The 144,179-nt window shown below is 44.6% G+C and overlaps 1 protein-coding gene across 13 annotated transcripts; it reads left to right on the top strand.

Moving 5' to 3' along the window:
- Nucleotides 1-27,469: 27,469 nt before the first annotated feature.
- Nucleotides 27,470-116,840, top strand: LOC144502550 (uncharacterized). Of its 13 annotated transcripts, none has more exons than XR_013499391.1 (7): nt 27,473-27,594; nt 39,018-39,217; nt 57,709-57,814; nt 58,479-58,607; nt 59,650-59,727; nt 96,534-96,601; nt 116,322-116,791. XR_013499391.1 is itself a non-coding variant. In XM_078226755.1 (7 exons), exons 4-7 carry the CDS (start codon nt 58,503-58,505, stop codon nt 116,367-116,369), a joined length of 318 nt encoding a protein of 105 aa, XP_078082881.1. In that variant the 5' UTR covers nt 27,473-27,594; nt 39,018-39,217; nt 57,709-57,814; nt 58,479-58,502; the 3' UTR covers nt 116,370-116,790. The 13 variants fall into 13 exon arrangements, 4 of the variants coding, with proteins under 4 accessions (XP_078082881.1, XP_078082800.1, XP_078083042.1 ...); XR_013499396.1 differs by having other exon boundaries at nt 59,605-59,727; nt 116,322-116,790; XM_078226755.1 differs by having other exon boundaries at nt 59,650-59,746; nt 116,322-116,790.
- The last annotated feature ends 27,339 nt before the right edge of the window (nt 116,841-144,179 follow it).

A 144,179-nucleotide genomic window follows, 5' to 3' on the forward strand; every position in this document is an offset into this window, starting at 1 on the left:
CCACAATCCCACCCAAGGATCCCCATAACCCCCTGCATTTACCATAGCTAGTCCCCCTAACACTAAGGGGCAATTTACCATGGCCAATCCACCTAACCAGCACATCTTTGGACTGTGGGAAGAAACCGGAGCACCCGGAGGAAACCCAGACAGACACGGGGAGAATGTGAAAAATCCACACAGACAGTGACCCAAGCCGGGAATCAAACCCGGGTCCCTGCCGCTGTGAGGCAGCAGTGCTAACCATTGTGCCACTGTGTCACCCTTGTTGACCAGAGCACTAACTCTTCGTACTGGCTTGACATCCAGATTGGAACTTGTATGCCATGGTACCTCTCCACCATTATGAGGTGGACTCTTTAATCTGGGATGCAGCCACCCTTGGTAAAGTGGAGAAGTTATTCTGAAGATAACAAGCATGAAATAAGCTACAGGTAAAAAGCTCAATTACTGTCCCCTGATAAATGGCTCAAAAGGCTCGAGTGAGACGTAAGTTGGGAGCTTGTCAAGGACAGACAAAGTAATCATTTAACTTCATGATTAGTTGTAAATTATATTATCTCTAGTTTGGTGGTATATATCACAGGGCCACTTAATTCCCAAATGAAACCAATCGAATTTCCATATGATTAGGTCTGCCAGCCCCAGGAATGAAGGAGTCATTTTACATAGAAACATAGAAGATAGGAGCAGGATGAGGCCATTTGGTCCTTCGAGCCTGCTCCGACATTCATTACGATCATGGCTGATCATCCAACTCAATAGCCTAACCCTGCTTTTTCCCCATAACCTTTGATCCCATTCACCCCAAGTGCTATATCCAGCTGCCTCTTGAATACATTCAATTACATAGCATAAAACTAGACCTCACACAGAGCTTTATTTAAAATACCATTATAATTTTAAAGATTTTTCACCTTACTACACCACAACATAACACATTAAGCCAAATAATATTAATCACTGATAGGTCCTCGCCCCCTTGCACCAATCAATCATTCAAACCAGCTTCTACGAACTCAATCCTGTAATTAATATTTAAGGCTCTGTTGGACACAACATCAGAGGCAATGAATGCTAACACAACAAATGGATTGCTTTTCTCACCTTATCTTTCAAGACAGACTTACTCCAACTCCATCTTCCAAATAAAGCTCCTGAGATAAATCAATGCAGATTTTCTTCTGAAGAAAGCTACTTCAGAGCCACTTGACTAATCATCGCAACATTGATTCATTTCCATGGACAGATATCCAAGGCTCTAATCTGTACTGACAGTTGAGTAAGTCACAAAACTAATGTTGCAGCACTTATTTTCCAACAGATGTTGCTGGATTGATTAATGCATAGATCTTGCCTTGGTTTGATTCTGAGCTTAATTGGTACTGATTGTTTTGTTTCATCGATGCTGCAGAATTCACTGATATATTGCCTATTTAGATGTTCCAACACCATCTAGGCCAAACTCCTTTCCTGGATTCGGCAGATTTTACTAACAATGACTTACATCCGTAATGAATGCCTCAAGACCAATTAATGCTGTTTTCACATTTCTTTGCCTAGATAGACTTCAAGCCATGATGGTAATACCTATTTGTGCATAAAAGGGCAATGCTGATTCCTTCAATGTTCAAAAAAAGGGAAAGTATTCCCTTCCTAAGGAGTGCCATTGCATTGTTTCTTTTTCAAGTTCACTAAGCCTATATTGCAGCCAAGAAAGAAGACTGTTGTAAAAACTCCACTGAAACTCTCATGATATTTTTGTAGTCGTGTCTTTCATGACTGCAACTGGCGATGTGGACTTCTGCAGTGTTTCTACAGACCACTCCCCCCATCTCCCGCCGGTGGGAAATGCACACCTGGGAGGCTGGAGAATCTCGGCCCTTGTGTTTAAACAGTGGCCTCTCGTGGATCTGGTCATTGTCTGTCAGAGACATTCGCTAAGGGAACAGGGGAAGTTGAAATTGCCCAGACAATTCCCATTGACACCAGCATGTTAGGACTTTCACAGGGTTCCAATGCACATCTTGCTTCGTAGATACAGGGCCCTATTTTACCATTTTAATTCAAAGTCCTGGGCAGACTTGAAACTGGGAGTGTTTCAGATCTGACTTTTAGACCTATTCTCAGGCACCCACCGCCCCCCCCCCCCCCCCCCCGCCCCCCATACGCACCCTGCCTGCAAAAATAGCAGCGAGTCCAAATCGTGCTGCACAAGCCTGTGGGCGGGGCTTAACGCACCCAAAACCATGCAGCTCCGATCGGCACCTCCAACTGCGCATGCGCAGAAAAAAAAGATAGAATAATGCTCCCCTGCTACATCCCTTCTGGGCCAGATAGTGCCTCCCCCTGGCCCCATAACCATTGCCCCACATCCACAACCTTACTGACCCCCTTATTCCCCACCCCCCACCACCCAGACTGCTCGCGGGCCCCTCCCCCTTTCCCCCTACTGATCTCAGGTAAAGTGGCAGCGGACCCCCCTAACCCTCCACCGATATCAAGGAGAGAGCTGTCTAACCCACCTTTCCCCCCTCCACTGATCTCAAGCAGAGAGCCATCCGCGCTCGGCGCTTACCTCCTCACTAGCTGGAGTGCCAGAGCGCCAGAATCAGACTTTTGTGGAGCATGTCTGTTTCATGCCAATTCTGGATGGGCGAATGTGGCGGTAAAGGGGGAAGTGCCAGTTCGGTTGGGCGTGCAACCCATTAAGTCAATTTAAATGCATGGAAATGCATTTAGATGGCCGTCCCCTGCCCGTTTGGGTTATGGTCCCAATCGCAGGCATTTTCGGGCCTTGGTAAAGGGGGAACCTGCGCGGAGGCGGGTGCAGATCACGCTACTTGGCTCACACCCAACTTTACCGAGTTTTCATGCCCAAAAATGGGCACAACGCGATGTGAAATTGGGCCCACAGTTTCTGATGATATGGGGCAGAAGATCTGGGCCAAAGTTTCTTTTGCATGGGATGTTGCTGAGGTTTCAGTATTCCAATATGAATAAACAGTTCAGATCAGTATTGTTATTTTCCTGTTCTTACTGTGTTTTTCCTTCTGGGACATCTGAAGTTAAAGTTTATTCGTCACAAGTAGGCTTACATTCACACTGAAATGAAGTTACTGTGAAAATCCCCTAGTCACCACATTCCAGCACCTGTTCGGGTACACTGAGGGAGAATTTAGCATGGCCAATGCACCCAACCTGCACATCTTTGGACTGTGGGAGGAAACCAGAGCACCTGGAGGTAACACACGCAGAGAATGTGCAAACTCCATACAGACAGTGACCCAAACCAGGAATCGAACCCGGGTCCCTGGCACCGTGAGGCAGCAGTGCTAACCACTGTGCCACCATGCCGCCCCATTTGGAATTATATGTAAAAATTAGCCTTTTATATCATCTAAAATTATCTGTAATTTGTCCCAGAACTTCTTTATGCTAAAACAAGGCAAATAAAATGGTGTGCAGGAAAGTTTAGAATACATCCTATGAACCTTTGTAAAAAATAAAACTGACCCGTTAGCAGTGCTGAAATGTAATAATGTAGACACGGAGATTTCAAGTTGATAAAATGTATATTTTCATTCATGGGGAGACACCAGGAGGTCAGCGTAAAACCGTACGAATCACTACTCATTTTGTATGTGAGCTTTTTTGATAGCCCTCTGGGCTTTTTTGACAAGACATTTCTTATAGTAATTATAAAGGTGTGACCTTGCCCGAAAAATAAGCCTGACCTGAAAAGGAAAATTGAAACAAGACAACTTAAAAGTCCTGTCATCAAAGATTTGGTGAAAGGTTACATCTGAAATGTGAACCTGTTCATCTCAATTGTTGAGCAAACCTGCCATATTTCCAGAAGTTTCTGATTTTATTTCAGATGTCAGAATACATCTGTCTTTTTTTTTCCTTCAGTAGTTCAGGAAATTTAATAGGGAATCTTGTGCAAATTCCAGAATTACTTTGGCTTTGTGAAAAGGTCACTTGGAATTCAGTTATTCATCATTTAGTGTTTATCACAGGGAAGATTTCTTTAGTAACTACTGCAGGACTTCTGGCCTGTTACAATGCTTTTCCTTTACAATTTTTTCAGTACGAGTCTTGCAGTTTTGGTGACCTTATCTGAGGAAGGATGTTCTTGCTATAGAGAGAGTGCAACGTAGGGGGTCTTTTACTCCACGCATGGTGGTCTCCGCTCCCACTCTTGGATGTGTGTGTCTCTCCTGCAGGTTGAGGAAACGGCAGAAGTGTCACACTGGGACGACTTTGTAGCAGAGAGAGAAAATGAGCCACTGTTTATGCCTAACCAGTGAACCTGCTTGAATGAGCGTTTTTGAGGCGCCCGAACCCCTACGGTTCTAGACTTCGGAATTATGTTCCAGCTCTGTGATCCACTAGAATGAAAAGAGAGACAAGTAGGCGACACAAAGGCCAAATTTTATTTGGGAAGAAATGAAATTAACCAGACCTGTCAACATGCACACATAACCAGTTACTTTGCAATGGAAGGAAGAGACTATAAGGGCACAACAGATATTTTAAGGTTTACACAATTCCCAACAAAATACTGATTGTAATCTAGGATGTGGCAATCTGAACAAGATTTTGATTGAAAGTTAAATTTAACAAGTGGAGAGACATGCATAGGATTGAGAGAGAGACTCAACAAAGGATTCAAGGTAACAGGAAGCACAACCAAGATAACAGGGTGGAAGGCAGAGGCTCAGCTTCCTTCACCTCTTAGCTACAGAATGCTTTCAGAGGCTGAAATTATTCCATACATTGATGACAGTCCTCTACAGTCTCCTTAAAGGAGACTTGTCCTCTTCTGGACTTGGTGGCCTTGTATTACCAATGGCTGTGAAGGTGGTCCCAGCCTTGAACGTTTTTTGCCTTCAGTTGCTTGCAAAGCTTTGCTGAAGACAGATCCAAGATCTTGCATAAAAGCAAAATACTGTGGATGCTGGAATCTAAAAACAAAAACAGAAAATGCTGGAAAATCTCAGCAGGTCTGACAGTGTCTGTGACAAGAGAATAGAGCCAATGTTTCTCATCAGGATGCTGTCAGACCTGCTGAGATTTATAAGCATTTTCTGTCTTTGACCAATGTCTTGCATTCATTTGAACACAGATGTTTAAGATAAATCACTGATGGATTGTTTTCTGTCAACTTTGCTGGTGGTAATACTTGCAAGAAAAAGCGATCGCTTGGATTTGCATCTCAGGCTAGCTTCCCAAAGGTGCCTGCGCCATTGACTGTGCACTTGTGGAAATCCAAGCACCTTTAGATCCATCAGGACCATTAATCAACCACACGGGATGTCATTCAATCAATGAGTGACTGGTATGCATCAGAATCATGGAGAGCTGCTACAATGTTATCAAACTGTGGCAGTCTAAGCTCCCTGACCTCTTTGTTTTACCAGGTTGATACCAGAGATGAGGGGTGTTGATTATGAGGAGAGACTGAGCAGATTGGATTTGTACTCATTGGAATTTAGAAGGCTGAGGGGGGATCTTATAGAGACCTATAAGATAATGAAGGGGCTGGATAGCGTAGAGGTGGAGAGATTCTTTACACTTTAGAAAGGAAACTAGAACTAGAGGGCACAGCCTCAAAATAAAGGGGGGTCAGTTTAGGACAGAGTTGAGGAGGAACTTCTTCTCTCAGAGGGTGGTGAATCTCTGGAATTCTCTGCCCACTGAAGTGGTGGAGGCTACCTCATTGAATATGTTTAAATCACGGATAGATGAATTCCTGATCGGTAAGGGAATTAGGGGTTATAGGGATCAGGCGTGTAAGTGGAACTGATCCACTTCAGATCAGCCATGATCTTATTGAATGGCGGGGCAGGCTTGAGGGGCTAGATGGCCTACTCCTCCTCCTATTTCTTATGTTCTTATGTTTCTGTAAGCATACTTCAGGGTGAACTGATGAAGGCAAAGAATAACCCTGCTCAGACTTGGTTGATGACACCTTGAGCAACCCAATGAGTACAATGCAAGGGGAGGCAGTGGTGCAGTGGTATTGTCACTGGAATCGTAATCCAGACACCCAGAACAAGATCTGGGTACATGCGTTCAAATCTTGCCAAGGCAGGTAGTGAAATTTGAATTCAATAAAAATCTTGAATTAAAATTTTAATGATGACCATGAAATCATTGTCAATGGTTGTAAAAACCTACCTGGTTCATTAATGTTCTTCAGGGAAGGAAATCTACTGACCTTACCTGGTCTGATCTACATGTGATTCAAACCCACAGCAATGTGATCCACTCTCAAACGTCTTCTGAAATGGAGGGCAGTTAGGGATGAGCAATAAATGCTGACCAACGATGCTCCCATCCCGTAAAATAAATTTTTAAAAGCCTAATGCAACAACAACCATTTGGCCATCAAATGCATCATTGAGCAGGCAGCTGTCATGTTCAAGATGCACTTCAGGTGCCTGGACAAACCTAGAGGCAACATTTATCCACCAGTGAGGGTCTCCAGAATCTTTGATGGGACATTGCTGACGAGGCCAGCATTTGTTGCCCATCAATAATTTCCCATGGATTGAGAGGTTTACTGGGCCAATTCAGAGAGCGTTTCAGAGCTAACCACACTCTATGGTTCCAAGGTCACATGTAGACCAGGTAAGAATGGCAGACTTCCTTCCCTAAAGGACATTATATCCAGCAGCAAAGGTTGGTGTGTAACAAGGTATAGAGAACACATCGTCTGCAGATAACTCCAGTGAAAAAGAGGTGTAGGATGAAGATGGCAACCTAATGCAATGCCAGACATTGCAGTCTGAGATGCTAGGAATTGCTCTGACTTTTGACACGCTCACCACTAACAACAGCTTTGGAGTCCATGAGAGTCCTGCCAAAGATTGCTCTACCTGCACCTATGCAAGACTGGATTCAGGCATTGGGACAGGAGGCAGCATGTCAGTACTGGCTGAGGGGAGGGAATGGTTGTGAAGTGGAAGCTATTTGAGAGGACTTCCTACTTCCACATCGCATTTACTTGACCAAGTGAGAAATTGCTCAGCTGTGTCCTGTCTGCAAAATACAGAACGATTCTAACCAGTGATTTACCACCTCATCAGCCTACTCTCAATAATCAGCAAAGTGAAGATGTGATTGGTGGTGTTACCAAAGCAGCATCAAGACCTGATGGTTGCACTGGCTGCATATATTTGTGCAACCGGTGGGAGAGGCATCAAACTATAAAAAGAATCAGAGAATGTGGTAGTAGTAGATAGACTAATGTGGATGTGAGGGATGAAGTAGAATCTGAACAATGGATGGAATTCCCCAATTTTGAGACTAAGTGCGGTGGTGGGCAGTTCATAGAAATCATAGAAATCATAGAAACCCTACAGTGCAGAAGGAGGCCATTCGGCCCATCGAGTCTGCACCGACCACAATCCCACCCTGTTCACAAATAGGCATCTGCAGTTCTGGCGGCATCTGTCCCACCGACCAGAATGTTGGGATCTTGTGCCTGATTCAGTATTGGAACCTCATTAATTACGCACAGGCAAGTTCCCCTTCAAGTTTCCTGGTGGGCTGGCAGCTGATTCATCTTCCCACCCTCAGCTGATGGGTTCAAAGATCCCAGGGCCATATTTACACATTGGGCCCAGCACACAAATATCACCCTCTCCAGCCCACATGCCTTCACCAGACTCTGCAGGATGTCTAGAACCCAGAGGGCAGAAAGCAAGCAACCTCACACAGAAAACTGCATCAGCTTTCAGTACCAGAGCCCTTGAGGTTCTTACGCGGTGGGGTGGAAGAGGAATGTAGGCCCACCGGCAAGTTCTCCACCCCAGGGCCAGCTCAAAGAAGTACAACAACCTCATCTCCTCCAGCCTCGGAGGAATCAGTGTGGCCATACCCATCGCACAGTGCAGGAAGCAGGTGAATGATCTCAGCCACTCCACCAGGGTAAGTCCTCTCTCAGCTCCCTCCACTATCAAACTCTCAGCATGGCATCATATTCTCAAACGGCTGCTCTCTTCACGGATCTCACACATCCATTAGCGAGGACCACATTTCAGCACTCATTCTCTCCACAAGACTTTGACAACCCATTTGTCTTCTTGCTCAAACTCCAATCTTGTCCCTTTTGGGGTAGGTAGGCCACACCAACACAGGGGGCATGCATTTCACCCAATCTCTGCTCCATCCCCACTGATCATGTCATTTGTTTGTCCTCATTCAGGCCAAACTTGTGCGCAACAAGCGAGAGTGAGTCCAGACCAGGGCAGGAATGGCAGAGATCATCACCCTCACTTGGTTCCAGGAGGCTGCTGCAGAGCTCACTGCCGAGGACTGGGATCGCTCCTGTGGAGACACAAAGTGTGTCTGGTGTGCACTGAGACAACTTTTAACTGTGGCACTCTGATGATCACAGCTGAGATGATGGTGGGACCAGTGAATTGGAAGCCAGCAATACAGCATGGGACCCAAGCATGAAATGCTTTGCCACTAAGTTCTGCACCATACCGCATGAAAAACTATTATTGTTGTCGGCGGACGGGCTCAATGCTGCTTTTACTACCCTGTATTGGCCTTTGCCAATATTGGAGAATATCCCAGCCAATGTCTCACCTGACACTTCAAGAATAGTCACTTGAGTCTCAACCAAGACTATATTCAAGGATGAATCAACACCTTCAAACATTAAGGAATAAAAAGAGAATAAAAATAAGTGTTTGTCACAGTTTAAAACACCCTTATACACCCCATTGTTGTTTTGTTCAATGCTAATGTTTACAACAAATACCTGAACTCATTTCTAAACCATTTAACTTCAAGGATTCAGTTACATCCCACTATCTACATGCCCACCTGGAACAAATAGAAATGGACAGAAGGCATCACAGAGGTCACTCATTAGCATTTGGTAAGTTAGAGCATGGGTATGGTGGCCTTAAGGTCAGGGGTGGGGGGATCCTAGAAGAGCAGATGCCTAGCTCTTGTGGGAACTGGAAGATTACTTCTGGTCTTCCTAATCACGCCAAAGAAGGTTTAGTATTTACTTTTTATTTGGCCATCGGCTCAGTCAGTGGTTAACATGCCATGCCCCTGAATACCACTATAGGATGCCTATTTGTGTGTCAGGAAGGTACCTTGTTAGTCTAAAAGAAAATACCCTCTTCAGCTGGCAGCAGGTGAGAAGTTGATCACAGGGCAAAATGTCTTTACAGGCAATTTTAACTGCAGTACCTCTCTTACCCGCAGAGTTGGATGGGCTAAAATATGTCTGAACCATAGCATCAAGTAAACAGATTATTTTTAAACATTTGGTATGTCTACACCACATCATGCTTTAGTCATCAGGACTTTAACTGAAGAATCCTAAGCCATGTTAATGATAAAAAAGCATTCTAGTCAAATCTAAAAATAGCTTTATAGGGGAAAAATGTTTTTCATTACGAGATCAGATTTCAGACAAACTATTTGGTAACAAGGTGGTTTCATTCTTTGGCTTTGCATACATAAGAATATGTGTTTCATTGCTCCGTGCTTGTGTTCAGCTAAGGCTCCTGTGACACAGGATGAGTTGAAAAGGCAATTCTGTTGCTGCATCCTGTTGTTGTCACTCACAGTGACACAGGAATATGCAACAATCCCTACCAGCTCGACCAGGACTTTTACTACTTAGACTAGCCCCGGCCCGCTGTGATAATCTACTCTCACTGCAGGCAATTCTGAGACAGCCCTAGGGGCCTCGGCAATCCAGGAATGCAATCTTCTCCTGTTACTAAATCCTTTGAGTCATTTTCAGCTTAAAGAATTCCTTTCCTAGGGTGGTGAAGTGACTGTCCAATCTTCTGTCTTTTTTTTATGCTTTACTGCTGAGTTTAACAATGAAGAATGATTGAGGATCAAGGATTAAGGCTCTGCAGTTCTTCAATTTGCTTTAATTTTATGAGCAGGAATGTTACATTTGCTAAATTATATTGTGATAAAGTGCTCCTGGTATTCTCACAGCTTGATTATGAGATGAAATTCTGCCAGGGATATAAAGATTTATTCAACAGAAAAAATAACTGTGTCCTTTTCTTTCGGTACAGATTATAAATGTTATAAATGTATTAGCCTTCAAAATTACGCGTATGATTTAATTAATCATCTGTTCATGAGTTTGAGTGTTTTCTTTAGGTAAGTGGATTTATGGTCTTTATGTCAAAATACAACATAATAAATATTTTGTATGGTGTAGCAAGCTTATTTTTCCTACTAATTTTCTCCCCTCCCCACCTCTCTTGAAGGTGTTGACTCGCTTTTGAGGATCTGTTTCATGGATAGTGAAATAAACTATACTGTAGAGTGAAAGGGATATTACAAAAGCATCAGGATTATTCATCCAGGCCCATATTCTAATTTAACTGGGCAGAGTCTGCTCCAAGCCTCACTGTAGTTACTCCATTGAGAAACATTTGCGCAGCAGCAAATCCAAAGCAAATTTGATGAGATGGTGATGCAATGGAGTGTAGGAAATGCAAGAAGTAGTCAAATTTGGGTCGTCACAACCTCTTTGCTTATTCTGTTCAATAAAACAAACTAAATGATTAAATGAACTATGTATATTAAAAATGAAGCCATTTGTTCAAAAATGAGGGTAAGTTATGAGATTTATTTGAATGCTTTCCTGCTTGCTATTTTAATGCAATCTAAACATTTTGAAGTTGCGTTATAATTCAGCTTGGGTGAAATAGGAAGCATTTTAGCAGACTGCTGCAAAAGGTTTCTTGTAAAGCACAAAACTGTATTATTCCATGCACTAAATCTTTGTGCTGTTGCTATAAGTGGTAGTCCCACATGGTCTCACTCCAAAGACACTAAGGCCCATCTGATAACATGGTTTTCTGGTAGCAACAAATGTCCCTGGTGGGGGAAATGCCCCAGTAACACACTAGATCCAGTAACATTCATTCTGAAGACATTCCAGAAAATGACCATCTCCAATGAGATCCAAATATCTCTCCTAGACATTGAAAAACTGAATTCCCCCATGATCAGCATCCTGGGAGTTACCATTGACAAGACATTTAACAGGATCAGACATATTTTAAAGATGTACGAGGCACATTCTTTACACAGAAGGTGGTAGGTGCCTGGAACTCGTTGCCGGGGGAGGTGGTGGAAGTAGATACGATAGTGACTTTTAAGGGGGGGTCTTGACAAATACATGAATAGGATGGGAATAGAGGGATATGGTCCCCAGAAGAGTAGAGGGTTTTAGTTCATGGTTGGAGAGCTGAAGGGCCTGTTCCTGTGCTATAATTTTCTTTGTTCTTTGTTCTTTATACATATACAGTAGCTCTAAGAACAGGCCAAAGGATGGGAATTTTGCCACGAGTAACTCACCTTTTGATTCTCCAAACTTTGTGCACTGTCTACAAGTAGGAGTATGTCACGTGGTCATGCATCTTTATTTCTCAAAAAATGATTTTTGAACTTTCAATTGACTGGAAATTTTGCAATTTGAAATGAGACAGAACAAACGACATAAAAATGCAAAGCCATCTTCCTGCTGAAGGTGAACAAACAGACAAGTCACTCTCAGGGGAGTGCAAAGAGAGGTGTTTCCCATAATTCAGAGACCCATCAAAACTCATCACTATCTAAGGATGAGATATTATAATGTAAAGACTGGTTGTTGAAACAATGGTTGCCACAGAAAGACCGATCCAAAGTCTCTTGGAAATGCAGAATGGGTGAGATTTTCTGCACCCCCCAACCCCCGTGGTGTGTTTTGCGCAGCGGAGGTGGTCCGCCATTGGCCAGCAGTGGGATCTTCCCATCCCGCCACTATGAACAGGGTTTCCCGTTGTTTGCACCCTCTTCTGCAGAGGAACCTGCAGTGGGTGGGTGGAAGATCCCTCTGGCAAGAACAGCTGAAAACTCTGGCCAATGTGTAGAATGTTTTAAAGCCAGGCAGCATCCAGATCAACAACAACATTTAAAACTCTATGCCTCCAGGACAATCAATCAACACTTAAATGTATAATCTTTTCATTATTATGTGCGTGGGTCTGAATGACTACATGAGAGCTAAATGCTTGATGTCGCATTATTATTATTTTTCTTGGGTTTAGTGATTAATAAATTTGCTCTTCCTTTATCTTCAGTAAACTTGTTTTATTGGCTCCTTATTGCTCACCGTTTAAAGAATTTCATACATTTGGATTCAGATACGGCATATCATTGTGAAAAAGAAACTTAAACCTTTACTGTGACCGAGGAGGTTGAATAGAGCGGAGTGAGTTCAACCCTTCTCACCTGGTCATGACAAGTTTCATGGACTACACTTCACTCACCTGGATGAGTTCAACGCTAACACCGGTCAAATCTTTCACCTTCCAGGACAAAGCAGCCCACTTGTGCGGCATCCCATCCACCATCTTTAATATTCACTCTCTCCTTCACCTGTGCACAATGGTAACACTGTGTAACCTCTATAAGATGCACTGCAGCAACTCCCCTAGGCTCTTTCAACAGCACCTTCTAAACCCATGGGCCGGAATTTTACCGGCACGCCCAGCCCGGAATCAAGGCCGCCGAGGCTCGCAGATCGGCATTCTCCGTTGGCCTCGGGTGGGATCTTACAAGCCTCGGGCAGGTGAGGTGGTCAAGTTCCGCCCATGGGGATGGGATTCTTTCGACCTCGCTTGTCACAAAACCGTAAAATCCCGCCCAAGGTCAACGGAACTTCCCCTCGCCCGCTCCAATTCCCATGGTGGGCTGGTAAAATTCCAGCCATCTAGAAAAACAAGGACAGCAAATGCATGGAAAAACCCACCACCTGTAAGCCTCCTTCCAAGTCTCATGATAACCTGACTCGGAACTGGTAATGCTTCACCTTTGGGACTAAATCCTGGAGCTCCCTCCTTCACAGCACATGGTCTTATACACAGTCTGCATAGTGTACTTACACCACACAGACTGTAGCATTCAAAAAGGCAGCTCACCACCACCTTCTCAAGGCCAGTTAGTGATGGGCAAAATATACCTGGCCAGCAATGCCCACGTCCCAAGAATGAATTTGAAAGAGTTAAAATCCATGTTGCCTGTTATTCTTAATGACAGATGCGTGCAGCAACCATTGCTACTTAAAAGGGCAGCTCTGAAAGAAGAAGTAGATGGTGTCTGCCAGAAATTGTGTTGGGGATTGCTGCATTTAGAAGTGAAACAGTTGAAGTTGGGTTAAGCAGGGACTAAGGTTCTCAAATACTGAACTGGAGACTGTTAAAAAATGGAGAGGATGAGGGGCAGCCTTTATCCTTTAGGGGGGCAGCAAACTCTCCAGACAGAATATAGGAAGCAAGAGCAACTAATAAGATCAATGCCAGAAGTATTGCTCCTGCATTTTAGATGCAGTGCTGCAAGAAATATAGAAGAAATAGAGAAAAATTTCATGGCATTAGGAGACCGTTTGAACATCATGGGTGGGATTTTATGACCTTGCTCGTTCTGAAACCGTAAAACCCCGCCCGAGGTCGATGGAGCTTCCCACGCTCCGCCCCTTGACTGCTCCGATTTCCGTGGTGAGTGGGACAGTAAAATTCCAGCCAATATCTCTGCCAAAAAAAAGTCTAATTCCACCTTCCAATTCCCTATAGGTTATCATACCTCAAGTGTATGGTCAAGTGCCTTTACCACGCTTTCAAAAGTTCAATAGTTTGACAAAGTATGTCAAGGTAAGATGACTGTTCAAGTGCCTTTGCAACATAATTGCATCACTCACACCTATTCTCATTGAAGAAACTACATCAATCTTCACTACCATTGCTCAGCGCACTTCACATTCTTTCCCTCATTCTCAAACATCATTACAGGGACACCCACATGAATGGCAGTTAATCAACCATGACAACCAGCCCCCAGTCACCTCACAAGACTCTCACTGAAGCATTTTCCTCTTTCTTGCAAGAGAAGATGGTGGATAACATCAGACAACAGTTGCCAACAGTGAGGAGCAGTGTGATGATATACCCTGTCTCCTATTGTGGAGATGCCGCCGTGGGACTGGGGTGGGCACAGTAGGAAGTCTCACAACACCAGGTTAAAATCCAACAGGTTTATTTGGTATCACGAGCTTTCAGAGCGCTGCTCCTTCATCAGATGAGTCACATGATAAAGGAGCAGTTTTTCGAAAGCTTGTGATACCAAATAAACCTGTTGGACTTTATCCTGGTGTTGTGAGACCTCTTGCTGTCTCCTATTAAAAGGATTAGGCTGGCAGTCATGGGAAAGGGCAGACAATTATCAAAAGGTCTGTGTACATGAAGCATAATTTATCTGTCTCCAAATGCAACACAAGTTCTGAAGTGTGGGAAAGGAGCAAAGACCTCCATATATCCAGTTTACATAATTCTTAGCCTGAATAAAATAAATTTGAAGCAAATGTATCACCAATACTAAATAGCCATTCGTACAGTTTTCAGCTTATGATTCACACATTGTTAATTCACTTTTTAATTTAAAAATGATGAGGGTAGTGCAGTTGATGTAGTCAAATGGATTTTAGCAAAGTCTTTGACAAGGTCCCACATGGGAGATTTATAAAGAAGGCAAATGCACATGGTAATTTAATAAGGTGGATTCAAAATTGGTTCAGTTGTAGGAGACAGAGGGTGGTGATAGAAGGCTGCTTGAGTGATTTGAAGCCGGTGTCCAGTGGCGTTCCACAGGAATCTGTTCTTGGTCCCCTAATATTCGTAAATTATATAAATTACATAAATGGCTATGTGGGGGATAGGATTAGTAAGCTACTGTGTGGATGACAAAAAGATTGGCTGCGTGGTTAACAGTGTGGTTGAGTGTCTTGGGCTACAGGAAGATATAGATGGGATGGTCAAATTGGCAGATAAGTCGCAGATGGAATTTAATCCTGAAAAGAATGAGGTGATACCCCTTGGAAGAAGTAATTTGTCAAGTAAATATTCAATGAATGGCATGACATTAGGAAGTTCTGATGAACAAAGGGACCTTAGCATATTTGTCCATAGATCTCTGAAGGCGGAAGGTCATGTTAGTGGGATGGTGAAAAAGGCATATGTGACACTTGCCCTTTCAATCAAGGCATAGATTACAAAAGCAGGGAGGTCATGTTGGAATTGTACAGAAGTTTGGTGGGGTCACAGCTAGAGTATTGTATGCAGTTCTGGTCACCACATTGTAGGAAGGATGTGATTGCACTGGAGAAGCTGCAGAGGTGATTAACCAGGATGTTGCCTGGGATGGAACATTTAAGTTCTGAAGAGAGTTTGGATAGGCTTGGGTTGTTTTCACCGGAGCAGAGAAGACTGAAGGGCGATCTGATTGAGGTGTATAAGATTATGAGGGACATGGACAAGGACATGGGCATGGATGAAACATTGGCTCTATTTTCTCTCCACAGATGTCAGACCTGCTGAGTCTCCAACATTTTCTGTTTTTGTTTCAGATTTCACTATTTTGTCTTTGTGAATAGGGAGCAGCTGTTCCCCTTAGCTGAAGGATCAGTCATGAGGTGACACAAGTTCAAGGTGAAGAGCAGGAAGGTTTTGGGGGGATGTGAGGAAAAACTCTTTACCTAGAGGGTGGTGACTGTCTGGAAAGCGCTTCCTGGGAGGGTGGTAGAGATGAGTTGCCTCACATCCTTCAAAAAGTAGCTGGGTGAGTATTTGGCACACCATAACATTCAAGGCTATGGGCCAAGTGCTGGAAGATGGGATGAGGTGGATAGGTTAGGTGTTTCTCACGTGTCGGTGTAGAGTCAATGGGCCAAAGGGCCTCTTCTGTACTGTGAGATTTTGTGATTCTGTGAAAAATGAAAGACTGGTGACTAAAGTGATTTCTTCGTGGCAGATTGACTTTTTTTTTTACATTGGTTCCAAAAGCACTTTGTTTATTTTTTCTGAAGCTTGCTTTCCACATGATTTCTGAAACCCACCCAGGGAGATGACAGAATGTATGAGCTTGTTATCTGCTTTTTCTTTAAATGACTTTATGATTGACAGACTGGAATATGAGTGCATACTTGAAAAGTGACTGCTTTCAATTAAAGTTAGCTAATGTTTCATTCTGTGGCCTAGAAATACCAGATGTGTGTAAATTGGAGTATTTTGCTCTGAGCTCCTTACTTTGAGGAAGGTTTTATTTTAATTCAGTGGTAAAATCATCTTTTTGTATCTTATCTCCAGTTAAATCTCAAGCACATTCTAAACATTGCAATTTTGTTAAAATAACCAAATACAGGAAATCATTTACAATATAATTTGAAAGAACAGTAAGTTCAGCATTCTCATCACAATTATGTTGGGATCACTAGTACATTCGGAATGATCGCTCATTACACAAATTTAGATTTTGTCATTGTACATTTACCATAGCCGCAGGGACAGTGATGAATTGAAGGAGCAAGCATTCATCAGAGCTAAAGCTCTTAAAGGAATGCTACACCATCAAAATTCAGCTCTTTCTTTATGTCAGAATGAAGATCCGTGGACAGTTCAGCTACCGTCAACAATGAGAAATTGGATGCTCTTCCAGAAGAGGTATGACAGAAAAACTAGCCAGACTTGGATTGAAGGGAACCACTTATCTGCACGGTAGCACAGTGGTTAGCATTGCTGCCCCACAGTGCCAGGGATCCGGGTTCAATTCCCAGCTTGGGTCACTATCTGTGTGGAGTCTGCATGTTCTCCCCGTGTCTGCGTGGATTTCCTCAGGGTGCCCCGGTTTCCTCCCACAGTCCGAAAGACGTGCTGGTTAGGTGGATGGGCCATGTTAAATTTTCCCTCAGCGTACCCGAACAGGCGCCGGAGTGTGGCGACTAGGGGATTTTCACAGTAACTTCATTGTAGTGTTAATGGAAGCCTACTTGTGACACCAATAGATAAACTTAAAAAGAAACTGTGCAGCACTCACGGCAAGCATGCTCCACTTAGTGAGTGACAGCTGTGTGCCTAGTGGATGGATGTGAATGAGGAAGACATTTATAGACCTGAGCAATGATGCCAAAACAAAGTTTCTTGAATTAAATTAAATGGTATCACCAAAATAAAATGTTAGAAAAATTCAACAGGTAACAGCCAAAGAGAGTGGTAATGGAAATAAGAAAGAAACAAAGTTCATGTCCCAATGAGTTGTGAATTGCTACATAAAAATCATCTGAATACAAAGTGTAGGGATTTAAAAAGAAACAAAATTAAAACTGACCAAGCAAAATGAAAAATCAACCTTTTCCTTTGTTTTTTCTGTCCACTCCCCACAATCTCCTGCCACTGCCTTAAAAATTCTTACATTTCTATCTCTCTTTAGTTCTGAAGAAAAGTCTTCACGTTCTCCCTCTGACTGTGCGGGTTTTCTCCAGGTGCTCTATTTTCGTCCCACAGTCTGAAAGATGTGTTGTTTAGATGCATTGGCCATGTTAAATTCTCCTTCAGTGTATCCTGAACAGGTGCCGGAGTGTGGCAATGAGGGGATTTTCACAGTAACTTCATTGCAGTGTTAATGTAAGCCTACTTGTGACACTAATAAATAAATTTTTAAAAAATGTTAGGACCTATCAAGCCAGGTTTCACTCTAGGATCTGACTTGTCCAGTATAATCATCAGCTGGATCCTAACAAGTGCTTTATCGTTTGTGATGCTATATACCTTCTGTATTTCATTCACAGGAATAGATTATTCCACATATTGAACTTGAAGTGGGAAAAACATAAAGATGGGTACATAACATATAAAATGGCTGCCTGGCACATAAACAGTCACCTGGGAAAGAGACATTAAACGGGCACTGACTTTTAGTGCAGACAGCTACTCGAAATTAAAACATGAAGGACAGACAGTTATTTAAAGTTAAACATGCAGGAATTAGATCCTGCAGGAAGCCAGCCAGGGCTTGAGGCACTTTTTTAGGATAAGGACAGATCTAGGACAATAAGGACTGATAAAGAGGTTAGCCACAAACAGGAACGGGAATACATAAATGCAGGAAAATCAATTACTGTATGAATAGACCGAAACTAAGTCATTGATAGGGAAAATGTACCCATTCTATGAAACAATGCGATGTTAAAAGCCAATGTCTGTATATGTCTGGCTGTAACGATGTGTTAAACTATCAATCCTACTCATCTATAACGATGTGTTAAATGGCTAATGTCCGGGCTATCCATTGTCTGAAAAGTATAAGAATGAACCACTCCTATTGTATTATTGAGAGAAGATAGCTGCCTAAAGCATTGCGGAGTGCCAGTGCCTTTTCTCCATGAAGCTTCGTTAAATAAAACTGTATTGTTGAAACCTCCAACTCTGACTCCGAAGTGGCAATTTTCCCACAACAGAACTGATGAAGTATTTTTCTTCAATGATCTGCACACTTTTCCAGAGTGATTAATTTTAGAGCAGGAGTTACACTTTTCCCCTTTAGCTGGACATAGTGCTGTGAATCGTTGGATTCCTCCACAATTTGGGCACATTTTTAAGGACATCAGGCTGTAGTGAGGAAAGTGTTGATGAGCTTGCTGAAGTCTTGTTTTCCGCAACCCTTGAACTTGATAAAGTTGGACAAGCGCGTATCTGACTGAGGGCGCATTACTGTGTAAAAAAATCAAACACGGCAGATTTAATTTGGACTGCCAGGGTCATTGCTTTTTCCAAGTTTAAATCACTGTCCTCCACGAGGAACCAATCTCTAATTTCTCAAATTTAAGTTTTCCAGTAAATTGGTCATGAATTAGTTCAATGGTTAGTGTACCAAATTTACATGTGGAAGTCAATTGCCAAAATGCTACTGCATGTTTGATTTCTAATGGGCTCACCATTTCCCTGACATCTCTGGTGGAATGTATATTGTTTGATCATCGCACTCATCATTGGCCCAAAGTATTTTTTCAGTGCACCATACAAAATGTTGATGTATCTACAGCTGCTCAAGTACTTGCTGGCCTTCTGCCCCAAGGCAGTGGATGAGTATCACATTCTTATGGATTGCTGCTACCTGTGTAGCTTTCATTCCTGTTGTGAGCATGTAGGTCTTCAACCCTGAAATCCAATCTATTGACCCCAAATGGATCCTCCTATGAAAAAAGGAAAGATGTTGGAGCCAATAAACTGAAATTATTCTCCATCCATCTCACCCATTATTGTGTTTTTTTACCTCAAAGATAAATGGGGAGAAACACACACACACCAGGTTCAATGGGTAGCCAGGACTTTGTTACAAAAAGCTTCTAAAATGTCTGCAGCTACCAGCTTACTTTCAGTTTCTTGGTAGCCACACCCACAGGTTTGACAAGCAGCACACAATCAATAGACACACACATTCTAATACTGAAAAATTGAACACAACACTAAGCATTAAAACGTTGAACAAAAAAATTAATGACTTATTGTCTCAAGCAGTGATAGCTCAAATCACATTTTAATTGCGAAAAACCTTTCAACAGTTTGACTTGGTTGGTGCTTGTACAGGGATAGCAGAAAGTTAGCAAGCAGATGCAGCAAGCAAGTAGGAAGGCAAATGGCATGTTGGCTTTTATTGACATTGGATTGGAGTACAAAAATATGTGACGGAATAAATAGGGCTTAGATTTCCTGGAGTTTAGAAGTCAGGCTTGGAGGGCCGAAGGGCCTGTTCCTGTGCTGTAATTTTCTTTGTTCTTTTTCTTTTCTTGAGAACGAGAGGCGATCTCGTGTATTGAAACCTACAAATTTTTGAAAGGGCTTGATGTGTGGATGCTGGGGGATTCTTTTCCGCTGCCCAGGGAATCTAAACATGGGAGCACAGTCTCGTGATAAGAGGTTGATGATTTAGGACTGAAATGAGGAGAAAGTTCTTCACTCAAAGGGTTGTAAATCTTTGGAATTCTTTGCCCCAGAGTGTTGTGGATGCTACTTCGCTTGATATATTTAAGTCTGGAAGAGACAAAATTTTGGTCTCTCAGAGAAATAAAAGCGGGGGGGGGGGGGTGGTTTGGGGGGGCGGGGGGGGGGGGGGGGCAGGCGGGAAAATGGAATCCCAAAATGAGCCATGGTCATATTGAATGGCAGGAAAGGTTCTATGGCCCACAAGATGCAAAAGTCTGAGATCACGTACCAACCGATTCAAGAACAGCTTCTTCCCTGCTACCACCAGACTTTTGATTGGATTTACCTTGCATTAGTTGATCTTTCTCTACACCCTAGCCATGAGTGTATCACTACATTCTGCACTCTCTCCTTTCCTTCTCTATGAACGGTATGCTTTGTCTATACAGCGTGCAAGAAGCAATACTTTTCACTGTATGCTAATACATGTGGCAATAATAAATCAAATCGAATAAAAATCAAACATGGGCTACTCCTGGTAGTATTTCTAGTATTCTGGCTTTATTCAGACATGTCAGGAACTGAAGTACCAAGCAATAAAATCACCACAAACACGATGACAAAGCGTCATCTACCGTCCAGTCTTTCAGAGTCTGTCGACGGACACATAAAATGGTTGGGCAAGGAAAAGCAATCCTGTCCACCATTCCAAATCATTCAGATACTTCCTGCTACTGAAACTGGCACCTCGTTGTTTCTATTCACATCTGTGCTATCAAGATGATTAAGAAGCAGCACATTAAATTTTGAATTGTAATTTAGAATGGTTCAGAATGGTGCCATTGATTTGCCATTCACTAATATTCAGCTAATAAACCTATTGTAAAGAATAGAGCATAAGGGGAACATTAGTCCCGATGGATGGATGGGTTGAGGATGGTGGTGGTCAGGTGATTATCAAACCCAACTCCAACCCATCCATTGCTGGCTTTGACAGAACCGGACATGGATGAGGGAGTTACCAGTCAGGAGGTGGTCAGGTCAATCATTAAAATCCTGTAATGAGGCAGCATGCTGCCACTTTAGTAGGAGTTTTACTTTTAACACATGGATGTTGGGAACCCTAGGGCTCAAGAATCCCAGTGGGAAAAATGATTGGATCCGTGAGGTCAGTCCATTTATTGTACTGCTTATGAGTCAGTAGGAACAGGAGTGAGCCCCCAAGCTCAATAAGCCTGTGTCCAACACAACAAACTAAAATAGAAAATGCTGGACATCTCAGCAAATCTGATAGTATCCTTGGAGAGGGAATAGGGCCAACATTTCAAGCCAGGGTGACCCTTTGTCAGAGCTTACGTCCATTTGGGGCTAAAGGGATCAAGGGGTATGGGGGACAAGGGGGATCAGGATATTGAATTTGATGATCAGCCATGATCATTGTGAATGGCAGAGCAGGCTCAAAGGGCCAAATGGCCTACTCCTGGTTCTAATTTCTATGTTCCGATGTGATTAGAGTCTAATGATTGACTGAACCCTAGCTTCTCCACCCCAGTCAGCCAACATGCTCCCCCCGCTCCCCACCCCCACAATGAGCAATTCAACCCCACAATGTCAAAACCCCCAACCCTCCCATGCCATGAGATCAGAGTTACCTGATATTGACTTCCCAGCTCAGCCAAACTGATTGACTCATAGAGGTTTACAGCATGGAAACAGGCCCTTCGGCCCAACTTGTCCATGACTGACGGGTGTTAAAAATAATTGATCGCTATCCTGACACCTGTTAAGTTGAGTAGGACATGCCGGAATGTTGTTGGGAAATCTTCATGGCCTCCCTGCTCTCTTCACAGCTCTGAGTAAATAATGGGTTGCATTCTGCACCTTAATAAATCCCTGGTTAACTCCAACATTTTAGTCTCTGTGGCCTTCCAATCTCTTCAACTTTTGATTGAAGATGGACATATTTTTCAAGATGGTGCTGGAGCGTTGCGACTTCTTACAAGCTGTACCCAGTATACCTTCTAATTCTATCTTTTACACTTGTTCTATGCTTCTAAAACTTCATTCTAGCTCTTTTAAACTCTCTAACAATGCTCTAGTTCATTTTCTTACAGATTTGTCATAAGTTGATCTTTCTCTACACCCTAGCTATGACTATATATTCTGCACTCTCATTCCCTTTTCTATGAACGGTATGCTTTGTCTGTATAGCGCGCAAGAAACAATACTTTTCTCTGTATACCAATACATGTGACAATAATAAATCAAATCAAAAATCAAATCAAACATCTCTTAGTTTTCTTCTTGATGTTACAAATGATCTTTCTACCCTCGGGTGGTTGATCGTGACATTCAATGGACCAGGGATTTCCTCCCAAGCTTCTTTTCCCATTGTTCTACTGTCAAATATCACCATCCTCCTGATTTGTACCACTTTACCACTTCAATTCAATTCATATTGATGAAATGTACCTTACAATTCAATGTTTCCACGTTAGGTTACAGTCAAACCAGGTCCTAAGAACATAAGAACATAAGAAATAGGAGCAGGAGTAGGCCATCTAGCCCCTCGAGCCTGCCCCGCCATTCAATAAGATCATGGCTGATCTGACGTGGATCAGTACCACTTACCCGCCTGATCCCCATAACCCTTAATTCCCTTACCGATCAGGAATCCATCCATCCGCGCTTTAAACATATTCAGCGAGGTAGCCTCCACCACCTCAGTGGGCAGAGAATTCCAGAGATTCACCACCCTCTGGGAGAAGAAGTTCCTCCTCAACTCTGTCTTAAACCGACCCCCCTTTATTTTGAGGCTGTGTCCTCTAGTTTTAACTTCCTTACTAAGTGGAAAGAATCGCTCCGCCTCCACCCTATCCAGCCCCCGCATTATCTTATAAGTCTCCATAAGATCCCCCCTCATCCTTCTAAACTCCAACGAGTACAAACCCAATCTCCTCAGCCTCTCCTCATAATCCAAACCCCTCATCTCCGGTATCAACCTGGTGAACCTTCTCTGCACTCCCTCCAATGCCAATATATCCTTCCTCATATAAGGGGACCAATACTGCACACAGTATTCCAGCTGCGGCCTCACCAATGCCCTGTACAGGTGCATCAAGACATCCCTGCTTTTATATTCTATCCCCCTCGCAATATAGGCCAACATCCCATTTGCCTTCTTGATCACCTGTCGTACCTGCAGACTGGGCTTTTGCGTCTCATGCACAAGGACCCCCAGGTCCCTTTGCACGGTAGCATGTTTTAATTTGTTTCCATTGAGATAGTAATCCCATTTGTTATTATTTCCTCCAAAGTGTATAACCTCGCATTTATCAACGTTATACTCCATTTGCCATATCCTCGCCCACTCACTCAGCCTGTCCAAATCTCTCTGCAGATCTTCTCCGTCCTCCACACGATTCACTTTTCCACTTATCTTTGTGTCGTCTGCAAACTTCGTTACCCTACACTCCGTCCCCTCCTCCAGATCATCTATATAAATGGTAAACAGTTGCGGCCCGAGTACTGATCCCTGCGGCACGCCACTAGTTACCTTCCTCCAACCGGAAAAACACCCATTTATTCCGACTCTTTGCTTCCTGTCGGATAGCCAGTCCCCAATCCACTTTAACACACTACCCCCAACTCCGTGTGCCCTAATCTTCTTCAGCAGCCTTTTATGGGGCACCTTATCAAACGCCTTTTGGAAATCCAAAAACACCGCATCCACCGGTTCTCCTCCATCAACCGCCCTCATCACATCTTCATAAAAATCCAACATGTTTGTCAAGCACGACTTTCCCCTCATGAATCCATGCTGCGTCTGATTGATCGAACCATTTCTATCCAGATGCCCTGCTATCTCCTCTTTAATAATGGATTCCAGCATTTTCCCTACTACAGACGTTAAGCTGACCGGCCTATAGTTACCCGCCTTTTGTCTCCTTCCTTTTTTAAACAGCGGCGTAACATTAGCCGTTTTCCAATCAACCGGCACTACCCCAGAATGCAACGAGTTTTGATAAATAATCACTAACGCATCCACTATTACCTCTGACATTTCTTTCAATACCCTGGGATGCATTCCATCCGGACCCGGGGACTTGTCCACCTTCAGTCCCATTAGTCTACCCAGCACTGCCTCTCTGGTAACATTAATCGTATTAAGTATTTCTCCTGCTGCCAACCCTCTATCGTTAATATTTGGCAAACTATTTGTGTCCTCCACCGTGAAGACCGACACAAAAAACGTATTTAAAGACTCAGCCATATCCTCATTTCCCACTATTAACTCCCCCCTCTCGTCCTCCAAAGGTCCAACATTCACTCTAGCCACTCTATTCCTTTTTATATATTTATAAAAACTTTTACTATCATTTTTTATATTAATTGCTAGCCTAGCTTCATAGTCTATCCTTCCTTTCTTTATCGCTTTCTTAGTCTCTCTTTGTTGTTTCTTAAATTTTTCCCAATCACTTGTTTCTCCACTATTTTTGGCCACTCTGTACGCAGCTGTTTTTATTTTAATACTCTCCTTTATTTCCTTCGTTATCCACGGCTGGTTCTCCCTTTTCTTACAATCCTTGTTTTTTGCTGGAATATATTTTTGCTGAGAACTGAAAAGGATCTCCTGAAAAATCCTCCACTGTTCCTCAGCTATCCTACCTGCCAGCCTGCTCTCCCAGTCTACCTTAGCCAATTCATCCCTCATCCTATCATATTTCCCTCTGTTCAAACAGAGGACACTGGTTTGAGACCAAACTTTCTCCTCTTCCATCTGAATCAGAAGGTCCTGTTCTCACCTTCTGTCTTTATAACTGCATGAACCTAGCTCAAAAACAGAAAATGCTGGAAAATCTCAGCAGGTCTGACAGCTTGTGGGGAGAGGATAGAGCCATTTTATTGAGTCGAGATGACCCTTCGTCAGAGCTGAGAGCAAAGAGAATCAGCAGAGATTTATACTGTGAGGGTGGAGTGGGTGGATGTGGATTGGGATAAAGGAAATAGAAATGAGGATACAGAAGGCTGAGAAGGTGCTAAAAGTGTCCATTAAGTGATCAGAGTGCGTGAATGGCAGGACAGAGGTACAGATTGTTCAGGGACTGTCTGGGGATTATGGCAGTTTCCCTGGAGGGGGGTGGGGGAGGGGGGAGGAGGCAAGAAGGAGAGCTGGAATGGTGAAGCGGAAAAATGGAAGTGAGAAAGAGGGATGATAAGATGAAACAAACTGAAATAAAATAAATGGAAATGGGGTGAAGGAGATTGTTTGTGCTCTGAAGTTGTTGAACTCATTGTTCAGTCCGAAAGGCTGTTAAGTGCCCAATCGGAAGATGACATGCTGTTCCTCCAGTTTGCGTTGGGGTTCGCTAGAACATTGCAAAAGGCCAAGGACGGACATGTGGACAGGAGAGCAGGGTGGTGTGTTGATGCAGCAAGCGACAGGAAAGCCTGGGTCCTGCATATGGACGGACCGAAGGTGTTCAGGAAAGCGGTCACCCAGTCTGTGCTTGGTCTCTCCGATGGGGCAACATGGTGGCACAGTGGTTAGCACTGCTGACTCACAGCGCCAGTGACCCGGGTTCGATTCCCGGCCATGGGTCACTGTCTGCGTGGAGTTTGCATGTTCTCCCCGTGTCTGCATGGTTTCCTCCGGGTGCTCCGTTTTCCTCCCACAGTCTGAAAGATGAGCTGGTTAGGTGCATTGACCCGAACAGGCACCGGAGTGTGATGACGAGGGGAATTTCACAGTAACTTCATTGCAGTGTTAATGTAAGCCTTACTTGTGACTAATAAATAAACTTTACTTTTACTTTATTTTAATGTTACTTTCAACTTTTACTTTTACTTTAAGTAGAGTAGACTGCATTGGGAGCAGCGAATGCAGTAGGCCAGATTGAACCTGGCTAATGATCAGCAGAACAGAGACTAGCCTAAGAGATGTTGAAACCAGTTGTATTATCTCTCTTGCCACCACAGCTGAAATCACCAAATGTTGCTCGAGATCAAGCCTGGAACCTGGTCACTTTGGTTCGGAATAAATTTACCCAGATATCGAAGAAAGCCTTACCTTATAATTTTAATAGCAGGCATTCACCATCATTTGGGCGCAGAGATGCCCAACCTTACTCATAAACAGGGGAAACTGAGGGCCAAAAATTACAACTTTATAAGGCAGGAGGAGGGTATTCGGTCTATTAAGTTGAGGGCAGTACGGTGGCACAGTGGTTAGCACTGATGCCTCACTGTGCCAGGGACCCGGGTTTGAATGCCGGCCTCGGGTCACTGTCTGTGTGAACTTTGCACATTCTCCCCGTGTCTGCGTGGGGTTTCCTCCGGGTGCTCCAGTTTCCTCCCACAGTCCAAAAATGTGCGGGTTAGGTGGATTGGCCATACTAAATTGCCCCTTAGTGTCAGGGGATTGGCAGGGTAAATGCATGGGGTTATGGGGATCGGGCCTGGGTGGGATTGTGGTTAGTGCAGACTCACTGGGCCAAATAGCCTCCTTCTGCACTGTAGGATTATTTGATTCCATGATTCTATTAAGTCTGCACTGGCTCCCTGAAAGAACATTCTACCTCGTCCCTCCCCCCCTGTTGCCTTTTCAATATTTCAGATCCAACTAGCCTCCACCACCCTCACAGTAAGTTTGTTCCAGACCCTAACCACCCTCTGGGTGAAAATATTTTTCCGTACATATTTCCCCACTTCACCGGTCTCCCTCCCCTTCCCAGTTGATGAACCCCCACCGCCTCCCCCCCGCCAACCCCCCCACCCCCATCAGCGGAGCTCCTCCCTGCCTATCACACTGCCCCACCATGTCATTAGCAATGACATGCTAAGTATGCTTCACACCCTTGTGAGTGGCCTCTCACTCAATCTTACCAGCTCACCGCACTGATCGATTGGCACAGCGAGCCAATAAGACCATGCCCTAAGTATCATAACGGCGAGAATACTGGAGCGATCTGCGCCAGTCCATCAGGTGTGCTCCGGACCGCATTTGTCCCACATGCCCCCCATCAAGACCCCCAACATGCCCATCAAGAATCCCAACATGCCCCCGATCTTGACCCCCGACATGCCCCTATCAAGACCCCTGACATGCCCCCCATCTTGACCCCCAACATGCTCCCCATCATGATCCCCGACATGCCCACCATCATGCATCCCCCAAAGGACCTCTTTTATGACCTCCCCGCTTGACCCTACTGGATAGCCCCCCCACCCCTCAACCCCCACCCCGTATAGCTTCCCCCATCATAGATCCCTCTCAGGCCCCACATCATGCCCCCCTGTCATTTCCCCTAGCTGCCCATAATAGTTCTCCATTATAGCCCCTACCACAGACCCCGCCATAGCTTTGAGTGGATTTACAATTTTGCAAGTGGAAAGGACACAATTTCTTGTAATTAAAGACTGTTTTGTACATCTGCTTCCATCTCGCTACAGTCCATTTGAATTACAGTGTTTGTTCAAGATTGTGGAGTAGTTAATTTAAGGTAGCTTAGAATGAAAACATGCACATTTTGACCTTGGGGTTAGCTGTGATTGCAAAGCAGATGATTCATATCATGCTGGTGTTAACAGCTGACGAAGCTATCCGAACAATTTATAAGTAGAAAAAGAAAATACCGAATGTGTGTGTCACTCTGTAATTTAATATCACCCAGTGCTTGAACAGAAGTCAGCCAGACATTAAGTATGAATTCTGAGGGATTGCAACCTGTGGAGTCACCCTAAATTCAGCAGAACGTGATTTCCACAGAGGTTCTTGTATCAATCGAACGTGAGTAAAATAGAAAATTGGTGAGGCTGGCTGGCCATGTGTTGCAAACTAATTGTCCTTGATTCTGTCGTCCTCAAGTGAAATGGAAGTGTTGGTGCTGCAGGTACAGACAAATCTGACAGCTTCTCTTTGATATACTCAAGATGGAATTTTCCAAACAAATGGCAAAGTGTCAGGTTTTGACTGAAAACCGACATTCTTCTCCCCAGGTTGGCACTGTCGGGTGGGCACTGCCAGGGGGCTGTGCTAGGGTACTGTCCAGGTGTTTCCCTGACCATTCAGGGACCATACTCGTGCAGTGTCTCCCACCTTCCCCCCCTCATCTAACCTAAAAAAAAGACTCGGTGTGAGAGCAGGTAAGTTCTTCTTTTCTCTTTTGTTTCTTAGTAAGGGAAGTTGGCAGGGATGTCAGTGCAGGCAGTGCAATGTTCCTCCTGTGGGATGTTTGAGGTGAGGGACACCATTAGTGTCCCAGCTGAGTACACCTGCAGGAAGTGTACCCAATTCCAGCTCCTTGAAGACCGTGTTAGGGATCTGGAGCTGGAACTGGATGAACTCAGGATCATTCGGGAGGCAGAGGCAGCTATAGATAGAAGCTACAGGGAGGTAGTTACTCCTAGAAATGAAGATACTTGGGTGACTGTTAGAGGGGGTAAGAAGCAGTCAGAGCAGCGATCCCCTGTGGCTGTTCCTCTGTAAAACAAGTATACCATTTTGGATACTGTTGGGGGGGGGGGGGGATTACCAGGGGTAAGCCATGGGGTACAGGTCTCTGGCACAGAGTCTGTCCTTGTTGCTGAGAAGGGAAGGGAGAAGAGGAGTAGAGCATTAGTCATTGGGGACTCCATAGTTAGGGGGACAGATAGGAGATTCTGTGGGAACGAGAGAGACTCACAGCTGGTGTGTTGCCTCCCAGGTACCAGGGTCCATGATGTCTCGGATCGTGTTTTCGGGATCCTTAAGGGGGAGGGGGACCAGCCCCAAGTCGTGGTTCACATAGGCACCCAAGACATAGGTAGGAAAAGGGATGGGGATGTAAGGCAGAAATTCAGGGTTAGGGTGGAAGCTTAGGGCTAGAACAGAGTTGTTATCTCTGGTTTGTTACCCGTGCCACGTGATAGTGAGGAGAGGAATAGGGAGAGAGAGCAGTTGAACACGTGGCTACAGGGATGGTGCAGGAGGAAGGGATTCAGATACCTGGATAATTGAGGGTCATTCTGGGGTAGGTGGGACCTCTACAAATGGGGTGGTCTACACCTGAACCAGAGGGGTACCAATATCCTGCGGGGGGGGGCGAAATTTGCTAATGCTCTTCGGGAGGGTTTAAACTAATTCAGCAGGGGGATGGGAACCTGAATTGTAGCTCCAGTGTACAGGAGGTTGAGAGTAGTGAGGTCATGACTAAGGTTTCAATGTCGCGGGAGTGTACCAGCAGGCAGGTAGGTGGTTTGAAGTGTGTCTACTTCAATGCCAGGAGCATCCGGAATAAGGTGGGTGAACTTGCAGCATGGGTTGGTACCTGGGACTTCGACGTTATGGCCATTTCGGAGACATAGATAGAGCAGGGACAGGAATGGTTGTTGCAGGTTCCGGGGTTTAGATGTTTCAGTAAGTGCAGGGAAGGTGGTAAAAGAGGGGGACGTGTGGCATTGTTAGTCAAGGACAGTATTGCGGTGGCAGAAAGGACGTTTGATGAGGACTCGTCTACTGAGGTAGTTTGGGCTGAGGTTAGAAACAGGAAAGGAGAGGTCACCCTGTTGGGAGTTTTCTATAGGCCTCCGAAAAGTTCCAGAGATGTAGAGGAAAGGATTGCAAAGATGATTCAGGATAGGAGCGAAAGTAACAGGGTAGTTGTTATGGGGGACTTTAACTTTACAAATATTGACTGGAAAAGCCATAGTTCGAGTACTTTAGATGGGTCAGTTTTTGTCCAGTGTGTGCAGGAGGGTTTCCTGACACAGTATGTAGATAGGCCAACAAGAGGCGAGGCCACATTGGATTTGGGGCTGAGTAATGAACCAGGCCAGGTGTTAGATTTGGAGGTAGGTGAGCACTTTGGTGACAGTGACCACAATTCCATTTACTTTAGCAATGGAAAAGGATAGGTATATACCAAAGGGCAAGAGTTATAGCTGGGGGAAAGGAAATTATGATGCGATTAGGCGTGATTTAGGATGCATAGGATGTGGAAGGAAACTGCAGGGGATGGGCACAATTGAAATATGGAACTTGTTCAAGGAACAGCTACTGCGTGTTCTTGATAAGTATGTACCTGTCAGGCAGAGAGGAAGTGGTCGAGCGAGGGAACCGTGGTTTACTAAAGAAGTTGAATCTCTTGTGAAGAGGAAGAAGGAGACTTATGTAAAGATGAGACGTGAAGACTCAGTTAGCGTGCTTGAGAGTTACAAGTTAGCCAGGAAGGACCTAAAGAGAGAGCTAAGAAGAGCCAGGAGGGGACATGAGAAGTCTTTGGCAGGTAGGATCAAGGAAAACCCTAAAGCTTTCTATAGGTATGTCAGGAATAAAAGAATGACTAGAGTAAGATTAGGGCCAGTCAAGGACAATAGTGGAAAGTTGTGCGTGGAGTCCGAAGAGATAGGAGAGGCGCTAAATGAATATTTTGCATCAGTATTCACACAGGAAAAAGACAATGTTGTCGAGGAGAATACTGAGATAAAGGCTATTGGACTAGACGAGATTGAGGTTCATAAGGAGGAGATGTTAGCAATTCTGGAAAGTGTGAAAATTGATAAGTCCCCTGGGCCGGATGGGATTTATCCCAGGATTCTCTGGGAGGCTAGGGAGGAGAATGCAGAGCCTTTGGCTTTGATCTTTATGTCGTCATTGTCTACAGGAATAGTGCCAGAAGACTGGAGGATAGCAAATGTTGTCCCCTTGTTCAAGAAGGGGAGTAGAGACAACCGTGGTAATTATAGACCAGCGAGCCTTACTTCTGTTGTGGGCAAAGTTTTGGAAAGGATTATAAGAGATAGGATTTATAATCATCTGGAAAGGAATAATTTGATTAGGGATCGTCAACACGGTTTTGTGAAGGGTAGGTCGTGCCTCACAAACCTTATTGAGTTCTTTGAGAAGGTGACCAAAGAGGTGGATAAGGGTAAAGCAGTTGATGTGGTGTATGTGGATTTCAGTAAAGCGTTCAGTAAAGTACCTTCGGCAAGGTATTGCAGAAGATACGGAGGCATGGGATTGAGCATGATTTAACGGTTTGGATCAGAAATTGGCTAGCTGTAAGAAGACAGAGGGTGGTGGTTGATGGGAAATGTTCATCCTGGAGTTCAGCTACTAGTGGTGTACCGCAAGGATCTGTTTTGGGGCCACTGCTGTTTGTCATTTTTATAAATGACCTGGATGAGGGTGTAGAAGGATGGGTTAGTAAATTTGCGGATGACACTAAAGTCGGTGGAGTTGTGGACAGAGCGGAAGGATGTTGTATGTTACAGAGGGACATAGATAAGCTGCAGAGCTGGGCTGAGAGGTGGCAAATGGAGTTTAATGCAGAAAACTGTGAGGTGATTCACTTTGGAAGGAGTAACAGGAATACAGAGTACTGGGCTAATGGTAAGATACTTGGTAATGTGGATGAGTAGAGAGATCTCCGTGTCCATGTGCATAGATCCCTGAAAGTTGGCACCCAGGTTGATAGGGTTGTTAAGAAGGCGTACGGTGTGTTAGTTTTTATTGGTAGAGGGATTGAGTTTCGGAGCCATGAGGTCATGTTGCAGCTGTACAAAACTCTGGTGCGGCCGCACTTGGAGTATTGCGTACAGTTCTGGTTGCCGCATTATAGAAAGGATGTGGAAGCATTGGAAAGGGTGCAGAGGAGATTTACCAGGATGTTGCCTGGTATGGTGGGAAGGTCTTATGAGGAAAGGCTGAGGGACTTGAGGCTATTTTCGTTAGAAAGAAGAGGGTTAAGAGGCGACTTAATAGCGGCATATAAGATGATCAGAGGATTAGATAGGGTGGACAGTGAGTGCCTTTTTCCTCAGATGGTGATGGCTAGCACGAGGGAACATAGCTTTAAATTGAGGGGTGATAGATATAGGACAGATGTCAGAGATAGGTTCTTTACTCAGAGAGTAGTACGGGCGTGGAAGGCCCTGTCTGCAACAGTAGTGGACTCGCCAACATTAAGGGCACTTAAATGGTCATTGGATAAACATATGGATGATATTGGAATAGTTTAGGTTAGATGGGCTTTAGATTGGTTTCACAGGTCGGTGCAACATCGAGGGCTGAAGGGCCTGTACTGCGCTGTAATGTTCTATGTTCTATACTCACGCCCAGGCCCCCAGCGTCCTCATTACAACTGGTTTCTGATTTTGGCATGCCGGTTTTCACAAAACCATGTTGACTCTGCCTGATTACATTATTAGATGATAAATGTCAATTTTTATCTCCTTAATAATGAATTCCAGCATTTCTACCATCGGTTAACTGGCCTGTGGTTTCCTGCTTTCTGTCTCCCAAATTTCTTCAGTAATGCTTCTGTCAGCGATTTTACAATCCATCTCAAGAATTATGGAAGATCAAAACTAATGCACCTAATATCTCTGTAGCCTCTTCTTTTAAGACTTTTTTCTCTGGAGAGTAGGAGGCTGAGGGGTGATCTTATAGAGGTCTATAAAATAATGAGGGGCATAGATCAGCTAGATAGTCAATATCTTTTCCCAAAGGTAGGGGAGTCTAAAACTAGAGGGCATAGGTTTAAGGTGAGAGGGGAGAGATACAAAAGGGTCCAGGGGGGCAATTTTTTCACACAGAGGGCGGTGAGTGTCTGGAACAAGCTGCCAGAGGTAATAGCAGAGGCAGGTACATTTTTTTCTTTTAAAAGGCGTTTGGACAGTTACATGGGCAAGTTGGGATATGGGCCAAATGCAGGCAATTGGGACTAGCTTAGTGGTTAAAAAAGGGGTGGCATGGACAAGATGGGCCGAAGGGCCTGTTTCCATGCTGTAAACCTGTCTGACTCTATAAAAATATAAAAGGGGGTCATAAAAGCAACAAGATATCTATGGAGAGCGAAGTTACACAAATGGTGCAATTTCAGAGGAAAACAGGAATATCGGAGAAGAGCAGGGATACCAGTGGAGAACAGGGTTATCAGAGGAGAGTGGGGACATTTGAAGGAGGAGGATTATTCGAACATTGTGGGAATATTATTGTAGAGTGAGGTTTCCCAATGGAAGCAGGGATTTCAGTGGAGAGCAGGATTAAGTATTCAATACTTCAGACTTCATGTGGTCAAAGCAGACCACGTGATTGGTGCACCTTCTACAAACATTCACTCCCTCCACCATCGACACTGTGGCAGTCATGTGTACCATCTGCAAGATGAACTGCAGGAACTCACCAAGGCTCTGAGGTAGCATCTTCCAAACTCACAACCATAACCTAGAAGGACATAGGGCCACAGTCCTATCCTATAGAAGCCATGCTCTGATATTACTGGAGGTATGAAATTGTGGGAGAGTTGTTCAGGACGAAAATATTGCAACACCTATCAATGAAACTGGCAAAAATCACACCAATAAGGTTTTGATGGAACAGTTGACTATCTTTTTGAATAAGGGTCCTGGCCCAGCCTCGAGTGATCTGATAGTTACATCCTTGTATTCAATGAGGCCTAAAGGGAAGCCAGGCACTGCTGCAAATCACAAAGCTCTCTCATTATGGCTATCACTACAAATTGAAGTTTTGACTTTTGTTAGGAAAACATACCGAGCTACTTAATACAATTGTACACAGCAGCTTGGGACATGTGGATGATGTCTCCAGCAACAGCCTGGAGGGAGCCTGCGGCAGACCAGTCCCGGATCGTGATCGTTTCCATAGCCTCTGGCAAAGCCTGACATCTGGTCTGGAGGCAGTAGATGCTGTTGCAGGATTTTGGGGAGATCTGCGAATGCCTGGTTAGTGCGGTGCAGCCTGCTGACACACTGTTTCTCTCAGAAGTCTGACAAAGTGACCCTGTAGCTGGATAAGGCGTCCCATCAGCAATGCCTTCATGAATGTCCACAACTGGGATGAAAAGGGTTAATCAGGAATATCTCAGCAAGTCTGATTGATTCTCTGAAGCAATTTGTTGGTGTAATTTTGCTGTACTGTTTTAATTGTAACTGTATGAAGCTTTAGCCTCTTTTCTGAAAAGCAATGTAGCAATATAGTTTATCTAGTTAGAAATCATCGTATTTAGAAATAGGTAAAGTAAAGTAAGGTAAAGTAATGTTTATTTCTTCATCACAAGAAAGACTTACATTAACACCACAATGACGTTACTGTGAAATTCCCCCAGTCGCCACAGTCCGATGCCTGTTCGGGTCAATGCACCTAATCAGCACGTCTTTTGGACTGTGGGAAGAAACTGGAACATCCGGAGGAAACCCACGCAGACACGGGGAGAACGTGCAAACTCCACAAAGACAGTGACCCAAGCTGGGAATCGAACCAGGGTCCCTGGTGCTGTGAGGCAGCAGTGCTAACCGAAGTCTAGGATGCTTAGAATGGAACATGTGTTGTGGGGAGGCGGGGGGTGGGAAGAGGGGAAGAGTAGATTAGCTAGTGAGCAGTTGGCCTGTGGGAAATGCTGAGCTAAGATGCACCATAGAAAGCATTCTTTCTGGTTGTATCACAGCTTGGTATGGCTTCTGCTCTGCCCAAGACCACAAGAAACTACAAAAGGTTGTGAATGTAGCCCAATCCATCACGTAAACCAGCCTCCCATCCACTGACTCTGTCTTCCCGCTGCCTTGGCAAAGCAGCCAGCATAATTAAGGACCCCACACACCCTGGACATTCTCTCTTCCACCTTCTTCCTTCGGGAAAAAGATACAAAAGTCTGAGGTCACGTACCAACCAACTCAAGAACAGCTTCTTCCCTGCTGCTGTCAGACTTTTGAATGGACTTACCTTGCATTAAGTTGATCTTTCTCTACACCCGAGCTATGACTGTAACACTACATTCTGCACTGTCTCGTTTCCTTCTCTATGAACGGTATGCTTTGTCTGTATAGCACGCAAGAAACAATACTTTTCACTGTATGCTAATACATGTGACAATAATAAATCAAATCAAATCAGGATGTAAAGAGAAGTTTGTGAAAATATCAATGAGATGGTTCTTAGAGTCGAATTGCCTGGAAAGGCTATGCCAGGTCAAAGGCAGTTCACATTTACTGGTGCTAATTGCAAGGACATCCTCAGAAAGAGCTGCCATCTGCTCAGATCAATCTAATTAACTTCATGAAAAAGATGGGGATAAGTAGTTGTATTAATCTCCAATCCACTAAACTGGGGAGTTGTGGCAGAGCAGTCACACAGCAGTGATAAGGTAGGGTGTAAAGAGGTGATATGTCTAGGTAGCGACCTACAACAAACCCTCCAGACAAGACAAAGTTCACCAGCTAATTTAGCTCTTGTGCAGAGGTACTTGATGTGCTCCATTGGTAATGTTTATTTATCAGTCACAAGTAAGGCTTATATTAACACTGAAATGAAGTTACTGTTAAATTCCCCTAGTTGGGTCAATGCACCTAACCCGCACATCTTTCAGAATGTGGGAGGAAACTGGAGCACCCAGAGGAAACCCACACAGATACGGGGAGAACCTGCAAACTCCACACACACAGTGACCCAAGCCAGGAATCGAATCCGGGTGCCTGGCGCAGGGAGGCAGCAGTGCGAACCACTGTGCTACCGTGCTGCCGCATGTAGCTGTTTCACGTGGTAGTTGCTTCAAGTTGTGTAGAGCCCTCTCTATTACTGCTAAGATCATGTTACTACTCTCTTGAGAGTTGAATCCATCATAAATAAAAGATTCATTCATAATTGAAAGGAAGATACGCATACAATCATTTTGGATTTGGCATTTCTAGTATTCAAGTAATGTTCAGAGACACAGCAAAATTGTTGAGGCCTACACCTGCTGTGCTACAACAGGCCCAACTGCTACTTGTTCTGGTTGATGCTGCTGCACTTCCTCCAAATGTTCATCCATCTCGAATAACATAGGCCGCATGATAAGCTGGAAATGCTTTGTCAGGATGAGTAAAGCAAGGAAACCAAAATGAAATCATCTCCAAGTTCTGGATCACTTTGACAACCAGTAAACAGCAAAGCACTGAAATCCTATTAACACGAATGACTTAATGTGAAAACACCTTCACTTGAAAGTCCATTTAAATTCTTCTTCCAGTCGGCAGTCGTATAAATACTCTGAGGTTTTACTGAGTCTAGGATGGGGAAAATAGCAGTGGGGGGTTCCAATGACATCAAGAGACACTGGCCTCAAAATTCAACTCGTTAGTACCTGTTTTAGCCACACCGTATGCCTTCCTGGAGAAGCCACTTGGGCGGGCAGGGAGTGTCTGCTGCAAGTGTACAGACTAGGCAAATGTAGATGTTAATCAGCGTGTAACACTGATTTAACATCAGCACTATCTGTGCTATCAGCACTCCAGCTAATTGCAGCTCTTCACACACACAGCTGAACATATGTTCACCGCTGGTTAAAGGGATGATCAACTACTTACAGGCTAGTTGCTGATTGCTTTCTACAGGCTTTTCCTGTGTTTAAAGAAGCATTTAGTGGGTTTTAGATTCTTAATATTTACAGGGTTTGGGGTGGCACAGGGCGCAGGCACAAGCCTCTTGTCGACAGATATGGGTGCAGTATCACCCTTGACTCATTTGTATGAACATTCAAAGAACAAGCAAAGAACAAAGAAAATTACAGCACAGGAACAGACCCTTCGGCCCTCCAAGCCTGCACCGACCATGTTGTCCGACTGAACTAAACTGAATTTGCTGGTCTTTACTGTATGTTGAGAATGTGCTCCTGTATACGTTTCTGTATGTATAGTTCTTATGTTTTTATGTTTATGTGGAATAATGATTATTCTGTACTGTACTAGATTTTGGGAATTTGCTGTGCCTTGTATTAAATGGAAAATGGAAAACTTTCAATAAAAATATCCTTTAAAAAATCTGAATATTTTGATTTATTTATGTCATCTTCCACTTTCAGGTTGAATCAGGGTTAATGTCTTCAATAAGTTTCAAGATATAAGATTTGTAAAGGGTGGCACATTGGCACAGTGGTTAGCACTGCTCCCTCACTGCGCCGGGGACCCAGGTTCGATTCCTGGCTTGGATCACTGTCTGTGTGGAGTTTGCATGTTCTCCCCGTGACTGCGTGGGTCCCCTCCGGTTTCCTCCCACATTCTGAAAGACGTGCTGGTTAGGTGCGTTGACCTGAACAGGTGCCGGGATGTGGCAACTGGGGGAATTTCACAGTAACTTCATTGCAGTGTTAATGTAAGCCTTTACTTGTGACTTATAAATAAACTTTTTTACTTTAACTCTAAAGCTTTTTAGAGTTTTTTAAGTTTGTAATCCACACGCCTGGGTTAGAGAGGAGAAAATCGTTCAGGGTTCCTGCTCATGGTTGCTCTCTGGCTAACTCTGCCTGAAGTTGCTGAAAACAAGGCGAGATTATCGCTGCAGCATTTCCTGTGCAACTTACATGCTGACTCTGACTTTTACATTGACATGTTGCTGAGGTACTGGAGGGTGACTGGCACCTCAAGGCTGGAGGCCAGGAAGATGTTCCTTTAGGAGATGACAGATTGGGGAAAAAAATGGAAAACAATAGTCACCATTTTCACCGATAGTTTTCTTAGTTTGAAGGGCAATGTTAATTCCATTGGTTTTTCAACTTCTCCCTCTTTAAAAAGTAAAAGGAATAAAAGTTAAAAAGTTTAGATTGGAGGCTTATTTTCTTACTATCAGCTTTCAAAAACAGGAAGAATGGAAGCCAGTAAATTGTTTTTGTCACTTCAATTTTATTGTTACATGGAAAGACAAGCAGAGGCATGAGGAAGGCCACCTGTCAGATATCACTGTCATTTAGGGCACTGTGTTTTGTTTGGCTACTAAAATATTTAATGAAAAGCCTAGTTCATGCTACATTTTCTAAAATAGATTTGTGAGCCCAGTCATTTCAGTCAACAGGATCCTGAAGATGACCTTGGAAAAGGGCAAAAAGTGTTTATTTAAAGAAAACCATGTTCAACAATAAATTAATTTAAAAGTTTCACACTGAAAGATTTACCAATGATCGAGTTCAATCATACCACAATTTACAGAAATGCAGGGGGCGATTCTCCCAAAAGTGCTGAATTGGTGGGAAAACTGGCCGAGATCACAACTGTTTTTTCAGTGCAACTTCAGACCCGAATCTCCCCACTCTGTGCAATGTGGAGGTCACAATTGTGAATAACATTAAAAGCTCAGGGGACGGGGCTTATTCACGCCAAAGAGCCAGAAATCGCTGGGATGAGCGGGAACCTGCGCATGCGCACATCGCTGGGAGATTGTGGAAAAGACTACCCAGCATCCAGATCACTGCCATCCAACCCTCCCAGACATCACTGGCCTCATCGCTGGCCCCCACAACCCCCCTGCACACAGACATGGCTGCCCGCTCACCCCATACCCCCACAGATCCAGTCAATGCAGTTACCACATCCCTCCATCCCTTCAACATACTGACCTCACCGCTGCCCTGCAGAGAACTTGTGTTGTGCTGACATGCACAATCCCAGCTTGCGAGCATTCCCTTTATTGAATGGGAGCTGTGAGTATAGCAGCAACCCCCCCACGCACATCCCCCCCCCCCCGCCCCCCCACCCCCTCCCCCCCCCGACACAGCAGCTTATTGAATGACAGCCAATCAGCACCCCGAGGGATGCATGAGACTCAACTGAAAGCAGCCTTCAAAATTTCTCACAAGGATTTGTTGCCAGTGGGCCCTTGACTGGCCGCACTCACTGCACCCGCACCCCCCTAATAAACCAGAGCTGTATATAAGCTGCAGGAATGGACACACAGTCAATCACGCCACAAAGATGTCTTTGAGGAAAGCAGCACCAAGATTCACTGAGGCCGACCAGGAACGCCTGCTTGATGCCATGGAGGAGAGGTGTGAGCGGATCTTCCCCGGCCAGGGCCCTCGCCCAACGGGTGCAGCCGCCAAGGCATTGTGGGAGGAGGTGGCAGCAGCGGTGAATGCCAGGAGCCTGACACCACGCTCTGGCTGGCAGTGTAGAAAAAAAAGTACTGCCTTCTTCGAGCAGCAAGGGTAAGTGAGCATCCCACTTGGAACCCCGCACATGCTTGGCACAGATCTCAAACCATGCTTAGAAACCTGAGGGGCAGGCAACAAGTTACCCTTCCCCCAGGAACAGAATCTAACCCCTTCCCCTCACTCCTCAACGTCCACCCTTCAGTGGTGACCCCTAACCCCGAAACTGCCAGCACAACCCCCGAGACACAGGCACACATTGCGCACCATGCACTGCAATATATTAATGCTTGCTATCCACCTTACGTTCCCACAGGAGAAAAGCATAAATAACCAGAACAAGACGGCACAGACTGGTGGTGGTGGGCCTGACCTGTGGCAGCTGACCAGCGTTGAAGAGCGTTCCATGGAGCTGGCAGGGGGCGATGGGTCATCCCAAATGGTGACGGACAGCCAGGTCAGCGTCCAGCATGCAAGTGATCATAAGCTTAGCCTTCAACCTAGGCCCTCGTCGAAGTAAGTGTGATGCTGCGTAGAATGTTTTGCCTCCCTTCCCCAAATGTATGTTCTTTATTGCAGCTCTGGACCCAGAAGAACCCGGCCCTTCGCCCCCCCTCCACCCACCCCCCCACCCCCCCGCCCCCGACTCTGGAACAAACTGCCCATGACCCCCTGGACGACACCTCGGAGGGAGGCACTGAGGAATCCTCTGAGGGCAGCACCACTGAAGCGGCACCGGCATCCACCACACAACCCACCAACACAGAGACAATCACCACACTTGGTACCTTTGGTATTGAGGCTTCTGGGTCACAATCTGGTGAGCACATCACAGACACTGATGCACATCGGGTGGAAGCTGTATTCCAAGACTGATGGAGATACATCAGGAAACCCGGGGAGTTGTGGAAGAGCTGTTAGCAACTATGTTGCGACTGCAAGGCTGTTTAGGGGAGTCCAACAGAGTGCTGTTACAGGAGGTGGTGCCGACACAGCGTGTGAAACAGGCCAACACTGCAAGGGTGGCGACCGCAGTGGAAAATCTGGCTCAGGGGTCTGTCCTCATGGGTGACAGGGTCCAGGCCTTCCTGGAGACACTACGGGCCATGGGCGAGTGTGTTTCTGGAATCCAGGAGGTACAGCGTTCCATGGCCATGGGTGTCAGGGACATGTGGGAGACTGCTGGCCATGGCTGGGATTCTCGCCGGCATTCTGGAGCCTGGCTGTGAGCCTCGACAACTTAGTCCAGTCTCAGAGGGCTACTGCTGAGGGGCTCCAGAGCCTGGCTCGCTCACAGAATGCTGTAGTGGAGGGGCTCCGGATCTTGGCCGAGTCTCAGAGGGCTAGAGCTGAGGGATCACAGAGACACATCTGGGCCTCCACAACTGGCAAAGCCAGGTGGCATTGGAGCTTCTGGAGCTCAGTCCAGCTACCCTGGTGTCCCATGGAGTGTCCCTGGGGCCTCTGGGCACCTCAAGGGAGGAGGAAGGCCTTGAGCCCATGCCGGGGCCTTCCACCCAGGAGACCCCGGATGTCCTGAGACCTTCCGATTTCCCCCCTTCCTTACACCAGGGCATCTCAGGGCCAGCGAGATGAACAGGGTACACCAAAACTGCGCCATCCGCAAGTCAGCCAGGGCCCTCTAGGTCCCGGCCACCCAGGAGACGTCCGCCAAGGCCATCACAGGCAGCAGGGCGTGCATTACAACTGGACACTTCTACCTCCGCTATGCATTCTGGGGTAGCACCAAGAAGAAGCAGTTGACTACACAAAGTAAGAAAGTTGTAGTTCACTAAGAGGGCATGGGTGAAGGTCACCCAGTAGTCAGGGTTTATTTATCAATAATGTTAAGAACACAATAAACTTTTAATTGCACCTCACAGATGTGAGACAAATGTGTCTCTGATCCCCTCCCCCTCCCCACTCCCCACCCCAACTACAGAGCTGAGTGGTCCCAATTCCCATGCATAGAGATGCTGCCTGTTGAGCCTTTCGAGACTCAGCCACATGTTACTGAGTGCCTGCCCTACCTTTCCCAACATTCACCAGACCCTTGGTGCAAGTCCTCCCCCATTGGCCAAAAGACATGTGTTCCCAACCCTTACAGCTCCGTGGGCCAGGATGGCAGCGTGCATTCGGAGTACAGGTAGGAGTACAGGTGGCACCAGGGTCAGGATCCCAGTGAGCACAACAGCGAGTTGTCATCATCCTCCAACCTTCAACCAAGACTCGCAACATTGCCAGCCCAGGCCCATTAACAGGTTTGGATGTTTCTGGGGGATAGGGTGGTGGGATGACAGGAGCTGGGGAAGGGTGATGTGGTGGTTTGAGGGCCCAGGTTGGTTTGGAGGGGGAATAGCGGCTGCACTTGCTCCTGGGGTATGATGGATGTGTGGTTGTTGCAGCCCCCTCACTGCACAGCCCCAGCTAGGTGAAGCGGGCTGCAATCAAGGCGTGCCTCGCTGCCCTTCCCTGCCGGACACCTACCATTGCCGTCCACCCTCTTTCCTCCAGCTCTCCATATGGCGGGATGTCCACCTCGTCCCCCTCGCCGCTCCTCCTCCTCCTCCTGCTCCAGCTGGTCTCCCCGCTGCTGGGTGATGTTGTGCAGAGCGCAGCAAGTGATGATGATGCCTGAAGCACTCACAGGGTCATACTGGAGGGCCTCCCCAGAGCGGTCCAAGCAGCGGAACCACCTCTTCAGCAGGCTGATGCACTGCTCTACGATGGACCGGGTGGCTGCATGGGCCTCGTTGTAGCGGGTCTCCGCCTCGGTCTCAGGCCTCCGTACAGGCGTTATGAACCATCACCTTAATGGGTAATCCTTGTTGCCCAGTAACCATCCCGGGAGCCTGGGCTGGTCTTCAAAGAGCCCAGGGATGTCCGACTGCCTGAGGACAAAGCTGTCATGGACACTCCCTGGATGGCGTGCATCGACCTGCATGATCCGCATGAGATGGTCACACATGATCTGCACATTGAGTGGAACCCCTTCCTGTTCACAAATTGCTGTGGTCCTGCACGTCGGACCTGCAAGGCGATGTGTGTCCCGTCCACTGCTACCTGGACATTGGGAATCCCAGCAATGGCAGTGAAGCCGAGAGCCTGAGCCTTCTGCTGTGCACGACCCACATCGAAATTTATGTACTGCCCTGCCCGGGTATACAGGGCATTTGTGACCTGCCGCACACTGTGCATGGAGGCCTGGGAGATCCCAGCTAGGTCACCACTGGGTGCCTGAAATGAGCCAGAGGTGTAAAAATTCAGGACTGCCATAACCCTCACGTCAATAGGGAGTGGGTGGCCGCCCCTCCCTGAGGTGCCAGGTGTGAGAGCACCTCACAAAGATGCCGCACCATGGCCTTGGACAGGTGCAGCTGGTGACTGCACATCTCCCCTACGAGGGCCTTGAATGAATTGCGGGGCCTGTACCTCCTTGCCCTCAGCACCCTCCACTATCTGTGCACCCTCTTGGGACCTGCTCAACCCCCGAGCCCTCAGCGGCAGCCCCCTGCCCTCGTTCCTGAGGGGCTGGTAGTGGCTGCTCCTGTGGTGGTCTCTCCATGCCTGCCACCTCCTGAGCCGCCTCCTCCTCCATCTCTGCCACCGCCATAATGGCCAGCTCCAGATTGATCAGTCCGAGATCCATCTGCACAGTGGGGTTTGGAAAGAGCAAAGAATGAAGAATTAATGTCATTGGCTGCATAGACCCAGCATCACCCCAATCCCTCACTTGAGCCAGTACCCCCACTTGTGGGTATTGGCGACACCACACAATCTATGGTGCTATGCTTGACCCAATTAGAGTTGTGTGAGATTCTCATTCTGCAGGTCGGTGAGCAGCCATGGGCACTGCGCACCCTTGAGCCATTGCCATGTGTGCAACTGCAGCATCCGTTACAGGCGTGTGTTGCTGGTCCGTGTCACTGGGCAGGGACAGACTGCAAATCATCACCAGATGGGTGCCCAGTGACAGCAGATTCCGTGCAGTCCGTGTCTGAACCTCTGCACCCCGGCCTGGAACAGCAGCTGCTTCACCTGGTTAGGCCTCAGTCTGCACATGGTGCACTCCTCCCCCACCCCGGAACCCCAGCACTCAGTGGAGTCCCTGACCACACCTCACGGCAAGATAATGCCACTGCACAGTGCCCTGGAGGGGAAGGCTGAGCAGGAATCCTTCAGAGAGCCTCACTGAGCTACAGCGCTGCCCTCAAGGGGAAAGCTGAGCAGCACTCCTTCAGAGAGCCTCCCCCACTAAGCTACAGCACTGCCCGGGACGGGAAGGCTAAGCAGGACTCCTTGAGGGTGCCTTGCACACTGAGCTACAGCGTTGGCCTTGAGGGGAAGGACTATTTCACGGACCCTCACCCAGAGAGTTCTGGGAAAATAGAAGCACTCCCCATCCCCCCCAACCCAGATATCACTGGTCCATGGGCCAGCACCTGAAGACAGCAGAAGGAAGCCCACCAGGCATCTTCAGGGCCTGCCGACAACAACCCCCCGCGCTCTGCTAACAGCACTTACCTCCTCACGCCAGTTCAAGGCTGAAACGCCAGGTTGAGACTTTTATATATTTACTCTGATTCGCGCCAAAGTGGCATCACGCCAAAGAGGTTGGAGACGCAAACGTGGGCGGAGATTGCCGTGTCGATCCTGGTAATGGCGTGCTAAGGTATAGTAAGTAATGCAAATCAGCGAAATGCCGCTTTTCAGCGCAGTCCCGGCGGCGCCATTTTTTTCCAGTTGGGAGATGCGCGCGGGTCATAAACGTTCGCGGAGAACCTGTGAAATGGCCGACATGCATGTCTTCCAACCCGAACCGCCAGAAAATTTGGGGGTCGCGATGGGAGAATTGCCCCCGCAGTTTCCACTGAATTGGGCAAATGTAATAACTTTATTAAGATTGATGTTAAAACGTGCATTAATAGCTTTGGAATAGACAAATGAGAGGTCTTTCTAAACATGGTGGGAAATTTAGCCAATACTTTAGTCTAAGATTTTGATAATTCTAATAATATTTGGAATCTGTAATATATTTGGAATTTATTTCTTAGCCAATTTTAAAAGGGTTGGTTTGAATTTCTGTTTGACAATTAATAATCGAGGTAATGGGGGAACAGGAAGGAGATGTTTGTGAAGATTTTTTTTGAATTCTGTAACAGAGTTGCTTTAAGTGTTGAGTTAAAGCAGCTGTATGTGTCTTAATGGTCCGCAATACAATTAGGTGTTTTTTTAAGATCAGTTTGAAAGAATGGCTAAGAGCAGTCTGAACTTAAAATGACACTTACATTTAAACAAACAATATATTGCTTTAATTGATTTGTACCACAGAAATTTTTTATTCTCTGATATCATGATAAGAAGTGGTCTTAACTTATGATCTTAATAGATTAGTATGGGGCTTGGGTTAAAATATGTTGACAAGAGAATGTGACTTTCTTCATGTCTTCTTTATATCTGGAAGAGATGCATTAAATATTTGCAATGCAATGTAAATTCTGAGGGGGTCAGGAATTAAAAGGATGAACACTTGTCTCTCGTCTGTATGGCTCTTGTTATAGAGGTCGGGTGACACAAGATGAGTTGCACTTTTTAGCCAATAGGAGAAATGAATTTGGAACATCCCCATAAAAGGAAGGAAGAATGGTAGACTGAGGCATAAAAGTTGAGAAAATGTAGTCCCTGTTAGCACAGTAATACTGTGACTTCTGGAGTATGACAGATCACCGACAATCTATGCTGGTCCCTGCACACCGATGCTATAGTTAAGAAAGCCCACCTCTTCTTTCTCAGGAGGCTAAGGAAATTTGGGATGTAAGCCATGACTCTCGCCAATTTTTACAGATACACCATAGAAAGCATCCTTTCTGGATGCACCACAGCTTGGTTTGGCTCCTGCTCTGACCAAGACTTCACGAAGCTACAAAGGGTTGTGAACATAGCTCAGTCCATCACACAAACCAGCTTCCCATCTATTGACTCTATCTACACTTCCCACTGCCTTGGGAAAGCAGCCAGCAATACCAAGGACCCCACGCACCCTGGACATACTGGGCGGGATGTTATGGCCTTGCTCATCCCGAAACTGGAAAATCCCACTTAAGGTCAAGGGACCATTCCATGCTCCACCCCTCACCCGCTCCAATTCCTGGGGCAGGCGAGCGATAAAATTCCAGCCATACTCTTCCATTTAGACAAAAGTCTAAAACACGTACTAACTGACTCAAGAACAGCTCCCATCAGACTTTTGAATGATCCTATCACATATTATGCTGACCTTTCTCTTCACCCTATCTGTAACATTATATTCTGCACCTATCCTTTCCTTTTCCCTTATGTACCCTATGAACAGCATGTTGTGTCTGTATAGCTCACAAGAAACAATACTTTTCACTGTATCGCAATACATGACAATAATAAATCAATTCAATTCAATGACTCTTCTGGACTCAGTTCAACATCACTCCAAAGATAAAAGAGAGAGACATTGTCTATCCTGACAACACCAGATATTCATAGGTTCTTGCGAGATTAGAAACTTCTATATTGTCTCCACTGCTTCTTGTTAAATATATGTAGTATCTTGTTCAATAAATTCTACTCAATTCATAAATACTAATTGTTTATAACTTGTAGGTCAAGCAGAACTGAGGACCCTAGTGTGACAGATTAATAATTCAGACCTTAGAGGTCTTGTTAATTTGAAGTGTTCGATACCTCAAAACCCTAAACCTTACAATAGGTATGATGGGATTCTTAGCCAAGCAGCACAGTGACACAGTGGTTGCATTGCTGATCACAGCGCCAGGGACCTGGGTTCAATTCCGGCCTCAGGTCACTTCACTGTCTGTGTGGAGTTTTCCCTGTGCATGTGTGGGTTTCCTCCAGGTGCTCCGGTTTTCTCTTGAAATCCAAAGATGCGCAGATTAGGTTGATTGGCTAAATTGACCCTAGTGTCAAGGGGATTAGCAGGATAAATGTGTGAGGTTACAGGAACAGGGATCTGGGTCGGACAGTGATTGGTGCAGACTTGATGGGCCAAATGGCCTCCTTCTGCACTGCAGAGATTCTATGATTCTATAGTTCCAGGAGCACCTACCCCAGCAGTTATAACGATAACAGCTTTCACAGACATTCATTGCTCAACAGTACAAGAAGGAGGTTGGAAGGAAGTCTTTCTAAACCATGTTTAGAAAGACCTCTCATAACTGCATTTGTCTATTCCAAAGGCTGAGCGCTGAGATAATGGAAAGATCTGCTGATCGAATAGTATGGTTAGTTAAGAAATTAATACAACGCATCATAACTAAAAGTAGGAAGATAAGGATGATAAATATGTGCAGAAAAACCTGTATTATTGAGCGAGGCGCCAAGGCAAGCTGTGGTTCTCCTGCATACACTTGTGAAATAAAGTCCTTATTTACTCAAAAGTGGAGTGGTTATTTTCATCACAACAACTGGTATAATCAGCAGGATCATCACAATATCGGTCACTGGCACCAGATTGAACACTAACAGCAAAGGACTGAGCATGTTCATTTCCCAACTATTAGGTAAGACAGTCAGAATTCGAACTGATGAGTTGGTCTGAGGACCTGAACCAGCATTGGTGTCTGTGAGTGTAGTAACTAAAGGTAACATGACGTCACGAGCCTGATTTGGTTCCTTGGGTGAAGAAGAAGGAAGAGATAATTGTACTTGTTCTCAAGGTAAGGTGTGATGAACAAGAAGTGGCAGGGTAGTGGCAAGGGCAGTTTCCTAACTAATAAGCAGGATAAAACAGCAAGGACCATTTCTTAACTGGTAGGGTAAACTGGATGGGAGGGTGAGCTGTGAGGAGGATGCAGAGATCCTTCAGTGTGATTTGGACAAGTTGAGTGATTGGGCAAATGATTGCCAGATGCAGTATAATTTGGATAAATGTGAGGTTATCCACTTTGGTAGCAAAAACAGGAAGGCAGATTACTATCTGAATGGCCGTAAATTAAGAGAGGGGAATGTGCAACAAGACCTGGGCGTCCTCATACACCAGTCGCTGAAGGTAAGCATGCAGATGCAGCAGACAGTAAAAAAGGCAAATGGTATGTTCGCCTTCATTGTGAGAGGATTTGAGTACAAGGGCAGGGTTTGGTCCCCTTATTTGCGGAAGGATATATTGGCCTTGGAGGGAGTGCAGAGAAGGTTCACCAGGTTGATACCAGAGATGGGGGGTGTTGATTATGAGGAGAGACTGAGCAGATTGGGTTTGTATTCGTTGGAATTTAGAAGGCTGAGGGGGGATCTTATAGAGACCTATAAGATAATGAAGGGGCTGGATAGGGTAGAGATGGAGAGATTCTTTCCACTTAGAAAGGAAACTAGAACTAGAGGGCACAGCCTCAAAATAAAGGAAGGTCAGTTTAGGACAGAGTTGAGGAGGAACTTCTTCTCTCAGAGGGTGGTGAATCTCTGGAATTCTCTGCCCACTGAAGTGGTGGAGGCTACCTCGTTGAATATGTTTAAATCATGGATAGATGGATTCCTGATCGGTAAGGGAATTAGGGGTTTATAGGGATCAGGTGGGTAAGTGGAACTGATCCACTTCAGATCAGCCATGATCTTATTGAATGGCGGGGCAGGCTCGAGGGGCTAGATGGCCTACTCCTGCTCCTATTTCTTATGTTCTTATGTTCTTATGATCTATTAATGCAATTATATAGGGCCTTGGTGAGGCCACATCTGGAATATTGTGTGCAGTTTTGCTCTCCTTATCTGAGGAGGGATGTTCTTGCTCTAGTGGGAGTGCTGAGAAGGTTTACCAGACTGATTCCTGGGATGGCAGGACCGGCGTTTGAGGAGAAATTGATGCTGAATTTTACCGTCACCTGCCTCGGAATCAGGGCAGGCGAGGCTCGCAGAATGGCATTCTCTGTTGGCCTCGGGCGGGCAAGGCGGTAAAATACTGGCATGAGTCAGTTAGGATTGTATTCGCTGAGGTTCAGAAGGATAAGGGGGGATCTCATAGAAACCTAGCAAATCCTAACTGGAGTAGACAGGGTACATGCAGGAAGGATGTTCCTGAAGGTAGGGGTGTCCAGAACCAGGGGTCACAGTATGAGGATACAGAGTAGACATTTTAGGACAGAGATGAGGAGAAATTTCTTCACACGAGAGTGGTCAGCTTATGGAATTCACTGCCACAGAAAGTAGTTAAGGCCAAAATATTGAAGGTTTTCAAGAAGCAGCGAGACATAGCAGTTGGGGCGAAGGTTATCAAAGGAGAAGGGGAGAAGGCGGGATAAGGCTATTGATTTGGATGGTCAACCATGATCATAATGAATGGTAGAGCAGACTCAATCGGCCAAATGGCCTCCTCCCGCTCTTATTTTCTATGTTTCTAAGACGGCTGGGATGATTTCTTAATGAACCAGCAGGGTAAAATGGCAAGAACTGTTTGCTAACTGGTAGAGTAAATTGAGTGGGATTGTTTCCTAAAGAACCAGCAGGGTAAAAGGATAAGAACCATTTCCTAACCAATGGGGCATAATGGGATAGCACCGCTTCCTAACCAACAGGCAAAAGGACTCCTTCTGAGCACGAATTGGCAGGGTAACATAGGAGGACCATTTCCTAACTGGTAGTAGTCAGATTGTAAACATTACGACAGCCATGTCGGATAAAATTTAGATTGGGGACATGAAGGATCGCTCACTGAATTTTTTTGGTAGATAATTTAAAAGGTGAAAAAGTATTTTAATTAATCTAAGTCACTAAAGCTTTTGTTCTCGAGAGAGAATGAAAAAGAGAGAGAGAGAGCGAGTTACCCCTAGGGGTGGAACGAACAGAGACAAACATGGGCTGAGGAAACGTGAGCTTTGGCCATTTTGTAGAAATCTGGAAGATTTCTTTCTCCCCCATTGCTACTTGAGGTTTCACTTAGAGTATGAAAGTTTGAAATTGTTAAAATAAATGTTATAAGATTGGAAATGTATATATCTTTATATATGTTTGTGTTTGTGTGCAATGAAGAATGTGTGTGAGCTTTAATGTGTTTTCTTCCCTGAATTATTATTTGTGTGTGGAATTTTGGAGCTTTGGGTGCGATCCTACCTGCCGTTCATGCCACGCTCCTGCCACAGCGAGGTCGGAGAATTTGGCGGCCAGCCAAATCTCCATTCAGTGCAGCAGGAAGGGAAAATCCTGTCGGCATGAATGGTGATAAGAGTCCAGCCTCTGGGTGGGATTTTCTGATGTGTTTGACAGCAGCGGAGGCAGCCCGCCATTGGCTGGCAGCGGAATCTTCTGATCCTTCCGCTGTCAGCAAGGTGGGCAGCACAGTGACACAGCGGTTAGCACTGCTGCCTCACAGCGCCAGGGACATGGGTTCGATTCTCAGCTTGGGTCACTGTCTGTGTGGAGTTTGCACGTTCTCCCCGTGTCTGCGTGGGTTTCCTCCAGGTGTTCCAGTTTGCTTTCACAGTCGAAAGACATGCTGGTTAGATGCATTGACCCGCACTGTCTGTGTGGCGACTAGGGGAATTTCACAGTAACTTCATTGCAGTGTCCATGTAAGCCTTACTTGTGACTAATAAATAAACTTTAGCTTTACTTTAGGTTTCCCATTATCTACACCCCTCCCCCCGGCTGCCGGGAAACAAACAGTGGGGGGGGGGTGGGTGCTGCGGGGCGGGGGGGTGGATGGGTGCTCACCATCTATGGGACCGGAAGACTCTGCTAGTAGAAATGGCAGGAAAATTCCAGAATTTGAGTCAAAGATCTCACACTAAGGATTATAAATCGGATTAAAGTTTAAAGTTTCAAAGTTTAAAGTTTATTTGTTAGTGTCTAAAGTTTATTTAATTAGTGTATTTATTAGGACAATATAATCAAACAAACCAATGTTTCAATATATAAGGTCTGAATTGAGATTTTCAGTCAACAATTCAAATGTGCTGTAAAGACACAATAGGCTTTTCCTGTGTTTGAGATGAACCAGTCTTTGCACCACTCTCTTGCAAGCTCACAGGGAATTAACTTTCCAATATCAGCATGAGCTTTCAGGCTGCTGAATTATTCCATTTCGCCTCAAGCAGAATGAACCCTTATGCTTTATTAAGAGGTAACCACAATTATAGCAAGAGTTCCAGCAGCTTTAAGAATCTGAGGATTTATCTCAAGATTTTCAATGCCATAGCATCATCATGGTTTAGAGGCTTCATTTTACTTTTAAAGACAATGAAACAATCCATTCGGGCCAATTGTTATCTTCTGCTTGCTAAGAGGAGATCTGAGATAAATGCACTGACCAATGAATATCAGACCTTTCAGCAAGTTACCTTTGAAAATTGATGATGTCAGCTAAGTTAAAGAAGATGGCCAGAACTTTCCAGCTGTTCACACCCTGTCGCCGCTATAGGCAAGGACGGTGAATTTGGTGCTCAGCCAAATCTCCATTCACTACAGCAGGATCAGAGAACCTACACATCAGCATGGGTTTCCCCTGGGTGCTCTGGTTTATAAGACCATAAGACATAGGAGCAGAATTAGGCCACTCGGCCCATGGAGTCTGCTCCGCCATTCAATCATGGTTGATAGTTTTCTCATCCCCATTCTCCTGCCTTTTCCCCATAACCCCTGACCCCCTTATTAATCAAGAACCTATCTACACCTGTTTTAAAGACACTCAATGACCTGGCCTCCACCGCCTTCTGTGACAAAGAGTTCCACAAATTCACCACTCTCTGGCTGAAGAAATTCCTCCTCATCTCTATTTTAAAAGATCATCACTTTAGTCTGAGGTTGTGCCCTCTGGTTCTCCTTTTTTTCCTACTAGTGGAAACATCCTCTCCACATCCATTCTATCCAAGCCTCGCAGTATTCTACAAGTTTCAGTAAGATCCCCCCTCATCCTTCTAAACTCCAACAAGTACAAACCCAGAGTCCTCAACCATTCCTCCCACACTCTAAAGATGTGTGGGGTTAGGTTGATTGGCCATGATAAATTGCCCCTTCGGTGTCAAGGGGATTAGCAGAGTAAATACGTGGGGCTACGGGGATAGGGCCTGTGTGGGATTGTTGTCGGTGCAGACTCGATGGGCTGAACGGCCTCCTTCTGTACTATAGGGAATAAAAAAGGTCAGGTACAATCTGATGGTCACTTTTGAGGAAAGGAAAATGTGGTTTAAGGGAAAGAAGGCAAGAAAGCAAAACATGTTAATGCCTTGAATCAAATAGAAATGTTTGATTTCTTTTTTTAAAGATATTGGCCGGAATTTTACTGGCACATCCGCCCTGATTTCGGACGCAAGCGAGGCTCGGAGAACGGCATTCTCCATTGCCCTCGGGCGGGATCGTGCAAAACACGGGCGAACGTGCCGGTAAAATTCCGCCCATTATGACAATATTTGATTGGACTGTAAAGCCCCTCCAGACAAACTGAATGAGATAAGATGGTAACTACTGCATGTGTCAGATAGTCTAAGGAAATGATTAAGGGTAGCAGATAACATTAGGGGACAAACTGAATTTGATAATCTGGCGATCACCTGAGACATTGGCGGCATTTTCCGACTGCGCTCGTCCCAAGACCAGAAAATCCCACCCGAGGTCAATGGATTTTTGCATGGTCCATGTCCCGCTCAGTACGATTCCCGTGGTGGTCTGGATAGGAAAATCCCATCCTGAATCTGTACTGGGGGCAACAGCAAAGATCGAGAGACACGATTCCCTTTGGCATGAAATGGTTATTAGGGTCTAAGGAGTAACAAAACATTTTTAAACAATTAATGTAATCGAGACACTGACTGATTTTAAGAGATTTTGAAGATGATCATGATGCAGGGTGGGAGTGGGATAAAAAAAATTAACATAAAGATACAAGGAGTCTTTGGTTGAGACAATTGAAGGTTAAGAAGAAGTAGTACTTCATAACAATTTACCACAAGATGGAGAGTGGGAAAACATAAGAACATAAGAACTAGGAGCAGGAGTAGGCCATCTGGCCCCCGAGCCTGCTCCGCCATTCAATAAGATCATGGCTGATTTTTTCGTAGACTCAGCTCCACCAACTGCCCACTCACCATAACCCTTAATTCCTTTAAGGTTCAAAAATCCATCTACTTTTGTCTTAAAAACATTCAATGAGGTAGCCTCAACTGCTTCACTGGGCAGGGAAGTCCACAGATTCACAACCCTTTGTTTGAAGAAGTTCCTCCTCAACTCAGTCCTAAATCTGCTCCCCCTTATTTTGAGGCTATGTCCCCTAGTTCTAGCTTCACCTGCCAGTGGAAACAACCTCCCTGCTTCTATCTTATCTATTCCCTTTATAATTTTCGATGTTTCTATAAGATCCCCCCCCCCTCCCTCATTCTTCTAAGTCCTTCTAAAAAGGATGGGTGGAGGTATTACTGACCATATTAATGTGCCTGCGAGCTACAAGAAGTAGGGCTGCAGGATTAACACTATGATGACAGGCTGTGTTAAGTGGCTCCCTGAGGGAACTGCTGCTGGAAGTGAAGGCAGTGGGACATTGAAAGATAGGATTAGAAGGTGCATTGTAGATTGCATTGCGCCAAACGAATTGAGGTCCGGAGTGAGATAGGAGCAGGAGGAAGCAGAATTTGAAAAAAGTGATGGGGAGCAGTTTCCCCAAGACATGTTAGAAGTGAAAGATAAGGTGACGGTTAAGGGGGCAGCAGAAAAGCACCAGGATCTATCCTGTGATGGCAAAGGACTTACTGGATGGTGATTGCTAGCAACACATATGTAGGTTTGGAAGCATTGGTCACAGATGAAACCTTATATCGCACAGTCTGTTTCTGTCAGCAGGAAAGCAACCAGCAGCTCACTTAACAATTGTGTTTCAGACAAATCCTCAGAGCAATGGCAATCTGGATGACAACAGCAGCAGTAATCACACTCTTAACAACACCAGCAGCCTGGGAGGCACCCACTGTGAACATCAATAAAGCCACCTGCCTTTATCCAGGACAGCACGTGCAACTACCGGCGGTATGGTGTCGCGGGTGGCACGGTGGCACAGTTAGCACTGATGCCTCACAGCACCAGGGACCAGGGTTCAATTCCAGCCTCGGTCACTGTCTGTGTGGAATTTGCATGTTCTCGCCGTGTCTGTGTGGGTTTCCTCCCAGTGCTCCGGTTTCCTCCCACAGTCCAAAGATGAGCAAGTTAGGTTGATTGGCCATCCTACATTGCCCCTAGTGTCAGGGGGATTAGCAGGTAAACACGTGGGGTTGCAGGAATAGGGCCTGGGTGGGATTGTGGTCGGTGCAGACTCGATGGGCCAAATAGCCTCCTTCTGCACTGTGGGGAATCTATGATTCTACCTAAAAGAGGCAGTGGAGAATGGAAAAGGAATCCAGGTGTTTGGGTTTCTCTACCAGTAGCCATTGTGTCATTCAGCTTATATTATTGAAAGGAGACAGTTTGACTCGGGTAACATTGCCCCCAACCTTTCAGACCAATAACATAATCTGCTCCATTTGTCTGGGAGTGTGGATTGGAGGGACAATTTTGTCAAGAGCAATGCATAGGTGTAGATGATTGGCTTGATTGTAGCAATACGTGGGGCCTGATTCTCCCGAATCGGGACTGAGTGCCCAGGTCAGCAAGAAAACCACTGGCTTTGGAAGCACCTGTCAGGTGGGATGGACACAAAATTAAGCCCGGCTTTTCAGAGAATAAATGGCGGCCCGATCTCCATGGTCAGAGACATGTCCCCTACCCCTCCCCCCAAGTCAAAATGGTGACCACCACCACCCGCCAAACCACCCCCCCCCCCCCCCCCACCCCCCGCCTGCCCCCACCCCCCCTGATCAGAGTGGCACTCTGGTCAACAAAGAGTGGGCATTCTTCCCACCCCCCCATCACTCCATCCCCCCCCTCCTCCCCACCACCCCCTCCCTCCATGCAGGCATGTGGGTGACATGTGCATTAATAGCTTTAAAATGGACAAATGTGATTATGGGAGTTCTTTAAGAACATAGGAACAGGAGTAGGCCATTTGGCCCATCAGCCTGTCCCATCATTCAATACGATCATGGTTAATCAGACACTTCACTGCCTTTTACACCCATTATCCTCATCTCGGTCCGAAGTAGCATCTCCCTTATTTTGAAATTGGGCCCCCTGGTTCGAGACTCCCCAACCAAGTAAAACATCTTGGGGGTGATGCTCCTAGCTAGAGCAGTGCGGCAGGCCGGGACATTCAAGCCGAAGCCGTGTAGCGGATTTCCCATGGGGCGCCACGGCCTCCGCGAGTCTCCAGCTGCCGGATGTCCGGCACTGTCAGCTCCGTGCCAGAAATTGGCATGGAGCTGTATAAATTATGCTAATGGGCATTAGCAAAGCAATAGCGGGCCTGGGAATGAAGTCTCCAGGCTGGCTAACCTGTCCTGTGGATCCCCACCCGCGCCCCCCCCTCCCGTCCCAGCGGGGTTTACAACAGCTTCCCACTGGCAGGGAACAGATGGCCCAACCCCGCTGGAGTGAAGGGGGGCCATGGAGATTGGGAGTAAGGGCCAGCCTGGTCCCCGGAACGGCCCAAGGGGCAAAGTGGCACTGTCCATCAGGCATTGGGTAGTGCCAATGGGGGGGCGGGGGAGCGTATAGGGGACGGGGCCTATAGGGGGAAGTGTCTCTGGGGCGGAGGTCGGTGGGGGTGGGGGGTCCCTCTGCCACTCTGCACACGGCAGTGGCAGAGAGAGGGAGGCCAGCAATCGGGGCTGGCCATCAGGGTGGGGGAATCAGCCAGGGTTGAGGATGCAGGGGGTGAGTGTTTGGGATTGCGGGGGGTGGGGGGGATTGTTGACAGGACTGGGAAGTCGGGACTGCTAGTGGGGGTAGAGGGGTGGGAAGAGGGGGGGAGGGGGAGAGGCAAGGCTGGCCCGGATATGGTAGGCTAGTGATCAGAGCATGGGGAGGTCGCACAGCCAGTGATGGGGGTTGCTGTGCTAGCCAGCGATCGGGAGGCCGGCAGTATGGGGCTACTGCGCATGCATCGATCTCGGCGCTGACAGGCTGACGCATACACAGTGGCCCACTCAGTGCTATGCTGCCAGCCTCTCGGGTGAGAATAGGCCCTGCCCCCTGATTTTTAATGAGATTCGCTCTCGTGCACTTAGCAGTGCACAAAGGGTGGGAGAACCATTTTGAAAATCCCGCTGAAAAAAAAACAGTGGGATTTACTCCAGTTTTTACACAAATTTGACACTTCAAATTTTTTGGGGAGAATCGCACCCCTTATCTGCACCTACTCTGTCTGTTCCTTTAAGTATTTTGTAGGTTTCAACTCTCAGTCTTCAAAATTCTAAAGAATACGGGCCCAGTTTGCCCATTCTCTCTTCATAGGACAACTCTGGTGAAACTTCATTGCACTCCCTCTATGACAATCATATTCTTTCTGAGATAAGGGGACCAAACTGCACACAGTACGAAAGGTGCAGTTTGACCATGCTCCTATACAATTGAAGCAAGACCTCACTACTCCTGTGCTCAAATCTTCTTGTGATAAACGCTAACATTTCATCAGCCTTCCTACTAGCTTGTACTTCCAGTTAGTCTTCAGTGACTTATGGACAAGGACGCCCAAGTCCCTTTGTACATCTACACTTTCTAATTTCTTACCATTTAGGAAATTCTCTGTACATCTGTTCCTTCCATCAAAATAGATTACCTCACATTTTTCCACATTATATTCCACCTGTCATGTTCTTGCCTACTCACTATTCTGTTCAAATCCTCCTGTCACCACTTTACATCTTCTTCACAACATACATTCCCGCCTAGCTTTGTATCATCCTTGAACTTGGAAGTATTACAGTTTGTCCTCACATCCAAATCATTGATATACATTGTGAACAGCTGGGACCCAAAGCATAATGGGAAATTTAGCCAATACTATGAAGCACAATGGGATCTTTGGCCAGGAATAGTTCCAGGGGCAGCTAGTCCAGCAGTTGTAGGAATAACAGCTTTCATAGGCATTCATTGCTGAACTGAAAAGAATAGGTTTGTTTGATCTAATGTTTTCCTCCTATTACTAAATGTATCTTATCTTTTGATGATAAGATAAAAGTAAGATTCATTATAAGACCATAAGACCATAAGACATAGGAGCGGAAGTAAGGCCATTCGGCCCATCGAGTCCACTCCACCATTCAATCATGGTTGATTTCAACTCCATTTACCCGCTCTCTCCCCATAGCCCTTAATTCCTCGAGAAATCAAGAATTTATCAATTTCTGTCTTGAAGACGCTCAACGTCTCGGCCTCCACAGCCCTCTGTGGCAATGAATTCCACAGACCCACCACTCTCTGGCTGAAGAAATTTCTCCTCATCTCTGTTCTAAAGTGACTCCCTTTTATTCTAAGGCTGTGCCCCCGCGTCCTAGTCTCCCCTGTTAATGGAAACAACTTCCCTACGTCCATCCTATCTAAGCCGTTCATTATCTTGTAAGTTTCTATCAGATCTCCCCTCAACCTCCTAAACTCCAATGAATATAATCCCACGATCCTCAGACGTTCATCGTATGTCAGGCCTACCATTCCTGGGATCATCCGTGTGAATCTCCGCTGGACCCGCTCCAGTGCCAGTATGTCCTTCCTGAGGTGTGGGGCCCAAAATTGCTCACAGTACTCCAAATGGGGCCTAACCAGTGCTTTATAAAGCCTCAGAAGTACATCCCTGCTTTTGTATTCCAAGCCTCTTGAGATAAATGACAACAAGGTAAATGACCACAAAAGATGCCTTGGGAATTATCTAGAGTACTTTTTTTGGAGAATAGACAAATGTTATGTGTATATAATGAGCTGTGAAATTTAATATACTTTTCCTTTCGCATTCCTTTCAACATCAATCAATATCCTCAACAGTATACTTATCAGTTTTTCTTGTTAAAATGTAAAATGGTGGCGATATGTAAACTTTGATAAAGGTGGTGATAAATTTTAAATTTTACCTTGGGTTATAATGCGATAAGGGCAGCACGGTGGCACGGTGGTTAGCATTGCTGCCTCACAGCGCCAGGGGCCCGGGTTCAATTCTGGCCTTGGGTCACCGTCTGTGTGGAATTTGCACATTCTCCCCATGTCTGCGTGGGTTTCCTCTGGGTGCTCCAGTTTCCTCCCACAGTCCAAAGATGTGCGGCTTAGGTGGATTGGCCATGCTAAATTGTCCCTTAGTGTCAGGGGGATTAGGTAGCGTAGATGCATAAGGTTATGGGGATAGAGCCTGGGTGGGATTGTGGTCAGTGCAGACTAGATGGGCCGAATGGCCTCCTTCTGCACTGTGGGGCTGCTATGATTCTATGAACTATTGCATTGAGTTCAATGTATTTAAACCTTTCAACATAACAATGCAATGATCAGTGATGAAAATATTAGAGGTAGTCATTTGATCGCTATAAAATTTCAATACGTATATTGTCAACAACACATGGCACTTTCCAGCCATTCACACTGGCAGAATCTTTCAGTCCTGCCGACTCCACACACCTGCTGTGGTTTTCCCAGCGGCATGGGGTTGATGCACTATCAATCAAGCAAAGACTAGTTTGTATGCAAGAACAAATAGGCTTTTATTCGCAAAAGACTTGGAGCACACCCATGCTGATGAACTGGTCCAGAGACTGAGGCTGGGGGGTGGGGAGCAGTCACCTTTATACCTGGACCAGGGGGGGAGGAGTCTCAGGCAGGGCCGGCAGGGGCATGCCCAGGCATGTCACACACACACAGGCAATAAGCTTAACAGTGGTTTACTACAGGGGTGCGTTCAATGGGAAATCCCACCGACAACGGTGGCACCAGGAGATCCCGTCGTCTCCCACTGCTGTGAAACACATGGCGCGTTTTGCGGTAAATCCCACCCCATTCGCTGTGAATCATCCTTCCGTCATCTTTGATTCTTATCAACTGTGAATGAAACTTAAATTAATAATACATAATGGCGCATCGTTTGAATTAACTTTCCAATCCAAATTCCTAACCTATCATTTTACAATATTTTGAAGGCTTAATTCGGGTAAAAGAAGATAAATCTGAACTTCAGCAAACCAACTACGAATTGCCCATTTTCCTTTGCATATATCGCAGGTGTTCATCATTTTTTTCCCCAAGGTTTGTCTCTATGTCTCTATATCTCAGCAGATTTTGCTTAGTTTTTCGCGAAAAACAAAAATGCCATTTTGAATGTTTTTGAATAAATGTATTCCCATGTGTAAGGGCTTTGCGTACCATTCTCTTCACCTACATCTGGCTGCAGACTAAGAGCACACGTGGGAGCAGAATGCTCAATAATCTCTCACATGAAAGGGATGTATTGTCGAGATTAGAATGCACCAGGCCTTTTGAATAGACTTCAGGGGTTAGCAGAAGGATTACCTAACGGCTGCTGGCATTGAATCCATGTGTTTTCCTCAGATAGTTTCCATTTGAAGAGATGTTTGCAATCTTTGCTTTTCCACAGCAAAATTGAACAGTAAACAAATAGAAATGTTCCAGTGCAGACACTGGATTTATCTATCAGCTGTTTCCCATGCTAGATCCAGCATCGTTAAATCCTGGAAAATGAATCTGAATCAAAACTATCATTAGTCATGGTAGTTTAGTTTCTCGATTATCTCAATAATAAACCCGACATTATTGCCGTAATTGCTATGGGCCAGATAAAGTCAGTTAAAAATGCTGTATGAAGGGAATAAAAAATAGCCTGTCACACTGTCATCTTTTCTACCATTAATATGACAATGTCTTACTGATTTATTTTTTTTTCCCTTTATAGCAAGTATAATTCTACATTTATGATATGGAAATGGCCCTCCAGTATTTCAGAACTACTCTGTCAGCATTGAGGAGTTCTTCATTGAATAAAATTTTATCTGAAGGACAGTTACATTGGGAAGGCATTAAGGTAATACGCTAAAAATAATAAAGTGCTCAAAAGTGTCACATCATGTATTATTTATCATGATCTTTTGTGATATAGCTGTAAAATATAGATGTGTGTCTCTTTCCTTTACATATTCTGATGCGCACCTATTAACAAGAGAACGGTCAATTGTGTGACATGTACAGTGACCATTGTTAGCATTAAAGACACAAAAACAACAAGAGAGCAAGCATATGGAATTGCTGCTGCCCTTTCAGAAATGGAAAATTAATCGCTAATGTTTTTGTTGTTAGCTTGTAGGGAAATAAATAGATTTGCTCTTTATGCACCCTGGGGCATTTCACCAATGTTTCCTAAAGTGAAGGGCATCAAGTGGAAATAATTATTTCCCAAACTGTTTACTTCACTTTTTTATTCAGTCTTTGGAAATAATTGCTTGTTTTCCATTTCTCTCCACTTCAGGAAGTTTTGGCATTCTGCTGTGTATTTGTAGATTAAATTTACTTTCATGCCAATCAGACCATATCAGCAATGGCACTATTGGTAGGTACATTGTCGAATACTGAGAACCAACCGCATGATTTCCGATAATGTGGCATTGCTACTGATTGAGTTATAATACTCTATCACTTGAGCAAGCATTTTTTGATAGACAGTGGGGATGTACTATTGTTTCTGTGTTTTGATGCCAAACATGGCACAACTTGTGGAGCACTGCAGAAATTCTATTGTATTCAGTGATGCAAAGTATTGTTCTGTGCGACAATGAATTGAAATGAGTATATAACATATTTTTAAGTCCAGTGAAATTATGTCTCACCACTTGGGGGAAACATATCACAGGAGGATTGAGGTTAGATGATGAAGCAGTCACAGAATTTCCTGAGCCCTTGGGGTATGTTTGTCTCTAAATGTAGCTCGACAAAATTGCTTTGGGTCTGTTACTGTTGCTGGAGCATATCAATTACAGGCCATTCCAAATTAATGTAATTGGAATCATTTCTTCTACTTTCCACAGGGACTGCAATTTTATTTTCTCAAGTTTCCCCTTTCTCAATTCAAGGTGCTGACACAGAAATGTGGAATCCTCTCCCCAAGCAAGGCTATGGATGATGGTATAGTTGGAGATTTCAAACCTGAGGTGAATGGGTTTTTGTTTGGTAAGGAAATGAAGGGATTATGGAGCCAAGGCAGGTAAATAGAGTTGGGTGCAGGTCATGATTTAATTGGATGCCAGATCAGGCTCAATGGGCTCAATGGACTACACTTATTCCTGTGATAATACATGCTGGGATACATGGATGCAAACAGCCTTCGATATCTTAACCAAGTGGTCATTCGCCATGCTTGACTCGAGATTTTGAATGTATTGCAGCAGAGATCACTTCTCTTCTGCACTTACTTCTCTTCTGCACTTACACACATGCATTTTCAATGATTGGCACTGGCTGTTGGCTGATTTAAAAAAAAAATCATTTTAGCCCAGAAGTGGTGTTGCACTATAGGAACACCTCATTCTGGATCTTGTAAGGTGGTGAAGGTAGTCAAGAAGGCATACGGCATGCTTGCCTTCATCGGCCGGGGTATTGAGTTTAAAAATTGGCAAGTCATGTTGACGCTTTATAGAACCTTAGTGAGGCTGCACTTGGAGTGTAGTGTTCAATTCTGGTCGCTACACTACTAGAAGGATGTAGAGGTTTTGGAGAGGGTACAGAAAAGATTTACCAGGATGTTGCCTGGTATGGAGGGCATTAGCTATGAGGAGAGGTTGGAGAAACTTGGTTTGTTCTCACTGGAGCGACGGAGGTTGAGGGGAGACCTGATAGAAGACTACAAGATTATGAGAGGCATGGACAGAGTGGATAGTCAGAAGATTTTTCCCAGGGTGGAAGAGTCAATTACTAGGGGGCATAGGTTTAAGGTGCGAGGGGCAAGTTTTAAAAGAGGTGTACGAGGCAGATTTTTTACACAGAGAGTAGTGGGTGCCTGGAACTTATTGCCGGGGGAGGTAGTGGAAGCGGATACAGTAGTGACTTTTAAGGGGTGCCTTGACAAGTACATGAATGAGATGGGACTAGGGGAATATGGTCCCCGGAAGCGTAGGGGGTTTTAGTTAAGTCAGGCAGCATGGTCGGTGCAGGCTTGGAGGGCCGAAGGGCCTGTTCCTGTGCTGTAATTTTCTTTGTTCTTTGTTCTTTCTAACTAAACTCAGATTAAAACTTATACAAAAAGAAAAAAACAAGCCCAGTAAGACCACTCCATCCCTACAGTGTAATCTTGGAGATCCTTCATCATTTCTGAATATCCTTGGAAAAGCAAAGAAACCCAAAGAAGGAAAGTTTGGTCAAATCAAGAAAAACTCAATGATTCCTCTCTAACACCCTAAGGCATCAAGCAACCATAAGGATAGTGGGCTCAAGAACTCCTCATAATAAACACTAAATAGCAAGGCATGCTCTGGAACTGGAAATCTCTTCATTTTAAGTTCCCTTTAAAAGAACTGTGATAACCATCTTTATTGTAAGAAAGAGTTGGAACCAAACTTGGGCTCTTACTGCTTGGTATGGCTCAGTTGCATGCTGGACAGAGCAGTTAACAACCGAGCCACCAGCTTAGCTGCAGACTTTTATATAATGACAACACTCAGGCATTACATTAATAAAGCCCCCAACTCCTTCCCCTCCCCCCCCCCCCCCCGACCCCCCAACCCCACTCCTGCCTCCACTGACTCATCCCTTTCTTATTAACATGACGTAAGCTTCAGGTTTGGATACTAATGGAGCAAGATTAATATTGACCACATTACAAATGACCACATTTCAGAGATATTTAGAATCATCGGGCGGCACGGTAGCACAGTGGTTAGCACTGCTGCTTCACAGCTCCAGGGACCTGGGTTCGATTCCCGGCTTGGGTCACTGTCTGTGTGGAGTTTGCACATTCTCCTTGTGTCTGCGTGGGTTTCCTCCGGGTGCTCCGGTTTCCTCCCACAGTCCAAAGATGTGCGAGTTAGGTTGATTGGCCCATGCTAAAAATTGCCCCCTAGAGTCCTGAGATGCGTAGGTTAAAGGGATTAGCGGGTAAATATGTAGGGATATGGGGGTAAGGCCTGGGTGGGATTGTGGTCGGGTGCAGACTCGATGGGCCGAATGGCCTCCTTCTGCACTGTAGGGTTTCTATGTTTCTATGATCGGGCAGTCCTCCGCCGATGGATTTGCAGGGAAAGCTCATAAAATTCCGAGTGGCCTTCCCGCCTGACCATGACAGGGCTCAACTTTACAGGATCGGGCAAGGCATCATGCCCTTCCTAAAGTGTGGTGCCCAGAGTAGTGCCCAATATTCTTGCATCTTTTTATTGGCTAGAAAGCATTTAGTATCATCCTGAGATCATAAAAAGCAGTGTATAAATACATGACATTATTTTCCTTTTAGATTTAGAAACAAGGCAGAATTTTACCAATTGTAAGGTTTCTGAGAACGATTAAGGACCGAACGAGGCTTTCTGCTCCTCATTCAGGCAGACGTCCTGCCTCAGTGAGGTGTGATCTGAGCAATACCACCAGGAGTGTTGGTGACTGCTTGCACTTTCTTACCTATTTTACAAGCAATGTTGACATTCTCTTAAAATTGTTCATGGGAAATGAAATTTGAAATTATTGGTTTAAAAATATTTCAAAACATCTCAGAGTATTTCTAGTACACGTTAAGGATTTAATCAAAGAACTAAGAACAGAACAGCACAGGAACAGGCCTTTCAGTCCTCCAAGCCTGCGCCAATCACGTTTACCTATCTAACCAGCCGTTTATATCCCCCGTTCCCTGCTTGTTCATATGCCTATCAAGATAAGTCTTAAATGTGGCTAACATTACTGCCTCAACCAACTCACTTAGCAGTTCATTTCAGGCCCCCACCACCCTCCACTGAACCTTTTCCCCCCCTTATCATGAACTTGTACCCCCTTGTAATTGTCATTTCTGCCCTGGGAACAAGCTTCCAACTGTTCACCCTATCTATACCTCTCATAATTTTATAAACTTCTTTCAGGTCACCCCTCAACCTCTGTCTTTCTAGGGAGAACAATCTCAGTTTATTCAATCTCTCCTCATAACGAAGACTCTCTATACCAGGCAACATCCTGGTAAACCTTTTCTGCACTCTCTCCAAAGCCTCCTCGTCCTTCTGGTAGTGTGGTGACCAGAATTGGACACAGGATTGCAAACGTGGCCTAATCAACGGTTTATACAACTGTAACATAACTTTTATACTCGATGCCCTGTCCGATGAAGGCAAGGATGCCATATGCTTTCTTCACCATCTTTTCCACCAGTGCTGCCACTTTTAAGGATCTGTGGACCTGTATTCCCAGATCTCTGTGTGTGTCTATGCTCCTGATTGTTCTGCCATTTATTTTATAGCTCCTACCTGAATTGGATCTACCAAAATGCATCACCTTGCATTGCCCAGATTAAATTCCATCTGCCATTTCTCCGCATTTGAGTGTTGCTGAAAAAAGAGACATGGGACCAAATTTTCCCACTCTGCCCACCACAGGAATCGTAGCGGGCGAGGGGCAGACCATGGAAAGGTTCATTGACCTCAGGTGGGATTTTCTGGTTTCAGGGCAAGCGAGGCTGGAAAATCCCACTCATGCTTTCAAAACGTTTTGTCTTACACTCATTAGGACAGTTTGCAATACCAGTAGTAAAAGGAACAACAATTTCTACTGCATGAGAAATGAATGCTGATTGGTTGGCAAGTGGACTCTGATTAGCAGAGATGTTGCCATGGGAAATGTAGTATGGAACAGTTAACTGCTAAACTTTTTTTCAAATTCAAACCAAGCTGGACGACTCTAATTCGTTGAGGTGTTACCGTGGAGAATTAATAGGGAATGGTAGTTCCCCAAGCTATTGTTTAGTTGAAAAAGGTGCAATGTGTGGACATGCTCCTTCTCTCTGCAACGGACAAGGCCCTGTATGTGAACATGCTTCTAGCATGGATAAGTGAGAATTGTGAGTCTGACCAATATTCATTTCCTGTTATGACTGACACGGGAATGCGATAGTAAACACATCTTCTCCTGGTAAAGATAAACCGAAGGCAGCTTTCACTGTACATTTTTCACACATTTATGTTTGCATAGAACATAAAGATATGATCAGCTAAATATTTCTGCTGTTTTTCTGTCAATGTAGCGGGAATTAGGAGAATCCTTATGAAATTCTAGGTAATCACCTTGTTAACATCTGAAAATGACACCTCGTGATTATGAAGGCCTTAATTACTTTACTTGTTATTAATTGAATTGCTTTCCACAACTGACTATGCTTGGGAGTCACTGAATTTCATTCAGTATCTCAATCTATCCAGAATATCTAAACTCTCAGTACGTTTTTTTTTTACGGTCTTTCCTCTTTCGAAGGTGAAGGCCACCACCAACCGCACCCACCACTCACCACCCTCCCTCCCACTCCCCCCCCCCACCCCACCCACCACCACACACACACACATATACACCCCCCACCACACACACACACATACATACATACAGTGGGTTCCCCGGTAGCGGGATGGACATCCACACAAAACACCATAGGCATCAATGGGATCGGAAAACCCTGCCAATGACCAAGGGTGAGCCACCTCTGCCACCGGAAGGCACGATGTGGAGAGTCCGGTACTGTGTTTACCGGAAGGCACACCAGGGGAGGGTGGAAACCGCCCCTCAGTTTTATCTCTCATGGATACTATTTTCCAAAACATTGATATTCTGAATTCTCAGCTCTTTCTCATGACTGCAAACAAGAAAATAGTATATTTTTGTAAGCTACATTAGATCCACTAGTAGCTACACTGCTTATGAAAGATGTACACCAGTCCATATACTCATTTTCCTCTATCAATCCTTCTTACAACCTTCTTAAACAGCACCAGGGAAACTGAGACATCCAAATTTAGAGCTGGATGATCACAAATTTGCAAATTTAGGAATAGTAAATCTTTCTTTAGGAAACTACAAAAATGAAAATGTTCAGGCAGTGATTTGGTTGAGTTATAAACTCAGTACAGCCCATTAATCCACACTGGAGTGCAGCAATCCAATCTTTCCCATTTCCCCTCCTCTAACCCTATTGCCCTACAAGTTTATTTCCCTCAATGGTCCATCCAATTTCCTTTTGAAATCATTCATTGTCTCTAATTCCACTACCCTCATGGGCAGTGAGTTCCAGGTGTTTACCAGTCACTGAGCAAGAAAAATCTTCCTCACACCCCCCTTAAATCCGTGTACCCTGGTCCTTGTATCATCAGCTAATGGGAACTTGTTGATGTTACCTAAGCCAGTCATGATCTTGTACACTTCTATCAGATATTACCTCAATCTTCTATGCTTCAAGGACAACACACCCAGCTTCTCCAATGTAACCTTGGAGCTAAAAGATCACCCCTGGAACCATTCTGTGAAATCTGCTCAACATCCTCTCAAAGACCCTCACATCCTACCGAAAGTACGATGACTAGATTCAATATTCTAGTTCTGGCCTAAACAGAGATTAATGAAATTCAGCAAAACTTCCCAGTTTTGTCTCTGTTTATGAAGCCCAAGATCCCATAATCTTTGTTAACTCTCAATGTGTCCACCACCTTCAATGATCGATGCTCATGCACTCCCAGGTCTCTCTGTCCCTATACACTCTTTTGAACTGTGCCAATCAGTCTGTATTGCCTTTCCCTATTCCTTCTGTCAAAATGCAATGCCTTCGCACTTCTCTCTATAAAACTCCATCAGTCACGTGTTTGCCCCTTCTGCTAGACTATTTGTATTCTGTGACAGTTGATTGATATCTTTCTCATTGTCATGCCTCTAAGTTTGGAATCTTCAGTAAACTTTGAAATTTTACCATGTATTCCAATATCCATGTCATTTATATCTCTCAACAAAAGTAATGACACCTCATGATTATGAAGGTCTTAATTACTTTACTTGTTGTTAATTGAATTGCTTTCCATAACTGACTATGCTTGGGAGTCACTGAATTTGATTCAGTATCTCAATCTATCCAGAATATCTAAACTCTCAGTACGGTTTGTTTTTACGGTCTTTCATCTTTCGAAGGTGAAGGCAACCACCGACCGCACCCACCACTCACCACCTTCCCACCCCCCCCCCCCCGCCCCCCCCCCACCCCCCGCCCCCACACACACACACATACATACACACAGTGGATTACCCAGTCGCGGGATGGACACCCACACTACTGGGCAACACCACTCTCTACCATCCCCCAAACTGCAAAACAACCATTACCCATGGCTCGCCATGGGTCAAATCAGATGAGGTATATAAGTCAACTATTTAAAAGTGTGCTCTGCCCAAAGGGAGATCCTTGGCTTATTGTGCTGATACTTCCTCCTGAGTTATTTTCTTGGCAGTTTTTGTCAGTGGTGGGTTGCCGTTCTCTTCCATTCACTGAAGCAGGTTCCAACTCTACCTTGGCTGGAACGGAAATTGAACCTGTGGCTCTTGGTGTTATTGTGAACCACATGCTAGTAATCTGACCTAATTGTCCCTATTTAAAATACTAACAAATGAAATTGTTAAAACACAAATTTGAGCTGAAATTATAAATTGAAGTATATCTGCTTCCAACTACACAACACATAGATTTAGTTCCAATCAATATGACCTTTCTGTGTTATTTAGACAGAATAATTCCATGAGGCAGTTTCAAGCTGTCTCTTATAATTCACACTGATGCTGCTTTCCAGAAGAAATGACAAGAATAGCACTTAAACTTTCGTTAATAGCATACTGCATGTGACAAGGTTTATTCAATGAAAGGGATCAGAATTGAATGAAAAATTCCATATATTTGAGTGTTGCTTTTCGAATAGAAGGTCTGAATCCATAAAGTCATGTTTGGAAGTGCATTGGGTTAAAAATGATGTTTTAAAAGAAATTCTCTTTAAATGTCAGTCTGTGTTTCAGAAAATACATTTTTCTTTAAAATTTGTATCATCTGTTGTTGCCTTGGGCATCTTCAGAACTTTCAAGAAGGTCTGGCACCGTATACTTCTAGACAAGTCACCTTTGTTACTGTTTGGGCTTTTGCCAACACTTTTAACTGTGGCAGTTTCATAAGTAAATCAAGTCTCCTGTGAGCTTAAACCTGCATCATTATGCATGGGCCAACATGCCATGGAACTAACGAAGCCTGTATAATGCATGCAAGCCTTGCCAAATGCCCACATATTCTCCTGTCTAAATAACATGTTGACAGATCATTACGTTCAGGTTAAAAATATTGGACACACATATAAATAAGTGGATATGCAGAAGTCATAAGACACAAAATACTGATGTCACAAATATTTCAGTAAACAATAAAAATTCATAAGGTGTTAAAAGATCTTGCTGGGTAGATATATGTTTGTATGGTCCTGCTACGTGTAATGCTTTGAGATGAAGGAGTTTAGCAGATTTCCTGATACAATAATACAAATCCATGTCGCGAAAGTTCCTGCCCACCTTCCTGCCTATTGAACAAAACTGAATCTGAAAAGACCCTGAATCAATTCAAAAACACATATCGGTGTGGCAGCATAGTGGTCATGTTGTTGGACTAGTGATCCAGGATCAGTGCACAAATAACATAAAGTTGCAAGATTGTTGCAAAAACCCAATTGATACACTCATGTCCATAATGTCCTTTTTTCATTCATTCATGGGATGTGGATGTCACCGGTGAGGCTAACATTTATTGCTCATGCCTAATTGTCAGGTGAAAAGGTGGTAGTGATCTGCCTTCTTGAACCGCTGCAGTTCATGTGATGTAGGTGTATCCACAGAGCTGTTAGGGAGGGAGTTCCAGGATTTGACCCAATGACAGTGGAGGAATGGTGATATATTTCCAAGTCAGGATCGTGAGTGGCTTGGAGGGGAACTTTCAGGTGGTGATGTTCCCATGAATCTGCTGCTCTTGTCCTGCTAAATGGTAGAGGTGGTGGGTTTAGAACATGCTATATAAGAAGCCTTGGGGATTTCCTGCAGTGCATCTAGTAAATGGTGCACATTGCTGCCACTGTGCATCAGTAATGGAGGGAGTGAATGCTTGCGGATGGAGTGCCAATCAAGTGGGCTGATTTGTCCTAGATGGCATCAAGCTTCTTGAGTGTCGTTGGAGCTGCACTCATCCAGGTAACTGAAGAGTATTCATCACACTCCTGACTTCTGTCTTGTAGATGGTTGGCAAGCTTTAGGCAGTCAGGAAGTGTGTTACTTGATGCAGAATTCCCAGCCTCTGATCTGTTTTTTATGCCATAGTATTTATATGGCTAGTCTAGTTCAGTTTCTGGTCAATGGTAACCCCCAGGATGTTGGTAGTACGAGATTCAGTGATGGTAATACCATTGAATGTCAAGGATTAGATTCTCTCTTGTTGGAGATGCTCATTGCCTGGCACTTGTGTGACAAAAATGTTATTTTAGGGAAGGCACCTTTATTGGATCTGTTCTAAATGTGACTCCAATCACACAATTGATCTGCCCCTCTGAAGTGGCATTGTATTAAAACTGGTGCAAAGAATAAAATAATTCAAGACAAACTATCACCACTCTGCTAATGCAACTGGAGATAGCCACCAAATGCCAACCTTTCCAGAAACACTGAAGGAAAATAAGTACTTCAAGCATAAAGAAACATAGAAACATAGAAAAACTGCAGCACAACACAGGCCCTTCAGCCCACAAAGTTGTGCCGAACATGTCCCTACCTTAGCGATTACTAGGCTTACCTATAACCCTCTATCTTACTAAGTTCCATGTACTTATCTAAAAATCTCTTAAAAGACCCTATCGAATCCACCTCCACCACCATTGCTGGCAGCCCATTCCACGCACCCACCACCCTCTGAGTGAAAAACTTACCCCTGACATCTCCTCTGTACCTACTCCCCAGCACCTTAAACCTGTGTCCTCTTGTGGCAACCATTTCAGCCCTAGGAAAAAGCTTCTGACTGTCCACTCGATCAATTCCTCTCAACATCTTATACACCTCTATCAGGTCACCCCTCATCCTTCGTCTCTCCAAGGAGAAAAGGCCGAGCTCACTTAACCTATCCTCATAATGCATGCCCCCCAACCCAAGCAACATCCTTGTAAATCTCCTCTGCACCCTTTCTATGGCTTCCACATCAAAGAACAAACAAAGAACAATACAGCACAGGAACAGGCCCTTCAGCCCTCCAAGCCCACGCCGCTCCCTGGTCCCAACTAGACCATTCTTTTGTATCCCTCCATTCCCACTCTGTTCATCCTTCCTGTAATGAGGCGACCAGAACTGAGCACAGTACTCCAAGTGGGGTCTGACCAGGGTCCTATATAGCTGCAACATTATCTCACGACTCCTAAACTCAGTTCCTCGATTGATGAAGGCCAATACACCATACGCCTTCTTAACCACAGCCTCAACCTGCAAGCTGCTTTGAGCGTCCTATGAACTCGGACCCCAAGATCCTTCTGATCTTCCACACTGCCAAGAGTCCTACCATTAATATTATAATTCCACCATCCTATTTGACCTGCCAAAATGAACCACCTCACACTTATCTGGGTTGAACTCCATCTGCCACTTCTCCGCCCAGTCTTGCATCCTATGAATGTCTCGCTGCAACCTCTGACATCCCTCCACACTATCCACAACACCTCCAACCTTTGTGTCATCAGCAAACTTACCAACCCATCCCTCCACTTCCTCATCCAAGTCATTTATAAAAATCACAAAGAGTAAGGGTCCCAGAACAGATCCCTGGGGCACTCCACTGGTGACTGACCTCCATGCAGAATATGACCCATCTATAATCACGCTTTGCCTTCTGTGGGCAAGCCAGTTCTGGATCCACAAAGCAATGTCCCCTTGCATCCCATGCCCCCTCACTTTCTCAATAAGCCTTGCATGGGGCACCTCATCAAATGCCTTGCTGAAGTCCATAAGTACTACGTCTACTGCTCTTCCTTCATCAATGTGTTTAGTCACATCCTCACAAAAGTCAACCACGCTCGTAAGGCATGATCTGCCTTTGACAAAGCCATGCTGACTACTCTTAATCATATTATACCTCTCCAAATGTTCATAGATCCTGCCTCTCATGATCTTCTCCATCAACTTACCAACTACTGAGGTTAGACTCACTGGTCTATAATTTCCAGGGCTATCTCTACTCCCTTTCTTGAATAAAGGAACAACATCCACAATCCTCCAATCCTCCGGAACCTCTCCCATCTCCATTGATGATGCAAAGATCATTGCCAGAGGCTCAGCAATCTCCTCCCTCGCCTCCCACAGTAGCCTGGGGTACATCCCATCCGGTCCCGGCGACTTATCTAACTTGATGCTTTTCAAAAGCTTCAACACATTCTCTTTCTTAATATCTACATGCTCAAGATTTTCAGTCCGCTGCAAGTCTGCACTACAACCACCAAGATCCTTTTCCATAGTGAATACTGAAGTAAAGTATTTATTAAGTACCTCTGCTATTTCTTCCGGTTCCATACAAACTTTCCCACCGTCACACTTGATAGGTCATATTCTTTCACGTCTTATCCTCTTGCTCCTCACATACTTGTAGAATGCCTTGGGGTTTTCCTTAATCCTGCCTGCTCAGGCCTTCTCATGACCCCTTCTGGCTCTCCTAATTTCCTTCTTAAGATCCTTCCTATTAGCCGTATACTCTTCTAGATCACTAACATTACCTAGCTCCCTGAACCTTTTGGAAGCTTTTCTTTTCTTCTTGACTAGATTCATTACAGCCTTTGTGTACCACGGTTCCTGTAACCTACCATAACTTCCCTGTCTCATTGGAACGTTGCTATGCAGAACTCCAGGCAAATATTCCCTGAAAATTTGCCACATTTCTTCTGTACATTTCCCTGAGAAAACCTCTTTCCAATTTAAGCCTCCAGTTTCCTGCCTGATAGCCTCATAATTCCCCTTACTCCAATTAAACACTTTTCTAACTTGCCTGATCCTATCTCTCTCCAATGCTATTGTAAAGGAGATAGAATTATGATCACTATCTCCAAAATGTTCTCCCACTGAGAGATCTGACACCTGACCAGGTTCATTTCCCAATACCAAATCAAGTACAGCCTCTCCTATTGTAGGCTTTTCTACATACTGTGTCAAGAAACCCTCCTCAGCACACCTAACAAACTCCTCCCCATCTACACCCCTTACTCTCGGGAGATTGCAATCAATATTTGGGAAATTAAAATCTCCCATCACGACAACTCTGTTATTATTACATATAATGAAACGTCCTGGAGTTTGCGAGTGAATACCTATACCATGTTGATATAAAAAACATCTGCATCTTAACTATAGATCATACTACCTGATCTGGTTCCCTAACAATAAAGCAAGTTTGTTGTAATAATTGGCTGTATGAATTCGGAGATATATGCATCTACTTTCTTTTGATCACGGACCATCAATTTTCACTTGCAGCACAATGGCTCCATTGAAAAGAGGGAATGATTTATCTATCTCAATCTTCCTATCTTCCATCAATCTTCAGTTTTTGTTTTTAACCCCTAGTGTCAACAAATCTTTCTATCCTGTTTTACCTCAGTTTTAGTCCTTTGATCTGCCTGGTGAAGATCCTGCCCAGAACTGATCTCAAATCAACTGCAAAGTTTTACCACCCTCTGTATGTTTTTTTAAAAATTTACCTCCAGAAAGGTCTGGCTCTAATTTTTAATCTTTGGCCGTTAGTTCTAGACTAAGGGGCAAAGATGAGAATATAGGAGGATGAGAATATAAGAGGCATGGTTAGTATGTTTGCAGATGACACCAAGATTGGTGGCATAGTGGACAGTGAAGAAGGCTATCTCGGATTGCAACGGGATCTTGATCAATTGGGCAAGTGGGCTGACGAATGGCAGATGGGGTTTAATTTAGATAAATGTGAAGTGATGCATTTTGGTAGATTGAACCAGGGCAGGACTTACTCAGTTAATGGTAGGGCGTTGGGGAGATTTACAGAACAAAGAGATCTAGGGGTTCATGTTCATAGCTCCTTGAAAGTGTAGTCACAGGTGGACAGAGTGGTGAAGAAGGCATTCAGCATACTTAGTTTCATTGGTCAGAACATTGAATACAGGAGTTGGGACGTCTTGTTGAAGTTTTACAAGACACTGGTAAGGCCACACTTGGAATACTGTGTACAGTTCTGGTCACCCTATTATAGAAAGGATATTATTAAACTAGAAAGAGTGCAGAAAAGGTTTACCAGGATGCTACCAGGACTTGATAGTTTGAGTTATAAGGAGAGGGTGGATAGACTGGGACTTTTTTCTTTGGAGCGTAGAAGGCTGAGGGGCGATCTTATAGAAGTCTATAAAATAATGAGGGGCATAGGTCAGCTAGATAGTCAGTATCTTTTCCCAAAGGTAGGGGAGTCTAAAACTAGAGGGCATAGGTTTATGGCGAGAGGGGAGAAATACAAGAGGTTCCAGAGAGGCAATTTTTTCACACAGAGAGTGGTGAGTGTCTGGAACAAGCTGCCAGAGGTAGTAGTAGAGGCAGGTACAATTTTGTCTTTTAAAAAGCGTTTAGACAGTTACATGGGTAAAATGGATATAGAGGGATATGGGCCAAATGCAGACAATTGGGACTAGCTTAGGGGTTAAAAAAAAGGGCGGCATGGACAAGTTGAGCCGAAAGGCCTGTTTCCATGCTATAAATCTCTATGACTCTATGACTCCTAACCAGCAGAAATAGTCTCTCTATATCTATCTTTTCTCCTTGATATCTTGAAAACCTTGATCAAATTATCCCTTAGCTTTTTAAATTCCAAGGAATACAATCAAAGTTTGTATAATTTCTCCCCATAATTTATTTCCAGGAGCTCAAGTATCATTCTACATTACATTCCTTCCAGGTTACTGAAGAAGTAATGTCCATGACTGTTCACAGTGTACACCAGGTTTGGTCTAACCAGGGCTTTGTATAGTTGAATGGGTATGACTTTTACACTGCTGTATTCCAGTCCTCCAGATATAAAAACCAGCACTGCACTATCTTTTTGGATTATTTTCTGTACCTGTTCATAACATTTTAATGATCTAAGTCTCTTTAGGCCTTCACTGTTTCTGGCTTTTCACCATTTAGAAAGTACCCTTCTGCATCTCCTTTAAGTCCAAAGTGGATGGCTTCACATTTGCCCACATTGAATTCTATCTGCCACAGTTCTGGCTTCTTCGGGCATTTTCTTCACTCCACCACTGGCAGCTACGCCATCATCTGTTTAGGTCCTAAGCTCTGTAATTCCCTAAACCTCTCCCCCTTCTTACCCCTCTCTCCTCCTTTAACAATGCTCCTTAAAATCTGCCTCTTTGGCCAAGCTATTGGTTACCTGTCCTCATCTCTCCATATGTGGCTTGGTGTTAAATTTTGTTTGATAATTCTTCTATAAACCACCTTGGGACATTTTCCTACTTTTTAAAAATTCATTTGTGGGGCATGAGCATCACTGGTTGGCCAGCATTTATTGCCCATCCCAAGTTGCCAGAGTGTAGTTGAGAGTCGGGTCAATCACATTGCTGTGGCTCTGGAATCACATATAGGCCAGATCAGGTAAGGTTGGCAGATCTCCTTCCCTAAAGGACATTAGTGAACCAGATGGGTTTTTCCGACAATCAACAATGGTTTCATGCTCGTCAATAGATTCTTAATTCCAGATACTTTTAATTGAATTCAAATTCCACCATCTGCTGTGATGGTATTCGAACCCAGGTCCCCAAAGCATTAACAGAAAATGCTGGAAAATCTCAGCAGGCCTGACAGCATCTGTGGGGAGAGAATAGAGCCAATGTTTCGAGTCTAGATGACCCTTCATCTGGTCTTTGTTGATATACAGAGTTAGATGAGCCAGCAGAGACGAAGGATCAACTGGAATCGAAACGTTGGCTCTATTCTCTCCCCACAGATGCTGTCAGACCTGCTGAGATTTTCCAGCATTTTCTGTTTTTGTTTCAAAATCCAGCGACCGCAGTATTTTGCTTTTATCCCCAAAACATCAACTGAGTTAAAGGCATTAAAGGCAAGTTGTTATTGTGCACAGAGATCACACATCAGTGATTCAAAATCACTTCAGAGTTCAGTGAGCTGTGGGAACGCACAAACTGTTTACATTCACCATGTAAAACAATTGACCGTAGCATTCTATCTGCTGTCAGCTGTAGCCAAGTCAGCGAAGGTTTCTGAGGCTCAACTGACTGACCATACTCTAAACATCTTTGGCTCTCTGAAGGTTGTCTTAGGTCTGATTCCATCACTTTTCTAATAGAATTCCTCAGGCCGAAATTTCAAACCGTTCCTGTGGTTATCTGCATACATTACTCCTTCAAGTGACAAAACAAGTCATTGAAATCAAACTTCTAATGAGTACAGAAATGTCAAGAAAATTATCTCATCATTTTTTGTATCATACACTTACACGTGCGAACAACATGCTGCTTCTGTTTCCCCCCTGGACCTGAACTGACAGCTGGTGGAAAAGCTGAGCTAAACAGTCATGCATGCGTGATTTTGGAAATCAATAATCAGACTGGTTTTTGTTGATGTACAGAGTTAGATGAGCCAGCTAAACTGATCCATCTCGAAGCCAGTTCTTTATTAGAGCCTAGTAGGTTTCATTTTAACTTTTATTGATGGGCAGGAAAGAGGTGATGGTGAATTGACGGCCTGTACCATGCCAGGAATAGAAAAGGAGATTAGGTGAGGTGCTGGCTGATTCTCCATCATTCGTCTTGTGGCCGGCAATAAAAGTTTGCAGTAGCGCCACTCTTGTACCTTGCTTTCAGCTTTATGTTTTACGTAACAGGAATAGAGCAGTAGTTTTGCAGGCCTGTACATATTCAGATGGCTGCTTGTCATGTGATGGTCACTTTTAGCTTACACCAGAAAAATGCTGATCACTTGTATTCTGAGCGTTCGTCTGAATAAGAAGATAATTAAGATTCAGAGATCAGCACTGTTGTGTGAAATGTAACAAGGATCAGGTGCTTCTTCCAAGTCATTTAATTACGGAAATCAATGAAGGCTTCGAGCTGTATATTGAAGGAAAAAAGAGAACCGAGTTTGACCTCCATTTTCCAAGCCAGTGTTAGATTTAAAATTGGCAACACTGCAGAGCTGGGAATCTACTGGACTTTGAAAACAGACTATATAGGTAAGAGGCCACATCTAAATGTGACGTTAAAGTATTACTGTCTAAAAAACAAATTATACTATTATTGACTGAAAGAAACCTCTTCATTGTAACAATGCATTTTAAATAAATGACAATAAAAGTAAAGTTTATTTATTGGTCACAAGTGAAGCTTACATTAACACTGCAATGAAGTTACTGTGAAATTCCCCGAGTTGCCACACTCTGGTGCCTGTTCGGGTCAATGCACCTAACCAGCACATCTTTCAGAATGTGGGAGGGAATCGGAGCACCCGGAGGAAACCCACACAGACACGGGGAGAACATACAAACTCCACACAGACAGTGACCCAAGCTGGGAATTGAACCCAGGTCCCTGGCGCTGTGAAGCAGCAGTGCTAACCACTGTGCTACTGTGCCGCCCCAAAACTCCTTGACCCTGATTTGAACACTGATCTGGAATTAGACGCACTACCTTTGTACCACGAGGTCCTGGTGTGATGCATTTGGCAACAGTTTACTCCAGGAATATTTTATATCAATTATTTGCAGATATATATATGTAAAAATAAAAATAAGATATGGATGTAACTCGCAAATCCAGAATTTATTGCCCATCCCGAATTTCCCTTGGGAAGGGATGGAGCCATATTCTTGAACTACTGCAGTTTGTGTGGTCTAGGTGGGCTGACAGTACTGTTAGGTAAGGAGTTCCAGGTTCTTCACCCAGCAATGGTGAAAGGACAGAGGTGTACTTCCAGGTCAGGCTGGTACATGACTTGGAAAGAACATGGAGGTGGTGGTGTTCCCATGTACCCACTAGCTATGTCCCGAATCTTCCAAGCGACAGCAATGCTGAGTAGATTACCACTGCCCATGAAGGTACTCACAGCCCAGTGCTGCTATGAATTTTTTGCAGGATCTTCTCTACTAAATATCAAAACAATGCACAATGCAACATCCCCCGGGAGCTCCATCAGAACAGAGTAGAACTGAAGGATGGGAGGACATTCCCCAGTTTTACGGCACAAACTGCCATATTCTGTCTCAGTTCAGGAACTATGGACGATTGTGGACATTATGCCACCACTTCTTCCTCTCCTAGGGGACTGGGGATAAAGCTACCTTAGATTTAGTGTAGTAGCAGTGTTAATTAGCAACCTCATGGTAAAAGATGCACTGGGAAATAAAGATCATAATAGTGTTGAATTCTGTGCTTAGTTTAAAAGTGGCATATTCCAATCACCAACAACAATTTTAAACTTAAACTATGTCATCCAATTACATATGAAGAAAGGAGAATGGCCTAAGGTTGATCAGGTAAATAGGATGTAACTATTCGGGTAGCTAAAGGGGAACAAGTAGATGTAGTTCTAAAAGGCATTCAATAATGCACCTCACAAAAGGTTAAAAGGTTCATGGAGTTGGTGATAATACAAAAGCATGGATAAAGGATTGGTTAATGAACAGCAGGCAAAGATTTGGCAGAAATGGGGCATTATCAAGTGGGTAGGCTGTGATGAGTGGAGTGCTGCAACGTTCAGTGCTGGGGCATTAGCTATTTACAATGTACATCAATGACCTAGATAAAGAGATAGAGAAAAATGTATCTAAGTTTGCCGATGATGCAAAGCCAGTTGGGAATGTAAGCTATGAGAATTAGACAGAAAGACTGCAAAGAGATGTATACAGGTGAAGTGAGTGAGCAACATAATGATAATGGTGTGTAACATAGGGAAGTGTGAACTTGTTCACTTCAGTGAATTTAAGAATAGAGAAGCACAATATTATTAAATGGCATGAAACTTGTATACGTTGACGTTCAAAGAGATCTGGTTATATTCATACAAATAACACAAAGTTAGCACTCAGAGGCAGCAACCAGTAAGGAAGGCAAATGGTATGTTGGCCTTAATTGCAAGGGGATTTAATTTGATTTGATTTGATTTGATTTATTATTGTCACATGTATTAGCATACAGTGAAAAGTACTGTTTCTTGTGCGCTGTACAGACAGAGCAAACCGTTCATAGAGAAGGAAACAAGAGAGTGCAGAACGTAGTATTACATTCATAGCTAGGGTATAGAGAAAGATCAACTTAGTGCTAGGTACGTCCCTTCAACAGCAGGGAAGAAGCTGTTCTTGTGTCGGTAGGTACGTGACCACAGACTTTTGTATCTTTTACCTGGCAGAAGAAAGTGGAAGAGAGAATGTCCGGGGTGCGTGGGATCCTTAATTTTGCTGGCTGCTTTTCTGAGGCAGCGGGAAGTGTAGACAGAGTCAATGAATGGGAGGCTGGTTTGTGTGCTGGATTGGGCTACATTCACGATCTACATTCAGGCCCATTCACAGAGTACAGGAATAAAGAAGTCTTGCTACAATTGTGCAGGGCTTTGGTGGGATCATATCTGAAATATTTCAGAACAAAGGACAAAGAAAAATACAGTACAGGAGCAGACCCTTTGGCCCTCCAAGCCTGTGCCGATCATGATGCCATAACTAAACTAAAAGAAAACCTTCTGCCCTGTGAAGATAGTCTCCATATTTAAGGAAGCCGGTACAGTGAATGTACTGTACTTTGGTCCCTGGGTTGAGAAGAGTTTCCTAAATGAAAGATTAATTAAATTGGGCCTATGCGCATTGGAATTTAGATGAATGGGAGGCAATCTCATTGAAATATTTAGATTCTGAAAGGACTTGATAGGGTCGATGTTAAGTAATTGTTTTTGCTGTTCAGGGGATCTAAAACACAGGAACAAGGGCCGGAACTCTACCACCTCACCCGCCCAGAATCAGAGCGGTAGAGGACCCGATAACAGAAATCTCCATTGACCTCGGGCGGAAATTTCCAGTCCCACCCGAGCGAGGCGGTAAAATCCCACCCATAGTGTCACAATAAGGAACTGATCACTGAGATGAAGAGAAATTACTTCACTTCAAGGGTTGCGAATCTTTGGAATTCTCCACCCCAGAGGATTTTGGATGTTTCATCATTAAATAGATTTAAAGCTGGGAAAGAGAGACTTGTGGCCCCTTGAGAATCCAAGACTTTGGGGAGCGGAAGAAAAATGGAGTTGAAGTGCAAGATCGTATGGAATGACAGAGCAAGCTCAATGGGCTGTATCATCTATCTACTGCTGCTGTATTTCTTGTGTTCTGAGGTGATTGACCACCGGTGATGACGGCCATCTTCCTTTGTATTAGTCAAGACTCCAACAGCGGAGAGTTTTCCCCCTGATTTTCATTCACTTCAGTTTTGCCTGTTCTCTTTAGTGCCATACTCGATTAAATTCTGCCTTGATGACAAGGTCAGTCACTCTCACCTTACCTCTGGAGTAGAGCTATTTTGCCAACATTTGGACCAAGGCTGCAATGAGTTCCAGAGCTGAATGGTCCTGGCAGCCAGCTGAGCATTTGTGAGCACCTGGGTAAGTGGCTGATTGATAGCATTGATTGACAGAAACATCCATCACTTTGCTGATGATTAGGAGTAGACTAATGGGGCAGTGATTGGCTGGATTGTATTTGTCTTGCCTTATTAGGACTGGACACACATACACAATTTTCCACATTGCCGGGTAGACGCCAGTGTTGTAGCTGCACTGGAACAGCTTAGATAGAACCGCAGCTTGGTCTGGGTCAAAAGTCTTCAGCACTGTCGCTGAGATGTTGTTGTGGCTCACAGCCTTCGCTGTGTCCTGTCTGCTCAGCTATTTCTTGATATCACATGGATAGAATCGAATTGACGGAAGGCTGGCAAGCATCATACAAGCGTTGACTATCTAGTGATTTGGATCCTGTCATTATGCAATGAGGGATTCAGGCAAAAGGAGTGCATAATTGTTTACAGCATTCTGCAGCTTTGGAAAGCGAGGGTAATATTATAGCTGAGACATTGATCACAGCAGAGGCACAGCTTCATAAATGTGAACAGAGACACCAACCTTGATTGAAATTTCAGTCCCTCCCCCACCTCTAGCAGCACAACACAAAATTGTGATATCTGGCCCTACTCAGTAAGTGCAAAAGCGCTTTAAAAATTTAAACATACAGGAGTGAAATTCTGAGAAATGCTACAACATATTAAATCAAATTCAGCGAAATAAAAAAACAGGATAGGAATGGAAACAATGTGGAAAAGGAGAGTCACATGTATTCCTTCCCTAAAGAAATGTATTCTTCACATAATTGGGGTTTGGTTGTTAAAGGAGAGTTCTTATTTATATCCTATTATATTACGATCTCTGTGGCTTACAAGATTCCCCTATCTGAGCTGTTCAGTTTGATCTGTGACAACAAACACACAATAACTGTTCAGATGAGATCAGGAATCGTTTTGCATACTTCCTCATATTCCTGCCTCTTGGAATCAGTTATAGTTGCAATTAAAGCACTGAACCAGTAGCTGCACAATGCAATGTTATGTAAGGCAGTAAATACATTTAATTGTGTTAATGAATGGGCTGTCAAAGACAATTGATTGTGGATTTATTATAGCCCAAAATTAACAGAAAAAATGGTCAATACAAGCATATTGCCGGTGCATTTTCAATTTCCAAGCCAGTAAATTAGAAACTTTCGTATTAAAATTTTCATCTCACAGACCGGGGAGTTTTAATTTGAGGGCAAACCCACTTGCAGTCGATGTCACACGCCTGTCCGGATCATCTGCCAAGCTCATGAACCAAGTCACACTTGCAATTAGTTTGACTTTTGTCAACCAAATGGTATTTTCACATCACCATTCACTTTCTGCTACAGGGTTCCTACTGTAGGTCAGGCAAGAGGCATTCATTGGGTTCCAATCTTTTCTATTTATATCATGTGCCCTCTGCTTATATTCTCATTTTTTTGGTGAAACTTGTATAGAACTGTATGTAGTGTATAAAAGAGTTTGCAGTACATACTGAAGACATTTTTTTTGCTCCGCTCACCACCATCCCATGATGTGGAGATGCCGGCGTTGGACTGGGGTAAACACAGTAAGAAGTTTAACAACACCAGGTTAAAGACCACCATCCCAACCAGCTCCCGGTTTAATTGTCTTGTCTCCTCTCCTGGCGGTAACTTATGCTGGAGTACAATTTTATGGGCACCAAGCCCCACATTTTCCTCACCCTATTCACACTTCCTGAAGCTTTTGTTGGAGAGCTAAGAGAGGTTGGAGGTCTTTGTCATTTTCCCTTCTCTAACCCAGGGTACTGGCACTGAGGCCAATTGCACCATATCAGTTTTGTTGACTGACATTATCAAACTCATCCCAGAAAATCAAGCCTTGGACTTCCTTGTTTCTGTGGCCCAGGGGATTTTCACAGTAACTTCATTGCAGTGTTAATGTAAGCCTACTTGTAACACTAATAAATAAACTTTAAACTTTTAATGGCCTTGGATTTTCCCATTGGCTGCCAAGTGATCAGCCAGAATCCAGATACACTGGGCCATAACTTCCACCCAGTGGTGTGAATTGATGGCCCACTGGAATTACAAGAGTTTCCAGGGCCTTTACTGCTCTGGGAAACTTCAGTCAAACCTCCGCTGGCCGGAGTTGCTTGAGTCCTGAAGTGAAAGAGTCACCAGATGCCCCAGCATGGTGCAACTCCAGCAAGCTCATGGAGACCACAGCCCCTTTTTTAACTGCACCGGAAAGCAGGTAGGTTTAAAGGGCCCTCTGAAATTGACAGGCCAGGGAAAGTAAAGCTTAAAGTAAAGTTTATTTATTAGTGTCACAAGTAGGCTTACATTAACACTGCAACGAAGTTACTGTGAAAATCCCCACCCTCCGGCACCTGTTTGGGTACACTGAAGGAGAATTTAACATGGCCGATGCACCTAACCAGCACATCCTTGGACTTTGGGAGGAAAACGGAGCACCCAGAGGAAATCCACGCAGACACGGGGGGAACATTCAAATTCCACGCAGACAGTGAACCAAGCCAGGAATTGAACCCAGGTCCCTGGCGCTGTGAGGCACCAGTGCTAACCACTGTGCCAACACGCCATTCTTCAGTGATGATGTGAAAGTAAGTGTCCAGGTACGTGCATGGGATTTGGGAGGTGGGGGCTTGGGGATGGAGAGTCGGGTCCACTCTTGGGTCAGGTCCACTCTGTGGTGGGAGAGGTCAGGTACATATTCTGAAGGGGTGGGTTGGCTCTGCTCTGGTGGAGGGGAGGGGGGAGGGGGCTCGGTTAGAATCAGGTCAGGGTGTCAGGTCGGATCCACTTGGATGCAGTGCTGGGAGTTGGGTTGGGGGGGGAAGAGTGGGGGAAGGGTGGGGGGAGGGGAGTACAAATCGGGAGGTAGGGGGGAACAGAGGAAGTGCATGTTGGGGTGTCCTGTGCAACTGGGTATCAGAGATGGGGGCCATCTCATTAGATGGGAGATGGGGTAGGGTAGGCAAGCGGTTGTAAATACCCTGGGGGTTGATTAGTCAGGGGGTGCGGGAGTTGAGAGTGTGGCAGGGTGGGGGGGAACGTCCCGTGCAGGACTTGGTGTTTAAAATAGTTACACCAAAGTTGTAAGTGGCTTTATTCCTTCTAACTCTTTCAAGGGTAACTACCGGTGCAAAACTGGCAGAACCATCCAAAGTGAGTGATCGGAATCACTGTCGCTTGATTCCAGCGCTGCATAATTGCCCGGGGGAAGTTAGCCCTTCTGGACAATTGTTGCTTAAATCCTTATGTGAGAACCTTCAAGAGGGATCCACGGCACATCTTTGAGGGTTCCCTTCAAGTCCAATGCTGGAGCACCAGGAAGTTACGGACCATTGTGCCTGGCCAGTTTGTGTCAGGGCTTTATTTAATGCTGAACCTCCATCTGTCCCAAACATGTTCCCCGACACGGGAGAGGACACGATCAGTGCAGGGAATTCCCACACCTGGTAGCTTCTCAGCCTTCCCTATCTTTCTGAACCTGGAATCCAAGTATTAGATGGTTGCAGGCCTACTATTTGGTTCGATCCCTCTGAACATTTGCCTGCTGTGTTAAATCAGTCCAACTGATCATCCTAACATTTCTTATTGAATAAGACGGGGTTGGCTACACCACCAACAACTGCCCAACACTAACTTTTCCAACTCACCTTCTCTAGCAAGTGGCACAAACCTCTATCCATCAGGGGAGGCGATAGCCTAATAGTATCATCGCTAGACTATGAATCCAGAAACTCAGCTAATTCAAACCTGGGTTCGAATCCCACCATGGCAGAAGGTGGAATTCGAATTCAATAAAAAATATCTGGAATTAAAAATCTACTGATGACCATGAAACCATTGTCAGAAAAACCTACCTGGTTCACTAATGTCCTTTAGGGAAGGAAATCTGCCATCCTTACCCGGTCTGGCCTACATGTGACTCCAGAGCCACAGTAATGTGGTTGACTTTCAACTGCCCTCCAAGGGCAACTAGGGATGGGCAATAAATGATGGTCTAGCCATCAATAAATGATGGGCGGCACGGTAGCACAATGGTTAGCACTGCTGCTTCACAGCTCCAGGGACCTGGGTTCGATTCCCGGCTTGGGTCACTGTCTGTGTGGAGTTTGCACATTCTCCTCGTGTCTGCGTGGGTTTCCTCTGGGTGCTCCAGTTTCTTCCCACAGTCCAAAGATGTGCGGGTTAGGTTGATTGGCCATGCTAAAAATTGCCCCTTAGTGGCCTGAGATGCATGGGTTAGAGGGATTACTGGGTAAAATATGTAGGGATATGGGGGTAGGGCCTGGGTGGTTGGTGCAGACTCGATGGGCCGAATGGCTTCTTTCTGTACTGTAGGGTTTCTATGATTCTATGGCCAATGATGCCCATGTCCCACGAGTGCAAAAATAAAATATGAATCAGATGAACTGACTTTGGGCACTTCGAGCTTTGGAGCAAAAATAATCAATTTTCTCAACTTCTGTTAATGGGGTAGGTCTGTGCGTTTTTGGGCCCAGTATATTTAAGTGGCGTGTCATTGCCTCTCAAGCGCAGATAATACCCCATGGAGCAACATGATTAAAATGTCAATGTTTCATGAACATTTGCTTGGAGTAAAAATTGGGGCTATCGGTCTCGTCATCCCTAATTAGTGCCAGTGTTAACAATTACAGATTGAGAGTAATGATAGGCTAATGCTGTTGGTTCTTATTCAAGACACTACATGTTAAGACAGATGAATAATCTTAGTTGACTTGATTATGTCCCTTCCTCTCTTATTAAAGTCATAAAACAGCCGTTGATCTTATGCAAAGCATTGCAAATTCATCATGATGTATCTTTATAGATCTAGTCTGCATTCCTCCCTCATGCCCGAAAAATGGCCAGTTCTTGCATGAGCACAAGTAAAGCTTTTGAATTTAAATTCATGGAAGTGCCTCGCAGGGAGAAAATTCAGAATTATACATGAAAGATATCTCAGGTTTTATTTAACATGAATCATTCATCTGCCCAAACAATTTTTAAAATTATTTTTGGTTGACTATATGCGCTCATCGAGGTGAAAGATGTTTGTCCTGCAGGAACTGAATAATTTCACAATTCAGGCATCCACACAATGAAATTTCGGCTGTCAGTAAGACACAATCACAGCACTGGAAAGAAAGAACTTCAGTAAAAGCAAAGTGGCAGTGGAAACATTGCTGTAGCTAGAGCTAAGGAAGAGTAAAGATTGTAAGTGTGAGCTGCGAGTTATCTCCAGAATCCCGGATAGTGGTGCTGTGAAGGGTGGAGGGATGTATTAATATAAAGGTCAAAGGAGTATATCATTTGATATTAATGAAAGATTGCAATTTTCACAAAGACTGGCGAATGTGAATAGAACATAGAACATAGAACATAGAAAGCCACAGCACAAACAGGCCCTTCGGCCCACAGGTTGCGCCGATCACATCCCCACCTCTAGGCCTATCTATAGCCCTCAATCCCATTAAATCCCATGTACTCATCCAGAAGTCTCTTAAAAGACCCCAACGAGTTTGCCTCCACCACCACCGACGTCAGCCGATTCCACTCACCCACCACCCTCTGAGTGAAAAACTTACCCCTGACATCTCCTCTGTACCTACCCCCCAGCACCTTAAACCTGTGTCCTCTCGTAGCAACCATTTCAGCCCTTGGAAATAGCCTCTGAGAGTCTACCCTATCCAGACCTCTCAACATCTTGTAAACCTCTATCAGGTCACCTCTCATCCTTCGTCTCTCCAGGGAGAAGAGACCAAGCTCCCTCAACCTATCCTCATAAGGCATGCCCCCCAATCCAGGCAACATCCTTGTAAATCTCCTCTGCACCCTTTCAATGGCTTCAACATCTTTCCTGTAATGAGGTGACCAGAACTGCGCGCAGTACTCCAAGTGGGGTCTAACCAGGGTCCTATAAAGCTGCAGCATTATCTCCCGACTCCTAAACTCAATCCCTCGATTAATGAAGGCCAGTACGCCGTACGCCTTCTTGACCGCATCCTCCACCTGCGAGGCCGATTTAAGAGTCCTATAGCTTCAATAGTAAAGGTTTCTAAAAAAAAAGTAAAGTAAAATTAAAGTTTATTTATTTGTCGCAAGTAAGGCTTACATTAACACTGCAATGAAGTTACTGTGAAATTCCCCGAGTCGCCACAGTCCGGTGTCTGTTCGGATAAATGCACCTAACCAGCATGTTTTTCAGAATGTGGGAGGAAACCGGAGCAGCCAGAGAAAATCCACGCAGGCACGGGGAGAACATGCAAAGTCCACACAGGCAGTGACCCAAGTCGGGAATTGAACCCGGGTCCCTCATGCTATGGAGCAGCAGTGCTAACCACTGTGCTACCATGCTGCCCCACATAAAATGTACTTGAGGCAGTTTTCTGGAACAATGTACTTTAGAACCAACGTACTTCGTTGCATTCTCTGTTTTTTTTTCAGATTTCCAATGTCCATAGTATTTTGCTTTGGCATTTACTAATTCTGTCTTGTTACTCTTCAATAAATATATTATGCCTGTAGTTGTGAACCTGATGGGGGAGGGGGGATTCATTTGTTCGTGGTGGTAGACTGGAGCAAGGGATGCCAGAGAATGCCTTTTTGGGTGAGTGGAGGGTGCCAGCTCTGACTGAGGTGGGGAGGGGGGGGGGGGGGGGGGGGGGGGGGGGGGGGGGGAGGTTTAAGGGAAGGGGCTGATTATCAGGGGGGAGTGGGGAGGGACTCAATGATTAGGGAAAGGGTGGTCGGAGAGAAATGCCGTCTCTGAATGTGGTGGGGTGGAGATGGGGGCAGCCCCTGAGACCTTAGTGCTGAGCTGGGGAGGAGGTTATTTGCTGTTCTAACTGGGGTCCCTTTAAAGATGGCGGCCTGATCTCAGAGTAGCCAGGCTTTGCCGGTGTGTTGAGTGTTGTGGGAAATTTACCACTTCGGAGTCAGACTTGGAGGTTTCAACAATACAGTTTTATTTCGGACAAAGCTTTGGGAGAAAGCACTGGTACTCCACAGTACTTGGCAGCTACCTTCTCAACTACACAATGGTAGTTGACCATTTTTATACCTTTTAGACAATAGGCAAAATGGACATTAGCCGTTAACACATCGATACAAGTTGAGTAGACAGATACGGACATCGATAGTTAACACATTGTTACAAGCAGACAGGTACGGACATGGACAGTTAACATATAATTGTTCATAGAATGGATACATTTATGCAGTTATGTCTTCTATCAATGACTGGTTTCGATCTGTACATTCAGTGGCTGATCTTGTTACATTTATGTATTTATGTCCCCATCTGTGGCTGACCTTATTATCAGACTCATTGTTCTGGGTCTGCTCTTATCTAAAGTGCCTCAAGCTCTGACCAGGTTTTAACTTTTTGTGTAACTGTCTGTGCTAAAAGCCAGTGCCTGTTAATGTCCCTTCCCAGGCAACCGTTTTGTGTCCATCACTTTAATTCCACCATAACATTGAGGCCCTGCCCCGCCCTTCTGAATGATGGTGTGAAACACACCCCCTTGATTTTTTTGGAAGAGTGTGGTAAGATCTAAAGAGAAAACCAATCTGTTTCTCTGGAGAGGAACAGGTCCGTTTGCTCACCAGAAACACCATTCTGCCATTTTTTGGTAAGATTTTATCCATAAGTAGCCATCCGAATGGAATTGGGAAAATACTTGAAGGAGAAAATATTGCACGGATACAGGGAAGGAGTGAGACTGACTGGATTGCTCTTCGAAAGAACATAAGAACATAAGAACCAAGAGCAGGTGTAGGCTATTCAACTCCATGAGCCTGCTCCGCCATTCAATACAATCATGGCTGATCTCATCTTGGCCTCATCTCCATCTTCCTGCCCACTCCCCATAACCTTTCATTCCGATACTAATTAAAAACCTATCTATCTCCTCCTCAAATTTATTTAGGATTCTGACATCCACTGCACTCTGGGTTAGAGAATCCCACAGATTCACAACCCTTAGAGTGAAGTAATTCCTCCCCATTTCTGTTTTAAATTGGCTACCCTTCAGCCTAAAACTATGGCCTCTCATTCTAGAATGTCCAACAAGGGGAGCATCCAATCTACGTTTACCCTGTCAATACCCTTGAGTATTTTATATACCTCAATTAGATCTCCTCTCATTCTTCCAATCTCCAGTAAGTATAGGCCTAAATTACTCAATCTCTCTTCATAAGGAAGTCCTTCATTCCTGGAATTAATCTAGTGAACATTCTCTAAACCACCTCTAATGCCATTTGTAAATTTCCTCATGCTAGGGGACCAAAACTGTGTACAGAACTCCAAATGTGGTCTCACCAATGTCCTCTACAGTTGCAACAACACCTCCCTACTTTTATGTTCTGTTCCATTAGCAATAAATGCCAAAATTCCATTTATCTGCATTATTACCTGCTGCACCTGCATTCTAACTTTCTGCGCTTCGGGCACAAGGACACCTGGATCCCTCTGCACCAAAGCATGCTGAAGTTCCTCTCCATTTAGATGATAAATTGCCTTTTTATCCTTCTAAGCAAAATGGATAACCTTACACTTATCCACGTTAAATTCCATCTGTTAGACTTTGGCCCACTCATCTAACCTATTCATATCCATTTGTAAATTTCTTACTTCCTCATAACAACTTCTTTTCCCATGTATTTTAGTGCCATCGGCAAATTTCTCTATACCCTAGCTATAAATGTAACATTACATTCTGCACTGTCTCGTTTAATTATTTATGAACAGTATGCTTTGTCTGTATAGTGCGCAAGAAGCAATATGTTTCACTATATGTTAGTACATGTGACAATAATGAATCAAATCAAATCAAATTTTGCTGTAGTGCACTCTATCCCTGCTTCCAAGTTATTAATGTAAATTATAAAATGTTGGGGCCCGAGGACTGAACCCTGTGGCACGCCAGCAGCTGCCAACCAGAAAAAGACCCATTTATCCTGACTTTCTGTTGGTTCGCCAATCCTCTATCAAAGCTAATAAATTACCCCCAACACTGTGAGATGTGCATTAACATATTGTGCGGCATCTTATCAAATGCCTTCTGGAAGTCCAGATACACTGCATCTACAGGACCCCCCATTCTCCACTTTGCTTGTTAAACCTTCAAAGAACTCCAGCAAATTAGTTGAACGTGATTTTCATTAGTCAAACATGAACTGGCACTGATTCGATGAGACGAATGGCCTCATGCTGCATTATTCTATGAACCCAGGTTTTGGGTGGGCTGTGTGACCATTTCATTGACTTTGTACCCATTCTAGTCAAGAGTTGAGATCTCCCATGAGCAATGCCACAGGAGACTGAGCATGTTAAAATAAACGGGTTTGCCCCTGTATTAAAGAAGTGGACAGGGAAGTGCATTAAACATTTGCTTTCCCACATTGCAACAGTAGTTCAATGATAATGTTTCATGTATTTATTTCCAGTATTCACCAGAGCTCTGTATCGCGGAGCAGATAACTCGTCCCCTCATTCTTACTCGGTGGTATTTAGAATTTCAGCTATCAATGTGTTTGACTGCTGACAGTGAAAAGAAAATATCGGTAAAATACCTGAAGACTGCCTCCAGTGCAAAGGTACTGCAGCGATCGAATAACCTCTGGTCCTCTTGCAGCAAAGACAAACATATAAATAATTGAATACAGGCTTCGTTCCTGTTGAGATAAATTCACATAAAAATTGACTTAATGTTGGAGTACTGGAATTTTGAGTACCGTCATAAATGTTAAGTTTTGCTGTAAATGTCTTGAGGTTATTTTTCACTCTGCAGCCTGTTTTGTTTCTTTCCCATTTCCAGTTTGACGAAACTTGCCATACTTTGTACTGCTGGAATGAACAGAATTGCAAATTGATAGTGAAATATTTTCCACTCTGTGCTGTGCCTAAATGTTTTCAGGCTGTTAACATTCCAGCTCTCGGCATCAATGTAAATGCTACTTTGTTTCAGTCCTGCAGGATTATTCTTCCACCTTCTCTCAAAGTCCATGCCATTGCTTAAATTAAAATACGTAGGGGGTCACTTTTATGTTCACCTCATGGGCACTGAACTGTTGGAGTAGGTTGCCCACTCTGTAAATAACCTCCCAGACTTTTATCCCTGTTGATTTCAAGAGGATGGGAATTTGGCAGGTTCTGAAACAGGCAGAAAATCCACTCCACTAGTTTACTATTCAAGTAGTGAAGTTGAAAATGATCCCCATTGTTTGCTCTCCCTCTATATTGTACAATTCATGTCAAAGCCATCAGCTATCTCTAAGGCATTTTTCCAACACCTCCTCAAGTCATTCAGTCACGTTTGAAAGCCTCAAAAACCTACATTTTTGACCATTTTTCACTCTCCCAAAACTGCTCTGTATCCATTTCCACCCATGAAGTCTTCAGGGACAGTCACTACATTAAAGTTGCTGCATACATACTTTTCATTGTTCAAATTATTACAACTCCAATGCTTCATTGAGTGATAATGTCAATATTAGTAAATGTGATATTGTAAGCTGGTGGAGATGAAGGATGCAAAATGAAGAGGCAGAATAGAAGTGATGGAAGCATATCAAAGTCACAAATAACATCCAATCTGACAAGGGTAACTGTCCTTCCTCATCCTTCTTGAGTTGTTTGCAGCCTTTGACTCAGCTGACTGCACCATCTTCCTCCAAAACCTCTCCCCTGTCAGCCAGCCGGATGGGACTGCTCTCCATGGTTCTATTCTTATCATCCAACTCTAACCAGAGAATTGATGTGGAGATGCCGGCGTTGGACTGGTAGTAGTTCCGCACACATGAGGACGGTATCAACCGGGATCTTGGGTTCATGTCACACTGCATGTAACCCCCACCATTTGGCCTGGGCTTGGAAAATCCTTCTAACTGTCCTGGCTTGAGACAATTCACACCTCTTTAACCTATCATTATTCCTCTCTCCACTCGCATTGTCTGTGCCTGTAAAGACTTAATCACCTGCAAAGACTCACATTTCAACCATTAGCTTGCAATTGAGTCTGTGTCTATATATGCCCTGCTTGTGAACCCAACTCTCCCCTCACCTGATGACGGAGCAGCACTCTGAAAGCTCATGCTACCAAATAAACCTGTTGGACTTTAACTTGGTATTGTGAGACTCCTTACTGTGACCAGAGAATGACTTGCAATGCCTTTTCTTCCTGCTTCTGCACCATTATGACAGGTATCCTTCAAGGATCTATCCTTAGTCCCCTCCTATTTCTCACCTACATGCTGCCCCTCAGTGACAGCACCCGAAAGCAGTGTTAGTTTTCACATACACGATAAAGACAGCCTGTTCTACCTCACCACTACCTCTCTCGACTTCTCCACTGTTGCTAAATTATCGGCCTGCTGATCTGACATCCAGTGCAGGATGAGCAAAAATTTCCTCCAATTAAATATTGGAAGACTGGAGCCATTGTTTTGGATTCCCACTCCAAACTCCATTCCCAAGCTGACAAGCAGTCTGAGGTTAAGCCCGCTTCTTCACAACCTTGGTGTCACATTTGATCCCACGCTGAGCTTCCAACCTCATATTCATGCCATAACCAAGACTGCCTATTTCTACCTCTGTAACATTGCCTGACTTTGTCCTGTCTCAGCCCATCTACTGCTGAAAACCTCACTCTAGACTTGACTGTTCTAGTACACTCCTGGCTGGTCTTCAACATTGTTGTTGACTTTCCAAGCACTGAGGTACCTGGTCATCCTATGGCAGGTACAACCAACATCTCCATGGAAACCGAATTAAATTGCCTGTACCTGAAGAGGCACCTGTCATCGTGATTTCAACTGACAACAATCCTGTGGTAGCTTCCCAGACAGAGGAGTTAGGCTATTCCACGAGGATTTGGGAACCCACTGAAAGACTTAATTTATAATTGACTAAATGCATGTACTAAATGTTTAATTATCTTGGACTGTGTAAATTGAGTATTGACATTTGTATAAGAGGACCTAAAGGGGAGGGATGTGGTGATTGTCCTTTTTAGAATCAATCTGCAGATAAAGGGTCCCAATACCCGGGGAACAAGTTGGGGAGCAAGGTAGGGGGATCATCCTGGTGAGCTTGGGTTTCTGTTCCAGAACATTCTCCGGAGCTGACTGGCAGCCATGAAGCTGCAAGCTTTTGTATTATAGTGATATGTAAATAAATATTACAGTCATTATTTACCTAACTGGTAAACCAGACTGATTACATCCCTAATGGGAGATGAAAAATTAATGATAAAGATGAAAATTAATGACTTTTTCTCTCAGAGGGCCAAGAGTCTTTGGAGCTCTCTTCCCCAGAAAGCAGCAGAGGTAGGGTCATTTTTAAGGCAGAAGCAGATTGATCCTTGGCTAACAAGGGAGTCAAAAGTTATCGGGGGTTATCGGGCCCCAGTCAGGTCAGCCATGTTCTTATTGAATGGCAGAGCAGGCTCAAGGGGCTGAAGAGCCTATCCTGTTCTTAATTCATACGTTCATGAAACATAACAACTTACATTAAAAATTCTATTATCCACATCTACCATATACTCCAAACTCCACATTATGCACCAGACACAGGAAGCCTCAGATATACTAATGGGCATCGCGTGCTCGTTTCCCAGGGTCAGCTGGGATGAATAAAGCTGCAGAGGCAAGGCAGGCCTCCAAGGATTGCATTTAATCTGGACTTGTGAATGGCCAGGAGCAGACACACAGCAAGCTCCCAGGACTGAATTGCACCTCCTGCTCAACTCCCCCTGCATGTCACTGCCTGGATGATTTGAACTTAGAAAATCTCAGCATAACTTATCTGCCTGCAGGGCTGGATTCAAACAGAGAGAAAGAAAGGCCTCAGGTGTTACAAACCTTGACTCCTTTTGAAGAATTCACTTTGTACATCATAAGATACAAGAATATCAAAAGAGTAAGCAAGGGCAAAATCAGAGACAGCCCCAAGCTTAGACCTATTATTCTTATTATATCTTATTCAATCATCGACACACTGTACAATGCAATGTAGAGACTGCTTGTTAGTGCTTGAGACAGCATTTTCACCTACATTGCTCATAGGCCTTTCTATAACGGGAGGAATAACATTCTGTATAAATGGGGGCACAGTGTTAGCACTGCTGCCTCACAGCGCCAGGGACCTGGGTTCGATACCAGCCTCGGGTCATTGGCTGTGTGGAATTTGCACATTCTCCCCGGTTCTGCGTAAATTTCCCCCAGATGATCCGATTTCCTCCCACAGTCCAAAGATGTGCATTTTAGATGGATTGGCCATGTTAAGTTGCCCCTTGGTGTCCAAAGATGTGTAAATTAGGTGCATTAGCCATGGTAAATATGCAGGGTTATAGGGATAGGGCAGAGGGGAGGCCTGGGCGAGATGCTCTTTCAGAGAGTCCGTGCAGAATCCATGGGCTGGATGACCTCTTTCTGCACTATAAGTATTCTATGATTCTAATCTCCTTCAAATTCTAACACAGCTACACACTGCAGAAGAAGTATGGATTGACTTTAACTCTCCCTTGCCCAATGGAATGGTGTCCGTGGGTATCAAGTAATGTGTGGGAGGGTATGCTCTAAGTTCTTAATGGGTTCCCCATTCTTTCCTGCATCATTATTACTTGCCAGGCAGTCTGCATAGTATTGGGGTATTCGGGCAGACCAAGGGTTAATGTGGGGCTGGAGAACCCATGGTATGGTGTAGAGAGTCACATGGTGGTGGACAGTGCACAGTAGAAGCGGGCAGCACGGTAGCACGGTGGTTAACACTGCTGCTTCACAGCGCCAGGGACCCGGGTTCGATTCCTGGCTTGGGTCACTGTCTGTGTGGAGTTTGCACATTCTCCCCATGTCTGTGTGGGTTTCCTTTGGGTGCTCCGGTTTCCCCCAACATTCTGAAAGAAGTGGTGCATTGACCTGAACAGGCGCCAGACTGTGGCGACTCGGGGAATTTCACAATAACTTCATTGTAGTGTTAATGTAAGCCTTACTTGTGACTAACAAATAAACTAACTTTAGAAGCTAACAGAAGCCACCTCTGCAGAACTGTATCTTGGAGATGCATAAAGTTATGCATTGTTAATAATCAGTTCATGTTCAACCATAAAAGTCACAAGACTTCTTAGTGAGACACCAAACCAGCCAGACAATGCCCATTTCAAATCAAATGGCTGTGCTGCGTCCTGAACGCATCATCAGTATACAGTAATCAGTCATTACGACAGGTAGCCTTGGTCTGTTATTTAGTTGGCATAATGCAAAGGCTTGACATTATGCTTTTTATGTTGTGACATGTCAGACAGCCATTGCTGCTCCTCCCACCTGACTGTATTAATATGGAAGGACTGAAAGAATTCCCCACTGTAGCAAATTTTCTACTCGGAAAAGTCAATGACGTAGTAGTTCCCCTCAGAATTCCGAAGACAAGAACTTGATTTAGCTGCAACAGCTGATCCACAAGAATGTATTGCACTCATGAAACATAATGCTGTTAATTGGATGCACTGTCCCCTTAATGAGCAATTATACTGGAAACAATGACCAAAATATGGCTGATGCATACATGAAGTTCAGAAGCTGGATGTTTGACATACACCACCATAGTATCATCAATACATTCACAGTAACCTGAAAGTAATTGGGTAGTGTGTGCAATATGACACTCCCCAAACTGTTTTTCACATTTTCACAAATTGGCTGCCAGGGTAAAAGTTTATGCTAATAGCAATTCCCCATTTCATAAGATTAAATAACATTCGTCTGTGAATGAATTGGAAATAGTATCTGTAAAACAAACCCATTGGGATTATCAACTGGTAGGTTAAAGACTTAAATGAACTATTCGAAACAAAGTCCTATTATTCTAAATTGCTGATCAGTTAAAGAAGGGAACCAGTAATAGTAACTTGATCAAATCTGCTTGTCAAACAACCAGAAGCATCAATTCTTGTCCTTTTAAGAGTTTATGGGAATTGGAACAACCAAAATTGGAGGAATGAATCCATCTTTTACAAAGTGACTTAAGCAGAGAACATGGCTGGGAAATTCCACACACTCCACAGATTTTACTTCACCTTAATAGCAGAAAAAACAGGAGGAATTTGTAGCCCATTTAAAAATAGGTTAGAAAGATCTCTGAAGGAAAATGTAGATATGGAAAAATGGTAGGCATTCTTCAGAAAATGCCGCAAAAGTATTTCTGTGTGATTTCTACTGGGCCAACTGGTGTGTTCCCCCTGACTCCACCTAAATGTGGTGAGGCGATGGCCTGGTGGTATTATCGCTCGACATTGGGCCTGATTTTACCAAAGGGCGCGAAATCGCGGTAAAGTTGGGCGTTGGGCCCATACTGCGATTTGCATCCAACTCCGAGCAGATCACGGCTTTACCGACACCCGATCCGGGCGCGGGTCCGACCCGCGGGACAAGGTGGGACAAGGGGGGGGTTGGGACTCAGATCATCCTCTGGTCGGGGGGGGGAGGGGGGTGTCCGCTGCTAGTCTGGGGCCGATCGGTGGGGAGGGAGGGGGCAGGGGGTGTCTGCCGCCACTCTGCGGCCGATCCCTCCTCCCCACCGAAGGGACAAATCCCTCCTGCCGGAGTGGACAGATTACTCTTCTCTGCAGGGTCAAGAGAGCGGGAGAGATGGCTGTGGCTGGTAGTGTACCAGTGATGATATATCCCTTTACAGGCCCAGCTTGGTCCTTCTCCAGTGTCTCCTCTTGGGCTTGTACTGATCTTGTAGCCGGTTTTCATGCGGATCCACTGTGGAATCGGCCGGTTCTGCTTCATCTTCTTAGCGAGGAATCGCTTCATCCTGAAGGTTTTGTGGGATGGCATGGCCGCGCGCCCACTCCGGGAGGAGGGATCGGCCGCAGACTGGCAGCGGACCCACCCCCACCCCGACCAGAGGATGATCTGGGTCCCCTCTTCCCCCTTCCCACTCCCCCAACCCCCCCACCTTCCCCCTACACCCCCCCACCTCCCCCCCACCTCCCCCCACAGTCCCCCCACCTCCCCCCACAGTCCCCCCACCCCCCACACCCCCCCACCCCCCCCACCCCCGCTCCCCCCTGACCAGAGGATGATCGTCAGAGAGCCACTCTCTCCGCTTTCTGCTTTTTTTTCGCACCCGGGCGCGCTCTGTCAGATTTTTATTGAACTGCGCATGCGCAGTTCAGACCTCTGATCAGTCCACCAGTGCTAAGCCCCGCCCACAGCACGGATCGGGCCAGAGCCGGCAAAACACGTATGGGCGCGCTGGAAAGAGGATTCCAGGCGCGGATCTATTTGACGCCCAGATTCGGCACTTAGACTCAAATTGGTAAAATCAGGCCCTATTAATCCAGAAAACTCAGTTCTGGGGACCCGGGTTCGAACCCCGCCACAGCAGATGGTGGCATTTGAGTTCAATAAAAAATAGCTGGAATTAAGAATCCACTGATGACCATGAAACGATTGTCGGAAAAACCCATGTCGTTCACTAATGTCGTTTAGGGAAGGAAATCTGCTGTCCTTACTCAGTCTGGCCTACATATGACTCTAGAGTCACAACAATGTGGTTGACTCTCAACTGACCTCCAAGTGCAGCTAGGGATGGGCAATAAACGCTGGCCAGACAGTGACGCCCATGTCCGACAAATGAATTTTAAAAAATAGTGCAGCCAGCTGTTTGGCCATGTTGCACCCTGTGTGGGACTGGCTCCCCTAACATCCCTCCTGGACTCAATCAGTAACCTACCCTTCTACAATCAAGAGATCAGGGTATTCAATTTGATGATCTGCCATGATCAAAATTAATGGCTGAGCAGGCTTGAAGGGCTGAATGGCCTACTCCTGCCTCCATTTTCTAAGTTTAATCCGCAAGCTACAGCGGCGTTTCCATGGGGCACCTTCAGCTCATTGGTTACATCCAAATGAGTCCAGAAGCTTAAAGATTGCAACATATCCCCCAATCTGAAATATTAGTCCAAATTACATACAACTTGCTGGATCTGGTGTTCAATAAATATTTAAGTGGATGCTGTCAATTATCACCTGTTGTACTATTTTGTTGCAATTATAAGATCATAATTATGCAACAGCAACCTTCATAAAAATGACAGCTGCACTAAGAGCATTCATTAAAAGCCTGATATGCATATGTAAAGATGGAAATATAATCTTTCTTTAATGATTCTTTGCTATTGCTGTTGGTAGCATATGTGTTAAGTGTCCAAATAATTACAGCAGACAAGAGATATTAGTGCAACTAGGCACTGGAGATACTATTAGGGATTTCCCACAACTGAAAGATATAGATAGTTGTGAAGCATTTATTTAAAAGCAGAAATCTCCTTAATTTGAATGACCTTGGTTGGATTAAAAACGCAAAGCAAATTTGCCAGAAATCCCAGCTAAATGTCCAAAGTAGAAAAAGGGAAACAGTTTTTATGAGGGAGCGTGGTTTCTATAATTAGATGCTGCTTTTTCTCTCCTTTCAAACAAACAACTGATCAGCATGAATCACTGTGGAGTTAGATTATTAGAGTCAATTCTTTAGACAGGCTGTCTGTTTGTATTCGTGATATGAACTGTTGATGCTGGTGAGCAATCAGCCATTGCAAATCGTGTTTCTTTATTTTCCATCTGGTAAGTTAGAAATGTTGTTTTTTTTTTAAGAAAAGAAATTGTCTTAATACAAGAATAATTTGGGGAGGCCTTGAGATGAATGTTGTACTCATTTTGATAGGGAAGCTGTGCTAAGGAATGGAGCACTTAATCCCTATTCTGGTGTCATCATTGCATACTGAAGATTAAGCATTCCACCAAGGTGTGCTAGATGCAGCGTACAGCTCCCTCTACCCTGCCCCAACAGCATGACCCCAACCTCGGAAGAACACTCACTACCAATCAATGTGACACTTCCATTTTTCACCCTGACTGTCCTTCTGGCTTCTCTGAGTGAGACTGTCCAATTAGTGCTGAATTATAGGCAGATCAGTGCTGTGCACTCGTATCCAGCAGGAACTGAATTGCGCCTCTGCTTTCATTTAGGGCCCTTAACAGCTGTCAGAAACTTTAACTGCATCAGCCTGAGCAAGTCCCCGAGGTATCTATGGTGTTACCTTTCCGTTCTACGGGTGAATTACTTTCCAAATCACAGCAGGAATAGAAGCATTTAAGAAAATGGAATTAAGTTTTTTCTTTATATCATAAAGCAAGCTGGGGAAACAGTTTATTGTTGGTCACCTAGTTTACTGTCACTTTGCAGTTTGTACCACTCACTAAGAGTCAGAAATGTGATTCTTTTTTATTTATTTTGTGCAGACGCAAGCTGCAGAGTGGATGACAGGGAGATCTATGACGACGCATTGGTAAAAGTTAAACAGCAGAAGGTATGAATGGAACATCTCAGTACATCAAATCATTCTACCAGGGGATCTTTATTCAAAGTGTCAGTTGCCCTTGAGTTCCCAAGGGGAGGTGACAAATAAGCTTCTCCAGGACAGAGAAAAGTTTCCCATCCTCACCCATTGGCCTCTGGATGCAAACCAGCAGGGGAAGACAACTGAATGGGGGTGATGTGTCCACCTATTTGGCAGGATTGGCAATGCATGAAGAGGGAAAGAAGAAAAGGGGAGATGTGGTCAGTCAGTTAGTTCATTGGCTTTCCTGTACCTCATTGACCCCATAATTTCACAGTAACTGCATTGCAGTGTTAATGTGAGCCTTACTTGTGACTAATAAATAAACTTTAATTGAGTCATGAAGTGTGTTCCAGTAAACATGTAATTTTCATTGGCCAAATAGTATCAATGTCACTGACTAGTGGAAAGTCTCACTTGGTACTCTGTGCATATGTAATGTTACAATGAGAGATGGTGGGGCATTGCAATCTTGTTGCAACGTTAATTTGTTTTTCTTTATTTTGCTACATTTACATCACTTACGATGAACGTGCATGAAGTATTGAGAGAGATTGAGTTGGATTTTGTGGTCAGCGGTGAACAGCACATGCTGTTCATGATGCTCAGAGCTGCCGGTAAAAGGTTCATGGACATTTCCACATCAACTTAGAACATTATTTTCCCAGCCCATGGAGTCAGGATCAGGGCAAGTGGGGTGGGAAAATGCTGGAAATTGATGCCTGGTTGGCATCCCATTGTGATCCTGGCCTCTTCTGGTTTCCCCAAGGTGACTGAAGGCAAGTGGAAAATTTGCTTGGGTCTATTGGGTAAGAGACCACACAGTTGTCAGGGTTGCTAAGAAACCAATTTTGAGCTGTTGTAGCGATGAATCCTGGAATTCCCAACCATAGAACCTGTTTCCCAAGCTAAAGTTTATTTATTTATCACAAGTAGGCTTACATTAACACTGCAATGAAGTTACTGTGAAAATCCCCTAGCCGCCACACTCCGGCATCTGTTCGGGGACATTGAGGGAGAATTTAGCATGGCCAATGCACCTAACCTGCACATCTTTGGACTGTGGGAGGAAATCAGAGCACCCGGAGGAAACCCGCAGACATGGGGAGAACATGCAGACTCCACACAGACAGTGACCAAAGCTGGAAATTGAACCTGGGTCCCTGGTGCTGTGAGGCAGCAGTGCTAACCACTGTGCCACTGTGCTACCCTGTTTTCAGACACTTGCCAGGATCACCAGGTGAGTGCACAGCAGAAAGAGTTTCTTTAAAGCAGTCAAGCTCTGAAGACTTTGCTCAGTTAGGAGGAAGAACTACAGCCACAGCCGCTGTGAGATTGCTGTCTGAAATGAACTATGTTATAAGCATGCACAGTGTGCAGTGAACGCTAAACATGTCAACTATTTGGTGTCCGTATTTCTATTTAAAGTACTTCCCAATTTTCTGGGAAAATTGATGGGATTAAAATACAAAACTATTGGCAGCAAATGGCTATAGAGGTGAATGAATAAAATCACCCAGCTCCCAGTGACCTACCTGCTTGGATGGTGGAGATTTTAATTGGATTTAATTATACTGCCTCACTGTTACTGACATCATGTCAATTGAATGGGCTGCTGCAGGACATGGTCCTATTCTCCATCTGAATCAACTCTCAATTAGTCTGGCTTTGGATGAGTCTATTCTACCTATGCTGACTTAGCCTTTCTATTGCTCTTGGGGAGAGCCACAAAGAGCAGATGATAGGACTGTTGCATTTGACATGGCTCATACAGGATACAATGGAAGGCTAAGAACATATGAGAGAGATTGAGAACCATACATTGAAAGAATGAATTATTTTGGCAGAGCTAATGATATTTTTGAACTTGGAGTTTAAGAGGTCCAAGGTAATTCTTTTTTTTATTCATTCGTGGAACATGGGCGTCGCTGGCTGGCCAGCATTTATTGCCCATCTCTAGTTGCCTTTGTTCAGAGGGCAGTTGAGAGTCAACCCCATTGCTGTGGCTCTGGAGTCACATGTTGGCCAGACCAGGTAAGATTGGCAGATTTCCTTCCTTAAAGGACATTAGTGAACCAGATGGGTTTTTTTCCAACAATCAACAATGGTTTCACAGTCATCAGTAGATCCTTAGTTCCAGATATTTTTTATTGAATTCAAATTCCACCATCTGCTGTGGCGGGATTTGAACCCGGGTCCCCAGAACATTAGCTGAGTGTCTGGATTAATAGTCTAGCAATAATACCACTAGACCTTGAGCTCAAATTCCTGAGCTCAAGAAAGCAATTTTTCTCATAGAGATTGACAAAAAAAATAATGCCTGTTAACAAACCTCCATGCCACCAAAAAGGCAAAAATGCCCCATTCAAAATAGTCAGTTAGAGGAACATTCAATCCTAAACCACGAGAGAAAGGAAAAAGCTACAAATTGGGAACCAGAAAGGTATTGAAACAGTTGGTGAACATATCATGGCTCCGAATAATTTATATTTTCATTATAATTTCATTTACTGTGGGAGGCGAGGGAAGAGATTGCAGAGCCTCTGGCGATGATCTTTGCATCGTCGATGGAGACGGGAGAGGTGCTGGAGGATTGGAGGATTGTGGATGTGGTTCCTATTTTCAAGAAGGGGAATAGGGATAGCCCAGGAAATTACCGACCGGTGAGTCTAACCTCAGTGGTTGGTAAACTGATGGAGAAGATCCTGAGGGACAGGATATATGAGCATTTAGAGAGGTTTAGTATGCTCAAGAATACTCAGCATGGCTTTGTCAAGGGCAGATCGTGTCTTACGAGCCTGGTGGAGTTCTTCGAAAATGTGACTAAACACATTGACGAAGGGAAGGCGGTAGATGTGGTTTATATGGATTTTAGCAAGGCGTTCGATAAGGTCCCCCATGCAAGGCTTCTCGAAAAAGTGAGAAGGCATGGGATCCAAGGGGCCGCTGCCCGGTGGATCCAGAACTGGCTTGCCCAAAGGAGGCAGAGAGTGGGTATAGATGGGTCTTTTTCTAAATGGAGGTCGGTCACCAGTGGTGTGCCCCAGGGATCTGTTCTGGGACCCTTGCTGTTTGTCATTTTCGTAAATGACCTGGATGAAGAAGTGGAGGGATGGGTTGGTAAGTTTGCCGACGACACGAAGGTTGGTGGTGTTGTGGATAGTCTGGAGGGATGTCAGAAGTTGCAGAGGGACATAGACAGGATGCAAGACTGGGCGGAGAAGTGGCAGATGGACTTCAACCCAGATAAATGCGTCGTGGTCCATTTTGGTAGGTCAAATGGGATGAAGGAGTACAATATAAAGGGAAAGACTCTTAGTACTGTAGAGGATCAGAAGGACCTTGGGGTCCGGGTCCATAGGACTCTAAAATCGTCCCCGTAGGTGGAGGAGGTGGTTAAGAAGGCGTATGGTGTGCTGGCCTTTATCAATCGAGGGATTGAGTTTAGGAGTCCGGGGATAATGATGCAGCTATATAAGACCCTCGTCAGACCTCACTTGGAGTACTGTGCTCAGTTCTGGTCGCCTCACTATAGGAAGGATGTGGAAAAGATTGAAAGGGTGCAGAGGAGATTTACAAGGATGTTGCCTGGATTGAGTGGCATGCCTTATGAGGATAGGCTGAGGGAGCTCGGTCTTTTCTCCTTGGAGAGACGAAGGATGAGAGGAGACCTAAGAGAGGTGTACAAGATGTTGAGAGGCATAGATCGGGTGGACTCTCAGAGGCTTTTTCCCAGGGTGGAAATGTCTGCTACGAGAGGACACAGGTTTAAGGTGCTGGGGGGTAGGTACAGGGGAGATGTTAGGGGTAAGTTTTTCACACAGAGGGTGGTGGGCGAGTGGAATCGGCTGCCGTCAGTGGTGGTGGAGGCGAACTCAATCGGGTCTTTTAAGAGACTCCTGGATGAGTACATGGAGCTTAATAGGATGGAGGGTTATAAGTAGGTCTAGAAGGTAGGGATGTGTTCGGCACAACTTGTGGGCCGAAGGGCCTGTTTGTGCTGTAGTTTTTCTATGTTTCTATTATAATTTTGATAGAGATTTGATAGAGGTGTATAAAATTATGATGGGTATAGACAGAGTGAATGCAAGCAGGCTTTTTCCACTGAGGCTAGGGGGGAAAAAAACTAGAGGACATGGGTTAAGGGTGAAGGGGGAAAAGTTTAAAGGGAATATTAGAACATAAGAACATAAGAACATAAGAAATAGGAGCAGGAGTAGGCCATCTAGCCCCTCGGGCCTGCCATTCAACAAGATCATGGCTGATCTGAGATTAGAGGGGGCTTCTTCACACAGAGTGTGGTGAGAGTGTGGAACAAGCTGCCAGATGAAGTGGTGAATGCGGGCTCACTTTTAACATTTCAGAAAAGCTTGGACAGGTACATGGATGAGAGGGGTGTGGAGGGATATGGTCCAGGTGCAGGTCAGTGGGACCAGGCAGAAAAATGGTTCGGCACAGCCAAGAAGGGCCAAACGGCCTGTTTCTGTGCTGTAATTTTCTATGGTTCTACGGTTCTATTGCAACTTTGGCATATTCTTAGATTGTGCATTATGAGACAGATTTGTGGGTGAGTCGATGGATTAAAGAGTCCAATCAAAGCTATTAAACAAGCAAAATGTACATTTTAACTAACTTGCAGGATTGTTTTTTCCATGTAGATGGCATCAAAGAATACTATGAAATTTTATCCTATGCAAATTATTAATACAACTTCAGTCCACAGAAGACATATCAGCACAGAAATACCAAATCCTTCAATTGCCAAAAGATAGGCCATATTACCATATTACCATTTGCCATATGGCTGGCAAAGAAGAAGAGCACTCTGGAGGAGGATGACCTCACTGGGCCTGGAGGTCTGGAGTGCTTATACTTCAATGCAAGGAGCGTAGCAGGTAAGACAGATGAACTTAGGGCCTTAATGCTCACGAGGAATTTGGATGTGGTTGCGGTGATGGAGACTTGGTTGAAAGAAGGACAGGACTGGCAGCTGAATATTCTGGGGTACAAGTGTTTTAGGCGAGACAGAGGGGGGGCCAAAAGAGGTGGGGGAGTAGCAGTATTAGTTGGAGAGCATATTACAGCGGTGCAGAGGGAGGACAATTCAGAGGGGTCATGTAACGAGTCACTCTGGGTGGAGCTTAGAAACAGGAAGGGCGCAGTCACTATGTTGGGGGTGTACTACAGTCCCCCCAACAGCCCAAGGGAAGTGGAAGAACGGATATGTCAGGAGATACTGGATAGGTGCAGGAAAAATAGGGTTGTTGTAGTGGGAGACTTCAATTTCCCTGGTATAGACTGGAAATCGCTGAGAGCAGGGACTCTGAATGGGGAGGAATTTGTAAAATGCGTACAGGAGGGTTCTTTGGAACAATATGTAGATAGCCCGACTAGAGAGGGGGCTATACTGGACCTCGTACTGGGGAATGAGCCCGGTCAGGTCTTCAAAGTTTCGGTAGGGGAACATGTGGCAAATAGTGACCACAATTCTGTTAGCTTTAGGATAGTGATGGAAAAGGATGAGTGGTGTCCCAAGGGTAAGGTGTTGGATTGGGGGAAGGCTAACTTTAGTGGGATTAGGCAGAAATTGGCAGCTCTTGATTGGGAGAAGCTGTTTGAGGGTAAATCCACATCTGGCATGTGGGAGTCTTTTAAGGAACAGTTGTTAGGGCTACAGGACAGGCATGTGCCTGTTAAAAAGAAGGATACGAAGGGTAGGATTCGAGAACCGTGGATAACCAGGGAAATTGAGGGACTGGTCAAAAAGAAAAGAGAGGTAGGTCCAGGCAGCTAAAAACGGAGGGAGCTCTGGAGGAGTACAAAGTAGGAAAGAACTCAAACGGGGAATTAGAAGAGCAAAAAGGGGTCACGAAATGTTCTTGGCAGACAGGATTAAGGAGAATCCCAAGGGATTTTATTCATACGTTAGGAACAAAAGGGTTGTCAGGGAAAAAATCGGACCTCTCAGGGACAAAAGTGGGGAATTATGCTTGGTGCCCAAAGAAGTAGGGGAGATCCTAAATGAATGCTTTGCGTCGGTATTCACAAAGGAGAGGGATGTGTTGACTGGGAGTGTCTCGGAGGGGAGTGTTGAACCATTGGAGAAAATCTCCATTACAAAGGAGGAAGTGTTAGGTTTGTTAGAGAATTTAAAGACTGACAAATCCCCAGGGCCTGATGGAATCTATCCAAGGCTGCTCAGGGAGACAAGAGATGAAATCGCTGGGCCTCTGACGCAAATCTTTGTCTCGTCACTGGACGCAGGTGAGGTCCCAGAGGATTGGAGGATAGCTAATGTGGTCCCGTTATTTAAGAAGGGTAGGAAGGATAACCCGGGTAATTATAGGCCGGTGAGCTTGACGTCCGTGGTGGGGAAGTTGTTGGAGAAGATTCTTAGAGATAGGATGTATGCGCATTTAGAAATGAATAAACTCATTAACGATAGTCAGCATGGTTTTGTGAGAGGGAGGTCATGCCTCACTAACCTGGTGGAGTTTTTTGAAGAAGTGACCAAAATGGTTGACGAGGGAAGGGCCGCGGATGTCGTCTATATGGACTTTAGTAAAGCGTTTGACAAAGTCCCTCATGGTAGGCTGGTGAAAAAGGTTGGATCTCATGGGATAAAGGGGGAGGTGGCTCGATGGGTGGAGAACTGGCTTGGTCACAGAAGACAGAGGGTGGTAGTGGAAGGGTCTTTTTCCGGCTGGAGGCCTGTGACTAGTGGTGTTCCGCAGGGTTCTGTATTGAGACCTCTGCTGTTTGTGATTTATATAAATGATCTGGAAGAAGGTGTAACTGGGGTGATCAGTAAGTTTGCGGACGACACAAAATTGGCAGGACTTGCAGATAGTGAGGAGCATTGTCAGAAGCTACAGAAGGATATAGATAGGCTGGAAATTTGGGCAAAGAAATGGCAGATGGAGTTCAATCCTGATAAATGTGAAGTGATGCATTTTGGTAGAAATAATGTAGGGAGGAGCTATATGATAAATGGCAGAACCATAAAGGGTGTAGATACGCAGAGGGACCTGGGTGTGCAGGTCCACAGATCCTTGAAAGTGACGTCACAGGTGGAGAAGGTGGTGAAGAAGGCATATGGCATGCTTGCCTTTATAGGACGGGGCATAGAGTATAAAAGTTGGGGTCTGATGTTGCAGATGTATAGAACGTTGGTTCGGCCGCATCTGGAATACTGCGTCCAGTTCTGGTCGCCACACTACCAGAAGGACGTGGAGGCTTTGGAGAGAGTACAGAGGAGGTTTACCAGGATGTTACCTGGTATGGAGGGGCTTAGTTATGAGGAGAGATTGGGTAAACTGGGGTTGTTCTCCCTGGAAAGACGGAGGATGAGGGGAGACTTAATAGAGGTGTATAAAATTATGAAAGGCATAGATAGGGTGAACGGTGGGAAGCTTTTCCCCAGGTCGGTGGTGACGTTCACAAGGGGTCATAGGTTCAAGGTGAAGGGGGGGTGGTTTAACACAGATATCAGACAGACATATTTTACACAGAGGGTGGTGGGGGCCTGGAATGCGCTGCCAGGCAAGGTGGTGGAGGCGGACACACTGGGAAAGTTTAAGACTTATCTAGACAGCCATATGAACGGAGTGGGAATGGAGGGATACAAAATAATGGTCTAGTTTGGACCAGGGAGCGGCGCGGGCTTGGAGGGCCGAAGGGCCTGTTCCTGTGCTGTACTGTTCTTTGTTCTTTGTTCTTTATTACAACTGCTTGCCAAGCAAAGACCAAAGCAGGAACGAGAACTCATTCCAGTAGTAATTGAAAACAGCAACGTCACAAGTTCACAATCTTGAAATGTTTAAGCAAAGAGGAGGTAAGGCTGATCAGCATTCATGCCACTAGCAATCACTCAAATGACAAACTTTTGCATAAAGGTATTGGTACATCAACATCTGTATCGATACTTCTGCAGATTGTTCCATTATGAGTATGGAAGTGAGAAAATTCAGTGTCATTCCTCTATTTGAGAGCACAATTCAATTGAACACCCATTCTGATTTATGTGAGGAATATGTCGAACGTGTGAAACTTGTGTCAATGAAATGCATTGTCCAATATTAAGAGAAGTCCCTAAAGTTGCACATTGTTAAACTGAGATATATCAACAAAGCTATTTTAATGAATAAGGACTGGCTTTGCAAGCTGAAGTTAATTGGATAAGGACTGGCTTCACAAGCTAAAGTTAGCTGGAAACATGTTTTCCAAGTTCAGATGAAAGAAGCTCAATCAGCTATTGAATAGTTAAGGTAACGCTTTCAAAGAAGCTATGAAGACATAATTGGTATGGATGTGCACATCCAAATCAGGCCTGATGCAAATGAATAGGTGAACTCCAGAGTTGTTTATTCCTGTTTGGTGCAAGAGTGGTAAGGGAATTGTGGCCAAACCATGGCTTATGAGGAAAATTAGAGATAACATCAGATTCAAAGAAGAAGCATACAAATTAGCAAGAGAAAGCAATAAGCCTGAGGATTGGGAGCAGTTTAAAATTCAGCAAAGCAGGACCAAGGGATTGATTAAGAAGGGAAAAATAGAGTATGAAAGTAAGCTAGCAGGGAACATAAAAGCTGACTGTAAAAGCTTCTATAGGTATGTAAAGAATAAAAGATTGACAAAAACAAATGTAGGCCCCTTACAGTCAGAAACAGGAGAATTCATAATGGGGAATAAAGAAATGGCCGAGGAATTAAATTAGTACTTTGCTTCAATCTTCACAAAGGAAGACATGAATAATGTACCAGAAGTTCTGAGAGAAACAAGTTTTAGTGAGGAGCTGAAGGAAATCAGCATTGGTAGAGAAATGGTTTTGGGGAAATTGATGGGACTGAAGGTGGATAAATTTCCAGAGTACTTAAAGAAGTGGTCCTGGAAATAGTAGATCCATTGGTGGTTATTTTCCAAAATTCTTTGGACTCTGGACAGGTTTCTATAGGTTGGAGTTAGCTCATGAAAGCCCGCTATTCAAAAAGGGAGGTAGAGAGAAAACAGGGAACTATAGGCCAGTGAGCCTAATGTTGGTATTAGGGAAGTTGCTAGAGTCCATTATCAAGGATTTCATAACTCAGCATTTGGAAGGCAGTGGTATAATCAGACAAAGTCAGCATGGATTTACAAAGGAGAAATCATGCTTGATGTGCCTATTGGAATTCTTTAAGGATATAACTAGTAGAATTGACTGACGAGAACCAGTGGATGTGGTTTATTTAGGCTTTTAGGAGGCTTTTGACAAGGTCTCACTTAACAGGTTACCATCTAAAGTTAAAGCACATTGGATTGCAGGTAATGTCTTGAGATGGATACACAGCTGGTTAGCAGATAGGAAGCAAAGAGTTGGCATAAATGGGTCTTTTTCTTACTGCCAGTCAGTGGCTAGTGGGGTTCTGCAGGGATCTGTGCTAAGACCCCAACTGTTCACATTATATATTAATGATTTGGAAGAGGGGACTAAATGTATTATCTCCAAATTTGCAGATGATACAAAGTCTGGTGGGAGGGTGAGCTGTGAGGTGGATGCTGAGATGCTTCAGCGTGATTTGGACAGGCAGAGTGTGTGAGCATCTGCATGGCAGATGCAATATAATACAGATAAATGTGAGGTTATCCACTTGCTAGCAATAATAGGAAGACAGATTATTACTTGAATGGGTGTAAATTGAGAAGGGTGGATACTCAGTGAGACATTGGCATCCTCATGCATCAGTTGCTGAAAGTGAGCAGGTACAGTCGGCAGTAAAGAATAGCAAGAGGCTTTGGTTATAGGAATAGGGATGTTTTACTGCAATTGTATAGGGCATTGGTGAGGCCACACCTGGAGTATTGTGTGTAGTTTTGGTGTCCTTTTCCGAGGAAGGGTGTCCTTGCTATAGAGGGAGTACAGCGAAGATTTACCAGGCTGATTCCTGGGGTGGCAGGTCTGTCATATGAGGAGAGACTAAGTCGGTTAAGATTGTATTCACTGGAGTTTAGAAGAGTGAGAGGAGATCTCATAGAAACTTATAAAATTCTAACAGGGTTAGACAGGGCAAATTCAGAAAGAATGTTCCCAATGGTGGGAGAGTCCAGAACTAGGCGTCATAGTTTGAGGACCTTTTAGAACTGAGGTAAGGAGAAATTTCTTCATCCAGAGGGTGGAATTCACTACAACAGAATGCAGTTGAGGCCAAAACATTGTCTGATTTCAAGAAGCCTTCTTAAAGCCACTTCACAATTTACTTTCCCATCTATCTTGTTGCCAGCAAATTTAGCAACAATATCTTCAGTTCCTTCATTTAAGTTATTTATGTAAATTGTAAAGTTAAGGCCCTGGCACCGATTCCTGTGGCACGCCACTCATCAATCACATCCTGCCAACCAGAAGAAGACCTATTTATGCCAACTCTGTTTCCTTTTAGCCAGCCAATCTTCTATCTATTCTCATATGTTACCTCTTATATGTTTTATTTTACACAGTAACACTTGATGTTACATTTTATCATAGAAACAAGAAGAAGGAGTAGGCCATTGAGCCCTCCGAGCCTGCTCCACCATTCATTTTGATCATGACTGACCATCGAATTCAATATCCTGATCCCCCTCTTCCCCTCCATGTCCCTTGATCCCTTTAGCCCCAAGAGCTATCAATAAGAAGGCTACAAAGGAGCATTGATAGGTTGAGTGGGCAAAGATCTGGCAAGTGGGGTATAATGTGGGAAAATGTGCAATTGTGAAGTTTTGTCAGAAAGAATAAAAAAACTTATGATCTAAACAATGAGAGATTGCAGAGCTCTGAGATTCAGAGATTTGAGTGTCTTAATGCATGAATAATTAGGAAAGCTAATAGAATGTTATTGTTTTTTATTCGGGGAATTGATTGCAAAGATAAGGAAGTTATGCTTCAAGTGTACAGGGCATTAGTGAGACTACATCTGGCGTATTGTGTGCACAATTGGTCTCCTTATTGAAGGAAAGATGAAAACCTAGATCCTCACCTCTTGTCTCTGCTGTGAGCCTCACAAGCTTACCTTGTCCCGAGCTTTTTGGCGAGACTTGAGGGACAAGAAGCAGCACTGCAGGGACTAGAAAGTTGCCAGCCAGTCTTGCCGAGAGGTGATTTTAAGTGCTTGCTCATAGAACATAGAACATAGAACAGTACAGCACAGAACAGGCCCTTCGGCCCACGATGTTGTGCCGACCTTCATCTGAAACCAAGATCAAGCTATCCCACTCCCTACCATCCTGGTGTGCTCCATGTGCCTATCCAATAACCGCTTAAATGTTCCTAAAGTGTCTGACTCCACTATCACTGCAGGCAGTCCATTCCACACCCCAACCACTCTCTGCGTGAAGAACCTACCTCTGACATCCTTCCTATATCTCCCACCATGAACCCTATAGTTATGACCATACTCCCTTTCCAATCTCCACATCTAGTTCCATCCCAGTTTTCAAACATTGCAATTTTCAACCAGTGTAATATAGAAACCAGACTGGATAGGGACAGACTGGTTTCTCAGCATGAATGGCATAATGAACAAGTCTGTTTTCCAGAATCTAGCAGTTCCCTTGTGCTGGGCATTTCCTTCGACCTGTTCCCACATCACTTCACTATTTAGCCAAAATTGTGATGGAAATCCCACACTTCCACGGCTCCCAGAGGAGCAGGAGAGGCCATGAGGAAATTGTTGGCTAAGGTGATTCTTTGGTGCGAGCCTATGCATTACTAGAATTTTCAAATTTATAGAAATTGGAGTAGGCAAATCAGCCCATTGGCTGATTATTCCCAAAGTTTTCTATCGCTGTACTTTTCCTCACAGTCTCGATCTGTTGTAGACTGATAGATGTGCGGGTTCAGTTGATTGGCCAGGCTAAATTGCCCCTTAGTGTCAGGGGGGCTAACACGGTAAACATGTGGAGTTAAGGGCCTGGGTAGGATTGTTGTCGGTGCAGGCTTCATGGGCTGAATGACCTCCTTCTGCACTGTAGAAATTCTGATTGATTGCTGTGTTTAGTTAACAATTCCATTATGATTGTATCATATGACCACCAGGAAGGTGGAAGGCAAAATAGAATGACCCTGGTCTTCGTTCATATGGCATTTCCTGTGTTCCTAACCTTGGTGGGATGTTGGAGAAGATCAGGAGAAACAACATAAAGGGCCATTAACACTGGTGCCTGCTGATCTTCCATCAAAGTTGCAGTGGGAAATCGCAAGAACTACCAGATAAATTCTACCTCTTGCCAATCTTGATGCAATCCTGGATGCACCCTAAACTTTATATTCTACTTTGACCAGATGTATTACTTGATTTATTTCAAAATACCTTGGGTTGGTTAAAATCATTCACATTATCCCATTGTTCTTTACAATTGTCTGCAGATTTTCACCTCTCTACTTTCTTCATTATTTGATGTGTGTGATGATGAGGAGGAATTTCTTCAGCCAGAGAGTGTTGAAACTGTGGAACTCTTTGCCGCAGAAGGCTGTGGAGGCCAGGACATTCAGTGTCTTTAAGATAGAGATAGATAGGTCCTTAATTAATAAGGGGATCAGGGATTATGGGGAAAAGGCAGGAGAATGGGGATGAGAAAAATATCAGCCATGTTTGAATGGCGGAGCAGACTCGATGGGCAGAGTGGCCTAATTCTGCTCCTATGTCTTATGGTCTCAATACACACTGAAAGTTGCACCAATTTCCTTTCTATTTCTTTGCTCTATCTACATGGATTCTTTCTTAAAACAGCCCCCCAAAATATATTTTCATTGGAGCAGTTTGAGAATCCTTCATTAAAACTATCAACTTAATCCTCCTTTCTCTTCCCTTCCCATTTCTCCTCTGAACGGTATAATCAGGAACATTATAGAAACATTCTGAGAGATTTTCCGACAGAATCACTGAAGCACCAAGCTGCAAAAAATGTTGGAAATGTGGGTGACTTGGAGCACATAAATCTTTTAAGAAATTTGTCTGATTTTTCTTTTGCCTCAGAGAATTCCTCTAACTCTATTAAGCATCCAAACCCAAGCTACACCTTTGATATATGACTATATCAAGTTCCTTCAACTGCAATCCACACTTTTGAGCTCTGATCTTTTTTTGAGTTGTGTGTGTTCAGACGTGTACCATTCATGCCTAACACTAATTATTCAGACCATTAAAATTTTCTTGGTTTTCTCATTTAATATTTTGACATCCCTTGCACCTCCAAATGGTAGAAGAATTCCAAAGGTAATTCATTGCTTCATAATAACAGAGCTGGTTTCTCTGCAAGACAAATGTGCTTGTACGTTGGCCTTCAAGTTAAGAATTCCTGGCTTCCTGCACTGGAGTGACAGTGTATCATTCTGATATCCTATTGCTTCTGTTGCACCTATATAGGTGAAGACGGCTGTCCCCTAATTATTATAATGACCCTGCTCCCCAGATTTGGAATTAGATTAATATTCTAAGATGTCGGTAGCCAGAGCTTCCAAAATGGCCACAATTCCAAAAGTGGAGTGGGATTCCAATAATTTTGGACTTTTTAATGCCTTTTTAGTTGGGAACATAACAATAACTGAGTAAAAACTTCCCTTCGTATCCAGCCACTCGAACATCACATTTCAGATTGCTATAGGCTCTGACCTGACTGTGTGAGGTAAATCAGTATTCATCACTCTAATGATGCAGGATTTATGAAACAAAATAGTTTCACCATGTCCTTTCCATGACCCCCCAACCCTCCTTTTCCTAAAATTGATGTTTGAACACCATTAAGTGCTATTAACCTCAGCCTATACATGATTTTAATGCCACATTTACGTAAATAATTAATTTTTACTGACTGAGAAGAATGACTGAATTAAATATGCAAAATAAATGACTTTGAAATGCAGCCGACATCATCTCGCTGCCGAATGAGAAGTAAATGGAAAGTGTAGAATAGTGAAAAAGATCCTTTGTACAGTTTACAGGGGTATGATCATAATTACCTCGGTGGCAACACTCAGAGCAGCTCGAGTAACTGACCAACAGTTTTGCACGGTGATATCTTAGAAATACAAAAACATGTCTTGATGTGATTCATTCCTTGTAACCCGGTGTCTTGAGAAAATGGAAAAGGCATTTGCTCATCCCTTTAAAAACAAATTGTCCTTCTTAATCTCCTGCAGCTGTTCACTCCTTGTAAAAGTTTCCATTTACTGAGTACTGTCACCCTCTGCAAATTTTCCCAAAAGACCCATAATTCATACGCGAGACAAAGTGATATCAAGATTTTTAAGTGATTTGGACAGCGCAGCTGAGCACACGATCTGTGCTGTTGATAAAAGTATTAAAATAAAACAAGTTTATTAACACACTGACAATGATTTGATTGTATTTTATGTACATTTTCATAATCTATAACATTTACCATGGATGTGAGTCTCAATGGTCCCTTGGTTACACAATCACAATTTTTATACCTTCCAACCACTAGTCCAGCTGGGCCAGTGACAGCCCCGCCTCTCACACATACCCACAGCCATTTTGTTTCTATTTCCCCAGAACGTTGAAAGCAACCAGTCTCAAAGTAATTCTTGAGCTGAATTTGGATAGGTAGTCATCACTGAAGATACAAAAGCATCGAGACTGTTACAAACTTTCTGAGAGTTCTCAAAGTTAAGCAGTTGGTACTGTAACAGCAGTCCTTTTAGTGTCATACTCTATGAACCAAAATTGTAAGGTCAGCAAAGATGCGCAAATAATTCACTGGGACCCCTGACACTCTAATGTTCAATAATCCCCATTAACTTTCTGATGCGCGTTATCATACACGAGGCTTGATGCTCAGGAAATAAAGGCTTTTATTTGCTGTAACAAAGCAGCTAACAATTATATACACGATCCCAGACTGAGGGGTCCCAGCCAGAGCACGGACCTTTATACCTCTCCGAGGAGGCGGAGCCCGACTGGGATGTACCACAACACTACAATACAAAGGTGTAACAACCCCACCCTAACCCCAACAGCAACAAGTAGAACAACCCATCCCTAACCCAACAGCAACATATGTACATACTTGTAGTACTGGCCAGACCCTGGCTCAGTACTATCCAGTGGGAACCAACGATGGTTCACCACACTTTCCAAATTCCTACAATGCCTATACCTTTGATGGCTTTATCTATGGTTTCAATAAGAGATTGATTATTTTTAAGGGGAGACAGTGAGGAAGTTGGTAATGAGGGCTGTTGACCGGAGATGAGGGGTGTTGATTATGAGGAAAGACTGAGCAGATTGGGTTTGTACTCGTTGGAATTTAGAAGGCTGAGGGGGGATCTTATAGAGACCTATAAGATAATGAAGGGGCTGGATAGGGTAGAGGTGGAGAGATTCTTTCCACTTAGAAAGGAAGCTAGAACTAGAGGGCACAGCCTCAAAATAAAGGGGGTCAGTTTAGGACAGAGTTGAGGAGGAACTTCTTCTCTCAGAGGGTGGTGAATCTCTGGAATTCTCTGCCCACTGAAGTGGTGGAGGCTACCTCGTTGAATATGTTTAAATCACGGATAGATGGATTCCTGATCGGTAAGGGAATTAGGGGTTATAGGGAACAGGCGGGTAAGTGGAACTGATCCACTTCAGATCAGCCATGATCTTATTGAATGGCGGGGCAGGCTCGAGGGGCTAGATGGCCTACTCCTGCTCCTATTTCTTATGTTCTTATGTCACTGGACTATAAATCCAGAGGCTCATGCTTTTTTTTCTATTGGTACCTTTCGGTACTTTATGCACCCTTTCAAGAAAGGACAATTTTCTGTACCAAGTAATAACTAAAACATCACAACGTACATATGCGCATGAGAGGTGGTGATGGTGTAGCGGTGTTGTCACTGTAAACCAGGGACTGGGTTCGAATCCTACCATGGCTGATGGTGAAGTCTGAATTCAATAAAAATCTGAAATTAAAAGTCTAACGAGCAATGTGGTTGACTCTTAAATGCCCACTGAAATGGTGTGGCAAGCCACTCAGTCCAGGGGAATTAGGGTTGGGCAATAAATGCTGGTCCAGCCAGTGACACCCACGTCCCATGAATGGATTTTTAAAAAAAGTCAAAATATGTTTGTGGAAAAATTAGATTTTATTAACAAGAAGCAAAAATCTATCAACTGATTCTGCTAAAAATGTGAGACTTTAGTCTGAGACTAAGAAATCTGAAAAAAAAGCTAAAAGAATGCTATACTTTTGAAAATAAATGGTATAAAGTTTGAACTTTTAATGAAAACATCTGTGGGCTAAAATAGGTAACCTTGGGGAAAGGGAGGTGGGAATTAAAGCAGGATTAACCTGACTGACAAGGTGTAATGCAAGCAATGCACGACTTCTCTGCTACCCCCTCATTCACATGATTTCAGAGTCCAGCACTGGCACTGTTTGAACCTGGCTGGCACTACTTAAAGCTCTTATTAAAGGTATGATGAGTGTATGGGCGGCACGGTGGCACAGTGGTTAGCACTGCTACCTCACAGTGCCAGGGACCCAGGTTCGATTCCCAGCTTGGGTCACTGTCTGTGTGGAGTTTGCACATTCTCCCCGTGTCTGTGTGGGCTTCCTCCGGGTGCTCCGGTTTCCTTCCACAGTGTGAAAGATGTGCTGGTTAGGCGCGTTGGCCCGAACAGGCACCGGAGTGTGGCGACTAGGGGAATTTCACAGTAACTTCATTGCAGTAATGTAATGTAAACCTTACTGGTGACTAATGAATAAACTTTCATTTTTTAATGTGGTTGCTGGTGTCCTGGATGGTGCTAAACTGAGAGAGACAGAAAAATAGCTGAACATGGGAGAGCGGGGGCAGAGCCCTCCAACCAATTACAAGCTTTGCTGAGGTGCCACCCCAGGTAGAGTGCGCTGGTTTCGCGGAGCACATACCTGCTGACCTCTCGGCAATGACATTCAGTCTCCTACTGCACCCCTTGTCAGTGCTCTTGCAATTGTCCGTCAACCAGCCGACCCAGACTGTCACTGCCTATGTTAAAATGGTGCAGTACAAAATGGGGGCTTCTGTATCAAAAGCTGCTTGTGTATGTGCTCCAAGGCCACCTTTTGCCAGCCACTCTGCAAGCACTGGGTTAGCACTAGAAGCACTGAGACAGGCAAAGGCCCAGAAAAAACTGGGATGCAACCTGAGATGATTAAGGAACAAAAGTGGCTGCCTTTATTCTTTCCATCTCTGTCTCTCCCTCCAAGTTTGCAAGTTTTTGAGCCCTGCTGCACTGCTCGAAACTTCAGCAAGTCTCGCGACCGGCGTAACACCGGTCAGAGTTTCCCAGATGCTTTCTTTTTAGTATAATCAGCTCCACGCCGAGCTGATTATCATATTGAAATTAGAAATTCAATATGATTTGCAGGCCTGGGAAGGTATTCTCCTGGCCCGCTAGCATCGCCATCCCATCCCTGCCGAGAGTGGTTCCCGCAAGTGACGTTTACGACCGTTCCCCGCTAATGGGGACCAGGCGTCCTGACCTCACTGGAGGGAATAGAGGCCATTGAGGGCCCCCAGGGAGGTTAGGGGTTAAAGGGCAGTGCCACCTTGGCAATGCCAGCCTGGCACCCTGGTATTTCCCAAGGGCCAAACTGCTACTGCCTACCGGGCACCTTGGCAATGCCTTCTGAGCCTCTTGGGGCAGAGCCAAAGGGGAGCGGGGCATATTGGGGGTTTGGGCTATTCATGGGTAAATGTGGGGCGGGTGGTGGGGGCAGGGGGGGCGGGGGGGGGGGGGGGGGATGCGTTGGATGTCGCTGCCGCTCTGCAATCAGGATCGGTGGGGGAGCGAGAGAGGGAGTGAGGGCTATCGGGTGGGTGAACAGGGCTGGCCAGGTGGGCAGGGGTGGGTGGAGATGGGGGCTGGCCAGAGGCGGGGTAGATTGGGGCTGGTCCGGGGAGGTCTGGAAGGCCGGCAATCGGGGGATTGCATTGCTGGCCAGTGAATGGGAAGGGCAGCGATCAGGTGCAGGCCATGGTGGTGGCGGGGGGCGGCGGGGGGGGGGGGGGGGGGGGGGCGGAGGCACTGCACATGTGCCGATCTCCGCTCTGACAGATCAGCGCATGCACAGTGGCCCTCTTAGCACACTGATTCCAGCCTCTCGGGTGGGAATAGGCCCCACCCCCAGTGTACCAGAGAGAATCATGCTGAGGCACTCTGCAATGCTCACAGCTTCGGAGATTCTCTCTGCTAAGTACACCCAAAGAATGGGCAGGAAATACTCCCATTTTCCCAGCCATCGGGCTCTTGAGTTTTTGTTTGGGAGAATCCCGGCCAGTGACTTTAAAAATAACTCAACCCCATTCTGTTGCATCCAGAAGAAGAGATGAATTGTCCATATATGATCTTAAGTCACCTTGATGCCAAAAGCAGCAGGACTGCTGAATTCAGCCTGAAGTTAGCCAAGTGACTGGCCTTCAAACATCATATTCCCCTCCAGTTTTACTGGACTCTAAAATATTTCATCCGTCCTCCCCACTCTGTAATCTATTTGTGTGTACGCGTGACATGGTAAGAAGAGGGATAGATCTGGTAGTCTAGGAAAATGTCTAGCATTTTGTGCCAATAGTCTTTTCTTGTTCTTAAATATTCTTACAGTAGCACAGAAATCTACAGCATAAAGATCCATTTGGACCATCCTCTCTACGTTGATTCTTTGGGAGACCAATTTCAATGTAACTGGAGAAAAACTAAAAAATCCGAAACAAATTCTTTATGAATGCATGTATGATGTTATATATAACTGGAGAATTTCTCCGCCTTCCCAAAATGTCTCATGAAAGGCTCAAGTTTACCAACTCACAGCGTGATTGGTGGCCACAAGTGGGACTCACCATAGAGTCCTACAGTGCAGAAGGAGGCCATTCAGCCCATCGAGTCTGCACTGACCACAATCCCACCCAGGCCCCTATCCCCAAAACCCCATGCACTTACAAAAACTAGTCCCCCCTGACACTATGGAGCAATTTAACATGGCCAATCCACCTAACCCACTCATCTTTGGACTGTGCGAGGAAACCGGATCACCCAGAGAAAAACCACACAGACACAGGGAGAACGTGCAAACTCCACACAGACAGTGTGGAGACAGTGACCTAAGCCGGGAATCGAACCCGGGTCCCTGGCGCGGTGAGGCAGCAATGCTAACCACTGTGCCACCGTGCCACCAGTCATACTGTGCTCTCTCATCAACATTACCAGTTACTTTGTCTCTTGTCTATGCAGTTGCCTGGCTGCGATGTGTTGTAGTGAGTTGCGCTGTTCGGGTTTCACTGGTGTACCACTAATTTTTATTTGCGCGATGAAAAGAAGAGTTGGTGTTAAAGTGGGCGGCACGATAGCACAGTGGTTAGCACTGCTGCCTCACAGCTCCAGGGACCCAGGTTTGATTCCCGGCTTGGGTCACTGTCTGTGTGAAGTTTGCAGGTTCTCCCCGTGTCTGCATGGGTTTACTCCGAGTGCTCCGGTTTCCTCCCACAGTCCGAAAGATGTGCTGGTTAGATGCATTGACCCGAACAGGCACCGGAATGTGGTGACTGGGGGAATTTCACAGTAACTTCATTGCAGTGTTAATGTAAGCCTTACTTGTGATTGATAAATGAGTAAACTTTACTTTAAAAAGCACTCTTATTCGTTTGGGCTGTCTGTTATCATTATTGTAATAACGTGCATTTCTTTAATTTATCTAGGCACCTTTTTTAAGATACGAGGCAGAACATAAGGATCCTTGGACCTGAAGTCGAAGTGAACCAGATTCCGCGAGGCGTCAGGATTATTGGATCTTCATGTAGATTTCCCCCAGCTGCAGTAGGTTTTTTTTTAAACAGGGTTTTGAGAGGACCGCACTTCCATCTGCACCAAACGCGGCCTCTTGTCATTAATGGGAATGGGGCTGAGGGGAAGGAATTCAGTGCTTAAGTCCTTTGACTGGCAGAGGCGGGGCCTAAGTGGGGGTCCAGGATGGACTCTTACTCTGAGCGCCTCAGAGGAATCGTGTAGCTGGAGTCTCCGCTGTAAACAAAGCAGTCGGAACCGGTGACTCTAATCCTGCATCTGGTTGACTTTTTCTTGTATATCATCATGCCAGAGAAATGTTGCACACCCCACAGCTGTACTGTACTTTTCAAAATGTATGTTCATTAAATGATTTTGCAGTGCTCCACGACTGCTATTTCCTCCGTCCAAGTAATAAAATCACAGTCTGAGTTACGTGTTTCAAAACCACAAGATTAATCACATTTATCAGTGGAATGCAGATTATGGATCAACTGTTCTGTTTTGGAAGAAAGGAAAATATATCCTAAAGTTTTATCATGCATGCTATCCGGGCACACTGAGAGCTGAAAGAAATGTAGAAAAGGCTGAAAGAAATGGAGTAATCTGGCCAACAGCTGTGTGAGGAAGACACAACTTAATATAGTTACACTTGCAGACAGCACCATTATCCCTGGCTACTTTCTTGTCACTTTCCATAGATCCATAGAAATGCTACAGCACAGAAGGAAGCCATTTGGCCCATCTTGTCCATGCCAGCCCAAGGACACACAGGTGCCCTTTCTAGTCCCACATTCCTGCTCCCGGCCCATAGCTCTGTAGCTTACAGGACTTAAGGTGCAGATCCAGGTCCTACCAACTCAGGCAGCGAATTCAAGACACCCACCACCCTGGCATAAAAGAAGTTCTTCCTCATGTCACAGATAGATAAAATCATAGAATCTATGGCACGATGACAGGCCCTTCGGCCCAAACTGGTCCATGCCGACCAAAATGCCCATCTAAGCTAACCCCATTTGCTTGCATTTGGCCCATGTCCCTCTAAACCTTTCCGATCCATGTATTTGTCCAAATGCCTTTTAAATGTTGTCAATGTCCCCTGCCTCAACCACTTCCTCCGGCAGCTCATTCCATATACATACCACCACCCTCTGTGTAAAAATGTTGCTCCTCAGGTTCCCATTAATTTTTTTCCCCCTCTTAATTTAAGCCTATGCCATCTAGTTCTCAATTCCCCCACCCTGGGAAAAAGACTGAGTATATTCACCCTATCCATGACTCTTATGATCTTATACACCTCTATAAGATCACCCCTCAGTCTCCTATGCTCCACAGAAAAAATCCTAGCCTGTCTAATCTCTCCTGATAACTCAGTCCCTTGAGTCCTGGCAACATCCTTGTCAATCTCTTCTGCACTCTCTCCAGTTTAATAACATCTTTGGTATAGCAAGGTGACCAAAACTGAACACAATACTCCAATGTGGCCTCATCAACGTCCTGTACAACTGCAACATAACTTCCCAACTTCTATACTCAATGCACTGACTCATAAAAGCCAGCATGCCAAAAGCCTTCTTCACTGTCCTTTCTACCCATGACTCCACCTTTAGCGAACGTGCACCTGAATTCCAAGGTCCCTCTGTTCCACGATACTCCCTCTCTACACCTTCTGTCACTTATTGCGAATCTATGTCCCCTGGTTTTAGAATTCTCCACCAAGGGAAACAAATTTTATCCTATCCACTCTATCTCTTCCCTGCATAATTATGTATACCTCAATCAAGTCACTCCTCAGCCTTATTTGTTCCAAGGAAAATAGCCTCAACCTATTTAATCTCTCCTCATAGCTACACTTTTCTAACCCTGGCAAAGTTCTTGTAAACCTCCTCTACACTTTCTCCAGAGTAATTAGAACAAAGAAAAGGACAACACAGGAACAAGCCCTTCAGCCCTCCAAGCCTGTGCTGAACTAAAGAAAAAACTTTCTGCTCTTATTCGGTCCGTATCCCTGTATTCTCTCCTTATTCATGTATCCATCCAGATGCATCTTAAATGTTGCTAATGTGCCTGCTTCCACCAAGCCCTCTGGCAGCGCATTCCAGGCACCCACCACTCTCTATGTGAAAAACTTTCCCAGCACATCTCCCTTAAACTTTCCCCCTCTCACTTTGAACCTGCGCCCCCTTGTAATTGACACTTCCACCCTGGAAAAAAGCTTCTGACTATCCACCCTGTCTATTCTTAATTTTGTGGATCTCTATCAGGTCTCCCCTCAGCCTCTGTCTTTCAAGTGAAAACAATCCTAGTTTATTCAACCTCTCCTCATAGCCAACATACTCGAGACCAGGTAACATCCTGGTGAAACTTCTTTGCACTCTCTTCAAAGCTTCCATGTCCTCCTGGTAGTGTGGTGACCAGAACTGCACGCATTATTCGAAATGCGGCCTAACCAGGGTTTTATATAGTTGCAGCACGATTTCCGGACTCTTGTACTCAATGCCTCAGCTGATGAAGGCAGGCATGTCATATGCTTTCTTAATCACCTTGGCCACCTGTGTTGCCACGTTTAGGGAACTGTGGACCTGCACACCCAGATCCCTCTGTACATTAATGTTCCTAAGGGTTCTGCCATTTACAGGATAATTCTGATTTGATCGTCCAAAATGCATCAACTCACATTTGTCTTACCAATTAGACCCCCCAACATTTTCCTCCAGAACATTGAAATTTATTGCAAACAACAGAGCTCCCAGCACTGATCCCTGCAGAACACAAAATACATCACCTCGCATTTGTCCTCTTGATCACTAACTTTCCTAGCAACCATACATTCAGTTCCTTCATCCAAGTCATTTATAAAAATTGTAAATATTGAGGCCCCAACACTGATCACTGTGGCACACCACTCATTATATTTTCCCATCTCGGCGTCAGGCAGGTAATGGACGCTCTATTTCAGAGGGTGGGAGTGTTGATTCATTTTCAGACAGCAGGGACAGTGCAAGCATAAAGGCCTTTAGGATCTCTGCAATCCATGGATTCCCTCAGGTCGAGGGAGAGTCATCAATTGTACCTGTGTCACCATCAAGGTACCCACAGAGAGCTAGCCAGATCCCGGAATAGAATAGGCGACCACTCAGCTGATCTGTGATGACAAGAAGTGCAGCTCGCAAGTATGGGCCTTGTTCTTGATCATCTGTCATGGTTCCTTCTTTCTGTGAGAGTCCCAGTTACCACAGCTCTTCAGGCCAACATCTAGATTCTGCGGGTGGTTGCTGAGGGATAGGGCTTTCCCCTGAAGAAGCATCTCCTAACACATGTCATGTACACAGCAATAAATGCAGGTATGTGCTAAAGCCAAAGCCGTCAACTGTCACATAACCTGCATTAGAACATAAAACATAAAACAGTACAGCACAGAACAGGCCCTTCGGCCCACGATGTTGTGCCGAGCTTTATCTGAAACCAAGATCAAGCTATCCCACTCCCTATCATCCTGGTGTGCTCCATGTGCCTATCCAATAACCGCTTAAATGTTCCTAAAGTGTCTTGACTCCACTATCACTGCAGGCAGTCCATTCCACACCCCAACCACTCTCTGCGTAAAGAACCTACCTCTGATATCCTTCCTATATCTCCCACCATGAACCCTATAGTTATGCCCCCTTGTAATAGCTCCATCCACCCGAGGAAATAGTCTTTAAACGTTCACTCTATCTATCCCCTTCATCATTGTATAAACCTCTATTAAGTCTCCCCTCAGCCTCCTCCGCTCCAGAGAGAACAGCCCTAGCTCCCTCAACCTTTCCTCATAAGACCTACCCTCCAAACCAGGCAGCATCCTGGTAAATCTCCTCTGCACTCTTTCCAGCGCTTCCACATCCTTATTATAGTGAGGTGACCAGAACTGCACACAATATTCCAAATGCGGTCTCACCAAGGTCCTGTACAGTTGCAGCATAACCCCACGGCTCTTAAACTCCAACCCCCTGTTAATAAAAGCTAACACACTATAGGGTTCTTCACAGCTCTATCCACTTGAGTGGCAACCTTTAGAGATCTGTGGATATGGACCCCAAGATCTCTCTGTTCCTCCACAGTCTTCAGAACCCTACCTTTGACCCTGTAATCCACATTTAAATTAGTCCTACCAAAATGAATCACCTCACATTTATCAGGGTTAAACTCCATTTGCCATTTTTCAGCCCAGCTTTGCATCCTATCTATGTCTCTTTGCAGCCTACAACAGCCCTCCACCTCATCCACTACTCCACCAATCTTGGTGTCGTCAGCAAATTTACTGATCCACCCTTCAGCCCCCTCCTCTAAGTCATTAATAAAAATCACAAAGAGCAGAGGACCAAGCACTGATCCCTGTGGCACTCCGCTCGCAACCTGCCTCCAATCCGAAAATTTTCCATCCACCACCACCCTCTGTCTTTGATCAGACAGCCAGTTACCTATCCAATCGGCCAACTTTCCTTCTATCCCACACCTCCTCACTTTCATCATAAGCCGACCATGGGGGACCTTATCAAACGCCTTACTAAAATCCATGTATATGACATCAACTGCCCTACCTTCATCAACACACTTAGTTATCTCCTCAAAAAATTCAATCAAATTTGTGAGGCACAACTTGCCCTTCACGAATCCGTGCTGACTATCCCGGATTTATCCGCATCTTTCTAAATGGTCGTAAATCCCATCCCTAAGGACCTTTTCCATCAATTTACCAACCACCGAAGTAAGACTAACCGGTCTATAATTACCAGGGTCATTTCTATTCCCTTTCATAAACAGGGGAACAACATTCGCCACTCTCCAGTCCTCTGGCACCATCCCAGTGGACAGCGAGGACCCAAAGATCAAAGCCAAAGGCTCTGCAATCTCATCCCTTGCCTCCCAAAGAATCCTAGGATATATTTCATCAGGCCCAGGGGACTTATCGACCTTCAGTTTATTCAAAACTGCCAGGACATCCTCCCTCCGAACATCCATTTCCTCCAGCCTATTAGCCGGTAACACCTCTTCCTCAAAAACATGGCCCCTCTCCTTGGTGAACACTGAAGAAAAGTATTCATTCATCACCTCGCCTATCTCTACTGACTCCATACACAAGTTCCCACTACTGTCCTTGACCGGCCCTAACCTCACCCTGGTCATTCTTTTATTCCTCATTGAACAGGTCATTGGCATCTTGAAGGTGGGCTTCTGTACCTTGACCGGTCAAGTGGTGTCCTCCAGTACGAGTCAGTCAGGGTGCCTCAAATTACTGCCAATTCCTGCACACTGCACAGGAGGACCTAGATCTCTTCAGAGGAGGAAAAAGAGGAGGAAGGGAGTTCTCTCAAGAGGGCCCTGTTTCCAGACATTGGAGAAGGTCTGCAGAGACATTCTCAGGACTCATTGCCTTTGTCAGAGTGCCACGGTAGCAAGAGCCACGCTCATTCGGTCCTGTTTCACCCGAGCACCTCTCAGCCCTTATGATAAATGATACTGTCACATTCTTTTCCTCAGAGAGAAAGTATCCAGCAAGCAAACATCTGAATAATCTCATTGCCACCCACATTGATTTAAAATGGCATCTCCACCATCGGCAATCTCCCCAAACACAGTACAAGGCACCATGTGAAACCCATCCCCCACACCCCAAGCCCTTGTGACACCAAGAAATAACACAATTGTCTGCTCATTGACATAATCAATAACATGAAAAAGGGAAGTTTTGTGTAATTTATGGCACAGAAGGATGCCATTCAATCCATTCAATTCTTTAGTCAGTCCCATTACTCTGGTTAGCCTCCATAGACCTGCGAAATGTCCGCCCAATTTCTTTTTCAATTAATTCATTGTTTCCACTTGGGCAGCAATGACAAGATCATTACCAGTCGCTGCATGAAAACTTTCTTCCTTTCTGCATCTCAGGCCCAAAATATTAAAACTGTGACTCCCGATCATGGTACCATCAGCTAATGGGAAGATTTTTCTCTTGTCCACCTTATCTAACTGAGCCTGACATAATCTGATACACCTCTATCAAAACTCCCCTCAATCTGTGTTTCTCCAGGGATAACACCAGTTTCTCCAACCTAGCCTTTTAACTAAAATCCCTGGAATGCCATCCCTGAACCCATTATGGTAAAACTCCTCTGCAGCCTTTCACGGACCTTTTTATCATTCCTAAAATATGGTGACCGGAGCAGGGCACAATACTCTAGTTGGGGGGGAAACCGGATCTTTGTAAAGGTTCAACATAACTTTACTGCCTCTCTTTATAAAGACTAAGATCCCATATGATTTGCCAACCACTTTCTCAAGTTGTTCTGCAAAGATCGATGCACGTGCGCCTCCAGGCCTCTCTGTTCCTGCACAATCTTTGGAACATTGCCATAAATTCTATAATTAAAAACAGAAATACTGGAATTTTACCGCTTCACACACCTGAGGCTCGTAAGATGCAGCTCGAGGCCAACGGAGAATGCCGTTCTGCGAGCCGCGTCCTTCCGATTCTGGGGCAGGCAATGCCGGTAAAATTCCAGCCAAAATGCTGGAAAAACTCAGCATTTCTGGCAGCACCTGCAGAGACAGAAACAGAGTTAATGTTTGGATACTAAATCTTCATCAGAATTTCATCTTCATCAGACATTAAGGATGGGATTTTACGGCCTTGCTCATCCCAAAACTGTAAAATCCAGCCCGAGGTCGATGGACCTTCCCATTCTCTGCCCCTTGCCCTTGTTAGAATGCAACCAGTGACAACATTGTATCTGTTGTAATGTGACTGATGGCAACAAGCTGTAAGGGTCAGCTGACCCATGTAACCAATACTGAATGATCTGATGATCAGCTGACTAGCTAACTCAGTATAAATAAGAACCTGTTGGGAATTGTTTGATTGCTTTGGAATGGCCCAGGGTGAGGCGTCAAGTTTAGAGTAATAAAGTTCTTTATTAAACCTTTTCTTTGATTTATAAGTTGGAGTAAGTTTTGTTATATTTTTATTGTCTGCAGCGGAAGAGTTCCTTCAGGATCCACAGCCTGCTTCAATTCCTGTGGTGGGTGGGGTAGGAAAATTCTGGTCTAAGTCTAGTTTGCCCGATCCCTTCTGCTAAAATGCATTGCCTCACATCTCTCTGCATCATTTTTTAAAATTCTTTTATTATTTTGTGCAACATGGCCATCAGTGGCAAGGAAAGCAATAGTTGCTGACTAAGAGCCATCCAGACACGAAACATTAGCCCTGTTCTCTTGTCACGGATGCTGTCACAACTGTTGAAATTTTCCAGCATTTTCTGTTTTTGTTTCAGATTCCAGCATCCGCAGCAATTTACTTTAATCAATTGTTGCCCATGTTCCTGCATGTGATTTATTTATTTATTTTTCAGTTACATTTGTGTTAAAAATCGGAGGGTTTTTTTTGCAAAACTGGAAGTAGGCCCAGGAAAAGCCTGGGAAGGTTTTTGGAGGGTTTAAAAGCAGGCCGCACTTTTGAGCGGGCAGTGTCGGGAGCGGGCAGTGGAGTGAGTGGGAAGCAGAGTGAGAGCTGACGGACTTTGGCTCATCGGGCTTCGGCGTAAACAGGCAGAGGTGGGGTAGGTTTAGACAGCTTTTCCTGTGTCATTGGAAGAAAGGGGGAATTATGATTGTGAGGCCAGTTTGTTGTTCTCAGTGTCTGATGTGGGAGGTCCTGGAGTCAGCTAGCCTCCCGGACGTCCATATCTGCGCCAGGTGCGTCGAGCTGCAGCTCTTAAGGGACCGCGTTGGGGAACTGGAACTGCAGCTCAATGACCTTCGTCTGGTTAGGGAGAATGAGGAGGTGATAGATAGGAGTTACAGGCAGGTGGTCACACCGGGGCCACAGGAGACAGACAAGTGGGTCACGGTTAGGAAGGGGAAGGGGAAAGGTCAGGTACGAGAGAGTACCCCAGTGGCTGTGCCCCTTAAAAATAAGTACTCCTGTTTAGGTACTGTTGGGGGGAGCAGCCTACCTGGGGGAAGCAATAGTGGCCGTGCCTCCGGCGCAGAGTCCGGCCCGGCAGCTCAGAAGGGGAGGGAAAGGGAGGATGAGCAAACTGACCACAGCACCAAGGTAGAGGGAGCCGTCCAAGTGGGGGGAGAAACAAAAAATGTCGTAGAAATTGGGGATAGTACACTTTTGGATGCTGTTGGGGGGGAGACTTAGCAGGGGTAAGCCATGGTGTACAGGTCACTGGCTCAGAGTCTGTCCTTGTGGCTCAGAAGGGAAGGGGGGAGTCATTGGGGACTCCATAGTTAAAGGGACGGATAAGAGATTCTGCGGGAACGAGAGAGACTCGTGGTTGGTGTGTTGCCTCCCAGGAGCCAGAGTCCACGATGTCTCGGATCGTGTTTTCGATATCCTTAAGGGGGAGGGGGACCAGCCCCAAGTTGTGGTTCACATAGGCACTCAAGACATAGGTAGGAAAAGGGATGGGGATGCAAGGCAGAAATTCAGGGAGTTAGGGTGGAAGCTTAGGGCTAGAACAAACAACGTTGTTATCTCTGGTTTGTTACCTGTGCCACGTGATAGTGAGAAGAGGAATAGGGAGAGAGAGCAGTTGAACACGTGGTTACAGGGATGGTGCAGGAGGGAGGGATTCAGATACCTGGACAATTGGGGCTCTTTCTGGGGTAGGTGGGACATCTACAAACAGGATGGTCTGCACTTGAACCAGAGGGGTACCAATATCTTGGTGGGGAAATTTGCTAATGCTCTTCAGGAGGGTTTAAACTAATGCAGCAGGGGGGTGGGTACCTGAATTGTAGCTCCGGTGTACAGGAGGTTGAGAGTAGTGAGGTCATGGATGAGGTTTCAGAGTCGCAGGAGTGTACTGGCAGGCAGGCAGGCGGTTTGAAGTGTGTATACTTCAACGCCAGGAGCATCCGGAATAAGGTGGGTGAGCTTGCAGCATGGGTTGGTACCTGGGATTTCGATGTTGTGGCCATCTCGGAGACATGGATAGAGCAGGGACAGGAATGGTTGTTGCAGGTTCCGGGGTTTAGATGTTTCAGTAAGTGCAGGGAAGGTGGTAAAAGAGAGGGAGGTGTGGCATTGTTAGTCAAGGACAGTATTACAGTGGCAGAAAGGACATTTGATGAGGACTCGTCTACTGAGGTAGTTTGGGCTGAGGTTAGAAACAGGAAAGGAGAGGTCACCCTGTTGGGAGTTTTTTATAGACCTCCGAAAAGTTCCAGAGATGTAGAGGAAAAGATTGCAAAGGTGATTCTGGATAGGAGCGAAAGTAATAGGGTAGTTGTTATGGGGGACTTTAACTTTACAAATATTGACTGGAAAAGCTATAGTTCGAGTACTTTAGAGGGGTCGGTTTTTGTCCAATGTGTGCAGGAAGGCTTCCTGACGCAGTATGTAGATAGACCAACAAGAGGCGAGGCCACATTGGATTTGGTACTGGTTAATGAACCAGGCCAGGTGTTAGATTTGGAGGTAGGTGAGCACTTTGGTGACAGTGACCACAATTCGATTACGTTTACTTTAGTAATGGAAAAGGATAGGTATATACCAAAGGGCAAGAGTTAAAGCTGGGGGAAAGGAAATTATGATGCGATTAGGCGAGATTTAGCTGGCATAGGTTGGGGAAGGAAACTGCAGGGGATGGGCACAATTGTAATGTGGAGCTTGTTCAAGGAACAGCTACTACGCGTCCTTGATAAATATGTACCTGTCAGGCAGGGAGGAAGCAGACGTGTGAGGGAACCGTGGTTTACGAAGGAGGTTGAATCTCTTGTGAAGAGGAAGAAGGAGACTTATGTAAAGATGAGACGTGAAGGCTCAGTTAGGGCACTTGAGAGTTACAAGTTAGCCAGGAAGGACCTGAAGAAAGAGTTAAGAAGAGCCAGGAGGGGACATGAGAAGTCTTTGGCAGGTAGGATCAAGGAAAACCCGAGAGCTTTCTATAGGTATGTCAGGAGTAAAAGAATGACTAGGGTAAGATTAGGGCCAGTCAAGGACAGGAGTGGGAAGTTGTGCGTGGAGTCTGAAGAGATAGGAGAGGCACTAAATGAATATTTTTCATCGGTATTCACACTGGAGAGGGACAGTGTTGTCGAGGGGAGTACTGAGATGCAGGCTGTTGGACTGGATGGTATTGATGTTCATAAGGAGGTGGTGTTAGCAATTCTGGAAAGGGTAAAAATAGATAAGTCCCCTGGGCCGGATGGGATTTATCCTAGGATTCTCTGGGAGGCTAGAGAGGAGATTGCAGAGCCTTTGGCTTTGATCTTTGGGTCGTCATTGTCTACAGGAACAGTGCCAGAAGACAGGAGGATAGCAAATGTTGTCCCCTTGTTCAAGAAGGGGAGTAGGGACAACCCTGGTAATTATAGACCGGTGAGCTTTACTTCTGTTGTGGGCAAAGTATTGGAAAGGATTATAAGAGATAGGCTCTATAATCACCTAGAAAGGAATAATTTGATTAGGGATAATCAGCACGGTTTTGTGAAGGGTAGGTCGTGCCTCACAAACCTTATTGAGTTCTTTGAGAAGGTGACCAAAGAGGTGGATGAGGGTAAAGCGGTTGATGTGGTGTATATGGATTTCAGTAAAACGTTTGATAAGGTTCCCCATGGTAAGCTTTTGCAGAAAATACGGACACATGGGATTGAGGGTGATTTAGTGGTTTGGATCAGGAATTGGCTAGCTGTAAGAAAACAGAGGGTGGTGGTTGATGGGAAATATTCATCCTGGAGTTCAGTTACTAGTGGTGTACCGCAAGGATCTGTTTTGGGGCCACTGCTGTTTGTCATTTTTATTAATGACCTGGATGAGGGCGTGGAAGGGTGGATTAGTAAATTTGCGGATGACACTAAAGTCGGTGGAGTTGTAGACAGTGCGGAGGGAAGTGGCAGGTTACAGAGGGACATAGATAAGCTGCAGAGCTGGGCTGAGAGGTGGCAAATGGGGTTTAATGCGGAAAAGTGTGAGGTGATTCACTTTGGAAGGAGTAACAGGAATACAGAGTACTGGGCTAATGGTAAGATACTTGGTAGTGTGGATGAACAGAGGGATCTGGGTGTCCATGTGCATAGATCCCTGAAAGTTGGCACCCAGGTTGATAGGGTTGTTAAGAAGGCGTACGGTGTGTTAGCTTTTATTGGTAGAGGGATTGAGTTTCGGAGCCAGAAGGTCATGCTGCAACTGTACAAAACTCTGGTGCGGCCCCATTTGGAGTATTGCGTACAGTTTTGGTCGCCGTATTGTAGGAAAGATGTGGAAGTGTTGGAAAGGGTACAGAGGAGATTTACCAGGATGTTGCCTGGTATGGTGGGAAAAGCGTATGAGGAAAGGCTGAGGGGCTTGAGGTTGTTTTCGTTAGAGAGAAGAAGGTTAAGAGGTGACTTAATAGAGGCATACAAGATGATCAGAGGATTAGATAGGGTGAATAGTGAGAGCCTTTTTCCTCGGATGGTGTTGGCTAGCACGAGGGGACATAGCTTTAAATTGAGGGGTGAGAGATATAGGACAGATGTTAGAGGTAGGTTCTTTACTCAGAGAGTAGTAAGGGCGTGGAATGCCCTGCCTGCAGCAGTGGTGGACTCGTCAACGTTGAGAGCGTTCAGGTGGTTATTGGATAAACATATGGATGTTATTGGAATAGTGTAGATTAGAGGGGCTTTAGATTGGTACCACTGGTTGGCGCAACATCGAGGGCCGAAGGGCCTGTACTGCGCTGTAATGTTCTATGTTCTATCCTTTATTTCATTGGAGAAAGTGGTTGTGAGCTGCTTACTTGAACTGCTTCAGTCTATCTGGTATTGGTACACCCACAGTGCCGTGAGAAAGAGTTTTGACCCAGTGACAGTAAAGGAACAGTGACATTTTTCCAAATCAGGATGGTGAGTGCCTTGGAGGGGAGACTCCAGCTGCCCTTGTCCTTCTAGGTGGTAGATGTTGCAGGTTTGAAATGTGCTGTTGAAGATGCCTTGGTGAGCACATCTTTCAGATGGTTCATTGTAGACTGCTGCCATTGTGCATTGGGAGTGAATGCTTAAATTGGTGGATGGGGTGTCCATCAAGTGGCTGCTTTGGCCTGGATGGCTTTGAGCTCCTTGCATATTGTAGGAGCTGCACTCATCCAGCTAATTGAAGAATATTTAATCACACTCATGACTTGTGCCTTGCAGATGGTGGATAGGCTTTGGGGAGTCAGGAGGTGACAGAGGATTTCTGGTCTCTGACTTGCTCCAGGATTTGGCTGAGCGCCAAATTCTCCATTCTTGCTGGCAGTGGGGCAGGTATGGACAAGATTGGAGAATCCTGCCCTACAAACCTGGCCCTTAAAGTCATGATGTGGAGATGCCACTACAGTCATGACACTACAGTCATTACAGCACAGGAGGCTATTTGGTCCATCAATTCCATGTCGGCTCTCGGTGGAGCAAATCTCAGTCCATCACATTTTCCTGCCTTATCCCCATGGCCTTGCAAATTTATTCCCTTTATCGGCTCCTCCAATTTGCAATTAAAATCATTCGCCATCTCCGTTTCCACCAGATTTGTCGGTAAAAAGTTCCAAGTCATGATTGCTCGCAGCATGTAAAAGTTCTTAGAGTCATGGAGGTTCACAGCATAGAAACAGGCCTTTCGGCCTGACTTGTCCATGCTGCCCTTTTTTTAATGACCAAGCTAGTCCCAATTGCCCGCATTTGGCCCATATCCCTTGATAGCCATCTTACTCATGCCTAGACGCTTTTTAAAAGACAAAATTGTACCCACCTCCACTACTACCTCTGGCAGCTTGTTCCAGACACTCACCACCCTCTGTGTGAAAAAATTGTCCCTCTGGACCCTTTTGTATCTCTCCCCTCTCACCTTAAACCTATGCCCTCTAGTTTTAGAATCCCCTACCTTTGGGAAAAGATATTGACTATTTGGATGATCTATACCCCTCATTATTTTATAGACCTCTATAAGATCACCCCTAAGCCTCCTATGCTCCAGAGAAAAAAGCCCCAGTCTATCCAGCCTCTCCTTATAACTCAAACCATCAAGTCCCGGTATCCTCCTCAGACCTTATCTCGGGTGCCTTGGTTTATCACCTATTGCCTCAGTTAATAACGTGTTTGATTTCCATCATATCTTCAATTTATGCTAAGTTTCTTCCCATGATTTGATGTAAAGATAATCTCAGTCATCTAATCACCCCTTGTCTTCCCTGCAAACAGATTGAGAGTCATTCCACAGCTACACTCTTCTCTTTTTTGCCTCCCCTTTTGTTCTGACACTATTTAAATACTTCCAACTTATCTTCCAATATTATCTATCTTTTCCTCAGTTTTGATTAAGCGTTACACCTGAAACATTAGCTAGTCTGTTTTTCTGCACAGACACTATGTGACCTGCTGTGTTTTATCAGCAGTTTTGTTAGATTGTTTTTGCTTTTTTTATTAACAGTGAGAATAGCTTTAATTTTAGCCTTAATATAATTATAAAATCAGTGTAATATAATGTTGGATGCAACCTTGTTAACCAGAATTTGTTTAGATAAAGTGGTTGAAGCATCCAATTTCCTACTCTCGGAGGAAAAGGATTAACATTGCTGCGGGCAATTCCAGATACAAACACTGTTAATTTCATGAAATACTTGTATCATTTCAATTAAAACATGTGGTTTATTTCTATATAAAAATGTAACGATATATTTTACGCTGTATATTTTATTTTGATATCAAGCCTATTGCGTGACCTGTGCCGTATCGAATTTTCTGTTCCCTTGGCCCAAAAGAATGATTGTTATGCAAATTAGCCGGTGCAGTATGATCCAAACTCAATAGAAATTGGCAGTTTTCAGGGTTGATTTATACTTGCCAATTCTAGATGAGCCAGGAAGCGTATTGTAAAAGGATTAACTGGCTGCGCCTGTTTGGGAAGACATTACATTTGGACCTCAGGCTCTGTTTTCTATTTTCCTTTAATTGCGGGTAAGCAATGATAGGCTATGGTTTGAGGCTGTGGATTGTGACGCCAATCTCATAAAGGTGCATGATGAAGTGCACATAAACAACAACAACCGCCACACTGCCAATTCATCATTAATGCTGACATCTCCATATCCTCATGCCAGTTCGGGTTCAGGGCCAAAGCACAGCCTATCTCACGTACTCACTGTCAAGATGTTATGAGACAGATCAGGTACTTGCCAAGGGCTGCAGGCAACAGACACACCACGAGGATAGTCATGTTCTGTCCATTTGGCATCTTAAAGATCAGCTTTTCATATTTCGACACCACAGGGTACAGATTGCAAATAATTCCATATATTTCTCCCCGTTATCGAATAACTTATCCTCCTTTTGTTGATTTGAAGTGTTTTTACATGCATTTAAAAGTGTGAGGTGATTATAAACAGCAACAACATATCAAGTTATGTTAAGACTGGCACAGTGGTTAGCGCTGCTGCCTCACAGCACCAGGGATCTGGGTTCAATTCCGGTTTCGTGTCACCGTCTGTGGAGTTTTCATGTTCTCCCCGTGTCTGCGTGGGTTTCCTCCGGGTGCTCCGGTTTCCTTCCGCAGTCTGAAAGACGTGCTGATTAGGTGCATTGACCTGAACAGGCGCCAGAGTGTGCGACAAGGGAAATTTCACAGTAACTTCATTGCAGTGTTAATGTAAGCCTTACTTGTGACTAATAAATAAACTTAAAGGGTAGAATTTCCTTGTCCCATCCACCATGGGAATCATAGCAGGTGGGATGCGGACCTTGCAAAGATCCATTGTCAGGCGGCATTTTCCAGCCTTGGGTGAGCGCGGCCAGAACATTCCACCCAAAGTCTTCAGTTGTTCGGGCTCTGGTATTCCTATTTGTTGTGGCAGCACCAATTCTTTCAATTGTATTTGTTTGGACCTGCTGCCTAACCCAGCTTCTTAATGTTGAAATGTACTCCTTCAATATTGGAAAGTCCAATGACATTATTGACTTGGTTTGATTTATTATTGTCATATGTACTGGGATACAGTGAAAAATATTGTTTCTTGCATGCTATACAGACAAAACATATCCTTCATCAAGTACATATTGGAGAAGGAAAGGATAGGATGCAGAATATAGTGTTGAGGTTGATGTTGCTAATTTTGCATGTGGCTCCCTAGCCTGGTGCTTCACAGCCTTTCATGAGTCATGGCACACCTCTCTGTCTTCTTCCCTTAACTTTGTTTTTAACTTCTTCCTATCCCCTCACCTGCTTTTTATCCTCTCCCTGTCTCTCTTGCATTTCCAGGGTTTTTGAACCCTTTGAGTTTTTGCTTTTTGTGCACAAGTATGGGACCTTTGTCTTGAGCTCCAAGTCCCGTTGGTCATGCGCACAGGCCTGACCAACATAGAAAATCTAAACCACACGTGTGTGGCTCTTTCCCAGCCGGCACATGCACGGGAGGCCAAGATTTATTGGGTCTTGGAGATGCCAACCACAAGCTGAAAACAAAGGTTAGTTTTAGTTTAATTACATGAATTTTGAATCATTTTCAAACTTTTTTTGCGGCACACTTGGGAGGGATCTTCATGGCACACCAGTATGCCATGGCACACTGGCTAGGAACCAATTCCCCAGCCTTTAGAGCATCCTTCTTTTGATAAAGGCACACACTGACCCATTTTTGTTGCCACATTGAGATAGTGTGATGGACACAGTTAGATAAAACAAAAGTATTGAAATGCATAGAAAGCAGCCTATCTGGGTTAGGCTCAGTCCGATATATTATGCAGGAAGCAATCTGCATTATACCCGAAATGATATTTGTTTCAACAAACTTCGCATTGCACAGAGTTAAGCAAGGCGAGTTGAATAAGCTGACACTGCTTGCGTGCATATTACCTTTTCTAAATGTACACGTTTATGAACCGAATATCAATCAAGAGATATTCCAGCCTGAAACTTGAAACAATCTGTGAACAGTGTTACTGTGGCTTTGCTTTGGAGAATTTTGAACTTTTCTGAATGTACTACTTGTACGTGTTTAGAAAAGACATTAAAAGAAAAGCATAGCACAAGGCAAGGGCATGGTGACTAGCTCCAGAGATAGAAGACAAGCCCAGCAGAATGCTTAGATTGGAAAACATGGCCAAATATGGCCTGAAAGAGAAAAATAATATCACAAAAACAGATTCTGCAAAGATCTTTAGCAAAACTACATGCAGCATTATACAAGATTACATTGGAAAGGAAGTTTTCTGACTCACAAAAGAAAGAACTTTATTATTCCTTAGTTCTTATTCTTCAGTAGCACTCACAAGAAAGGTTGTACTAAAAACTACATTTTCTGGTCAAATTCAAATCTTTAGAAACATAGAAGATAGGAGCAGGATGAGGCCATTTGGCCCTTCGAGCCTGCTCTGGCATTCATTAAGAGCATGGCTGATCATCCAACTCAACAGCCTAATGCTGCTTTCCCCCCATAACCTTTGATCCCATTCGTCCCAAGTGCTATATCCAGCCACCTCTAGAATACATTCAATGTTCTGGCATCAACTACTTCCTGTGGTAATGAATTCCACAGGCTCACCACTCTTTGGGTGAAGAAATGTCTTCTCACCTCTGTCCTAAATGGTCTACCCTGAATGGTTTTATGTTATAAAATAACTACAGTGTCCCATTGAGACATTGGGGAGATGATGGCCTGGTGGTATTATTGCTAGACAATTAACCCAGAAACTCAGCTAATGTTCTGGGGACCCGGGTTCAAATCCTGCCATGGTAGATGGTGGAAATTGAATTCAATGAAAATATCTGGAATTAAGAATCTACTGATGATCATGAAACCATTGTCGAAAAAACCCATCTGGCTCACTAATGACCTTTAGGGAAGGAAATCGGCCGTCCTTACTTGGCCTAATCTACATGTGACTCCAGAGCCACAGCAATGTGGTTGACTCTCAACTGACCTCGGGCAACTAAGGATAGGCAATAAATGCTGATGTGGAGATGCCGGCGTTGGACTGGGGTAAACACAGTAAGAAGTCTAACAACAGGTTAAAGTCCAACAGGTTTATTTGGTAGCATAAGCCACTGGCTTTCGGAACAGGCTCTTCCTTCGTCAGGTGGGTGGGAGTTCTGATCACAAACAGGGCAAAAGACACAAACTCTATTTACATGAATAATGATTGGAATGTGAGTCTTTACAGCTAATCAAGTCTTAAAGGTACACAGGAAGTAGTTGATCTAGTGGCTTTTGCTACCAAATAAACCGGTTGGACTTTAACCTGGTGTTGTTAGACTTCTTACAATAAATGCCGGCACCCATGTTTCACGAATGAATTTAAAAAAATTTGCTCTTGGCATTTATTCTTGTTCCTGATCTTGAGAGGAAGGAAAAACCACCTGCAAGAGAAGGGGCATGACATCTGTGTATTGCAGGGGCTACAGGGGGAACATTGATTACTCACTTGAGACTTGAGGAATGAAACCAGTAGCACTGGCTCACTCTTCCTCCTCCCTGGCCAACTCAAGTGCTCGCTCTCAAAACCTGGCAGGGTTCAGAGCTCGGGCATGACCTCAGCAGGCTGCACCTACTCACACTTATTGTTGTTGGGTTTGTCCTGCAATAACACAGATAGGGCAGTGGAAATCTTAAGTTGACGGGTGGCAAAAAAATGGGTTCCTGATGGCAGGATATGCAGGTGGGATTTTTTTCTCCTGACCACCCTGTCCACCTGTGATTTCACTTTCAAGGAGCTATGAACCCGAACCCCTAGATGGCTTTGTTCTATAACTTTCCCTAATGTCCTACCATTCACTGAGTAAATCCTGTCCTGGTTCAATCTACCAAAATGCATCACTTCACATTTATCTAAATTAAACTCTATCTGCCATACATCGGCCCACTGGCCCAATTGATAAAGATCCTGTTACAATCCTAGATAACCTTCTTGGTGATCTGGACATCTAGAAACCTGAAACTCTCAACCATTTCCACTTCATCCTCATTGATGTAGACGGGGGCATGTCCTCCAATACGCTTCCTGAAGTCGATGACAATCTCTTTTGTTTTGCTGATACTGAGGGAGAGATTATTGTCGTCGCACCAGTTCACCAGATTCTCGATTTCTTTCCTGTTCTCCATCTCATCATTGTGCGAGATCTGACCCACTATGGTGGTGTCACCAACAAACTTGAAAATAGAGTTGGATGGGAATTTGGCCACACAGTCATAGGTGTATAAGGAGTATAGTAAGGGGCTGAGGACACAACCTTGTGGGGCACCAGTGTTGAGGATATTTTAGTGATAAAAACTGTGCAGCACGGACTATTATTTATTTAACAGCTTTACAGAACCTTAGGTTAGGCCGCACTTGGAATATTGTGTTCAATTCTGATCGCCACACTACCAGAAAGATGTGGAGGCTTTGGAGAGGGTACAGAAAAGATTTATCAGGATGTTGCCTGGTATGGAGGGCATTAGCTATGAAGAGAGGTTGGAGAACTTGGTTTGTTCTCACTGGAACGACAGAGGTTGAGGGGCGACCTGATAGAAGTCTACAAGGTTATGAGAGGCATGGACAGAGTGGATAGTCAGATGCTTTTTTCCAGGATGGAAAAGTCAATTACTCGGGGGAACAGGTTTAAGGTGCGAGGGGCAAGGCTTAAAGGAGATGTATGAGGCAGATTTTTTTTTTACACAGAGGGTGGTGGGTGCCTGGAACGTGCTGCTGGCGGAGGTAGTGGAAGCAGATATAGTAGTGACTTTTAAGGGGTGTCTTGACAAATACATGAATAGGATGGGAATAGAGGGATATGGTCCCTGGAAGGGTAGGGAATTTTGGTTAAGTCGAGCAGCATGGTCGGTGCAGGCTTGGAGAGCCGAAGGGCCTGTTCCTGTGCTGTAATTTTCTTTGTTCTTTGAAACAATTGCCACCCCCAGACATTCAACAGAACTAAAATATGTTACTGCTGAGAAACTCCAATAACTTCAAGATTTTTTTAAGAAGCCTCTCATGGTGGGTGCTTGTTTGAAATGAAGTCAGGACTGCACACATCAAAACAAAATAGCTATCTCAAAGGTTTCTTCTCTACAGTGGATGGTTGTTATGGAAACAAGCAAAGTCTGAGACAGGGAACGTCTCACAGATAAACACAGGCAAATTAAAATTACAAGCAGGTCACCAAATAACCACTCACGTACCTGTGCACTTGAATTAAAGACTCAAAACCATTATACAAGGGGGATCGTTGTGACAATGAAGAGGTGGGAACCATTTTAAGATGTGCCCAACATCATTTAAATATGACTGTGCTACCAGTCTGAAACTGCCATGTATGTTTCTCTAGGCATTCAGTAAGCAGAGTGGAGGTGGGTGTCATGACCTCAGAGGGAAGGGCAGCCTTGGGCCCACAGCAGTTCACTGCATTTTAAATGGTTTGATCCTGTTCATTTTATATTCACAGAACTGTGCAGAGGTGACACACCAGCTTGTATGTGCGAGGAACGTTAATTTGCAAGAGCTTTATACAATGCTTCAAAATGTCTACTGCATGCTGGGTTGATCTTCTAGATTTTCTGACAGTTTTGTTTACTGTTTCTAAATCCACACCCAGACCTAATCAATCAAGAACAGTGAATATCAATAGTGAACAGACTCACATAACAAATCACAGAATATTTGAACACTGCATCTTTTGTCCCTTGTCAAATGAAAGCACTTTTATTTTCAATTAAGCTATCCCAAACCACAGACATATGTGCATCAAATCATCTCTTTAGAGTTCAGTTTGTCCATTTTCTTTCAGTAAAGCAAAACTTAGTGTTACTGTCCAAAAGATAAGCATTGCTACCAATCAATTGCTGAATCTGCTTTGGGCCTGATAGAGGTGTTACAGGTTTGTGCAATTTTTTGTCATTTTTATTTGTTAATGGGATGTGGGTGTTGCTGGCTAGGCCAACATTTATTGCCCATCACGGATTGCCCATGAGAAGGTGGTGATGAGCTGCATTCTTGAACCACTGCAGGCCATGTGGTGTAGATACACCCACAGTGCTGTAAGAAAGGGAGTTCCAGCATTTTGACCAAGCGAAAGTGAAGGAATGGTGACATAGTTCCAAGTCTGGGTGGTGAGTGGCTTGGAGGGGAATTTGCAGTTGGTGGTATTCCCATACATATACTGCCCTTGTCCGAGGCGATAGAGGTTGCAAGTTTGGAAGGTGCTGTTGAAGGAATGTTAGTGAGTTTCTGCAATGCATCTTGCAGATGATAGACGCTGCTGTCACTGTCCATCAATGTTGGAGAGAGCAGATGTTGAAAATGATGGATAAGGTGTCAATCAGGGGGACTTCTTTGTCCTGGGTGGTATCGAGCTTCTTAAGGGTTATAGGAACTACACTCTTTCAGGCAAGCGGAGAATACCCCATCACACTCCTGCTTTGTGCCTTGTAGATGGTGGGCAGTCTTTGGGGAGTCAGAAGATGAATTACTCTCCACAGAATTCCCAGCCTCTGACCTGCTCTTGTAGCCACAATATTTATATGGCTAGTTCAGTTCAGTTTCTGATCAATGGTAATCCCCAGGATGTTGATATGGGAAGATTCAGTGATGGTAATGACATTGACTGTCAAAGTGAGTTAGTTAGATTCTCTCTTGCCACTTACCAGCCAAAGGGTGAATATTGTCCAGGTCTTGCTACAGACAGACTGCTTCAGTAACTGAGGAATCATGAATGGTGCTGAACACTTGATGAGAGCCCAATCTCTGAATTGTGACCCCGAGACTACTCGAGAACAAAGTTTCATTGAAATGTGTGTCTCTGTGCTGGTGGACGGGGTGGGTGAATGCAGTGATGGTTTTTTAATTTCCGGGTCCAAGCATCCCTCCTCTGTGCTGATGTTGGGACTGAAGTTGAGGAACTGGTGGACTCGCTTGGCTGCTTTTCAGATGTGCTTGCAAAATAAAGGAGAGTTCATTTGCTCATGACCGGGCCTGAGAAACAGGGAGGCGTGACTCGCAGCATTGTTGTCGGGTGGATCCTCACTTGGTTCATTGTTGCTGAACTCAGTATAAGGAATGATCAATGTTCTCCCTAGACAGCTGAATGGTTCTGTCCTTAAAATCCATGAAGACCTGGCAACACTCCACCTGCCTAAGATCTCTCCCTCTTGCTTTGAGCTTGCATGAAGCTAAATGGAGACAATGTAAGCATGATGTGTGCCAGGGCAGGTGATAAGGATGGTGAGTGGGAGCAATGAGGTTTTCATTTCCAAAACAACAATGCAGAAAAGTAAAAAAGTTGTTTCTTCAAACTTGGAGTAAAAATATTCAATCAAGAGGAGACGCAATCAATTCCTTCCGTTTTCATCTGGAACAAAGACAATGCAGAACAGAACATGCAGCCCCCATTAGACCACAGAGGATTGATTCTCCCAGTGGCACGGTGGCACAGTGGTTAGCACTGCTGCCTCACAGTGCCAGGGATCCAAGTTCGATTCCCGGCTTGGGTCACTGTCTGTGTGGAGTTTGCACCTTCTCCCCATGTCTGCGTGGGTTTCCTCCGGGTGCGCCGGTTTCCTCCCACAGTCTGAAAGACATGCTGGTTCGGTGCATTGACCCAAATAGGCGCCGGAGTGTGGAGACTTGGGGAATTTCACAATGACTTCATTGCGGTGTTAATGTAAGCCTTACTTGTGACTAATAAATAAAAAGAAGTCCCATTAGCGGGCCCGGGACTGAAGTCTCTGGCCCGCTACAGTCTCTCTGCCACCCACCCCGCTCTGCTACCCAACTCCCCCACAACCAGGAGTAGTTCACTCCAGCAGGTTTTCCTATAGAGGCCTGATCCTGCTGGAGTGAAGGGAGGCAACCGAGGTCCCACAGAGGGTTGGGGAAAGGGGGTTCTCCCCTGGGCATTGCTACCTTTGCAGTGCCAGCCTGGCCCACTGGCACTGCTCAAGGGGCAAAGTGGCAATGCCCACAGGGCCTAAAGGGGGTGGGGCCTCCTGGGCGGGGAGATGGGGGGGTGTGGAGGGTCCCACTGCCACTCTGCACTGGGATCGCGAGCAGAGGATAGGAGGCTGGCGATCGGGGCTGGGCATTGTGCTGATTGGGGGGAGGGGGGAGGAAATTGGGACCTAGACATGCTTGGGTGCCCAGCGATCAGGCCATGTGGGGGTTGGAGGGGTAGTGATGTGGGGGTCGTGGGGCTGGCCAGAGATCGAGCTGACCAGTGATTGGGAGACCAGCAGTGTGAGGCTGTTGCGCAAGCACCAATCTTGGCGCTGACAGGTGGCCCATGTGCAGTGGCCCACTCAGCTCTATGCTGTCAGCCTCTCCCGCAGAATAGGCCATTCCAGGCCATTGAATTTTTGTGTGATTCATGCTAGTGCACTCTGCAATGTAGAGTGTGGGAGATTCTTTGTTAAAATACCACTGAAAAAAATCAGTGGGATTTACTTCAGTTTTGACGTGAAAATTCACGTAGAATGTTTTTGGGAGAATCATGCGCATCCCCCCCTCCTCCCCCGCCCAGATCTTTCATTAATGTATGCAACAGGGATGTGCCACTCAGGTTTATTTTTTACCAACAGACTAATTTATTTTATTCATTCATAGGATGCAACCATCACTGGCTGAGCCAGCATTTATTGCCCATCCCGAATTGCCCTTGAACTGACTGGTTTGCTAGGCCATTTCACAGGGTAGTGAAGAGTCATTGCTTTGTGTCTGGAGTCACATGTAGGCTAGACCAAGTAAAGATAGCAGATTTCCTTCCCTAAAAATTGTTAGTTTAAATCAGAATTGACAATGGTTTCATGGTCACCATTAGATTTATAATTCCAGATTGTAAGTGAATTCAAATTTAACCATCTGCCACAAGTCCCCAGAGGATTACTCTGGGTCTTTGGATTACTAATCCAGTGATAATACCATCACCTCCTTTACTGGAAAGCAAATTGACACTTGAACAATAGAGCAGTACAAATCAGAAAGGAACAAACCACTCAAAAGGACTCTTCTTCGGCACAACAAACTTCAAGTATGGAGGAACTCAAAGGAATTCTCTTTTACTGCCTTAAGGAACATACAACTCAGGAATCTTTAACAACGCATGCATCTTGATGCAATCTCTAATTTACTCAACACATTTGAATTATCCCAATTCTAGTTATTTTAAAATCAACCCTAGGAGTAGCAACAGATGAAATTATATGTTCTGAATGCTATTAAATTATACGTGCACTATAATTATTCAAGTGCATGCACAGAGTGCTTTAATTTTCCAACAATTTCATGACTTTAGTCACTGTTTCCATACTCCAGGGTTGCCTGGGACTCTGAGCCCTTTTAAATATCTACGAAGAATATGCTTGAATTTTTATCTGTTATGGAGGAGAAGTTCACTTTGAATGATTCCAAAACTTTTGGAATCCATTTTTAAGGAAGTAGTAATGGGACATTTGGAAAGTCAAGACACAATCCATCAGAGTCAGAATAGTTTAAAGAAGGATAAATCGTGTTTGACTAATTTGCTCACGTTCTTTCAAGATTTAACAAGCGAACTGGATAATGGGGATCCTGTGATCTGGTATATCTGAACTTCCAGCAGGCATTTGATAAGATGCCACACAAATAAACCTGTTGGACTTTAACCTGGTGTTGTTAAACTTCTTACTGTGTTTACCCCAGTCCAACGCCGGCATCTCCACATCACACAAAAATTAACCATGGTCGAAAATAAACCATATTCCAAAATGAACCATGCTGCAAAAATTCATAACATTCCAAAATGTACCATGGTTGAAAATGAACCAATTTTCAAAATTGACCATGTTCGATAATGAACCATGGTGGAAAATGTATCAGGTTCCAAAGTGGACCAAAGTTGAAAATTAACCATGTTCCAAAATGAACCATGGCTGAATATGAACCGTGTTCCAAAATAGACCATTGTTGAATATGAACAGTGTTCCAAAATCGACCATGTCCGAAAATGAACCATGTTCCAAAATCAATCTCATTCCTAAATCAATCACGCTCCAATTGTTGAAAATGGACCATGGTTGAAAATGGTCCAAAATGGACCATGTTCCAATATTGACCAGGTTGCAAAAGCAGCCATGTTTGAAAATGGTCAATGTTCGATAATGGATCATGGTTGAAATTGCACCATTTTCTAAAATCGACTATGTTCCAAAATGGACCATGTTCTAAAATCAACTATTGTCAAAAATGCATCATGGTCAACAATGTGCCACAGTAGAAAATGCATCAGGTTCCAAAATCAACCATCTCACAAAATTGACCATTGGCGAAAATGGACCATGGTCGAAAATGAACCACGTTCCAGAATAGACCACGACTGAAAATGAACCATGGTGGAAAATGCATCAGGTTCCAATGTGGACCACGCTCGAAAATGCACCAATGTTCCAAAATCAAACATGTCTCATAATTGGCCATGTTCTAAAATTGACAGTGTTCTAAAATCGATCAACAAGTTTCATCCCGCCATCAGACTCACCATGGGCTACTCTGCATCTCCATCAAGGACGGTCACCAAGGCACTTCACTGTATCGCATTGCCACGGATAACCTCACGATGCTCCACTTCTCCAGCTTCCACCCTAAACACGAAAGAAGCCATTCCTATGGACAAGCCCTCCATATATACAAGATCTGCTCAGATGAGGAGGAACGCAACACCTACAGATGCTGAAAGATGCCCTCGTAAGAACAGGATACGGAGCTCGACTCAATCGACAGTTCCAAGCGCCACAGAGAAACACCGTACTGACCTCCTCAGAAGACAAACACGCTATGCGCCGACAGAGTACCCTTTGCCGTTCAGTAATTCCCCGGAGCGGAGAAGCTACATCTTCTTCAGAGCCTTCAACATGTCATCAATGAAGACAAGCATCTCGCCAAGGCCATCCCCACACCCCCACTTCTTGCCTTCAAACAGCCACACAACCTCAAACAGACCATTGTTCACAGCAAACTACCCAGCCTTCAGGAGAACAGTGACCACGACATCATACAACCTCTGTAAGATGTGCCAGATCATCGACATGGATGCCATCCATCTCACATGACACACTCATGCAACTCGGCCAACATTGTCTACCTGATACGCTGCAGGAAAGGATGTCCTGAAGCATAGTACAATGGCAAGACCATGCAAACGCTATGACAACAGATGAATGGACACCGCTTGACAATCACCGGGCAGGAATGTTCCCTTCCTGTCGGGGAACACTTCAGCAGTCAAGGGCATTCAGCCTCCAATCTTCACTTAAGCGTTCTCCAAGGCAACCTTCAAGACACACGACAATGCAGAATCGCTGAACAGAAACTATAGCCAAGTTCTGCACACATGAGGATGGCCTCAACCAGGATCTTGAGTTCATGTCACACTATCTGTAACCCCCACGACTTGCCTGGGCTTGCAAAATCTCACTAACTGTCCTGGCTTGAGATAATTCACACCTCTTTAACCTGTGCTTATCCATCTCTCAACTTGCATTGTCTGTACCCGTAAAGACTTGCATTCCAACCGTTATCTTGCAATTGAGTCTGTGTCTATATAATGCCCTGTTTGTGAACCCAACTTTCCATTCACCTGATGAAGGAACAGCGCTCCGAAAGCTCATGCTACCAAATAACCGGTTGGACTTTAACCTGATATTGTGAGACTTCTTTCTGTGCCTACCCCAGTCCAACGCCAGCATCTCCACATGTTTTAAAATCGACCATGTTCCAAAATCAATCATATTCTAAAATCAACCATGTTCTAAAATCGACTGTTACGACGCAGAGGTGATGTTTCCCTCTGTGCAATTTTGGAAAGCCCCAAAGGAATATACCTCACCTCGTAATCTTAAGTCTATGTGGTTTTGGTAAATTAAAGCAGGATCTGCCATTCTCTATCATGAACAATTAACAGGTCTATTTTTTTTAGAACTGGTGACAACTGTACTAAAATAATTAACAAACGGAATAAACTCCCCAATAGAATGCTGTTCCAATTACAAAATTCATTCTGGAATAATGAAATAAATCATTGCAGAATATAGTCACTCAGATAATACCAGGTGTCTGTTGAAAGTATGAACTTTCTTCTGATGTTTTGGTCTGGAATACTTTGAGTTGATTTCTCCTTCTATTTAGATGGTTATTTGATGAAGACATACATAAAACTGCAGTATTTCATGAGAGCCTCGCCTACCCTCTTTCCCCCAAGAGGTAGCAAGCATACCATTCCAAAATAAACCAGGTTAAAAAATCGACCATATTCCAAAATCGACCATGTTCTAAAGTGGACCATGTTCTAAAATGAACCACATTCCAAGATCGGCCGTGTTCCAAAATGGACCATGTTCTAAATTCAACCATGTTCCAAAATGAACCATGGTTGACAATGAACCATGTTCTAAAATGAACCATGTTCGAAAATGGACCATCTTCCAAAATCGAACGTGTTCCAAAGTGGACATGGTCAGAAATGCACATATTCCAAAATCAAAGATGCTCCCAAATAGACCATATTCTAAAATGGGTCTTGTTGCAAAATGGACCACGTTCGAAAATGGAACATGTTCCAAAATTGACTACGGTCAAAAACGCACCATTGTTGACAATGCACCATGGTAGAAAATGTATCAGGTTCCAAAATCAACTATCTCACAAAATTAACCATGTTTGTAAATGGACCACGGTCCTAAATCGACTGTGTTCCAAAATCAATCATATTCCATATATGATCATGTTCCAAATACAATCAAGTTCCAAAATCGACCGTGCTCCAAAACCACCTATGTTCGAAAACATGGCATGGTCGACAATGAATCATGGTGGAAAATGCAACAGGTTCCAAAATTGACTATAATCGACAATAAAACATGGTGGAAAATAGACCACGTTCCCAAATTGATCGTGTTCCAAAATTAACCATTGTCAAAATTGTACCATGCTTGAAAATGGACCATGTTCCAAAATCGACCATGTTCCAAGATGCACCATGGTCGACAATGAACCATGGCAGAAAATGCATCAGATTCTAAAGTAGACCTAGGTCAAAAATGAACCATGTTCCAAAATCGAACATGTCTCAAAATCAACCATGGTCAAAAATGGATCATGGTCGTAAATGGACCATGGTCGAAATTGCACCAAGTTCCAAAACAGACCAAGTTCCAAAATGGACCATGGTCGAAATCACACCATGTTCCATGTTCCAAAAACATTCACGTTCAAAAATCGACCATGTTCCAAAATGCACCGTGTTCCAAAATCGACCAAGGTCGAAATTGCACGATGTTCCAAAATGGACCACAATCAAAATTAACCATGTTCCAAAATGGATCACATTCCAAAATGGGCCACAGTCGAAAACGCCTGTGTTCCAAAATCACCCGTGTTCCAAAATTGCCCGTGTTGCAAGATTGACCGTGTTCCAAAATCCCAGAATACAGAGTCGACAGGGTGAGCGAAATCTTTTAAAACTACAGCAAATCCTGAGAAATATTTGTATAATTTAGTGCCGGAAGTGTCATTTGAAAAAAACTCATTGCTAAATCTCAGTCTCTGAGTTGGAACATGAACATGTGGCATCCGAACTCATGAGGAAAAAAGAGAAAGAATTAATTCAATATTTTGGATACATCACGACTGTTTAACATAATAAAAACAAGTAGAATTTGACAGATTCATGGGTAAAAGTAAAACGCTTAACAAGAGTCTGCAGGCAGCCCATCCGGGCAGCCATTGTTAATTTCCTTTTTTGAGCTGAATGTCATCACCATTGTTGCAGGGCTCAC

Source organism: Mustelus asterias, chromosome 1, assembly GCF_964213995.1.
Source record: "Mustelus asterias chromosome 1, sMusAst1.hap1.1, whole genome shotgun sequence".
Classification (NCBI taxonomy): domain Eukaryota; kingdom Metazoa; phylum Chordata; class Chondrichthyes; order Carcharhiniformes; family Triakidae; genus Mustelus; species Mustelus asterias.

Bases quoted from the DNA above. Each gene is read 5' to 3' on its own strand.
- LOC144502550 (XM_078226755.1), top strand. From the start codon at position 58,503: ATGGAAATGGCCCTCCAGTATTTCAGAACTACTCTGTCAGCATTGAGG. The intron at 58,608-59,649 runs GTAATACGCTAA...TCTCAATTCAAG, and splicing joins TACATTGGGAAGGCATTAAG to GTGCTGACACAGAAATGTGG. The intron at 59,747-96,533 runs GTAAGGAAATGA...TATTTTGTGCAG, and splicing joins GGTGAATGGGTTTTTGTTTG to ACGCAAGCTGCAGAGTGGAT.